Source organism: Gavia stellata, chromosome 9, assembly GCF_030936135.1.
Source record: "Gavia stellata isolate bGavSte3 chromosome 9, bGavSte3.hap2, whole genome shotgun sequence".
Classification (NCBI taxonomy): domain Eukaryota; kingdom Metazoa; phylum Chordata; class Aves; order Gaviiformes; family Gaviidae; genus Gavia; species Gavia stellata.
In genome coordinates, this window is record NC_082602.1 from 10,502,858 (window position 1) to 10,619,509 (window position 116,652).

The 116,652-nt window shown below is 41.4% G+C and overlaps 3 protein-coding genes across 6 annotated transcripts; 2 read left to right on the top strand and 1 right to left on the bottom strand.

Moving 5' to 3' along the window:
* Positions 1 to 14,195: 14,195 nt before the first annotated feature.
* Positions 14,196 to 36,689, top strand: BMPR1A (bone morphogenetic protein receptor type 1A). Of its 4 annotated transcripts, none has more exons than XM_009819578.2 (11): positions 14,196 to 14,274; positions 23,716 to 23,878; positions 25,784 to 25,886; positions 27,442 to 27,541; positions 28,683 to 28,782; positions 29,714 to 29,858; positions 30,575 to 30,767; positions 31,158 to 31,455; positions 31,944 to 32,119; positions 32,894 to 33,024; positions 34,073 to 36,689. In XM_009819578.2, the coding sequence occupies exons 1-11, from the start codon at positions 14,208 to 14,210 to the stop codon at positions 34,196 to 34,198; spliced, it is 1,602 nt and encodes a 533-aa protein (XP_009817880.1). In that variant the 5' UTR covers positions 14,196 to 14,207; the 3' UTR covers positions 34,199 to 36,689. The 4 variants fall into 4 exon arrangements, with proteins under 4 accessions (XP_009817880.1, XP_009817881.1, XP_059677517.1 ...); XM_009819579.2 differs by having other exon boundaries at positions 27,442 to 27,535; XM_059821534.1 differs by having other exon boundaries at positions 27,442 to 27,535; positions 30,581 to 30,767.
* Positions 36,690 to 42,788: 6,099 nt separating this feature from the next.
* On the bottom strand, positions 42,789 to 65,886 carry MMRN2 (multimerin 2). The gene is made up of 7 exons (XM_009819577.2): positions 65,583 to 65,886; positions 52,699 to 52,821; positions 51,335 to 51,441; positions 49,829 to 49,897; positions 48,383 to 48,556; positions 45,360 to 47,270; positions 42,789 to 44,349 (listed from the first exon to the last, which is right to left on the bottom strand). The coding sequence occupies exons 1-7, from the start codon at positions 65,858 to 65,860 to the stop codon at positions 43,961 to 43,963; spliced, it is 3,051 nt and encodes a 1,016-aa protein (XP_009817879.2). The 5' UTR covers positions 65,861 to 65,886; the 3' UTR covers positions 42,789 to 43,960.
* Positions 65,887 to 73,549: 7,663 nt separating this feature from the next.
* Positions 73,550 to 90,681, top strand: SNCG (synuclein gamma). The gene is made up of 5 exons (XM_059821434.1): positions 73,550 to 73,670; positions 79,523 to 79,564; positions 80,415 to 80,542; positions 89,051 to 89,137; positions 90,284 to 90,681. The coding sequence occupies exons 1-5, from the start codon at positions 73,550 to 73,552 to the stop codon at positions 90,302 to 90,304; spliced, it is 399 nt and encodes a 132-aa protein (XP_059677417.1). The 3' UTR covers positions 90,305 to 90,681.
* The last annotated feature ends 25,971 nt before the right edge of the window (positions 90,682 to 116,652 follow it).

Genomic DNA, 116,652 nt, shown 5'->3' on the forward strand with positions numbered 1-116,652 from the left:
AGAAAGACAACATATTTAGGACTAAGTACTTGGTTCACTTAGTCCTTTGGGTTCTTGCCTCTCAGTGAAAACTTGTCTGGAATAGTGTTTAATATGTATTAAAAAAGAATAGTCATGTGGATGATCAAATGCGTACGTTACATGGAAAAAAAGTTATGTATCTGCCTGCATTTGTATGTGTTGTATACGAGCTTTTGAAAAAAACAGCAGCCTCATGTTCCTGATTTTTTAACGTGAATTTCCTGGAAGCTGTGGCTCTCTTAGAGTAATGAGGAAGTTTCTGTGCACTGATTATTCCATGTTTTGATATAAACAGCGCATCTTGCACTCAGGTTTTAAATGTCTGAGGTTGATGACAGTTAGTGACAGGAAATTTGAATCTATTAGAGTAATGCTAAAGGGGTCAGCAGCCTTATGCATTAGGAGAATTTCCACAGTGAGGATGTGCAGAACGGTCCCCAAATGGCTACATTTGACCATGCTTCAAACGCATTTTGTTGTTCTTCTTCCAAGATATAAAATGCCTGTTCTCATTCAAACATGTTGCTTCAAGTTGCTGTTTTTTGAAAAACAACGGTTTGTTTCAATCGTCAGGTAAAGCATATGAACATTTTTTTACAGGAACAGTTTGGTCTAGGCTTTCAATGGAATGAAAGTGATTAGGGGTCTGCCTGTACAGAGGAGACTCCCCGAAGTCTTTGTGATGGCAGTGTATGAGAAGAGGGATGTTTATACAGGTGTCTTGAAGTTCTGTGCACTTCAAGTTATCATAGAATTTGCAAATATACACTTGTAATCTACTCAGTTTTTCCCCTCCGTAGATTTGTTGTTTGGTGATATCCTCAATCTTTGAATAAATTAAATTTAATTTTAATTAAAAAAAAAAAGTTTATCAGTCTTACAAAATTAGCATCAACAGTTCTGTTGCTTTTACTGTCTCCATACATCAGTAGATGGGTGCTTTTCCCCCCTCCCCTGCCTGTTGCTCAGCCAGAGCCTGAGTAGTAGCTGAATCCTTATGTGGACGTACAGTTTTATGAAAAGAAAGCATGCTGTCACCATTCCTGTGACTGGGAAGAAAAACTTGAGCATCCAAATAGAGGTTTTGGAAGTCTTGAACCTGTGAGAGTGGCTACTCTTGCTGTTATTTGTCAGTTGGGTTTAATAGGAATTCAAAACCCAGTATGAAATGTACGGCATACTTGAAAGCAAGTAAGTCTCCTAATTCCATGGTCTTGTAAATGTTACTTTTAAATGTGTTCATGCATTTGAGAATTTTACAGCTGGTAAATTGATAAGCTGAAATGAATTCCTCGGAAAACTAAAACATTCATCTCTGTGGCAAACAGATATTTAGTTTGACCATTCACCCCCCAAAAAAGAAAAAAGCTAATTGTGTAGCTCACATTGTAACTGAAGGAAGAGGGAAAAATTCACAATTGAAAATAAGCATTTCTACATAAGTATGCATGATTAAACTTAAGGTTTAAGCTGCTGTTACTACAAGGGGGGCAGTTATAACTGGGCATGTAATGCATTTATAGATTTGTGATCTGGGAGAAGTATATTCTCTGCAGTCTGCTGTACTAGTTCTCTGTACCAGAATATCAAGAATATCAAAACTGCGCTTCAGATAGAGTATATAAACAAAAATAGCTTGCTGTATGTCTCTCACTGTCCGAGGGGATGTGAGTAGCAAAATGCTTCTAAGGATTACGGAAGAAGTTTTACAGTTCTCTTGTGAAACTGGAATTTGGATAAAGTATGTTCATGTACCTTGTGACAGCCAATTGATAGCTTATCAAGAAAGTTTTTGAAAGCATTAGCAGTGTTAATGTATGTGTTTCCAGAGCTGTGAGGGTTTTTTTTACAACAGGGTAGAGCTACACGTGATACTCAGTTATTGCCGACTGTTGTAGAGACGAACACTGTAAATGGGTTTAAAGGGGGTAGATGGGTACATTCATGGTGAGTAGATCCCTCTGTAGGTATTGGTCATGTGAATAAATTTTACAGCATGAATATAGTGGGATATCCGGAGAAAGAACATCCTAATAGTTCTCTCGGTTTTATACTCTGGCCCTAAACACATCCTCCTGACTGCTCTTAAGGTCAGAGCATAGGAATGATGGGCCCATCTGCCTCTTGAGTAGAGCTGTATTTATACTACAGTATTTCATCTGCTGGTTTTGTTTCAGTACAGTTCTTAACTCGAGTGTGTGAAAAATCAAAGAAGAAAGGGGAATGGAAAAAATACTCGGGATGTGACAGAGGAATGGTCATTACAAGATACTGTACGGCATTTGATAGAGAAGGTTCAGTAACGATGACTATTTTGTCCCTTTTCTTTCTGCTAAAAATAATTCTTTATTCTCTTCAACTCATAACAGAAATTTCTTCCTGTTATGGAATCTGTGGTTTTCCTGTAACCCTCAATTTTTCCTTCACAGATTTAATTTAAATCAGCCTTAATTCTGTCCTATTGGAGGTGATTAGTGTAGGCTAAAGAACCATGAAAGAAAGAAGGTTTTGATAGTGGAGATGTGGAAGGAATAAATGACTTTTAGATGCAGTAACGGCCTTGACAGAAGTAACGTTAGAAAAGACAGAATGAGATGGTTATAAGAATGAGATCTTGAATGACTAGGGAATAATTGAATTGCCAAAGTTAATGAAGAGGTGACTTAGGAGGCAGATGGATTTACTTTTAAGATTTTTAGCTTAAGGAACTGTTGAGACATCACAGGAGATACTTTCAAGTTTAAGGGTGATGGGGGAATAGGGAAAATGTTTACAATAAAAAATAGTGTCCAGATCATCCCTGTAGTACTGAGTATGGGCAGTTTAAGTCACACGCCACAAGGGTCAAAGAGAAAAAGTAGGAGAGCAAGTGAAATTGGTAAGAGAAGGAATATATAGTATTATCTCTGCACCTTCTTAGTTTCCTTAGGTCTCAGTCCAGTTGCTTTCTTACAATATGGAGAGAAAAGCAAAGATTTGTATGAAAAAAAAAAAGGATTTTGTTAGCTGAATGTGAAGTTTCATTTAATCTAAAAACAAACAAAACCAAACAAACTGCTACTTTATATGTTGATGGTTTGCTATTCTTAGCTCTAGTGTGCAACACTTGTTGAAAAACATTTCTTTCTTAGTGTATTTAAAACAACCTTTTTGCACTAAGAAGTGGTATAATTGCTTGAATACTAATGGGAGAGATACTACTAGTAAAACTACTAAACTCCAAATTCAAATATTTTAATCCCATTGAGCTTTCTAGTCATGCTTCTTGTGTGTATGTTTGGTTTTGAATTTTGTGTGGAAAAAAATTAACAGTATTGCTTTAGCACTTCACTGCAGGGAAATAGGGAACTATAACTGTTGATGTATAAACATTACCTTTGAACTCTGTCTACTTATTGAAAGATTACTGTGTTTGGATTTAGAAATGTCTTTGAAACTATATTTGATGAAAGTACATTGTTTAAATTTAAGAGGAGTATTTTGTGTGCATGTGCATGCCATGTTGTTTCTATAGTTATTTAACCACGCAGATCTACAATGCACTTAGAGTTTAACTTTGGTCTGCATTAAAATGTATTTTCATCTCAGCAAAACTTGCAGAATACTAATAGGGTCAGATAAGCTCAGACACATCCATCTAGAGTCCTGGAAGTTTTTCCCAGAGCAATAATACTTTCTTACATACTTCACAATTAAAAATGAAGTATTGCAGATGAAAGTAGAAACTGAATGCAGCGTAGAACTCATTTTAGATTATTTGTACTGTGGAAGCACTTTCTTAATATAGGCACCTAATTTAATATCCAGTATTTGCGAAATAACTCTGTGTGTGAGCATGTCGTGCTTTATACATAAGCATTTATCACTCTATGATACCGAGACTAACCGAGTATTTTGCAGGTTCTATGTAAGATAATAAATGTTGTAATTACAAGGTACTTGCCGATGGATTTGGGGTTTTATTCTTTTTTCCTTTCTTTTTTTCCTTTTTTTCTTTTTATGCTTGGGCCTATTGAAGCTTTAACCTACTTGTATGTATCAGGGTTCTCCTTGCAAGCTCTAGGAGTTACTAGTGAGATGGCTTGTGAAGTTACTATCCTCAGCTGTCCACCTTGCTCTTTTGCTGGAGGTCAGTGCCTCTGTGGCAGTATCAAGTAAGCAGCAGCTCATCAGCCACCACAGCTGTTCGGAACCCGGCATATTAATTAAAACTGCCATTGATTCTGGTTTAGGCTATGCTAGACTTGCCACCAACAATACTTGCTCTCTTCTCTTGCCCTTGCTGTGGAGGGTTTTGTGTCTGGAGCTTGTAATCTCGTAAAAATATCCCAACATGAGTTTCGGGAGTGAGTGTCGAGGCTCACACATGACAGAAGAATTGTTAGCTGACTATTTGTATAATTCAAAAGAATTGTAAGAGAGGTTGAAAGGGCGCGTTTCAGCAATTTAAAGTTAGAAGGGCAATATAACTTAATGAAGTTAACCTAACGAATATAACCTAACAAAGAACAAACTTGACCGTTAAATGTAATATGCAAAGTGCATATCTGAAATTTTGTTTCTGTAGTAAGAATGCTCTAAAGAATAACTTCTGCCCCGCCACATCCATGTTTTAGGAGTGTAAAGGAGCAGCATCTACTACTTCGTTTATTTGGCCTATCTAGCTATTAAAAGGTCTCTTTGGAAGACTGGTGGAGACTGCTCCTTTGGGAATATCTGTGTGTTATTTACAGTGATTTGTGAGAACAGCTAGACTGGGAGTTACTCCTGTCAGCAGAGTACCGTGCTTCAATGGGCATGGCAAGCAGGTGAGGAAAACGAGGATTAAGGCTGACCTTGCCAAGCAGCGTTTTGTATTGGCAAATCATGATGCCAGTCTTGTCTCTGCTGTTTGTATGTATTGAACTGTTAAAGAAAGCTTTTCTCTTGCCTGTTGCAATGGGGAGTGCTGAAGTTGATGATTTAAAAATTATGTGGCTTATTTATGAAGTAACATTTGCAACTGTGTTTTTTATCTTGTTCACAAAATGGTGTATGAATTAATTTGGACAGCAGTTATGGGTAGCAGAACAAAAAAATATGTCCATGTTCAGTTTTAAGCGTTTTGAGGGCAAGTAGTTTGCATCTTGTGAAATGCTCTTCTGTTGGCTTTTTTTAATACTAGATCACATGTCACTTGCTTTACAAGGGACACCATAGCGTCTTGGTCAGATACCAGAGGGAAAGGATTTGCGGTTATAAAAGTAGGCAGCAGCGATTCCCGTGTTTAAGGCATCGCTACTAGCAGTTCGGAGGGGGTTGGTTTGTATTTTTGGCTGGAAGTTGTGTTGATAAGTAATGCTTTCTGCCTGTTCTCAATAATTTGAAACTCCCGTCTTCCAGGGGTAAATTAAAAAAAAAAAGGAAGGGAGGGTTTAAGGTCTCCTTTCTGTTACGTTTTCCTAGAACTGACTTATTCTCTGCTCTGTTTGGAAAGTATATCCTTTAATAACTATAAAATCATACCTGCAACGTGAGTGTGAGGAGTGAATGCTCCGTGAATAGCATTATCAAATTGACTCTTGTGACCTTGGTAATTCCTAATCTGTGCAATCGGGCATTTCTGAGCCTTGTCAGCCTTGCTTGTTTAGCATTTATTTTATTGGTTTTTACAAGTCTTGAATAGGAAAAGAGGATTTAAAGAGAAAATCTGGGAAAAAAAAACCCCAACCCCGTGTTTATTCTTAAGGGGTAGAGGTCTTCTAGAGGGGAGCTGGCTTGCAGAGGGGGAAGACAGTATTCTTATGCTAATCCAGGCTCTGGATAAGGAGCAAAGCAGCCGAGCAAACAATGGAAGTGGAGCCAGAAAGTCTGCGCTGCAGTCTAGCACGCCTTGAAAAGCATGTCAGGCAGGGCGCCTAGGGCTGCGCAGGGGAGGGGCCGAGCAGAGGGGAGAGCTCTGCTCCAACTCACTTGGTGGAGCTGGCAGCTAGCCATAAGACTTGGGAAAACCTTAGTACCTAGAAAACCAGAATTAAGGGTGGAAGTGAGGGGAAGGGGGAGCGGAGTAGTTGCAGTCTGTTCTTCGTGTTAAAAAAACCCCAAACCCCTAAAAAACCCCATTGAATTGTCTCAGCTTTGTTGCTGCTATTTTCTTCTTTGTACCAAATTTGAAATTCAAGTGATGTGTTTTTTAAATAGCAACCACTTTTTCTAAACAGTGTTCTGCGTGAGAGATGTAGATTTGAGCAACATGCCCCTACTCAGAAATTAGCTTACACTACCCTCATGTGGGCAAAATGTTCAGGTCAGGCAGCGTGCTGGAAGCTGGAGCTGCGGGCTGGCCGAAGGGTGGCCTTCAGGGGCTTTTGGTTTGCTCTTCCTTGCTCCTTCTCTTGTAGGAGAAACCCATGTCAGTGACACTGGGGGGAAAAGCATGGTTTTGTATAGCATCCTTTGCTATTGATCAAATTCAGTAACCAAAAAAAGACAGGCTGTTTTACTTAGGTAACATGAAATGAAAAATACGCTCTTTAACCACCAAACAAAAACCCAGTTTCTGGACAGCTCTTCATGAGTCCCAAAATTTGCATAATCACCTTCACTTCAGAGACAAAAAGTAGTTGTGAATTTCTTTTTCTGGATTGGGCAAAGGTTATAGGTGTAATAGAAACAAGCTAAGACCATGGGATCTAAATATAATAAAAGCTTACCCTGTCTGTTTTTTGGTTTGGGGATTTTTTTGACATAGATTAATGAACAATCGTCCTTAAATTATGAAAAAATTACTGTAAGTTTGTGAAAACATTCATTAGTCACCTTTATAGTTCTGCAAGGGATGTTGCACTTTAGAAACACTTCCTATGAAAGCATTGGTACTTTTAAAGGCACTGGCCCTGATTTTAGGGTCCGTTGCTCACTTTAAACAAAGTGAGCAAATAGATATATTCAGCATTGAGGCCCAGCTTCTTCCCTTCCTCAGCCTAGGTACATTGTTTGTATAAAATAACTGTAATGCAGAGCCGAAATATGTGATAGGTCTTGCAGGCGGTATAGCGTGACAATAACTTTTTCAATAGTGACACTTGAAATTTGTAACAATTTTAATGACTTTTTTCTTTTGCTGCTTATGTTTAGTGAACAAAAGGCATTCTTAAGTAATTTCTTAGCAAATGAAATTTTAAACCTTTAAGTTACATTCCCAGTTTGGTTTTGTTAGATTTGGAGATGGAACATATTGCATGTGAAGACTTTTCACATTGACTGATATGACAGTAAGAAACTAGCAGAAATGATAAATAGGTAATAAAACCATTTAAGAATGATAGCTTCTGGGTAGAATAGCAGAATTTGATGTCATTTATGGTAGAAGGAGCATGGGTGTCCGTTTGCCAATTGTCTTAAGGGCAGAAGCTGTCAGCCAGCTAAACACCAAAGTGATGGAGTTAAAAAAGGGGAAATGGGTGAAGATGAATAAAAATTGTGTAGCGAAATCCTATTTGAATATGCTCAAATGAGAGACTGTGCCATGTTTGTAACACACTAGGATATGTCTGAATACCTGATGGCACTGGGAAAACAATTTTACTGAATTTCATTACTGTTAATTTAATGGCAGAAACTTTGTAGCAGTTAGTTAATTGGAATTCCAGAGAAACAGTAAGATGGGCATTCAGGAATCCAATGAGTGGCGTCCCCAATTACCTAATTGTGCTGGGCATGGTAAAAAGCAGCTAGGCTTTAATTTCTTCATGGTTAACAACTTTGTTTATGAAACAGACAGATATATCATAATTTAGTAGTTTGGCTTCTAAATTCTGCCATAATGTATACGCATGTGATATTTGCAAGCAGTGTGAAATCCTCCTTTCTTAAGATTTCTGTTAGAGTATCCAAGGTGGATATTGGTGACTTTTCTTCCAGCTGCTCAAAAATAAGAAATCCTTTCCTCAGACTGTGAACTCTCTTGGTGTAGAAAGCAGTTGTTAAGGGCTCGTATTTTTTGAATGAACAAACCCACCATTGCAGTACATGCATTATAAACACGTGGTTATAAATGTCCCACAAATAGAACTCAGATATATTTTTTCATTTCAGTCTTTGGAGAAGTGTATAATATACACACATATGCACACAAGCGTGCTTCCTTTAACATTTCAGATTTTGTAGCAGTTTGTAGAGGGAGAAAGAATATTGAAATAATTTACAGAATCTTTTGGCTTTTAAATTTATGCAGTCACTAATAGTTTTAAATAATTCTAATACAGTCCACAGTTTAATGGAATTATTTTTGTGAGCTTGCACAGATTACTGCCTAAACAAAGAGGGCCTTATTTGAAGTAGTTTTTGTTGATGGCCATGCAGCCAACTAGCTTGCAATAGCCAGGAGTCTTCTCCATCAATTCTATGATTTCTTTATAGATTTTGATGGTGGATTTACCTGCATTTTTAACTTAACGTATTTGACAGCACTTAAGCATAGCTAGTTCAGCTGTTTCAGTATGACACTTTTCTACAATTTGTGTAGGCATGTCTTGCAATAAAGTAATAGAAACATGTTGAAAAAGTAGACTTGTACAAGTATTTGAGAGAATTACACAGTACAGAATCTGAAACTTGTATTTAAACTTTCTTCTTATTATGGAATTGGTTAAATTTGACTATTTGACTTTGAATAAGCTGAAGTTAACTACAGCTTTTTTTATTATTATTATTATAAATAACAAAATGGAGTTGTAAGGGCTCTCCTGGATCAGTCTGCTCCCATTCTGTCACCTGCAGCTACATGAGATGGTGGGTGGCCTTGTAAACTAAAGACTAATTAAGTTTTTGAACTCTATTTAGTTTGAAAATCTGCCCTAGAACCATCTAACCAGTGGTTAGGAATTGTCTTCTACTTTCTGATCTAAATAAATCTTAATGGCTAATCCATACCTAGTTGTTGTTGAACCAGTAATTTTCTTCAGGTTGAATAGCTGTCTTTCTTTCCTTGTGTTTATTCCTATGTTACATTTTTAAAGAGTAATCATTTCCCTGCCAACTTTCACTGTATTAATATTTTTCTTCTTTTTTGTCTCCATTCATAGGGCTTTCCTGTTCTCCAGATAGTATTATCAATCCTTCTAGGCATATGTTGAATTTATCGATCGTATTGTCTCTATGCTATTCATGTTTTACTGTTTCCCCTGGGAAGCTTCCCTAGGAAATCCTAGAGTTTTGTTTGTCTCTTTCTCCCAGCAACATCACATGGATGATGTTCTGTAATCAGCTAGTGTACTTGAGTCCTTGGACATAGCTATCTCCTATGCATGAACTCCTAGTCTATGTGAAGCAGAAATTCTTTAGAGTTCCCAATATGCATAACTTTCCCAATTTCATGCTGATGTATTTCATTCCATTTCTGTTACTTGAGTTCTTCATGTGATCCAAATCTTCCTGCATAGAAACAACACTCAGCTGAATTGACAATTCATGTTTACCAGCAAAGTTTATCAAAGTTTTACTTTTTGTGCTTAGTTTATTAATGAAAAGGGTAAGTACTCTTGAATCAAGTTGATTCAAGAATCAAGGTCCTTGAATGTAATTTGAACTACACTAGTAATCTCTGTTCTTGAAACTACTTGTCATCTGCCCTATAGTGAATTCTTTACTGTTCTTACAATCCCTCTTTTCTTCATCCAAATTAATAATTTTCTTTGTGGCACCATATCAGGTTTTTTTAAGCTCTAATAGAAAAGTTGTTGCATACTGGCTTAGACTGACAGTCCAGTTTATCTCTGGTATTCTGTTCCACCTCGAAGTTGTGTTCAAAACTGTACATGTGATTGATGTAATATGCTTACGGTTACCAAAGTCACTTCTTGCCCCCATTACACATAGGAGAAACATGTAATATTTTTCAGTTTTGCTTTGGCAAGTACATTTACTTGGTGTAGTATGTACTGCTGCAAATGTTTTGAAACATTGTGTCTGTTGAAATGGATTTAATGTTATAATTCTTACAAAGTCTGAGATTGATGTTTCTTTTTTCATGTGTTCCCCTTTTTACAATACTGTCTTTGTTGTTATGTTCAGAGCTATCATTCGTTATTGAAATTTGGAACAGTGCAGCTCATTTGGTTTGGGGATCATGCTGTTAAAAATATTACAGAGCCACGTCTAAAGAACAGTTACTACTGAACTCCCTGCTTTCAGAATCGTTTTGGACCATATGACAAATCTTTCACACTTTAGTTTCATATATTCAGAGTCATATGGAGTGTAGGGCTAGACTGCCATGATAGTGCCATGAATTCACAGCTGAGTTCCAGTTCAGAAAAAAACCCATACAGTTCTAATAACAAAAGCATTTTCTTCAATAAACTATTTTTAGGAAGGATAATAAATTACACTGTAGACAAATTGGGTGTTACAATTGATGAATAAATTACTTTTTAACAGGTTGTAGTTGAACGCTTCTTCATGGCTACCACAGAGGAAAAAAAAAAGAGAGATTGAGGACTTTGAAATCAACTGATTGGCTTATGGGTTTGAATTTCTTCAGCATCACTCTGTTGGCAGGGTAGCATTCCAGGTGTTAATTGGTGCTTTAACACGTTTGAAGCAGTCATTTAGTTGTGTCATTCTACACTGTTAGTATCAGACAGGTTTTGGAAAAATTCCAGCTGTTGCTTTCTTGAGGTAGTGTGCCTTAGCAGGGCTGCCAGTCTTCCTCTTTAATGGGAAACCAGAAATGGCTCAGAAAAGGTGCCACTGCAGCCTCTTCAGTTTTGTCAGATGTATTTTTTGTTGTTGTGGCTTGTTTTGGTTTTAGTGAAAGATAATCTCACATGAAGGTCATAACTATGTCATTTTGGGGTGTGGCATTTGTTAAAAGCACTAGAACAACTAACTAGTTTTTTTGAACTGTGGTTTTTAAGCTGTTAAACTACATAGCCATATTGGACTGCTGGGTGATTTTAAGAACAAAATGTTTTCAGTTTCCGTTTCTGCAAAAGAGCAACATAGGCTATTAGAGAACTAATTGTCCTAGTTTGTTTAGCTCAGAAACTTACATGAGAAAAAGGAAGAATGGTTCAAAGGATGGGTAAAAAATTCCTGAAATCTCTTCTGATGGCTGTGGCAGGAAAGCTCCGCTGAATTTTACTGTGGTGACTGAAAAAACTGCCTCAATCTGTCCACGTCATGTTTTTGACACAGCTTTATTGCTTCTGCAGCGTGGGCGGTAGAATAGGACGCGTGTCCATACTGCAGTTCACATAGTTCACATTGGGACATTTCATTGTAAATTGCTAGTTTTTCATCAGTGGCTTAAGCTCGCCTGCCCAACGGTGAAACGTTACCGTTAGTGCTGTGGGTGCAGCAAGGCTCATCAGAGCTTCTCTGCCCAAACCTTGCAGCCGGCTGCGGGGCTTTCCTGGCCAAGGGCAAACTTGACACTGACAGTAGCAGCAACAGGAAGATAACTCAAGTAATAGTATTAAGGCGTCATACATGCATTTCAGGGGAAGAGAAGGGAATTGCAGCCCTGCTGGGTTTTACTTTCCATTTTGAGGTATTCTTTTACATGCTGATAAGCATTCTCAAATTAGAATGATTTTAAAATGGGGAATTAGAACTTGTTCTCAGTGTCATTTTATTACATGTTTTTATACACATTTATATATATGTATTTACATTTTAATAGATACATGTCTGTGAAAAGTGAAAGATTAATGAAAGGAAGATTCAGGTATAAAATACTGGTTCTAAGTAGAGAACAGTATATTCTTGAATAGACTTGGACAACATTTTTGAAAACTACCTTAGATTGTCTCACTGAACAAAAATCACCATGAAATTGGAGGTGAGTTGCATTAAAATGTTCTTCTTTTCCCATTTCTTCTGGATTTTTTTGATAGCGTACTATGTGGTACAGTGGTAAATACAGGTTGCACGTGAAGTTCCTGTGCCCATGGGCTCTCTTACCTTACTGAACTGGGGAGCGAGATCCCCCATTTTCTGAAAGATGAAAACACTCCTGCTCTTGAAATGTGGAAGAGTGAGAATATGTCTTCCTTACTGAAACGTGCATGGAGAAGACAGGCAGAAATGTTTTTTAAAGATACTTTAAACAGACTATTAGGTTTCGTGGTTTTTTTCCTTGATGGACTGCAAAAATAACACTGGAAAGTAAAGCCTTTGTTGTTTTACTACATGCAAGCTGTTGGCAGTTTCGTCTTCCATGTGTAAGGATTGACGTTCATTGCAGCTGAAACCCAGAATAAAGCAATAATACTCACAGACTTAGTTGCTGGCCTGATGTTTTTATAGCTAGAAGGATGTTCCATGTCAGCTGTCAGAATTGGTCCTTTTTCTTGTGATTACGAAACACTAAAGAACATGAATACTCTTGTTGTCATTTTGCTTTTATCTCTGCCTCACTAGGAAGTTTATTTTGAAGTTACTGGTGCTTAGGACGTCCGCAAAGCGTGTCGTTCCAAGTCCATCCCGCCGTAACCTGGCAGTAATCATGGCGAACGCTGGGGCCGCTGCAGCGTTCGGGCAGCATCGCCCAGCCCGGAGCTCGCCCCTGGCTTCCTCTGGCACGGAGGCGCTTTGTCGCTTCATTAGGGAGAAGTCAGAGACGTGTGAAAAGTAGGCCAGGGGTCGGGGGCGGCCTGCCCCGGCCCCGCCGAAATTGAAAGTGACGGACACCTCCCGGCTCGGCCGCTAATTTGCCTCCATGTTAAATGCCTCTGAAGCACTAATTAAAATGAAAAGTTCTTGGGTCTCACCGACAGACAGATTGAGTTATTGATGGTGGAAGCGGCCACCAACAGTAATTGCAGCCCATCCCTGAGCGAACGCCAGTTTTAGCATTCATGAGCAGCGCCAGGCTGACAGGGGTCAGGGAGGTCAAGCCCACCGAAACAAGAGGCCGAGGAAAGGCAAAATCAGCCCTCTGTTCGGCTTTGTGCAACGTCGCTTTTGTTGCAATTAACTGTTTAGGTGTTCGAGCTGCTTTTTAGTCCTTTGAGGCCCAATTATGCTTCCCTTGTGAATCGCTGTAGAAAGTTCGTTAAGCAGAATGCGACCACAACTACTACAGTCTGAAAAAGTAATTTCTTATCCCGTTTGGCCATCTTAGCTATGTGTTCATTCACTGGATGAGTAGAATTATATTTTATTTTTGAATCGAATAGTATGTATGTATAGTAGCATAATTTTTCAGGAGGGATTAATTTGCACAAAACCTGGAAATCCAGAAGGATATCAGGATTTTGAATTGGAGTTAACAGATATTATAATAAATAGTGTTGTAAACTGAGCTAACTTTCTTTTCTCCAGACACACTGTATAACAGAGTAGTCTATAGGAAGAAGGACTGTAATATAGTTGATGCAAAGTGAGAAATTAATTTTTTCATTCAAATGTTAAATGAGATTGTGTTTGGGGTTTTTTTTTTTAAAAGATGTAGTACTAGTCTAGAAGACAAAAGTAACATTGTACGTAAATTAGATTAGGTAACTAACCTAACTATTTTGATACAAATTTAGCTTTCATCCAGCAGAGGCTGGGGTTTTATTGCAATAAAGATTCTCTGCAAGCATTTTTCAATTGGTGGCTCAACATGGTGTTGCTTTTTTCACGCAATATTATGGGAGGTCACCACTGAGCTTAATTTTTAAGAAAAATAAGTAAATTTCAATTGCTGTAAAGAAAATAGTTTTCAAACAGATATACTTTTATGTGTTAATCTGCTGAATATTACCTATGATAGCTGTATGTGAGTCTAAAATGTATGGCTGCGACTAGTGAGTTAACATGTCCAATATTTTTGATAGGAATGTAAAAACATTCCTGTGGGTTTTAACAAAAATGTGTATTTCAGAAGAACCCTGCTGTTCATTTGGATAGTGAATATGGCAAATATTTTCAGTTACTAATCTTAATAAACATATGCATTTTTAATTATTTTTTGCAGCCACATGGTTATGATCAGTGTGATGAGAAATCTTGAGGGATTTTTCTTGTTTCAGAAATGCAAGGAGTTTCTTAACACTTTGTTTTACTGTATCTTTCAGGAAACGAAGTTGGAAAAGCTACAAGATCATCTTTGCAGTCAAGCACCAAATCTTGTATTAGGCATCACCGAACTGACTAAGCTTAACATTGGTCAAGCAGAAGGGCCAGTTGCCTTGCACAGGAAGGATTAAAAGTGAACAATGACTCGACTGAGAGTTTGTGAGCGATTGCTTGGAGCCTACCTGCTTATCATTCTCCATGTTCAAGGTAAATACGTACTAGTTGAAATAAGCTTGTATTTTTCATCTGTAACTGAGACGTGTGTTCCAGTAGTTGGGGTAAGTTTTTTTTGGTTTGGGGTTTTTTATTGTTGTTCTTTTGCAGGCAGGTGGCTTATCTGCCTGCCATGCCATATAGACACTTCCCTAAGAAGAAGGACATGATAGTGGTTATGTGTTGTTGTAGTATAGATTAGGTCTATTTTAGCAAATGCTTAAATAGAGACAATACCAGAAATGCATAGTATGCTGTGGAGCAAGTTACATGAGCAGCAGAATTGAAGGTTTGACTTTCTGAATTTCAGTTTCCCATATATATGTGCGTCTTTAAACTTGACCTACTGAAGAAATTGCAGTATGCAATTCCCTGTGCCTTCTGATGCTCCCAGGAGCCAAGAGATAGTGTGGTATAACTAATCTAAGTAAACTTACTATGCCTACTCGATGGGCCGAGGTGAGGCTACGTGATGTTCACAGTAGCCTGGTTTTCAGTTAGTGAAGATACTCGTTTGTACATTAGTTGTCTTTCCAGCCACCAGTTATCAAAAACTTCTGGAAGTCCAGTTGTCATTGGGACTTTAACTTCTCTGTCAAATTGGGTTGAATTAAAAAGAAAAGTATTGGGCACTGACCAATGTGACTGTCTCCATTCTCTATCAGGAATTGAAGCTTAAGTATAAAGATTATAACTAGTTTGTGGGGAAAATCCATTTTATTATTATTTCCTTACTCCTTATTAGCAACTGTACCTGGCAGATCTGGTTCTGTAATTGCTTGTAGTTCAGAGAAGTGTCAGAGTAGCAGAATGGTATCTGAGCTGTTAGTGGTATCACATCCTCATGTTTGGGACATGAACAGTAGTGCTCTGCATGTCCCTCAAGCATGTACATCCATAGCTGGTCTCTGTGTAAGATTTCTTGTTCTCCCAGCTGTGCACCTCTCACATGTTTGAGTTGAGTACACAGAGCTTTCCATATGTTTCAAGGGAAATAGGCAAGACTAATTTGGTACTGCCATTTTAATGCTTCAGTATAAAAGGTTTTATATTCTCTTTTCATTCTTATATCAATTACTGTTTCGTGCTTGATTATATTTTGAGATATTCTTTGAGCTATTTACTTCAAGAATAACAATTCAATGAACCCATTAAAATGGGGAGAGGAGGAAGCCTGGTAAGTACCCAAATGACAATCTTTATGTTCTGTTCCTGGTGTGTACCTGCAATATTAGATGAAAGGTTTTAGCAGAGCTGTCTCTTATTGGGACTATGCTTGATACATAGCTTGACAACTGATTTTAAGAGCAAACTTGCATCAAATGTGTAATGGGCTTGCCCCTTCCAAGCCACTTGATCCTGCCTCTTCCCATGTGCTGGTATTTATCCTCTTATAACCAAGTGCCAAGGTGTATTTGGGAACTACTGCAGCTTCTAACCTCGGTAGGGGGAAGCACTTGGATCACAAGACCGTACCCTTAAATGTAACCCAAACCTTTATTAAGCAGTAAATGTAAGTGACACTGAAGATATTTACCTGGCATTGACCAGGGATGAGCTGTCAACTACACTAAGACCTGAATTAAATGAATAGTGCCTCAGTGCAAGGAAGATCATCTTTAAGCTCTTTTAAGTACCATCCCACACACATATTCACAGCTAAGCTTTTATGGAACAGAAGTCCTCTCTCTGGATCCATGCAGAACTGTGATTTGTTAAAGATATTTTAAACTGGCATTCTTCCTTTGGGATTCAGTCCAGGAGGCTACCACGAGTGCACTGAAGGCTTCTGTATCGTTGAGTACAGAAAATTGTAAACAATTTTCTTCCAAAACTGGACAAGTGTTCCTTTATAATTGCCAAGTTATTTGAGTGCTTTCATCATTTTAGCCTGTGGGGGCTCAGAATAGTGTCTCCTAACTTCTAGGTATGTGCTTCAAGTGCTGATGTTTGGCTTAATTCACTCTGTGTATGTGTGCGTGTAGGTGTGCACACAGGTATTTCAGGAGTGGGGAAGAACATGGGTCTTGGTTTGAAGCTTTGCCATTGCAGCAAAGATTTCAAGGTTGAAAGCAACAAAACAAACATAAATCCAGGATTCTTCCATCTTCATTACATTAGGTAAGTTGAGAGAGGAAAGTTCTCAAGACCAGTTACTCTTCCTGTTGTAGACATACAATTTTTAATCGGCAAGAAATAGCTCAAACAATTTAGACAGAAATAGCCTGGTTTGGGTATACTTGAAGTTTACGGGTAGCTCTAAGGTGATTAGATTAGTAATGGATGCAAATCACAATAAAGGAAATTTTGGTGAGAGATTAGGAAAGAAATTTTCACTGTGAATGTGGTTCAGCATTAGAACAGGCTGTCTGGAGAGGTTGTGCAATATCCATTATCCTTAGGAATATTTCTGACTTTCAGATCAATACTGAGTGAGTTCTGAAAGCCATGGGAAAGTTGAGTTTGCTGAAATGTTATTGGTTCTTTGATGCAAGTTGCCTAAGGGCTTGTCTTCAGACATATGGAATATGCTTGGTTTGTAGGGGGGGGGAGTAGAAAAACAGTCAAGACTCTCTGCTTGTCCCTAGATTCATGGAGGAGTTGTATTGGGGGGATGGGGGGGGATGGAGGGTAAAATTGATAGTCATCAAGTATTTGGAATTTTTATAGGAAAGAGGAAATCTAAAGTGAAAAATCTAAAAAGTGGAAACTGAAAGTGAAAAGAATAGTTTCAACAAGGAAAATATATGCAGGATGTTACAAAAATGCATCATAAAGGAACCAATACAGGTGGAGAAGACACATGAGGAATTCAAGAGAATTTCTGTGATTTACAAAAAGAGGAGGGAAAAGCAGAGAAAGTAGAAACACGCAGCATGTGTGCTTTCAGTGACTGGCACCCAGCTTAGTGGTTTGCTCCCTCATTTGTTTTGGAAGCTTCTTCAAAATGGGTAGGAATCTTGGGGCTTACCAAGACCTGAAAGAATGATAATAGCAAGTGTGTCTGTATATGGGCATGTATATATACACACCAGATTCCTTAATAGGTAACTCTAAAAAGCTCGTGGCTGCATGTGTTGATTAATGTGAAAATATTCTTAAAACAACAGCAGAAAACAGGCAATTGCATGAAATTATTGGTGAAGACCTGCTCTTTCTCGGGTCAGTACTACGGAGCAGGGGGACACAGTGGTTACCCTTTGGATTGCATCTTCTTTATGGGACTTCTTCACTACGTTAAGAAATGATCGAAAATAAACCTGGGCAGCAGGTGGCTGATTTAATAGCAACCTTTTCAAGAAAAACATTTTTTTGTTTCTTTCTGGCTGTGGAAGGCCTCTGCAGTATCTTTAGACCTGTGACTTGCTCTGCGTCTTCGTCCACCTACTTTTGCTCATCTAAGGCGAGTTTATCAGCTTCAGTTGCAATTGAGGACTGTGGTAAATATGCTTTGTCTTCCCACTAGTGCAGGTTTTCAGTTCAGATAACCAGTTTTACTTCCGAGTAGATTTCTTTGTTTGTTTTTATAATGCGTTGGTGATCATAACTAATCAATATATGTAATGGAGTAGTTAAAGAATTTCATGTATACTTAAACACGTTCTCCTAAATTTTGTACTTCATTACTGTCAGTGTACTATATGATGTAGTGTTAGATAGGTGATTCATCACACCTTTATGTGTTCTTCAGAGGCACCACAGAAAACCAGTATTTTTATACTTGTAAATTAGTTGACTAAAAATGTATTAATAGCATTCAGTATGTATGAAGAAAGGTTTATTAAAAGTTAATTTTAAAAATAATACTCAATATTAAACCAGACTTATTAAAGTTGGCATTGTCCATTAATGAACTGAAAAAAATCTGTTGAGATTTGATTTCACTGTCATACTTACTTTTATTCAAAGTTTTGATATAGAAAAAGATACTACTTTTTTTTTTACTTTTATGCACTTTCTGAATTTCAGTTGAAATAGTTGCTGAATTTAAACATATAAACTAATCTGAAATAAAGAAAATATTTTAAAATCTGCAGAAGAAACTTACAGTTGTCAGAAGCTTGAGGACAGTGTAGTTCTGTTTACCAGTGATTTCCCCAATGGCTGTGTCTGTCTTTAAAACATTTGCAGCAAACTTGTATTGTTAAATATTTGTCTGATTAAAGTTATTTTAATGGTTTATTAAAAGCTTATATATTTCTTTATTATAATTTCAAATTTAGTCTTAAGTAACTTCATTATTTAAAAGTCCATTTAAATCAGAATGCAGTGCACTTTAAAAAAAAAAGTAGAATAGACATAAAATTTTCTTATCTCTGGCCTTTGTATTGAATACATATGAACAGAAGGTAGTCGTCTTCAGAAGTGACTTTTCTGGGGAAGTGGGAGCAGAGGCTGGGGATTGCTGGTTGGGAAGGTAGGGGGGCAGGGACTGACTGTGCCGAGCACTGCTGTAGCTCCTGGGAGAGCTGGAGGGTGGTAGAGAGATTTTAAAGAAGTAGTCTGGGAACATGCTGTGATTTTTAGGAACCAGTTCTGCTGGATGGAGCTACCTCTAACATGCCTGCTCTTCAGAGATCACAGGCTTGATATATAAAAAAGCACTATGGGGAGAATTATGGTTAAAATGCCAGGCACAGAGCTCATACAAACATTTAAGATATTTTCTTTGCACTCATAAAACTGTGTTTTCTGATTCTTCTAAAAAATTCTTTTGTGTTTTAAGAAAAAGCACTAATATTTTACTCAAGCTGTATCAGTTGTACCGAGGTTTAATTCACATAGCAGTACATGTTAAATCGTTATGAAAGCTTGTGATAGACAGAAAGGTGAAATGCCCTTGTTGGAGTGGATGATTTTGCAGTATCTGCATCCTAAAGTAAGAAAAAGTAGTTTAAAACTACCACATAAGAATTGCAAGGTATGTCTTTTTCATAAGGAAGGCCTATCTAACATAAAGAGCTTTGGTACAACTTTCATCTTTTATAAGCAGAGCCCAGCATGGGCAAGCCCGGAGTGTCAGCTAGCCCCAGCGAACAGCTTTAGCATCAGCAGGAAGGCAGGTGAAGGTGGTCTTCTGACAAAAATTCTTTTTATTAAAATATTGGATATATTGGGTTTTACAGGCTTGGATCGGAATAGCTACAAAGAAATGCTGAGAGCACTGTAGTTCTGCTAGGATAAATCCCTTTTAAGGATAATTTACTCTGGAATAAAAATGTTTTTATGTGGAACATCTGTATTAATTATACCATTATGAGTTCAGAAAGCTATTGAACAACTTGAATGCTGTAGGCTACTAGTTCTAGTATTGCAGCTTTATTTGTGGAGGTGGAGGGGATACAGTTAAGGAAGAAACTATGGGCATAATTTTGGTTTTGTATTTGTCGTCTTTCACTTACTGCTCTCTGTCTCTGCGTTTGTTAATAGAGCTGTTTTTATGGATTATACAAATCTTTTCTTAGATCAGGAGACTTAATGAAATTACATATGTATCCTGACGTTGAGTTGCAACCAAGTTAGCTGAGTTTTTAGTGGTTAATAACACTTCACTATCATGCACAGTACCTTTCAAAGATTGTCCATATTAATATTAGTATTTGAAGCCATGCTTTCAAGTAGACTTACTTTTCTAACATAGTGGGATTTTTAATATACTGTTCTTCTTTAAAATACATTTTATAGTCTAACTTATTTTCTATGATTGGAAGAAGTAGTTCTTTGAATATCTTATATTTTCAATCAAGGGCTGGATATGATACATTGGCAGTTGTTCTTTATTATTATTAAAAAAACTTTAATTTTAAACAGAAAGCCATTTTAATGCCTTCTTATCTGTAGCAGTTGTTCACACTTCTAGAAATTTAAAAGTCATGCAGTATGTATGAGACGAGGTTGTGATGGGGCAGAGCAACTGATGAACTGGGAAGGTGAAGTCCCATCAGCTTATTTCTCTTTATTGTCTTATGCTGCAGTTACATGAGAAGAGGAGAACGTTCCAGCTCACAATCACTCTGATATTTCATTGAATGTTGTAAGGTTTTTTTTGAAATGTGGTAAAATATACATTATAGAGCAGTTTATATGTTTAAAGGTATATGATACTACCACTTTCAAGGCTGGACAAACAGACTGAAACTCGTCCAGGATCTTGAAAAACTCCTCCAGTGTGTGATAGTTTATTTGCTGCTAAAGTATATTATTTTGCCCCACCAGCCTTGTGCAGTTTACAGGTAGAGGGTAGGGAATGATGGCAAAAGGAGCTTTGCTGTGCCTGAAATCCCTGGGTACTGTATTTCAGTGCAAACTTTTTTCTTTTGAAGCTGTGTGTATTAATGCACAGCATTTACACCTTTGAAGGTTATGTAAGATTTGTGTGTGTTTCTTAGCTGCACCACAGAGCTGACAACTGCATGTGTCATGGAAAAGAAGCCATTAATTACATCATCAAGTAGTGTAGTGCCACAAGATCCCAAAAATGTGATCCTACTATTCTTTGTCTTGCTCCCAGAAGGAAGATAAAGCAGTGTGAATATTTGAGAGGTGGAGCTCTGAGGGTGGGGGATCATGAGAGCACTGGTGCAAGAAGGTCAGGTGGTTCCTGAAGCAAGACGTCATTTAGGCATATCCTTTATTCACTCTTGTTTGTTTACCTGGTATCTATTAACCAGGAAAAGCAGCAACCAAACATCCTGTGATGCCATTAGGATCTTGATCTGCCCTCGTAACTTCTCAGGTGAATCGAAGCCAAGTCATTTTTCGCATTAACTCCCTTCCCCATAACTAGCATCTTTAAGATAGATGCTAATCTTTCTTGAAATGCTGAGGATGAATTGTGGTACTGCAGTAAAGGATAAAGTTAGGGATAATGACTAGATGGGGGTCTGTTAAAAACTTTCTTCTGAAGTGATCCCAAACAGCTTCAATATCTCTTTCATATTACAAAGATAATGAAATTGTAGTCTGTTTTTGTTTTGAATAAGAATCTTTGCCTATATAAACTGTACAAAAGACAAAGATTCTGGTTCTTTGAAAATACAGTTAGCTATTTTGGATTTTATTTGGTATGTATACTTCATAAATCTTGTTACACAATCCATCATAATAAATTAGGAGGAAAAATGTATTTCATCTCAGTTTTAGTATAAAAGGTTGGTATACCTGTAGTCATGCTTCAGTGTTAGTTTACAAAGAATAATACTGCTTTAAAAAATACCAGACCTGCATAAAAATTTTGTTCTTTCTCTCCTGAGCTAGAAGAATCCATGCTTTAAGGGTTCCTTGACTTATCTTCTAACGAATTGAAAAAATGCTTCATTCAGTGCTCAGGGTAGGAAGATGGTTGACTGACTGTGACACATATATATCATAAAGTATTCAGACTTTTAAGATGTGGAATGTCCCTGAAAACATGAATTAAAACATGAATTAGGAAAGATAGCTTACTAATTCAACAAAATTAGAAGGAAAGACAATATTTTTACATATGCAGTGGCTTTTCCTTTAAATATTAAGTAGAATTACCTGTTCTCTGAGCAGGTAAGGATCTCTTAAATGTGAATAGAGAATGCTGTGTAACATCTGTAGCACAGTATTAAAATGAGCTTTCAGTTTTTGCTGGGAAGAAAACTGTAGAAAGAGAGGACAGATGGAGGAGCTGCTATTTCATATGTATAAAATTCCTTTTGGTTAAATTGGAAACACCTATTGCATAGGTATGCTCTGTGTTATTCTAGCACTGGACCTTCTAGTACTGGACTTCCTTGTTAAATATTGCCGATATGTACAGACTGTTAACACAGGCGTTACTGAAGTACTGTTTGAAAATGACATTTCAAATAAAACATGGTTAAGTGATTTGAGGGTTTAGGTAAATGGTGCTGTACTTTCTTAGGAGATACTCTTAATTGTATCTGAAAAAAGGCACAGTAGCCTTACTTTCAGGGAAATGACTGAATTGAGACAAGGCACTGGGCGTGCTGTATTAATTAGATAAGGAAATCTGCAAGTCCGCTTTTTTTCAGAACAATAAGATCAAATTTCACAAATACTTAATAGCACATTTGGCTGAATGATATAGTGGATGTTACAATAGAGTGATACAGAGGGTGGTATCTGCACAGGGTTTTAATTAAGTTTTTCTGCACATCCTTCAAGCAAGGTACAACATGAGAGTAATGTTCTCGTTACTCTACAGCTAGTGTTTGGTGGGTTTGACAGGAAGGCACAAGAATCTGTTAAAAGAGACTGTGAGTTTCCTGGTCAAAATATTTTTTTTATTCTTACATAAATTGAAATTTTTATTGTGACTAAAATCTTTTTGAGACATACTGAGGTACTTGCACTTTTTTAATTACAACTGAATTTAGAAAAGCTTTTATCGGTCCGAACTGGCTGTTCTCTTATCTTGCACACTGAGCCTCCCACAGAGACTTGCTGTAAATTGTGTCAGTGCAGGTGATACTCTGTTCACAACTTTTCTAGCTTTATTTGGTTCACACCTTGAGGACTTAGAGCCAAGAATACTATTAGGTGACGGACAGAAAGAGGGTTGGTAAAATTGTGCATGATAAAGCTGGAGGAGATGAATGAAGATGTTCTCATCTCATATAGTGGTCACAAAGGGTATTCCAAATGAGGCAGATAATGTTCCTAAATTTTTCTTCTGGATGTTCTTCGCTAAGAAGAAAACAGATGGGATTTTTCTTCTGAATGCCTACATTCACAAAAGCATTTTAACAATATGAACTAGAACAAATGATGCTCAACTCTCCTTCTGTTGAGAAATTGAAGGCTACTTGGAATGTAATTTAGCCCTATTTTTATTCTCTGAAAGCTCGTTTGTGTGGATGTTCATGTCATTTACTGAAATTTAATTTGCAAACAAGATTTACTTTAGCTCTGTTTTGAAGTACTAATGCATACAGAGATCAAAAAACCCAAGAGATTTTGGAGTTATTACTGCTCTTCTATGAGACTGTGAATCCATGAAAAATTACTTCAGTTCAGAAAATTAGAAAATTGCATATTACATACGTTCAGCCATGCATAAAATTATACTGTTGTGGTTATCAAGCAGCCAGCATTTTGGTTTTCTAAACACATGAATGAGAGAGCCTTTCTTCAGAAAATTTTTACCCGTTACATCACTACTTTTCTGCCCCACCTCAAAAAGGGAAAATACCCTCTTTCTGTTTATATTGATTATGGTTGGAAGATCTGCTGTTAAGATACAAAAATGTGAGCTTAGGTATTTCTAGAATAAAATGATTAATGCAAATTTCTGTCATCATTTTGGGAGAGGAAGTTCTTATATAATTCATTTATTTGTTAATATAATTATTCCGTTGTCATGTTTTGCCTGTAAAGCTCTTGAGCATTTATCAAAGGTGCAAAAATATTTTCTCTTTTTTTGTTGTTTTTTTAAATGTCCAGGTCAAAATCTAGACAGCATGCTTCATGGCACAGGAATGAAGACAAATCCTGACCAAAAGAAACAAGCAAATGGAGTAACGCTCGCTCCAGAGGACACCTTACCTTTTCTTAAGTGCTACTGCTCAGGACATTGTCCAGATGATGCTATTAATAACACATGCATGTAAGTATTGCGTACAAGATAGACGAGGCTCTTTGAAGAGGCTCATTTTTGCTCTTGAGAGAGCAAACTATCTGTAGCGTGCTGACTGAGGTTCTGTCAGGTGATTTGACCATAATTGATTAGAAACTCACCGGTTCTGTGGAGAGCTGAGCACTAAAACCCATGGTCATCTGTATGTAAACAATACCGTTTTCACCATACAGTAGAACCATTTGCAACCAGTCATTTTGCCGCCAGCAACTGCTTTGAAGGACTGAGGTTTTAAGTAACCTGTAGCATTTTATAAGTGAGTGAGTATTAAATGACCCAAATCTAAACCTTCTGTTGTGACTACCTGCTTGCTTAATCTAAAATTTCTTCACTGAGTAGACAAAAGGTAGTGTTAGCCACATAGCCATTTACTGAGAATTCTTCTTGTTACAGGTTCATTAGTTGTAGAGTATGAGGGAAAGAGGGCGGGGTGAGAAGAGCCTCTGAACATATAGGGACAGGGGAGTTTTAGCTTTGGTAGGCATAAGAATCCTAAGACTTATGCACTAATGATGTGCTTGCTTAAGATGATTTTTTTCATGTCATGAAATGTCCCTGGTTTTCCTCTTTTCTCTTCATTTACCTTTCCATGTTTAAGAGTCTGCTGTTTTCTTCCTTAAGAATTAATATAAAGATACATAGTAGAAAACAGCATTTGCTGCTGTAATTTGAGTCTTCACTTTAACACATAATACTAAGCCTCTCTAAAGCTGTCACTTGGCAGATAAAGCAGTTTTTGAGGAACCCAAGGAGGTGGAATAAACACTTCTATCTTTTTAAACTTAAACACAGGTAGTATTTTACAAACATAGTTTTGCACCTCTAAAATGTTCAGTTATGATCCAGTATTTTGTCTTTTAAATTCCTTTGGCATTTATTTTTTGCTTTTTATCGCCCTCTAGTGTATGCAGTCAGTATAAGCTTTACTAATTTTTTGCCTCAGAACTAATGGCTGTATAGAACATTATTCTGATAATAAAGCTATTAGAGTTAATAACACTTATATGGTGTTGATGTGCAGGGTATTTTATGGCATTATGCTTCCCAAATCTGCATTTCTTTACATTCATTTAAATAAAAACGTTTTGGCAAACAAAAATGGTTTTGGATATGTTTTCCTTAGTATCTGCATTGAGGGAATGAATGAATTTTGGTTTACTTGATAAAATCTTAATTTTACAGGTATTGAAAGCACAGACCTACCATTGCAAATTGGTTTGGGGTTCCTTACAAATATTGTTGACATCTTCATGTAGTATAGAAATCAAAGCATTTGTATGAAGAGATAATGAGGAGTTGAAGTGCCATTTTTTTGGAAAGAATGTAGTCTATTTGTTACTGTCAACTTCAGAAAGTGGTTTTGGGGGTTTGTTTGTTTGTTTTGCTCTAAAGGCTGAATATTTGAGAGAGCTTAGTGGGAAAAGTGTAACTGAGCTTTTGACCTTGAAATAGCCACCTTTCAGATACTCAGACTTCTCTTTGAGAGTTTATCATTGCAGTTTCAAGAACAGAAACAAGTGAATTTTTTTTTAACCTACAGAATTGTAGTCAGTAAGGCTTTTTAGTCAGATCTCCACTCTTCCACCCCCTCAGTTGTTTCTGAACAACTGTGTGTGTGGTTGGTTGGATACGAGCTATCCTGAAGGGTGGTGAGGAAGTAGAAGATGGAATATTCAGGAGAAAACATCCCTACAGCATTCTATTTGAAAATACTGTGGTGGTCTTTTGTTCTCAAACTGTACGGTAACCACTGTGTTAAAGAAAAATTTTTCTAGATATTGCCATTCTAGTACTCTTAATGGGTTTGTGGTCAACTAATGCTACATATTAAACAACAGACATGCTGGTAAAACACGATTGATATGTTTATTCTAGAACTAATGGCCATTGCTTTGCTATCATTGAGGAGGATGAACATGGAGAACCCACGCTTGCTTCTGGCTGCATGAAGTATGAAGGTTCAGACTTCCAGTGCAAGGTAAAAGAAAGGAGATACCATAAAAATTTAAGATCTCAGTGGAGATTATGTAGGGAAACTGCATAAGCAGTTTAAATCTGTGCAGTTTACAACTGCAGTCATAGAATTTTGCATGTTGCCCTTTACCACTGAAGAGAATGGGACTGAACAATCATGGGCGAGTAGTGACAGAAAGGTCACTTAATGGTGTTTCAGCAAAGATTGGAATAGAATCCTAGCTTGCTGGAGTTCTCTGCAAGTATCTCTAAGCCACTGACAAAATGAACAGAGGACATCAACCTTTTACTTCTGTCAGCTGTTTCCTCAGTTGACAAGACAGCTTTATAGTCAACCTAATTGATCTGAGTAGTTTATGTTTTATTGCAGAATTTCTTGATCATTTTAATTTGGAATTTCTCGTTTTCTTCAGTTCATTTGACAGAAGAACATAATCGTAAGGAGTTGTCTCGACAGGTTACACAAGAGCTCCCTTAAAGTTTCATGAACATGTACACACAGTTTATCAAATATGTATGTTTTCCTGTCTGACGTTTAACTTTTTTTTTCCTTTCTAGAGGAGTTATGTATTGTTAATTGTATGAATATAACTTGCTTTTGATTTGGAGACGTATAATTAAGCAGACTGCTGCCTTTAGAACTTCTTTATCTGTTACAAAAGCTGGAACTGAAAACACAGTTAATAAAGGAAGGATTTGTTTAGAAGACAGGGATATAGTGCTAGCTGGGTGAATGAGTATCACCTTGAAAGACTGGATTTTGCTTTTTGCTTTTTTCACGTCGCTTACATTAAACAAAGCTTTCAGAGGTAATCACCAGCTGGGTTGCCTTTCCAACGCCCCCACTGCCAACCCCAAAATGCTATCGCTGTTCTGGATATTTGATTTTAAATCTCTACGACTTGAGTTTCTGTATAATAGCTGATAGCTGTAGCTGTCAGTAGCACTGCTTTTTGGAAGCACTGTTGACTTCAGTGAACAGCTACAGTGTTGTAGCTGTGAATGTTTAGGGTTACTGCAAATCAGACCTGAGGTGTCATGATGACCTCCTGAAATTGTTCTTGTATTTATAGTACTGTCTTATCTTCAGATTAATTTTTATCCCCCTCCATCTTTTTGTGGTGTTCTGAAGATGTTTTTGAAGCAAACAGTGCTGCTATGATAAGTGCAAGAGAAAAAACTTGTAGAAGGATTGGGTTTTTTTGTCTTAAGAGCAGTATTTATTTAACATACAATTAACTGCTTTTGACCAAGCTTAAAAATTTTGCAATGTATGAAATAGCAACTTAAGTAGGAACCATCTATTTCTGTGCACCAAGTAAAGTTCCATGAAAAATAAAAAAATGTGAACATAGAACGTATGCACCCAGAGAGATTAGATGATGCTTGTCTGCCACAGTGAAGTTGTCTCATACATTAAATGATGAGGTTGAACTGGTTTTTTTTAAATACAATAGCTTAAACTTTTGTCTGTGCTGTGTTGTATCAGTAGCATCACCTGTCCCCGTCCTAGCTGATTACTTCAAAATCTGAATGTTTATTCAATTCTCTTTCAACAGGACTCGCCTAAAGCACAATCACGTCGAACAATTGAGTGCTGTCGGACTGATTTCTGCAATCAGGATTTACAGCCAACATTACCACCACTTGATAGTACAGGTAAACAGCTCCTAGATGCTCATACTGCTACTGATAAATGCTATGTGGATCCTGTTCTTCCTGATCAACAGATAAAAATAAGGAGAAAATGTAATTACAGTATTGCACAGATCTGTTTTTTCCTTCCTAAGTAATTTTGATATGAAGCTCTGTACTACACTTCATACTCTATTCCCAGTTTTTCCTTTTCTGCCAATTCCAAATTAATCTTTTCCTTCATCGGTCACTCATGGTATTTTTATTCTCTTACTCAGTTTGCTCATACCTTGATCTGCATGTGACCTTTTAATCTGTTTTTATTCTGTTTCCACAGCCTGTTCTCTTTTCTTTTTAAAATGTTTTTCTTAATCATGGCAAAAGCACAGGAGAGATTAATGTATCTTAAAAAAAGTATTCTGACTTTGTTAACTGTTACCTACTGTAAATTCATTCTCTTTCTGTTGCTCCCAGTGAAAATAGTATATATTTTTATGCACTCGTTCATTTTATGCAAGTCGTACTGGTTTAACTGTTGCTTAATATCTTCTCAGAATCTTACTGCTGTAAATCTTTCATTTCTATTTCTAAAAACAAACAAACAAGGGTCAAACAAAACCAACAACTCCAAAATCTCAGATTAAATCCTTTTTTTTGTTGTCATCCAAATAAAATTATCTCTGCTTTTTTGGTGTAAATACTTACTTTGATACTAAAACACTATAAATTTTGTGTAATTTCATATGAGCTGATATATTATATGCATCAGCTGTCTTGCTCCTTTCTGATGTTTTGTAAGTGGCTCCACATACTGTCACAGAATCACAAACTAATTGAGGGTCGGACAGGACCTCTGGAGATCATCTGGTCCAACCCCCCCTCCTCAAGCAGGACCACCTAGAGCTGGTTACACAGGACCATGTCCTGATGGCTTCTGAATATCTCCAAGGAGGGAGACTCCACAGCCTCCTTGGGCAACCTGTGCCAGTGCTTGATCACCCTCACGCTAAAGAAGTACTTCCTGATGTTCAGACAAAAACTCCTGTGTTTCAGTTTGTGCACATTCATATACACAGTATATGAAAATGTCATACCTGAATAAACTGTCTACAATAGATGTTTAATTAATAGACTTTGGAAACCTTCCTTTTTTTTTTTAAAACAGATGGACTTTTTGATGGCAGCATTCGTTGGATGGCAGTGTTGATTTCTATGGCAGTCTGCATAATTGTCATGATCATCTTATTTAGCTGCTTTTGTTACAAGTAAGGAAAGACCTTTCTTTATTGACAAGGTTTTTAATTTCTCAAATGAGTATAAACAGAACAGTTATTTTGTAAATGTACTCAGTTAATCATATGTATTTCTGACAAAGATAGATTGTAAGTGAAACCGTTGTAATTTAGTTTCACATTTCTGTGGATAGCAGTTGTCATTGCTAGGTAAAATGAAATGTTCACAGCATAGAATTTAAGTGAATTTGGTCCTTTCCTCTGGCTGCAAAGTGTTCACAGTTTTCTAAGCTACATACGACTTGGATGCTATAGCATCCCGTAAACAGCAATATCTTAATGCTTTTTATGTTTTTGCATCTTCAGTCACTTTTGATAGTTAAATTCTGTCTATTTCTGAGACTTACCTTTGTAAAGTGCTTTTGCAAACCTAAAGCGACAAGGATGTGTTTGGTAACTTTTCCTTTTTCTGCTGTGTTTCAAAACTAAATAACGGACCAGCTGAGCTACGGCAATTCATGCAGGTGGAGTTTAAGAGACTATGCCTGCTTCTGTCAGCTCCAGCCCTGTGCTGGAGATGATCACTGTTCAAGCCGTTTCAGCAGAAATGTGCGTGTGTCAGCCTCATCTGCCATGGTTCAAGGTTCAGCCTGTCAGTTTAAACCAAACCCAGCGATGTTATGCTAGTAACACTGGCTGTGAGCTGAGTATTAAAAATGCCAGTTTTCCACCTGACTCATAATAAACTGACATGCCTCTACATGCATTACAACAACTTCTTAATATTAAAAGACTATGTAAGTTACATTTCTGAAAAAAGTACAGTAAAATCGGACTTCTGTTTTTCTTTTGAGAAAACTTGTACATTTAGATCATTTAGATAGCTTTTTTTCTTAGCTCAATTTACTACATATTTTGAAGAGTGTTTTGGACTTCAGCTTAACTTCTCCTGTTACTTTTGCAGGCATTACTGTAAGTCGATGGCAAAGAGGCACTGTTATAATCGTGACCTGGAACAAGATGAAGCATTTATTCCAGCTGGGGAGTCATTAAAAGACCTTATTGACCAGTCACAGAGTTCTGGGAGTGGGTCAGGACTACCGTTGTTGGTAAATCATAAACTTAAGATTTTTCTTCGCTGAACTTGTCTTCATCAAATACAAAGTTTGGTTTGTACCTAATGCCTCGAACAAAGCAGTTTATCCATGCAGTATGTTAAATATTTTATATGCAATTACTGTGAATGATCCAGTAGAAACTAAACATGTACAAAAGCCCATCTTCACATAAGTAACTAAAATGAAGTGCAAGATTAGATTGTATGTTAGGAAATCTGTTGGCATCAGCAAAACTTAAAGGATGATTAGAGCCTATAGACATTAAGATAGAAATGCAATGAATGGATAATACAAGTATTGAATTGAATGAACTCAAAGATATTTTTTTTTATGTCCACTGTCTGATAAAATAGATTTGCTTTTTATTGGCTGATAGTTGTTCATAATTTTTGATTCACCATCCTATATAATACTTGCATAAAAACTGGCCAGTGAGACAGATGACTAAATATTTAGAAAATAGAAACAGATAGAATGCAACTGAATTAAATAAGAAGTTATGCTGATTTAATCTTTTTGGGTTTGTTATACAATGCTTCCTTGGAGGGAGCAATAATGAGTTTGAAATGGGAGTAGTGGAAAATAATATAGTAGGAATTTTACAATGGGATCAAAATTCAAAGCAATCCAGGCTTGAGAAGCAGCATATCCCTCCTTCACTTTGCCCTCATGGGGTTTTTTCTTAATTTTTTTTTTTTCTTCCCTAGGTTCAGCGCACTATTGCCAAACAAATTCAGATGGTGAGGCAAGTTGGAAAAGGACGATATGGTGAAGTGTGGATGGGCAAATGGAGGGGTGAAAAAGTCGCAGTGAAAGTGTTTTTCACCACAGAAGAAGCCAGTTGGTTCCGAGAAACAGAGATTTACCAAACTGTTCTAATGCGTCATGAAAACATCCTTGGTAAGGAAGCAGTACACTGTGTGGCTAATGGAGGGCTTGTGTGTGGGTGAAGGAGGAGGAGTTCTTAATAGGTGGCTTGAGGGGTATATGGCAGCTTCTGTGGAATAACCAAATGGGTGTCCCTTAATATATACTAATAAAATGTTATTAAAAGGCTAGAATCTTGCTGCTCTTGGTTGGATACGTGTCTGCAATCTCTTTGCTGCAAGACTGGAATGGTAACCTCGTGTATGGTTGAAATCTGAGCTTTTACATTATTAGTTTTCATAAGGGGAACAGGTATCTTTTGATACAGTCCAAGACAATGTAGCTCTAGGAATTCTTACTAAATCTGTTGCATAAAAAAATTTATGTACAAATAAATTGTAACTTTGTTCATATATTTTATAGGTTTCATAGCTGCAGATATTAAAGGCACTGGCTCCTGGACACAGCTGTACTTGATTACAGATTATCATGAGAATGGATCATTGTATGATTTTCTGAAATGCACTACGCTAGACAACAGGGCTCTCCTCAAACTGGCGTATTCTGCGGCATGTGGTCTGTGCCATCTACACACAGAAATTTATGGGACACAAGGCAAGCCCGCTATTGCACACAGGGACCTGAAGAGTAAAAACATCTTGATAAAGAAAAATGGAACCTGCTGCATTGCTGACTTGGGTCTTGCAGTCAAGTTTAACAGGTAGATGAACAAATCCTCTGTAATAGGAAAACTTCTTGAAACTTAAGTTTTTAGTTTTAAGTTGAAACTTAATTGAAGAAGTAATACTATAATAGTATTACTGAATATTTTTTTTTAAGTTCAGTGGAGCCAGAGAATTGTCTTTTGCTACAATAGAGCCTCAAGGAAAGCATAAGCCTTTGCAAATAATTTTCTGAGTTGTTACCTAATATACTCATAGTGGGCTTTAATTCAGTTTTTTCAAATGTGTTTTCAATTTCTTGCAAAAGAAGCAGTAAACTGTGAACTTCCATACTCACTATCATTTTTCTAGATAATCATTTTCCGGGAGGTACAACGTGTTGTAAGTGTAGTATTGAGAGGGAAATAAAAGAAAGACTTGAAATTGTAAAGGGGAACTTTGCAGTGTATTGATTGCATCATACAGGATTTCATACCGTGTCTTGTAATAGTCCACAGTTCACTAACCTACTAATATTTTCATATAGTGACACAAACGAAGTTGATGTTCCCTTGAATACTAGAGTAGGAACAAAACGTTACATGGCTCCAGAGGTCCTAGATGAAAGCCTGAATAAAAACCATTTCCAACCATACATCATGGCTGACATCTACAGTTTTGGGCTGATCATCTGGGAAATGGCTCGGCGCTGCGTCACAGGAGGTAAACTTCTAAATATTCTGTATAAAATCTACCAGACCCTTGTCTCACTTTAACAATACTTCTCCAGGAAATAATATATAACAAGCCTGCTATATCAACAGGCTAGCGTTCTTTAAAAGCAGTAGTAAGAGTCTGTCCAGAGTACAGCTTGAAAATCACTGTACTAAACCTTTTTGATTGTTACAATTAAGCATCTCGGGCTTTTTTCCCTTGCTCAAAAAGCAGAATGCCTGTTCTGGGAGAAATAGTGGGATGCAGATGTATTTCACCCCTGTGCTGTTAACAAAACTTTAAAAATATAATTGATAAGATAATATTCTTTTGTTATACATTCTTGCATTTCTGATGTAATTCAGTTTTATCCTTACGCACATTTTTGTGACTTATCCTTCCTTTTCTTTCACTCTTTTTTGTGACCTTATGGATCTTTACTTGTATTCTCCTCTTCTTCCATTTTATGCTTTCTCCCTGTTTCTTTTTAGCATGTGGTGGATTAGAAGACGTCAAATTCTACATTGGGTATCAAAGTCAAAGGGACTGCAAGGAATTACTGTAGCTATTAAACTTAGTATTCATAATATTGGAGCTTTTCTGGTAAATGTCTGATGGTTATAGGGAAATTTTTGGGTTTTTATCACAGTGTAACAGTGTGGTGGGTTTGACTTGGCACAAAATTGAGTTAACTTTTGCTCGTGGCTAAGGAAATATCCAAGTAGATATATAGATTTATTTTAAATTTTTTTATGGTTCTTGATCTTTCACAATTATCTCCAGGTATTGTTGAAGAGTATCAGTTGCCATATTATGACATGGTGCCAAATGATCCATCCTATGAGGACATGAGAGAAGTGGTGTGTGTCAAACGCTTACGCCCAGTAGTATCGAATAGATGGAATAGTGATGAAGTGAGTATGCTGAAAGGAAAAATTAGTTCAATTTGTTCATTAATATGGAAGGGTATTTTAGTTTAATAAATACTAAAACATTGTAAAATAGGGACTACATTCAGACATTCTGATATTTTGAAAATCTCACAGCAACAATAGGGGAAAGATGTTTGAAATCAACTCAAAATACCATGGTTTTATGTATCTTTCCAGTGATTTAAGGGGAAGGTACCCTTAAGCAGCATCCAAGTGTAGGAATACTGCTCTGAGATCTTCTTTTTAGATAGTGGAATATTTTTCAGAGTTCTGGAGCTAAAACTTAAATGAATTTTTAATTGGTTTTATTAGTCTTAATGTATATAGCATACTGGTTTGTTGCATAAGGTATTTCATGGAATATGAAGCGATTTCATTGTGTTTGTAGATTTTTGTCTTTGTTTTTTTTTCTTTTTTACTGGTACATTCCAGGGCAAGCCATGATGTAACTAAAATAATAAATGTAAATGTGTTTTTAAAGAGCCATAGCTTGAACACAGTAAATAAGACATAACGATTTCACATAGCAAGCTAATATGCCATATCCTTTCTTCCCCAAATCCTTGGTTTCTTTTAGAAATTCAGTTTTTTTCATATTATTTTTTGACTGCTGAAAGAACTTTTGTCATGTCTTCATTTTCAGTGAAAAAGTTCCCTACTGTTTTTCTGCCATACATATTGACATTTTTCTGCTTATTGCTACCATTTTTGTACCGCTGTTCTTGACTTGTAATGATAAGTTCTGGTAATGTATCTTTGTGAAACTAAAGAAACACTTCAGTGAGTTGCAGCCTGCACTACCAGACAGTAAAGGGGAGGAAAAAGAAGAGTTGGGACATGGTGGTTTGGTTTGTTTTTTTTAGTTGATCTGTTTATAATAGTTCTCTATCAGCATTTTTGTAGAAAATGTAGAAGTTGCACATTTGGTCTTAAGAGTTCTTTAATTTGAGCTTGACAGCGAACCAAAATTATACACCTCTCCAGGTCTGTCAGTTGTTACAATCCTGTTCCTGTGTTTTTTCTTTTACAGTGTTTAAGAGCAATATTGAAATTAATGTCTGAATGCTGGGCTCATAATCCTGCCTCAAGGCTCACTGCCTTGAGGATCAAGAAGACACTTGCCAAGATGGTGGAATCACAAGATGTAAAGATTTGACATAGTAAATTGACATTTGAGAGCAAAGCAGGACTCCTGGATCTTTTCACTCAAACATGGGTGAGACCTATGTGGAAAGAGGAAATCACTGAGATTCAGTATATTTTCTCAGCACACTTCTATAGGCTGCTAATCAAATCTTTCAGTACTTCATAGACTGTGATACTGAGAGCCTCTATACGCTACATGCTACGTATATGGACAGCCTTGGTAAAATACATGGTTTGTTTTTGTTTGAGCTGCATTGAGACTTCAGTCATACTTCATGAGTCTCCAGTAAAACGCTGGGTACTGAATTGAATGTTCAGATTACAGTGCTTTCTGTGAAAGCCTAACAAGCTATATGGATTCAACAGAGATGGAGAATATAAGCTTTTTTTGCCTTCTACCTGATAAAACCTAGTCAATCCATACCAAGTTTTTGTGAAACAGCCTGTAGGTTATGAATCTGTTTGTGATACTACTCAGTTTAACAGTTCCTTATGCCTTTATGTATGTGCCAGGATTATTTTGCTGTCATTTGGAATAGATAAGAAACCATTTGAATGAACAAAGTTTTATGGTCAGGGCTCCATGCATTTTGTGGCTCCACAATCAGAGATTTGCTACAGAATTTACTCCTTGCCATTAAGTTATCTTCCAGAATTTCAGTTTTAATTTTATTTCTAGTCTTGTTTTGGTCACAAGGAGAACTGCAAATATGTGAACTATTACTAAATTAAAGAATGCCTATCTGAGTCTGTAAAGAGCCTGAAACAATCACTCTTAGAGGTATAGACTGCCTTGGTTGTCTCACTTACAGTCTAGTGGGCTCCATGATTGGATGATTATAAAATTTGGCATATTTTTGACAACGCCACATGCAACCAGTGTTTTTGCTGTACAATACATCTTAACAGAAAGACCATTGATGATGTGTTTTGCCTTTTTACTTTATTGGGATTCACTGGTAGGTGTCTGTCATGCTCTAAACTTTTTTCCATATAGGAGCGAATCAGTCAGCTGTAGGAGCATGCTTTTTCATCATTTGACAAAACTAGGCAGAAGATAAGTTTTGAAAGGCTTGAGAAAAGTCTGATTTACAGACTGAAAAGAGGGAAGGCAGGAAGCGCAGGCCAGGCACTCAGAAGATTAGAGAATATGGTAAAGGTCAAGACCAGGAAAACTGAATATGTGAACTGTTGAAGGTAAGATCCACAACATACAGAAGATTTAGAGCTGGATTGCCCTGATGTAAGTGCAGGAGGCCATGTCTGTGGGCCATTCAGTGGACAGTTATAAAAGTCAAGATTTGAGACAAGGTAAATCAGTGGGTGTTTTAAGTTCTAGTTAGGCGCATTTGGGAGGAAAAGCATTGAAAGATAATTCATGAAGATAAAGTAAGTTAACATAATTGCAAAATTTGGTCCTATTGTGCCAACTATTTGGCATGTGCAGGAAACTGTAGTTCCCTCCTTTTCTTCACTGATCCAGACAAGTTGGTTAAAAACCGGAACCCCTCCGTGAGGTTACTGTAAGGCAGAATTACTGATTTATAACTCCTTTGGCACTTCTACTTTGAAGTTAGAAAATAGTAACATAACTCCAGTTGAAGCTTCAAATACGCGAATCATCAGAAGAATGAACACACAGTATTGGAACCATTGAACCTATTTGATAATTTAAGTGCCTATAACTTTGTACTGTAAATCTTGTTCTAGATAACTTTAAAAAGGGAAGTTATTTATACAGTGTGTTTTGTGCTTTAGTAAAAAAAAAAACACCTAGTCTTAGGTACACGTGTACAATTAAATACATGCGCACACACATATATGCCATAGTCAAGATTTGAAGAAAAAAGTTAGGAATAATATTAAAATTGATGAAAAAATGTTAAAACTTAAGATTGATTTATGCCAGATTATTTGTTGTCTTAAATATGTACATGGAGATTTTTTTGATATGTGTTTAAATTTCCCTTGAAAATACAACTGATGGAAAACAATGTAACACAGAACTAATGTGATTTGTGAACAATTACAACCTTCTAATATGTTATTTTTTTGTTCTAATTCTGTAGTTCACATAATGTAAATAGTCAGGCAAAAGATTGCAGTATTTTTATTTTCTATTGTGATGTACAGACTTTATTTAACAGTTCTACGTATTTTATAGAAATCTAGCTATTTTGAGGGACATTTCTTTTTTTAAAAAAATAAAGTCATTACTTTTGTTTGGTAATGCCTTTAAGTATTACTATGTATTCTGGCTGAAAAGGTCATAGGTGTGTCAACTATGATTTTAACTTATTTGAAAACATCAAGAGATATATGCTATTGTGCCACAATCCTCATGATAAAGGGCTTTTTAAAAGAACATTTCTCCGTCCATTGCCAAGAAACATATGATGAGTTTGAAATTGTTAATCATGTCTTCGCACATAATTTTTGCACAGGTAGTTGGAAAATACTTGGTATGAGCCAAAAAAAGTAAGGGATAAGCTTTTTTTCTTTCCTCTCTAGGATTTTTATCAATAAGAAGGAAAAATGTTTATGTAGGTACCCTGCTAGCTTAAACTTTCAGAGCATGGAGGTCTATTTAAATTAACCCATTCCTATTTAGAATTTTTTTTCTTTCTTTTAGAAGTTGCCACAGCATTATTAGCTGTAAACTTGTTCTGTGAATTTTTCAATTCATTTTTCCCAAGTCTTCAGGAAGCCATTGCTGGAGGTGTGAATTCGGATAGTTTTAAATTATTCACTTACTTTCTCCTCCATTGTTTAGGCATTTGCAAGGCAATAGGATGGTGAACTTTGGTAGACATCTTAACAGCACAATTGATTTACATATTCACTTTAAGACAGAGGAAGTGAGCTGACTGCTGCAAAGATGATCTTTGAGAGAAAAAAAATCTTTTTGCCTTAAACTTAATTTTTTAGCACTTCAGTTCCTAGGTTCATACTCAAACATATCATGCATATACAGTTGTCATTGTCCTGAACAGGAGCTGCTAGGTCTTTAGCATTCCTTGATTTCCTGATACTCCAAAAAATGTTATCGCTAAAGGACCTGGTTGCATAAAGCACTTGGGCACATATCTACATTCCATGCAAAGTCATTCACTGATTGGAGCCTAAGAATGTCTATACTGATATTTTAGCAATCATTTGGAAAAAAAACCTGCTCAAAGCTAGCCCATTAATTTTTACATAATTAAGCATACTTATTGCGGATTCTAAAGTTAAGTTGTTGCTTTATGCAAAAATGTAGAGTTCAGAAGCCTTTAAGGTCAGGGAAGTTAATAGGATTCTTCTGTTGGAGTGTGATTAATCTCATTTTGTTGGTCAAAATTTTAAGTATTTGTCATCCAAAAAAAATATCCCCCAAAACTAGAAAATGTGTTTTCTTTTTTTTAAAATATAAAAATCAGAAGTGTGGAAAATATCTTGAGGAGTATCAAGACTGTGCCTTGGAAGTTCTTAAACACTTGCTTACGGAGGGGGTTTTTTGTATTTATTTAACCTGCTCCATGTGATTTCAGTTAGGTGGAAAATAATTTGAGTCACTTATATAATTCTTACTGTTACAGCAGATGAAAGGAAAGTTTCTGTGTTCCTGGTTAATTTGTAAATTCCACAAGAAACGTGATATTCCTACAGAAAAATGTAGGCTTACATTTTGAGTTTATTCTGAGTTTTACTCAATATGTAATTTTTCCTGAGTTTTACTCAAGAAACTGACAGTTTTCCCAATATTCATCACTTTTCCCCAATTATTTTCTTAATCAGTCTATCTTGAGGTATTGAATAAAATGTAAAATTAATGTTTTAAGTTACCTTCATAGTAGTCTAGAATCAAATTTTAGATCTTGATCTAAATGACCATTTGAATGTGTTTATAAAACAAATTATTTGGATACATTTCATCTACTCTATCTTCACAGACTGTATTTTAACAGTCTAAAATGTTTGAAAAGCAAAGATACTAAGTTAAAAAGCATTCTTTGGCTATTGCAGATATTTTTAAAGGGAAGTTACATGCTCATCTTCTGTCAAGTATTTTAATGATTTAGCACTTCCTCATTCTTCTGACAGTGCCTCTGAAGTCAAAAGTCTTTATCCTGTGCCCACAATCTTTATTCCAAATGAGGGTGATATCTAAAAATGGCTGGCAATGTTGCACGATACAGTGCTTTATGGAGCCATGGTGTCTTAGCCTTGGTTGGTATAGCAGAAGTGGAGTGCACATTACTTCTAATTTTTGAACAAATCTCATGTAGTTGTTGCTTTGTAATATTTTACCTTTGAATGCAATTATAGAAGCCCACATCATGTAGTGACATTTGTGCTCTGACATGCCATGCCCAAAATGAAATGTACTATATTGTATACAAGAAGAATAAATAACATTGTAGTTAACCTAGAGAAGATGTAAATAAAATATGAAAGAAGAGTGGAACAAGACAAATGGTCACACTCTCGTGTGTGTTATATGCCAGAAGTGTAGAATACTCCTTTAAAAATGTAACACACTAATGTATTTTGTACAGCATCTGCTTTAGAAGGTGCCTTATTGAGTTTACCATGAATTGCTTGTTCTGTACACAGATTATGTCCAGTGTATCATTTTTAAGTAAATAACCTTATTTTAGTACACATTAGTTATGTGTTTTGTTACTATAAGATTTGCCTTAAAAATGTAATGACTTGGAAATCATAATACTGTAACTAAATAATTCCCTACTTTTTAATACCTCGTTTATGGTTTTTTTTCCCCACAGTCTTTGAATAAGGTGTTAATGATCACTGTTCAGTGGTGTTCAGAATTATGTGGTGCTCTATAAGTTCAGGCCCTGTATTCCTTGGACTGAATCTGGGCACAACAGTAAAACCAATGTTTCCTTCTCCTGATTTTTATCCATGTCTTATAGCAAATCCAGAAGCAAGTCAAAATTGAATAGTTCTTTTATTTGACCATATGCAAGTTCACTACATGTTGGTTTTATCCATATAAATTTGCCTCAAGCTCTTCGAGTAAAAAGAGAAAAAATAAAGGGATGGGAGATTCTGTAATTGGTTTTTGTTCCCTCTGTGTACAACATTCTTTTTGGGTAGTGATACCCAAATTAAGAGATTTGAGCTAATATATTTATGTGCTGTTGGTTACAAAATTATGCATGTGCTTTTGTATAGCCTGCTAAATTCACTCTTTTTTATGATTCAAGCAAATGAAGACCAATCAAGGTGATGTCTCATCTGTGAGTACACAATTCTATAAAATCTTAGAATTTATTTTCTCATTGCAGAAATGCATCAGCTACTACTCTCCATAGAGTTCACTTTTAGTTTGCAGGCAGGAAGAAGTAACATCCATTTCTATTCTCTTTGCCTTTGATCAGGAATAATCTTAGTTTTAAAGATGGTTTTTACAGTAGCTAGAAAGTTTTGATATCTGAGAATCATATAAACTGTTATCAGTATATTATACAGAAAAAAAGTGTTATAATGATCTTTAAAGTCAAGTGTTAAATTCTTGCATTAGAGTTCTGGAACGTATGGTGGAATACTAGACTGTATGTAGTTTTAAACCTTTTTTTTCCTCAATACATGATACCAGGCAATTCTACTGCACAAAAATTTGCTCTGCTTACGATTACTATCTTGGCAAAGTAAACTTTTTCTTATGGTTGTGGCTGTTGTGTAGTTTGGGGAATATCTTCACTTATTACACTGATCATGGTTGGATTGAAAATTGATATTTTTATATTAGTGTTACAGGACATAATGAAAATACTGTGGGTAACTGAAACTTTTTGCACCAGTCTTTGTTTTGATGAGCACTTAATTTTTTTTCCCTAGTGTTGCTTCTTGAAATGACCACCGGATGGTGCTATATCCTAAAGACATGAAGATCCTTTTGAAAAAATTGGGGGGTTTTGATAAATGAAAATGAATTCTACTGCCTGCTAATAATAAATATAAAAATGTTTGTGTATTATTATTTTTGTCCTCTATATAAAAATGTGTTACTGATGAGCTTGCAATCAGTATTTAAAAACTGAAACAGCCATACCCAGTGACACGTCTAAAAACCCCACATGTATATTTTGTATGCAAGCCAAAAAGCATACTGAGTAGTTGGTGAATTCAATCACAAGCTTTTAAATAAGTTGCAGGAGTATCACTAATTTCATAAAGGATCAGATTTAATTCCATTAATTTCATTAATCCTTTCTGCAGCTTTATCTTCACCTCTCCCCAAAACACCACTTCAGTCTTTCTCACTGCTGTTAATGTAGTAAGTCAATACCTGCTGTGAGTCTGGGTCATGAGAGGACCACTACTGTGAGTTGACCACCTCATGAATCTGGTTCATGAGGGATGACCACCATGGACTTCAGAGACTGGCTTGATACAAATATCTGAAATGGGTTCAGATGCATCTGATTGCAGAATTCAGGCATTGATGGATCTATAGAAAGTAAAATTGTTGATATACAATGGCTACTTGCATTCTGAGTAAAATGAGGAGATAATCTTAGCAACGGAAAAGAAAAAACATTAGGAGACTTTCATTTTAGAATGTAGAGCACTATAAGATACTGACATTTATAAAGCAGTAAAAGTTTCAGTAGCAATTATGCGAAGGCAGTAAGATGCACAGCTTTTTTATCTTTTTATAAAGCTTAGTGGTTTGATCTGTTAATCCAGAAATCTGAGCTATTGGCAACATTTGCTGGCAGTTACAGGATTTTTGGGAAGTACTAAGAGAAGTTGGAAGATTTTTTTTTAAATATGAGGCTCAGGTTGACGCTACATGTATCTGTAGCTTGGAATGAGCATATATGCTTCTGTGCCTGTTGGTGCTTGGCTGAACCTGCCATCAGGCATGCTGGTCTACATAGTCCGCTATGAGATAAACTGAAGCAACTTGTCTACTCTTACAGACAGCTCTCTTTTCCTAATGCCTATGGTCAGCTTCAGTTTGTTTTTTATGTTTCAAAATCCCCTACTCTTAATCCACTGAGCCCCCCAACAGCTATTTTTTTTTAAATTGTCAATTAAGTATCGTTGTCCTTTTGCCATTTTTGTGGCAAATTTTTCTTTCCTTTAGGTCCTAATCTGGAGTCTGCTGTCACTTCATTAAAATGGTTTCCTCTATAGTCTGTTGCCTGAAAATGCGGGTCATGGTGATATGGCTGTGTTAATCTTACAAAATAACCAACAAATCAACCCCCCAAAAAACTGCAAACAACAAAACAAGTGTTTGTGGGAGGTTTTAACAGTCAAATAGTTTGCTTGTATTTGAGAGGTGGTTTAGATGGAAATTTATTAAAAAGCTGATGTATCCATTAAAAAAAAACAAACAAAAACAAACAAACAAACAAAAAAAACCCCCACAACCCAGTAGCTTAATCATCTTTTCTCTTGTTGCTTGAGAACCAAGTTAGGCTTCTTGGCTTCTGCAGCCAATGGAATGTTTTAACCCATTATCTTTCATAAATTTTTGCTTCATAGTCTAAAAGTGAGAGTGTTCCAGTCAAGTATGTCATCTTTGTATATGCAGGTGGCTAATTTAAGCACATATTTGAAGAATACAAATATGAAAATATCTTTAGATTAACATTGTGTTCACTCTGGAGTTGATGATCTCTGAACTTGCCTGGCTTATTCTTCAATAAAAGTAAACTCTGGTAAGCACAAGGATGCCAAACCTTTAGAAGTCCTGTCTGGGTGAACTGCTATCCTATCTACTACCTACCATGTCCTTTTCCAGGTAGCTGTATGGTTTTCGTTCCAATTGAAGCTTTCAGTCAAAGCTTTAAAAACAAGAAAATTGTTTTTAAATATATATATCCCCTGTCTGATTTTAATTGTGGAACTTAGCTGGTAGCTGCAGAATTGGTGTGCACTGAAGATGGGGTGTTCCGTGAGCTACCCTGACCTAGGCAGCACACTTGGCTTGCCACTGCAGAATGCTGCCACCACAAAAGCCCATAATTGGAGGACCACTGGTAAAAACATCTGGGTCACCAAAGTATAGTAGCTTTGTACTGAAAGAACCCAATCTTACCATTTGATGCTTTTCTTCCTTTTTGACATTTCACCTCTTCAAATTTTTCTTGTCTTCCTTCCCTCAGATATTTGAGCAATCTATGGGACAGAAGATGACGCTGAACTTGGGGACACTTTGTGCTGTCTGCTGCAGAGCAGTGCAAGATGTGGCTCCATGCTAGATAAATGGGGAGACTTGGCGCATTAGTCTCATGTGAAAATCGGCATTGGTTAGGAGTAGATGGGAGATAATTTTTGGTAGTTGGATGGAGAATAACAATCTTCTCAGCAAGTCAGTAGCTGAAACTGCTTTGTAGCTTTATTTCAAAAGATACGTATTGTCTGCTTGTCAAACTGTTGTTTTAAGTGCAATATGTATTGGTACCGATGTGTTTTTTAATAATTTTGTAGTTTAGTGTTGCTTAGAATACAAGTTAGGTGGGGAGAAAACACCTTAACAGCAGGATAGATTTCTGTTAGAAAATTCTACCTTAAAAGGGCATAAAACACATGATAAGAATTTACCTTTTTCATCAGAAATACTGGGAATTTCCAAATGCATTTCATTTTGACAAATTTAATTGTTTTAATATTGTTTTGTAAGGCATTAGGACAAACAAGGAAAAATACCACAGTAATTGAACTTCTTTAAAATGAAAGCCTCTGGGATATTTTATTTGACAGAAGAAAAGTTTAGGACATGACCAGACAAGGCCATCTTGAGATTTTGGAAATTCAAAAAACACTCCACAGTTCAGAAGTTCTACTCTTTGTTTTACTCTAATTACAAATTTATTTTATGTTCAACAATGACAGCAGACCAATGAGCTTGCCTTTTTGCTGTTAGTTTTATTTGCTTGCTTGCTTGGTTTTAAACTATTTACTAAATGCTGAACTCTGGGCTGAATTCACGATATTCTTCAGGATTATCTTTAGAAATAAACTGCATTTTCACCACTTCTTATTTTAATATCGTTGACATTTTCCTAATGTCTAAATGTAGATGTAATTCATCCTAACAATGTTATATTACTATTAAATTTTTGCAGTGTAGTTGAAATACAACACAGGCCCAGAAGCAAAAAGACGGGGCCATTTCTAAGATCGTTGCTCACGAATAGTAGCAGAGGGTGCATCTTACTGGGTTTGATCCATCTCTTCCAGTGTTCATGTTGTGCACAGACTGGAACATTGAATTGGAGTGAGTTTCAGAAGTTTCCAAGACGGTCTGTGACTGCCTGCGGTCCACAGAGAACTAAAAGGTAAAACTGTCCTGGCTTCTTGGTTTTAAGCTACTGTTCACAAAATATGAGAGTTGATATATACAGTCCTTCCTAAAATCTTTTCCTTGCCAGTGGTGGGGGTATTTGCCATGGGAAAATACTCTTTTGCTGGGGAAAGAAGAAATTATTTGTGTTATAAGTGAAGGAAGTTCCAAAAAACAGTTTTTCTAATTAGGTGCAGTTGTCACAGTGGAACGCTTTGGGAATGTGTGTGCTGATGCATGTGGAGTCCAAACCATTAGCTTATCGCTTGAAAGAAAGTCCCATTGCTGCTCGTAAGCAACTGATCAAAAGCCAAACACTTCCAGAAAAGAAGCATGAAGACAAATCTAGGGTAGTGCTATGTTTAAACACATGCAGTAGGATTGAATACATCACAGATGAAGCAATAGTGAATTGATCCATTGCATCTATGGAAAGATACCAATAAAACAAAATGTCACTATTCAAGTTTTAAATATTAGAAATCCACCCATTGTTGTCCCAGGTGGACTCCGTTTCACTACAGAGCCCTGCAGCAATTCAAAGCATACTTTCTCCCCTTTCTCCATTTCTGCCATAGCAAAAGTAGTCATGGTGTTCCCGTTTGGTGTTTTCCTCTGACTACTTGAGAGAGTTTTTTTGTACCCACGGCTAAAGGAGAGTTGTCCTAATGCTGGTCCTGAACTGAACTCCACAGAGATGACAAACAGGTAGACACCTTTATGTGGTGCTTTAAAGTAGCCATGTTCAGGGAAGTAACTGTTTCCATAATTGAGGTAAGTTTCATTAAACCTCAGAGTTTTTTCTTTATCCTTTCCTTCTGAGAATCCCACATGGAATGCCACCAATGAGTCTGAAAAAGAAAGAGGAACAGGGTTTTAGCAGTGAGCATTCCTCTCTCCCCAGGATCATCAGGGTGGGAGACAGGGTGAAGCCCTATCAAGCCTGATTTCTGTATGCTCCTTTGTCGAGCTAAATGCTTGAAATGGGTATGCGCCTGGGATTAGATCAAATGGTTCCCTGGAAATATCTGAACCACTACTCTTGGAAAAGTATAAGGCTGAGACCACTTACAAAAAAGTAGCACTTTTTTGCTGTCCTAAAGACAAATCAGTTTGAAATACATTCTCTGCTTATTCAGTCTTAACTACAGTTTTGCAGCACAGATGCCTAAAAGGGCTGATTTTTGCTCTTTGTTATTTGTCCATAACAAGGGCTACAATCATAAGACCCAGTGCTAAAGCTGTGGTGGTTGTAATTACCAGGTGCTTATGGCCATGCGTTTACAGGGAAAAGGAACTGGCCAGTCACAGTGAAGTATAAGGTGAAAACTTGTCTCTGAAGCTTAGCCATAAGAGGGGGAGTGTGTTCTCTGGTCAGCAGTTCATTTAACATATCTGTCCACATTAGGAAGGATTTGGTGTTTTCAGTATGCTCCTTCCAGACTCAAGTAAGAGAGGAAAAAGAAGCAAGAGCTGGAAGCCCAGCACTCCCCATCAGCTTCAAAAGAGAAAACTGCTACTACATTAACATGAGCATCTACAAACAAAATTTGTGTTCTAAACGTGTAGAACACAACACCATTTGTGTTCTAAAGTTGAATTAATTCAAGGCCAATTTCCCAGCAGCTGTAATGGGTGTAATTGGCCTCGAGCAAAGTGCAGCAGTGTATCAACTTGGTTCTCACTTGAACTGCTTATTTTGATGGAGGGGGAGGATGTAAATAATGTCAGAACTTCTCCCTTCAGCATCCCACAAGATACTGACAGGTCTCACAACTAATAGGCTGTGTGCATGGAACTTAGAACAGGGCCCAGAAAGAAGCTAGACCGGCACATGAGCAAGTAAAAGAAAAGAACCCACCTTTTTCCAAAAGTTCTGTCGGCACTATATTTCTTCCACTTATCACTTGCATATTTTCTCTGTGCTTCTCAGGCTTTTTCTTGTCTCTTTGCTTGTCTTGACCTTTCTGTTGCCTTCTCACTTTTCTGGTCAGCATTGACTGAATCTTGGTAACATCCAGACTTATATTTGAGGCAGCTAATTCTTCATCGCTTCCGAATAGCTTTTTAAAAATCAGCAGATGTTCCTCCAGCTTCCGCTTGATGGTTGCTAAATCTGCTGAGAGAATTTCCACAGAAATGTTGAATGGCTCAATTATATTTGCTATTGTGTGATTGCAGCAGAGATTCATGTCACTTCTGGATTCATGCCTCTTGATTGCCAGGCTCAGGTGTTTGATATCATTCTTCAGAGTCATGATATCGTTATAAGCTGAGCTATCCAAGGAGTCATCTTTGGCAGCCTCATAGTTAGGTTCCATATGTTCTACGATGCTGCGTTGACTACTAACTTCATCTAGAGTAGAGGATGTTTGCGTTTCTTCTTTGGGATGCTTATGAGATGTACGAGCATCGTGATTATTCTGTTGACCTCTCTCCAAGAGATGAAATCTCTTCATAAGAGATTCTAAAGTCACATTTTGTTCTTGGATTTTATCTGAGATATGTCTGAGAGATTCTTGCAGCTGAAATACTGATGATACTAGGATACTAGGATCTTCTTCAAACAAGACTTCCATAAATTCTTCTCCCAGTAAAGCTTCCAGTGCTGCTTCATGGCGCATGGCATCTTCCAAAAGAGAGCCGAAAGAACTGTTTAGATACTTGATGTGTCGATGAATTTCTTCATCTTTCTTCTTCAACAAGCCTATGTCTTCTGAAAAAGCCGTAACTTGCGACTGAAGCTGTCTGTTTTCTTCTTGACGGAGATTAAGGGACTGATGGATAGACGGAAAAGCTGAGGAGAGATCTTCAATTTCATTCCTCAAGAGATCTCTGAAAACAGACTCTAAGTGCTTCATATCCTTTAAGTGTGATTGGGTGCCTTCAAGGGAATAAGTGATATTTTTTAAATCTTCCTCCAGTACATCAGTGTCAGAAGATATTCTCTGGCAATTACATTCCTCCATGTACCTCAACAGATCTGAATAGTTTTCCCGAAGATTTGAGAGAGTATAGTTGAGCTCTGACATCTGCCTTTCCACTGCTGCTTTGTTTTCTTCCATAATAAGTGATTTCTCCATTAAAGTTATTGTAAGATCTTCTGGCCTGTACTTCGAGATATTTTTTTTTAACTCCTTAAACCACCTCTCTAAAACTGCAATATTCTGAAAGGCCACGTCTGACTCCATGTAAAGTTCTTTAAGCTGCTTTGCATGCCCTGCCAGAATGTCATTTATTTGTCTGATGGTTAACTGGGTATTTTCATCTTTGGGACCATGCTGTGAGGAGAGTTCTGTTAAATTTTTTTTCAAAGTCTCAAATTTATTTTCAAGATTGTTTTGCTCTTGTTTCATGTTTGCTATGCTGTTGTTCAAAGCTAAGAAATGGGACTGCTGTATCTTATGAAGCTTCTTGAGCTTTATGTCAGTATCTGCCTTGATCATGGTGAGATTATAGTGAATACTAGCCTGCTGCATTTGCAGTTGATTCTCCATATCTCTTTTCACTTGATCAACTTTCACTACATTTTCTTGGACTTTTGATTCAAACTTAGTTCCCAGCTCCTGGAATTCCTTCTTGGGCACAGTGCTCTCTTGGAATCTTTCTATGCTTTTCTTGTTGGCTTCCACGTCATGGGACAGGTTTCTTACCATGTTTGAGAGGTTCTGTAAGCTTCTGTTGAAGCTTGCCCACATTGGGTTAAAATGTTTCCTTAGAAAGTTCTCCACATGGGGAAACAAAACTCGCTGCAGAAGCCTTTCCTGTAGATCTGTTAACACAGTTTAAAAAAAACTAATTTTATTAAATTTAAATTCTGCTTTTGGAACACATCTTAATCTGGCCATGGTAACTCAAGTATGTATTTCTCTATAGTAACTGCCATCTTACTCGCCAAAATCTGACCACAAGATAAATTTTGACAATTGCAAAAATAGCCTAATTTTAAACCAAGGATACTGTGAAGCACATTGTGTCTTTGAGTCTGCAGACAATAACTTAGATGTGTATTGACTGCCCCATTTAAGTCATAAATATACTGCATTTTGAAACCCCTGGACAAGCAGTTTTGTAAGTGGCTGTAACTGCCCATTTTCACCACCAGTTCTTGGCTGGTGGGCTCTTGCTTGTTTGACTGTCTCATCATGGTGTTCTTTTCCTGATGCTTTCTGCAATGCACTTTCTACTTCACAAAGTTATACAGCATCTTAACAGCTGAATATTCCAGGCCAGGACTAAATAACTTGAAAAATCTGTGAAGTATTTTTACTAGGTGGGAATTAGAAATCAAGCCTTAGTATAACTTCAGTGTTGAAACTTGAGTGCCTTGAAGTTTACTGAGGACGATAGTCTGTACCGTTAGAAAATGTTTCTGCAGGCCAATGTAGCCTACATTAATAGGTCAAATTCGGTAGCTCTTTTTTTCCAACTCCTATATACAGCAGGAATAATGTTCCAGAGAAGGGTTCAATGTTACTTTTTTTTACGTACACCAGTCTGATATTCCACACATCAGAGTATATAGCATGAGTATGAAAAAAGGACAAAAAACAAACCTAAATTCTGCATCCCTATGGAAGAGAAGAAGCCATAGAAGCAGAACAGTAAGTGAGTATAAGCAACCTCTTTATTCTGTGGTTAAGGCATATTCTGAAATTCCAGAAAAGTGCAAAGGAATCTGCCTTTCATCTCATTGCCCATTTCAAGTTGCTCTTGAATTTGGTTCATTCATTTGTATGGGAATTGCATCCATTTTTGCTCTCTTTAGAAACAACCAGCAGACCAAGGAATATCAGGGTATTTTTGTTTTCAGTTTGTCTTTCTGATCTGTGTGGTTTTACAGGGCCTGTTGGCAGACTGGTAATTCTGTGTCAGACCTCTCACCTGAATTGCTCTGGTTCGCTTCTAACACCATGCTTGTACCGTTGTTTTCAAATATTCTCTGTAAGTCTCCTAAGTTGCTGACTGCTTGATGAATATCACTTTGAAGATCATCCAGTAATGCCTCCTGATTTTGAATGACTTCCAACATTTCTCTTGAATCCACAGGTGTTGACACTAATCACAAGATTAAAAAAACAAAGTCATACAACGGAGTGCAGCGACCAGGCGACAGGTATTCCTACAAGACCTCTGAGAACACCTGTGTAGTTTTTCTCTGAAACTTTTGCACTGACATTTAGGGGGTTTGTTGATTTATAGCACCTAAACTCGCAGTTTCTTTGCAAAGATTTTTTTTCTCAACAGTGATGAAAACCTAATATATTTAATGATTCACAGAAGAACTTCAGCCACGCTAGCCATCATGGCAGTAAAATGCTGTTCATTTAAAATCTCCCCACGCCGTAAAAATGTTCTGGAATAATAACTCCTTTCAAGCCAATTGACTGAAAGGATAGCAAGGTTTAACAACCCAGAATAAAAGGACAGGATGAAAGAGCAACTGAGGTGTTTCACTAAGGAATCAGAAGCACAGGGTGTAAGTGTCATAGCTGAGTCTCACTGAGGAGCCCTTCAGCTGATGTTATTCTAAATAAATTCCTGCTAAATTGAGCTGTAGATTTCAAAGTGTACACTGAGAGTTGCAGAAACTGTTGTATCCCAACTGTGCCATCCTGGGGGTCTCTTACCCTCCAGGGTTACCTTTGACATTTCAATCTAATCTTTTATAAACTTAAGTCCTGTAAAGCAACTGCTTGTTCATTCAGTGCTGAGAGCGTAATGTAAAGACGACTCTCTTTCAGGGCTACAATACTACCCTAATGCCAATTGCTAGAAGATACTTAACAGCACTGCAAGCCACACCGTTTCCCCAGAGGGCGAGGGAAGGTCCTTCTTGGATACTTAGATGGGTAGGACAGAGTGCCTGAGGTATGAATCTACGGTATCTCATAATAATAATCTCAAAGCTATTGGGTAGCTCCTCTAAAATAGCCTTTTGAATAGATTGTTTTTCTGGTAAGACTTCTGAGCATGGTGTGCTTTCCTGTGAATCCACTTAACTGAGCAAGGGGTTAAACATCCATGCCATTGCAAGGTTTAACGCTCTTGCACCAGCTGGCATTCTCACTAGGTATTGCTGATGACCACCCAGCATACCACTTTTGAAACTCTTGGATGCTTTGTCTAGAACATTCATGTAGTGTTACACCAAAAGCCCTCATTTATGCCAATAAATGCAGTTGTGTAAAAGCCTTCCCAAATAATGCTTTCACTAGAGAGATTGTCCATAGCTTATCATGTTAAAACTGCAACTAAAAATACATCTTCTTTTCTGATCTGCGACTGAGAGGTAAAAGAATGGCAAGCAAAATAACTTCAAGCACATACTGTGGTTTGAGAACTCCTCTTCTTCCCATCCTTCAGTTTGATTTTCTGGCACCAGAATAAAATTGGGATCTGCAATTGAGATGTAATACATCAATGAAAATGTTTTAGATGCATAAACTACTACAGTTTAGCAAGGCGCTGCAGGGCAGTTTCATGTCTAGTCTAACCGATGTGGAGACAGGCCTCTGCATCGCCTGTTTCTTAGGGAAAGTAATTCTGGAGAATTTACTTTGCTTACAGTACTGCACTGGCATACAACATTGCATAAATGATAATGCTGTGCAGCAGGGGTGGGGTTTTTTAACTCGTGCTGAGTTATTGCTCCTAAGAAATGAGTCTATTGCAAATATGTGCTTTTTTTTTCTGGGGGGTCCTATCAAAAGATCTGCAAATTCCTCTTCCTTGTTCCGTAGTTACCTGAACTTTCTGATGGCACCAACTACAGTGAGTGATGCTGTACAAATGAGGAGATAAAGATGGAGCAGCTGGTTTTGCTCACTGAGTGTAACGAAGGAGGGACTAAACAAGAAGCACTGTATTTGGTAATACCCTCCCAAGATTATAAATTAAGGTCAGGCTGGGTCATCACCTTAGAGGTAAATCTGTAAAGAAAAGCTAAACCTACAGAGATAAAAACAGGAACTCCCATTTTATCCATGGAGTCTGTTTGGGTAGGGGAGTTAGACAGAGACTGTGTGAAAATTTTCACACAAGTGTTTGACATTTTTGTTATGGTTGCCTTAATTACAAGGGGGAATTACCTTTTATCCGTTTAAATTCTCCTTCTACTTTTGGAGTATTATTTGCTAAATTCTGATAATGCCATGAAGCACTCCAGTTTTTAAACCACACTGTCCCCCCCTCTCTTTTACTTAGCAGCTGCATGCATCATTATTCAGCAGTGCAAGGAGTTGTAGTAGTTTGTTGTATGTGAAGGCTGTTGCCAGAGCTTCCATGGAAGTGACAGCCTGGGTTGTGTTCCTGTGTCGTAGGGCTGCTCCCCCCTCCAGGAGCCGGTATCGGTGCGGCCGGGGTAAGCAGGGAGGAGGCGGCAGTGCAGGCTGGAGACTGAATGCTGCCTACCTTGTTTGAACTCGGATGCGTTGTGATTTCCCAGCCAGATGACTTCATCCTGTAAATTGACCGTAGGGGCATTTCGCATACTAGTGTTGCTTTCCGATGTCTCCAGTTTCTACCGGAATTAGGCATTCCTAGATGGACTTGTACATCTGACAGGCCCCCCGGCAAATGAATACCTTTATCCATGTCTCAAGATTACAAAGGTGCTGCTAATGGAAGAATAAGTAGCTAATGCTACTAGCTACTAATTGCAGCTAATTACAACTACTCCTCGTTCCAAGGTCTCAGTGATTTGGGGCATAGCAGACCAAAGAAAATAAGGCATTGATTTTTCAAAAAAAGGAAAAACAAATAGGCAAACACTTCTTGCCACCATGACTGGCATTTAGTCATTAATTCTCACGCTTGTTCTCTGGCTTTCCTTACCACGCTGTTTGCAGTCCTTGCCAATAAATCCAGGACAGCATTTCCACTGCAAAGACTTCAAAACCTTCTGTTTTACTTGGTAGACTGGCTTCAGAGCTGTCCTGTACCTGGGGAGTAAGGGTCTGGGCATTAGATTGCAAGTTAGTGTCAGCTGGCATCACTCAGGCTAAATTCACTGACTAGCAGCAGTCTGGTGCCAAACATGTCCTAGATGACTCATGCAGAACACAGTTAAGAAATTTGTCATAAACTGTATCACTGCTGCTTAGTAAAACATTTAGGCAGTCCACAGCATTTTTTTTTTCCCCTACATAAGATTGCTTTTCAGGACTACTGTCTACAACAGGAGGTGTGTGCAAATTCTTACATGCAGACAGAATGTAACTACTACTCAGTGAGCAGGGCTCCAGGGGTCTGCCTCATGCTTCACTGTTCTTCAGTAGAGATTTTTTCCAAATATGCTGGCACTGATCTCACAAGTCTGAGAAATGTCACAGATGGCAAATTTATGTAACCATCAGAAACACAACTGTAATATTTATTGTAATAGAGTCCTTTTCAATCAAGTTTGGACTGAGCTGGAACTTCTGTAATATTCTGATGAGTTGTAGAGAAAGTTTTATTTTTAAACAAATGTTCCAGAATGTCACTGGTACCAAGGCAGATGTAATTTTTTTTAAAAACTCCACTAGAAATAATCATGAAACTTTTTTTTTGTTCAGAGAAAGAGAAATTAATTGTATTAACAAATAACAAAAACGTTTCTGCCATCAATTAACTACATCGGTGTGAAAACATGTAGGTGAGTATTAAATATTATTTCACTTCAGAAGTGTGTTGTGATTCAGTGTCTCCTAACATTAAAAATGTATCAGCCCTGGTACCTTAAGGTACACTATTGGCTTTCACCAGTACTCTTTGGGCAGCCAGTCCTTCTGAAGGAAGAGTAAGCACTTGGGCAATTGCACATCTCTAACTCCTGCCATGTAAATGGTCTCGCTGATGGCCACAGGCAGAGATTTTTTTAAGTTATGTGTGTATTATGACCTGAAAATCATGGAAAAGGTATGGTCTGTGGGTTTGTTTGTTTTTTTTTTCTGGATAAACATGTGGGAAGATTTGAAAAATCACTTGATCACCTTGTAGTCCTGTACTCGATGGCTTGGAAAGGCAGTTGTTCTCCCGGGTTACTTATGTCCCTATGGTGATTAGGCATTTAAATCGGACCCTGTGTCACTTTGGTATTAAACTGAGTGGGTGCTTTAACTCTTTTTAAAATACATCATTAAATACTTTTTAAAATACCATCTAGATACTTCAGAGAAAATTATGTTGCCTTCACTGATGTTATTTGGGATACTTACATGATCTTCTGGCAGTCTGGTGCTCCGTTTAGACAGGGCTGTTGGGAGTTGACAATGTACTTCTCCTTCATGCAGGCTTCTATGTATGTTACCAGGCGGGACTGCATGAAGGAACACCAGTTCCTAGTGGAAGAAAGACATGGGAAAGGAATTTGAAGTAGGTCTTTTAAAGTCTCTGCTTGTAACAGTGCCAAGGAAGAGTGAAATGCAGAAGGGCCTTCTATTTTTTTTCCCTTTTTTTTTTTTTCCCCTTTTCATCTGGATGATGAGGAAAGTGGAAAATGCTTGCTAGCTTCTCCCTCCACTCCCAGTTCATTTGTTTTCATTGGGGATGTTTATCTGAGTTTGTTACAAAAGGGTTGATTGTCTGAACTTTGATGCATTAGTTCCATTTCCAGTCCTTTCATTTAGCAGGAGAAATTTCCAACTCACGATAACCTGCAGGTTAATGTCACTTTAAATGTCAAATTGCTTTTCTCGGCATGTTGCCATCTCAGATGCCTGATGACTGACTCATCAGGTTGAAGCAGACTGCTTCTGAAAACTTAATCCTATGCAAACTACATTAATAATCGGTGTCTTCCTAAGTATTATTTCTTCAAGATAATAGAGTGACTGATTGGATTTTGTGAATTAGACTAGCTTTGAAATAATTTCTCCCATCACCTGCAGGAAAATAATATTGGAAAAATGAGGGTGGTTTTCTTGGGTTTAGCTTTATGCTTATAGCAAGGACACATGAGTGTTACTAGTCTGGTAAATTTTCCAAGTCCAAATTATATAGACATCTGTTAATCCCAGAGTGTAGGCAAGCCTCTTCATTTTCAAAAGTTTAAAGTTAAGACATGGAAGTGTACTGTTGGTTGAAGTTTGATGGTTAAAATCCAAGATCAGAAGTGACAGGAAGTGAGGAGTAATAACTGTAATGGGAAATGAAAAAACAATGTGATTATTAACATCTGATTGACTAGTAATTGCAGTTATTGTTGATAAACTATGCATGTATTCAACCCACTGTTTCAGACGGTGTGTTTACAGAAGTTCATCAGTCGAACACCATGGGATCCTACCATTCTCTATGGATAGTGAAGAGTAGAAAAGGCATGTGACAGCTTTGTTTGGACAAAGAAACTATAGGGAGACAAGGGGTCCCTGCTCTCTCACTGTTTAACTCTGGCTACAAAACCTTCAGAGGAAGAGTCACTGAACCAGCAACTGCATTTTACAGACAACCTGTCTTAAAGACAGTCGGGGGCCTTGCGTTTAACACGAATTTGGCTGCATGTCCTGCCTATTGTAGGAGAGCACCTACAACGGTTATTTCTAAAACCGTGTGCGCACGGGGCCATTAAGAAGTTGCAATGTATCACTCAACAACATACTGATGTTAAAACATGCTAATCCTTTTCCTTAGGGAAAAGGTAGGGTTGAGCAGTTCGGAGGAGAAATTTAAAAATATATACTACCCTCACTGTTACAGCTAATTCACCTTAACTTTCCAGAGTATCTCTATATAGACAGGCCCAAACAGGCTGCCAGGTTAACAGTTAACCGGACTGTTCCTCTCCTGGGAAATGCAAGTGGGGCTTGGATTTAGTTCCTCTTTTCAAATGCAGATGCAGTTTTTGAGAAATAAGGGGCTTACAGCCACACTGACTCTGGCAGCTCAGCCTCGGTGGTTCAGGCTCTGAAGCGGTGACCTTCCACAGCCCGTGCCACCTGGGCATCAGGCAGGCTGCGGAGGACCCCATCTTCCCCAGTCACCCGTGAAATTCAGCTCTTCCCTTTGCAGCGGAACCTGTGGCTCTTCCAAACATCCCTTCATGCACGCTGGGTTGGGGCTGTTAACTATCCTGAACTGGAATGCCAGACTCCACAGTTTACATTACAGTCCTGCTTTCTAGATGGGAAGATTGGCATGAAACCAGTCGCAAAAGGGGTTCGAGGCCTTTTTCACTCCCTCACGGTAAAGCACCTGCGGAGAAAACAGGTCTCTAATTGTCATGAAATTACCTGTCCAGGTTGAAGACCGCTTGAATCTCAAAAACTGAGCTACTCTGCTGTGTTAAATGTCCATGTGACTGGTGTATTAGTGATGGCAAGAACTGGTCTTTATAGGGTTTTTTTGGTTTGTGGTTTGTTTTGTTTTTTTACCATTGTTCTTCCTGATACTGCTGCTGGCAATTCAGTGCTGGAAAGTTTGAATGCCCAAGAGTAAACCTGATAAGTGAGCAGGTGCTATTTTCACAGGATCTGGGGTTTTCTCCCTCTGTCTGGCATCTCTAGAGGTCTGCTGTTCTACCTCCAGTAGAACAGCATCTGGTAGAGTCACAGCCATTACTATGAGCCTTAGAGCTTGCTGGTGTCAATATATGCAGCATATCTGCGTAAATGAAGCCTGGAGAAAAATTAGAAATCATATTATATGCCATTATGCATACTATTAAATTGCTTTCCTATAAGAAATCAACACTAGTTTCTCAGGGGAAAAAAGTAAAATCAGGCCTTATGTGGTACTAGTCGTGTCAGTTGGGGTATTTGGAGAGATCAGGAGGTTCTTGTATTCCCTGAGTTTGTCAGCGCTTGTGTTATGATGGAGCAGGCGTTGTATGAGGGAGAGAGCCATGTCTGATTAAAGAGCAGCTGAACTTTAGGCAGTATATTTTTAAACGGGAAGACAGGAACGAAATCTCTGATAATCAGCATATATGGAAAAAGTTTGCCTCTCTGAGAGAGTTGCAGAAAGAATTGGGGAACTGAGTCCTGCACAAAAGCAGAAGCTGTGGCCGCAGCGGGTGGGCAGCTGGGAGAAGGGGAGGAAGCTGCAAGGAATCTGGAAACAGCAGGAGGAAAGGGCAGGCAGCCTGGGCCAGCTGGGAACAGTTCAGCAGGCTTGCTGGGGTGTACGCAGTCTCTTCTGCTCCCCTGTTTCTTAAGGAAAATGTGATTGCGATTGCAGTGAGCACCCATGCAAACAAAGCTCTTCATCTCTTAGAAGCAGGGGCAGGAATCTGGCAAAGCCTGCAGCGCTGGGAGAGCTGAACAGCAAAGCAGTCTGCTGCAGCCTTGGCTGTGATTTCAAGCCATAACAGCTGGTTTGGTGAGCTGTAGTTTTAAGGCCTTTGCAAGTGACTGGGGGAGGTTTTGTGCTTATTGTTGATGGGAGTCTTGTTTCCTATGGGACTGAACCAGAGGACAAATCCTCGAGTTTTTATTAAATCGGTACTCTCCCAAACGCTCTGCTTGTGTCACCGGGCGGTTCAGTTAAAGCCAGCAGACCAACACACGCGCTCTGGCTGACGTCTGCCTCCGAGGTGTGCGTCTGTCCACCAGGCTGTATAAGGCTTCATCGCTTTTCAGTGGTCGGCGTAAGATGAATAACTCTGAAAGAGGCCCCCGGTTTGTGCTTGTAGTGAGGCTGTCCTCTCACACACGCTTGGCAAGCCATAGCTGGGAGTGGCTTTTCCCCGTCAAATCCTCTCTGTTTTTTTTTCTGGGGAAATAAAGTGACCGGGCGCTGCTGCTGGAGCTGGCTGGCATTGTTGCTAGGTGCAGTATCTTGGGTCTGCCCGCGGGATGCCTGCCGGATCCAGGCAGGAGGCTGCATTCAGTGTGGAAACCTCCTTTTAAAATAGGATTCTTTGGCTTTAGTGTTTTGTTCTTTCCTAATGAAAACAATCCACACCCCATGAATCATCATCTGGGCTGATTTGTTTTTCCCACCATACGCAGCTCCCAAACAAGTCCTTTGAGTCATATAGGCCATAGAAATCTAAACCAAATGTTTACATGCGTCAGCACATGTGTGAGCAAGAATGGGGCATCGTATGACTGTGAGTACTTTTGCTATATTGCACATGTAAATGTGCACACAAATTTAATAGAAAGTATGAGGACTCCCTTTCAAAACCTGTTAACGTGTTGGAGGTACCTGGTGGGCTTCCCACTTGTAGAAAGGTCTTCTGTTGTATCAGAAATGGAATCAATGGTTGATCCCAACTTGATGCTTACTTTGGACAGTTATTAGCATTATGCAGAATGAATAGCATGAAAAAAGGGGGATTTGATGGACTCTCAATAAAAACTTCCTTTAATGGTGGTCACATCTCTTTGTGTCCATTTTTCTTTAGTATCTGCTCGCTAGTTCTCCCTCACTTGATCTTAAAAGCTTATTCGTGGAGCTGAAGTGCTACAGAATATCACATTTTGGTTTTAATAACAAAAACTTTTAGTGGTTTTGAGTTCCATGAAGCTTATCAAAATTTATTCCTTCATCAAATAAGTCAATAAGGCCTATTTTTTCCCATCTGTAATGAGCTGCAATATAGATACATGTGCCCAAAGGTGAAACTTTTATTGCAGTTATTTTTTGCACATCTTGTCAAATGCTTCCTTTAAGGAAACTTTGATATCTGTTACTAAAAATACTCCTTAACTGTATTAACCTTGAGGGAAATATGTCATTCTTTAATGTTAAGTGGAACAGTTTAAAGACTTACAAAGGCTTGATCTGAAGTTCAGTGAGGCAAGCAGGACGACTTCTGCTGGCACCAGTGGGCTCTGAATCGGGCTTTGAAGTTTCAAAGAGCTGCTCTTTCACACATAGCACTTTCTTTATTCAGCTGGTTTCTGGAACACAGCAGCTTTGTCTTCTGCTTCTGCGTTTTTTTTCCTCTCTTTGTAATTATGTCGCTTCATTCACTGAATATATAACCAGCTTAACACCCTCTGCTTTTATTCTCTTTAATACAGTTTCCTTTTGATTCGAGCCTCTGCTGCCAAGGAGAGAGGAGTAGAAAGAAGTTGCTCATGTGAGGAAAGCAGAAGAGCTTTCTCTCCAGTCTGGTGAATGGTAAAGTTTGTAACAGTACTGCACGTTAGAGCAACACTTAAGGGAACCCTAGCAAATTCAGGGCTACAGATGTTTCAGTTGTTCAGTTGCTTTTCCTGTTTTACATTCCAAGCAAATGAATCCTTTTTCTTTAACCGGGGAAAAAAGTATGTGAATAATTTTCTTTACTAGTCTCCTTATCGAATAGAGTCTTCACATGAACAGAGTCATCCATTTTTGCCTTATTTTGAGGCAAATGTGTTCTTTTGTCTGAAGTTAAATACAACTGATGGCAAGGCATTCTGTATTTAAATAAGATTCAGCAACTTTAGGTTAGCTCAAGCTCCTTTTATTTGAATCTTTAAGGTCTTTAAACTAGAAACTGATCTTACAATGATTTTCTTTCTTATGTTGGACACTAATTCTGCTTTTACTGAAACACTGCAAAATGCAGGCAGTTCTATCTCTGATTCTAGGATTTGGCTGGACCACCTTATTTCATAGCAAACAAAATGAAACCCACAGAACCAGGAGATAAAGCGAGATGGCTGGTCTGCAGTAATTATCACTCTGTTCAGATGAATACGGGGTAGTCTCTTTTCATACAGCGCTACACCGACAGTTGCAGCATGATCGTGAGTGAGTAATGCCCTCCAGCTCAGCTAGGTACTTATATGCTTTATTTTTTTTAGTTTCATGTTCTCTCGATTGGCACTGCAATGCATAATTTTAGACACTTCCTAGATCAGTGGAATTTTTGCCTGAACAAAAGGACTTCAGGACGTTGTTTTTCCATAATTTTTGTTGTTCCTTTGGCTGTACTAGTACAGCTGGGTTGTCCTTCACATCAATTTCCTCAGGTTTCTATTCTCAAGGAAGCCAGTTTCTATAGTTACTTTTAAAACTCCTGTCCAGCCATTACCGTGTCTACCACTGACAGAGCACAGAACTTTTCAGGTCCATCAGACTTTCTTTTCTATACTGTGCAAAAGGCACCAGATGAGCAATTACTGCTGCATAAATGTGCTACAAGTTGATGATAGAGGACTATGTTCTTCTAATTCAAAGAAGCAATTTTCCACTAACTTGTGCAGAACGACTCCTGATTCATACCAGTTGAAGCGGAAAAGAAGTATAGGGCTTTAGCTATGGAATAATCTATGTTCTGTTTTTCCCTCAGTGCAAAATTCTCACTGGCAAGGAAAAGCAACCTCAATAAAACAGAGGTAAAATAATCCCATTTAAATTAATCTAAACTAGGACTATGCATGTCAGTTTTAAGACAGACATCTCTCTTTATTCATTATGGAATGCAGAAGGTATTCAGCTGTTGAAAAAGGTGCTGGCTTTCCAAGGGAACACGGTGTGCCATCGCGTTTTTAATTAGCAGACAGCAGTGATTGCTGGTGGTCTATTGGTGAATTGTCAAGCTCTTCCCGAGCAGCCAGCAGCCCTGTATTCCAATCAGACAGCAGAAATTCTCATAGTTTTCCATCTTTCCCTTAGGATGAGTAGAGCTCCCTCTCAGGCAGGGTGTGGGATTTTCCTGTGAGTCATCCCAGGAACCACCCTGGTTTTCACGGGGGTTTAAGCAGACTGATCGATTTGCAGTTTACCTTAACAAGCTGGGCTGAAAAGAGTGGTAGTGGTAGTTTCAAACATGTGGATTTCCATACAGTGCTGGAAGTCTTCCAGAGCCCTGAGTAATGCTGGTTGAATGCCACTTTTATTCCAACAGTAGAGACAGCTAGTCTGGTATCAGCTGGGACTTGTCCTGCAGAATGTCCTAAAGACTTAGTGCAGTGAAGGCTTTCTGAGCAAATCCAGTCCTGAACCTGGAGCCTCACTGGGAGCAGGAGCTCAAGAGAAAGCAGGCTTGGCTGGGAGCTGGTTTTGAGCCAGATCCAACTTGTACAAGCTACTTCAGAGAAATAGATGCAAGAGGTTTTTCCTCTTCACAAAACATCCACAGCCATTACCTCATTTATATTACCCTCCCCACAATAGAAGCTCCTCAGCCCTCTCAGAGGACAGCTTACACTTGGATTTCATCTTTTGATTCCTGCAGACTTAAGCTCACCACCAGGGGAGGTTTAGGCTGGATATTAGGAAAAAATTTGTTACGGAGAGAATGGTCAAACATTGGAACAGGCTGCCCAGGGAGATGGTGGAGTCACCGTCACTGGAGGAGTTCAAAAAACGTGTAGACGTGGCACTTCGGGACATGGTTTAGTGGGCATGGTGGTGTTGGATTGATGGTTGGACTTGAGGATCTTAAAGGTCTTTTCCAACCTTAATGATTCTGTGATTATGTGTGATTCTATAGCACACTCACTCCTTTGTCAGATCTTGTCTTGAAGGAGGAATCACAGCCAGCGGCCACCTACTAGCACAGCTGTGCTGATGCCAGTGAGTCAAAAACACGCAGGAAGACAACCTTCCCAGACAGATGGTGTGCAGACAATGTGCACCAGGGTTTGCCCTGACCATGTTTTGGGCATGAGTGTAATTTTGTTCAGGGTTGGCCACCGATCACTCGCTCAAGGGGTAGTGACCCTCACAAGTAGGAAGGCGTCGGATCCGCGTGGTAAATAGTGCTGATGGTGATTCTGTGGCTATGCTGAAACAAGAGATCCCTTGCTATCTGCTGAAAGAAAGAATTGCTGCAGCTTACACTAATGAGCTGTGAAACGAAACAATCCTTTGAGCACAGAGGGTTCAATAACTCCTATATCACATGCAATGAAGCTGTATCATTTGCATCAAATATGCTAAAAGGGAGTCCTTCCACCTGCAGCTGTGCAGCTCAACAAGAGCCAAATATTGGGCAATTTCTTAAAGTCCTGAAAGGAGCCAAGTGCCTAACTTTGATAGGAAACAATTGCTTCTGTTAATGAACTTGGCACTGCGAAAGCTATTGTTGAGCACTCAATGGTCGTTCCACTAGTTTGCAGGATGTCAGGGGCTGAAGATCACATTTAGCCGCATTTCATCCAAACCTGTTTTATTTTAAGCATATGTTCTATGCCCCTTTGTTGGGAAATGTCAGTACCCCATAAGCTTCCTAAGAAAGTCCCTGTCTAGTTTTGAAGAAATAGATGAGTCAGTGTGAAATTGGTCTTAATTAAATCAATGAATGTTTTCCTGTAAAAGCAGACAAATAAATAAGCTATTAAGATTGAGCATTGTTCTGACTTTACCTAGAATAAGACTTGATTTGGCTTTTCTCTGCTTGTCTACACTTCGGAAGATAGTTCTGTATTTTGACACCCTGGGTAATCACAAAACCAGGCCTCTTTCTTTGTGGCTGTCTCAGTGCCCAATTAGAGGAAGAGGTGTGTTTCAGTGAGATAACAGCACACCTGGATGGCATCAGGAAGCCTTCCTCTAATCAGGGCTGACTGCACAGAGTCGTGTGTCCAAACCTCAAAATGTGTTAATGTAATTAAGGGTTCACTGATGCTGAAGATTTCTGCCTTTCCTATTTATAGTTCAGGTGGTGGGGTTTGGGGTTTTTTTAGGTTTTGTTTTTTCATTTTTTTGCACACACATTGTAATTGTAAGGAAAAATCCCAGTAGATGACAGGCTGAGCGTGTGTTTGTGGATTAAAGAGAAAGAAAGAAAACGAAACCACCTACCGAACTGGAGAGCAAATCCAAAACAGAATACTTGGCAATGATTGCACTTTTGGAAAGGCAGAGAAGTTCTGTGAGACTTTGTCATAGATGGGGAAACCAGCTTTAGTTGCTTTGCTCCTTCCTATCTCATCACCACAGTCCATTTCTCCCATACTATGTGAGCCATCCATTTGGGGACCAACCAGTGTGGTTACTGAGGGGGAAAGTTAAAAATAACCTCTGTTTTTTCCTAAGATTATTTTTAACCTGGAACACTTAAGTGATCTGGTTTACAGTGTTACTTGACAGGCAGGTCAGGGCAACTGAGGGTACAGGCGGCTTTGGGCTTTGCTGTCAGAGCTAGCATGTGATGGGCTTGTACCTTTTAGATGTTTCATTTATCTTTTTTTTTTTTTTTTTTTAAATGAAATATGAACACTAAGTGCGTGAAATCTGAGTTGTCAGCCTGACTGTTCTTGGTGTTGCGGGCACATGGATTAAATTAAAGCCGGCCGGCTGCGATTCTGCTCAGTGCTGAGAAAAGATAGGAGCCTTGGGCTACAGTGCTCCACTGATGGTGCTTCAGTGCATTGCTTGATTTGAGAAATAATCTGTTTGTAGGGAGAGAAAACAAGCCCTTCTGAGTGTAATTACAGTAGAGGTCTTCCTGTGGATCTCAGATCAACAGAGCTAAGTCCATGGCAAAGGTATAGAGAAGATGGCGTGTTCTTCCCAAGGCCAGGGAACCTTTCCTTTCAAAGGCTGGCTCACCGTGTTCCTGGCCCTCATACAGTTGCACGGAGGAGGACATATGTGTCCAGTTCTGTCTGCCCAGGTCTGAACTGTACAGCCTAAGGGAGGGCACACAGCTGTATACTTACACAGCCCTCTCCTTCAGCTCCCCTGAGGCCAGCTCATGTGTCATTACCAAGTATTTGATGGAAGCGGCTCTAAAGAAAGAAGAATCTCCAAGGTGGCTTGTCAGTTTAGGATGAGTTTCCACAAGCCATCAGGTGTGTCACCAACATAGCAATTGTCAGGATAACAATAGTGATGTATTATCTCCTTAACATATTTATTATCCCTTTCAACATGACTTGATCAGACAGCAGTTGAATTGGCTACACCTAGTGGTAAGAATTAGGGTAGGTGATGAGCTAATGCAAAGCTAATGAAAGCTCTTATTTGATATTTACTGGATCATTTCTAGAACTTCCACATATCTGGTCATGTCCCGGCCACCTTTTCAAGCCTCACTTTAGCTGCCTGTATCCACACACAGGAAAGCCACCGGTAACAACAGAGTGTTCCCATGAAGTTCTGCATTAGGCATCTGTTTTATATGGGAAGTGAACAGTGCAAATGTATTTATTACCTATTTTGGGTAGCATGCATTGAGTATTTATGAAATCCAGAACCTGTTTTTACTGTTCTTGCTCTTCATCTTCCATTGCTAAAACAAATGCTAATACAGTCCAGCAATTTCACAGTACAGACCTCTTCATATACTTGTGCTTTCATTTCCCTTTTTAATTCTGCAGAAAGTTTGGGTACATGTGTGTCCATTTACCTCAGCCATAGAATAAAATATCTAAAGTCAAACCAATCAGCTCATATGAAGTACAGCTGCTGGGGAGGGAAGGAAAAAAAAAGATTATTTCCTTTGGAAAATTGGCCCTTTTTGGTATTTTTTATTTTGTAAATAACAAGTACAAACACTTGTCCACGTTGAACTTGCAGAGCTTCTCTGGTGCACTCAGATACAAGCAACAGCTGAGATGATCCTAAACTGTTACCTAGTTCTTTCTCTAAAGAATAGTTGATACAAAAGGATTATTATCCACACATTTATCTTTTTTAAAAAGTCATCTAAAGGCCAGTGAGTTCTTATTGATTTTCTTATTTTAGAACTCTTACTAGAATAACCTTGTTATTCTGAGAGGAATTCATTAGTTAAGTAACATATCCAAGCATTTGACTGGGATCTGACGAGTCATTTCACCTTACATGCTGGAACGGAAACCAGAGGATTCTTTCTGACTAGTTACTAGATGTGATGGTCTCAATTATTCAAATAGCCGCAATAAGAAAAATAATAATCTAAATTTAAAAAAATTCTGAGAATATTTTGTAACAACCACTATTCCTAATACGTAGGGAAAATAGCAAGAGGTTGGAAAAACTACGTCACTTTTGTTAGAAAATTATGAGAGTCAAAACTTTGTTCTCAGAGACAAAGTTACCATAGATTTTGTTCGTTTGTTTGTTCATTTCCTAGTTCTGAAAAAAAAAGTATTTTCTTATTTCAAAAGAAAACTAGAAGTGGGACATAGTTTTGGTAGAAAATTATTCCCCGCCACCCTGGGCTTTTTTATGGCATGTCTTTATCTCCCTGTATCTCTTAATTCCTGGTTATCTCCTGATGCTTTTCTTCTTGCTCTCCCCTTTAGAGATATAAGCCCAGTTCCTCGATGTTTTTTTCCAGGGCATGTGTCACACTTCTAGGGAGAAAATACCAGGTTCGTGACAACTTCTTGTCTATGCATAGCAGGGTACTCCAGCCATGAGCACCTGACACGCACTTGAGGACTTCAGGCTCTGAAGGTACATTGCTTCAACCATTTGACTTTCAGAATTTGGAGTGCAGTTACAAAGGGAGCCGTGCTGTATCTTCTTATTCACACTCTCTCCCCTCACTTTTGGATGTAATTCCTCTCAAAGTCTCCAATTTCTCTCGTAAGACATACCAGCTTCCTGAGCTTGTGTGCACTATAAATGTGATAGCTCTACAAAAAGAACAAATACCTTAAAGCTACTCTAGGCTGGATTTTGATTGCCTGTAGTCATCAACATAGCTTTATAATTGGGAAGAACATTATGATTTGACTCATTATGCAACTATCTCCATAAAAGGAGGAAGTATTTCTCTTCTTGGGAGGAAATTAGGATGAGTAATAGCTGGTGCTGAACTGAGTTACACAAGCTGGTGCTGAACAAAGTTACATAGCAAAGGAAGAAATCCCTACTAGGACAGTATATTACAGCATCTTGCTGACCTATACATGCACCTTTTTACACCATTGAATCTTCATAGTTCTTATAGTTTTCAGTATGTTTTCAGCATTTCAACCAGCAATCAGATGATTACCACCTTGCAGTACAACGTGGAAGTCCAGAGTACCTCTTAGGCTTTGTTTTCCTTCCTCTGACAGTGTCTGAAATGTATTAACCAGGAGTTGGTGAATTAACGGTGCATGTCATTATCGAACACTACCCATCAGGAAACTGGAAGTCAACACTTCCAGGCTTTAGAAAATGACTTAAGGGTAATGGTAGGAGGTACAGATTTGTGGGAAGATGTAGTGTGAAGGGCAGCAAGGCTTTAATACACTTACCATACTACATGCAGGAGGGAGGCCTTAATTTTACATGTAGATGAGATTAGAAACAAGATTGCATACTTTAATTTGCGTGAAAGGGAAGCATGACATGAGCAAGGCTTTATAGTCTCCTTCCATCTCCCTTTTTTTTTCTTTCCTCAATAGCATTTAAAGGGAAAAATACCAGGGCATCCTCAAGCACTGAGCTGTGAACAGCACTCACTGTGCTGCTGTTTCAGCTCTCCCAAACAGGGCTCTGCAGTACCTGTCCATCAGGGCTATTAAAGATTCATTCACTGTCCTGCTTGGTTTTCATCTATTTTAAACATTTAGAGACCTACTTACATGCCCTGTAAAACTTAAAAAATCCTAGTGTTTGGAAATCTTTCTGGTGAAGTACCTGCCTTTTCCACTCAGGCTGGTTACTCTTCTGCTACAGATTACCATGAGAAGCATTTCGCTGTCATGAAAACCTTTGGGAGTGCGAACCTGTAGTAATTTTCCTGCTTATTTATTATTCTTTACTTTGTTATACTTACTCCTCACTATTTTTGTTTTGCTAACAACCTGCCATTTTCTTTCCCTCTCCATTCCCAAGGCCCAAGATTGCAGCCAGGCACATTCCAATGATGGGCAAAGGTTGTCACAATCAACAAAAATAATCAGCATCCATTTGTGATGAGAAAAAGTCAGTAAATTAATTTTATCTAGTTCTGCTTTTCCAGAAATAATGTTTTGGTTTATGGTGCTACGGCAGAACTGGAAGGCTTCGTATCTGCCAGGTGTGTCCAGAGACCTAAGCCTATTCTGCCATCTCAGACGAGGACAAAGAGCCGGTCCCATCTGTGGTTTCATCCTCCACAAGCAGTGTAGCTTTCTGCTTCTGTAGTTAAAACATTTTAAACCCCCCTGTTTGGGTATAGATTGATCCCTAAAATCTAATATATTGTAATGAGAAACTTCTATCGAAAATGGTCCTTTACCAGCAGATTATAAAAGCATCAGACAGGATTGCTGTATCATTACGTGTAAGACAGGTACATTGGGGTACTTACCCATTTCGGGCCTGTGGGCTCGCAGCTTCAAAATCCTCGCTCTCTTCCTGATGTGAGGAGACCATACTTGAAGGGTAATCTTGAGTATCCTCCCTGAGCCCTTCTGCCTCCCAATAACCTTCTTCCCCGTGTGACAGAGGAGTCCTCTGGGGGTAAGCAGAGGTCTCATAAATTCGCGGCTTGTGCACTGAACCATCATGATATCCGTGATGGTCTGAGTGTTTGACCAGCTTTGCCAACCCTATTGTATTACAGATGAGCAAAAGCTTCACTAGCATCGTGGGTTTTTTCCCACCCAGTTACACCTGTCTCTTGTTCTCTCCTCTGAAGCGCAGCCTGGATTAATTCAGGAATGCCTCAGCGATATACTTTAACTGGAAAGTTGGAAGAAGGAAGGAAAAAAAAAAAAAGATTTGTAACAAAGAGCGGAAAAAGCTTTCGACCCTCCCAGCTACTGTGGAAACGTCCGTGGCTATTGAACAATGTGAGTCTGGTTCCTGTGTGGGGCTCAAACGTCTCTGACAGAGGGGAAAAAAAAGGTGGTAGGAATATAGCTTATTCAAGGAACTTCTGAGCTTGGCTGCCTTCTAAACTTATCTGTGAACAGGAACTCGGCTTTTATCAACTGCCTTCTCCCTCAGGCACAGGAAAAGGATGTTAGCTTAAAGGAAGGGAAGAGAAAAGAAAGGAAAGAAAATACTGAGTGGTGTAACAGACTCTCGTTAAGGTGCCAGAAAATGTCACAGACCTGCTTGCTCTGGTGTCTGCACACGGGCTTTTTTCTACAGTTTAAAGGCTGAAATACCCCGGCTTTAGCAGCAGAATATGCATGGTATGTACAACAAATTATGGGCATTAAGGGATTCAGAGTAAATGCACAGCAAAAAAGAGCTTACAAACATCCATTTTTGTGTGGCCTTTGCAAAGTAGCTCCGTGAATCATACCCTCTTCCTATCCAAGTGAAAGGTTTTCATGAAGTAGTCCTTCAGAGAGATCGGGATTATTGAGCATTTTTAAGAATTTCTGTTTGGGTTGTCATCCCTGGATCTCACGCCTAATTTTTTTGTGCCTTTTTAATTAGCGTTACAAAAACACACTTCCTGTAGAGAGAGCTACCTCCGTCACCATATCCTAATAATAAAAAAAAAAGGGCTGTGGGGGTTGGATGTCATTTTCTTACTGGTTTTGCTTTACTTGATGGTGCTGCTTTTAGTTTTGTTGCTATCATAAACTGTATTTCTTTTCTCACTGTCTTGCAGGGTGATGTGCCGTGGCATTTGTAAGAACGAAATGAGGGAGAATGATGCTCCACTGACAAAAGAGGTGGGAATTCTGGTGCCGCACTGCTAGATCATGTCTCAGTTTGAATGATGAGATGCGCAGCCCAAAGTTCAGCATGGCCTGCAGAGCAATAAATGTAAAGCTTTTCTGGAGTCATTCCAATGCCAGCTGAAAAATAGGGGATAAAATCTGTCTAGGATTTTGGAAGGCCTTGTTATTAAAGGCTGTGGATTTGCATCTCTTTATCACTGGTTGGATCTGGACCCCTCTCCTTCTGATTGCCCCTCTCTTGTGCTTAATGGAAAAACCTAGAAAACTGCAGAAATGCCCGTACTGACCTGTGACAGACGCAGCTGTGTAAGAGCAATTAAGCCCTAGGGCAGCGACGGTGGCACGTGGGGCAAAGCAGAGAGAGATTTTGATAATTTTAAGGGCAAAACCTGCTCTTGCTGTTGTAGTCACTTCTCCAGGGAGATGAAATCACAAGTTCTGGACTGAAGACTGAAAGAAATAAGCAACTTCCCTCTGTTCCTTCCTGCTGCTTTTATTTCAGAATTGTGTGCATCCTGCTACAAGGCATGTCAACTTGTGAATATTTTATGTGCCGTGTTTCACATACAAACGTGCCTTTCTTACAACTAACTGGATGTGACCTAAGTGTTATGTATATTTACTTAATAAGGCCCTTTATTGGGAAGGAACTGAAACAAACATGAGACAAAACAAACAACAGGCTTTATAACCTGAGCTGCTGTGTGATTGTGGCTTGCAGAAAAGTGATTTTTGTGCTACAGGTATTGAAGTTGTGCCACTTGTGAACTACTTCCAAGCTCTTTGGACTTGTCTTTCAATACATACCTTTCCGCTCAGTTTTAACTCGGGCATGAAATCTTTATTCTTCGTGGATGTGACACCTCCTAAGTGGTGGGGCAATGTTTCTCTGCTGCTCTCCTGGCTCAGAACATCTGCTGCTACTTCAGGTGCAAGAACCTGTTCTCTGTGCCTTTGTAACAGTGCTGCCTATGAGCGCGGCAACCGGGAGGCACAGATCGCTCGGCCGTTTGCAAGTTAATAATTCAGCATGACTGTTTGGTAGCAGTTATGAAAGATGTTAAAATATTGAGCGTGCCGGCAACTGACGTCTCTTTCCTTGTGATGGGCATAACAGGATGCTGCCATGAACACATGGAATATATGAACTTATTCAGGTTATTCAGACACCCCAAATCAGGACAGCTATTAGACAGAAATCTTAACTAGTGTTGTTCAGTAAGAAGGGTCATTTGGATAATTCATATCTTGGTTCATAACATTTGATTTATTGGCAGACTGAGCTGTATGTTTTCTTGCTTAACATCTGTAGAGGAACAGATATGAAGATATTTAAAACATAGTTTGGAAAATTATTTGGAATAGGTGTTACTCCAAAAGTATACTTGAAACCCTATCAGTAAGTGATGTGATAATAGTGGTGTGGAGATGTTTGGAGCTGCCCTGATACTTCTCAGAAGTTTCTAGCAGTTCTCAGAACAGCTAGCCAAAAAACCCCACCCTGCTCACTCTCTGTTTTGGCAACTAAATTTGACAGGTGACAGGTATTGTTCCTCCACTCTTGGTTCCCAGTCATTAGTGGCTTTTTTTTTTTCTGTGTCCTTATTCATGAAAATATTTTTCCCCCAAGTATTTCTGAGCAATGCTTTTTCAAACTGTTTTCAGTCTTGAAAGAGCTGATATTGCCAGTTACACCAGATTCATCAGTATGCCCTGGCATCTTGCAGACAACCGTCAGGACTACTCTTGCCTTGTCTGGTGATTATAACCACTTACATTAAACACAGCTCTTAATCCCCTCCAATGTTGTCCACCCTGAGAATTCAATGTCCCATTTGCAATTCCATAATCAAGTTGTCAAATAGCATCACTGTCTTCTGGATGATCTGTGTAAGATGTAAAATCTCATCTTGGCCCTTTGCTGTTTGTTTAGAGTCAGAGCCCTGCAGCTACAGTTCAACAGGAGATGGGTGACCACACAGTGAACAGTGCCAAACAATACACTTGATAAATGACTTGTATGTACTTGGAAAGCAAATGCGCTGGCTAGTCCAGGAGGTTTCTCCCCGGAGAAAGAGCCCTTAGAAATTAAATTTTCAGTGAACAGATTCAATTTTTTGTTTGTTTGGTTTGTATCTTCCCAGATTCACTGCCTGCTCCATAATGATCTTAAATCTATATTATAACCTTAAATTCAGGATCTGAGTATTTAAAAGGGGGGGGGGGGGGAAGCCTTGGAAAAAATGTTTGAAATTGGAATTATTTTAACAAGCATGTGTTGCTTTAGATTCATATATCCCAACTCCAAATCTCTGAAGCAGACTGAATAGCTGAAAAGATTTTATGTCTGGGAAGATGAATAGGACAGTTTTGTTGACAGCTGCACAGCAAGGGGATAACTTCTCATTAGGCATTGGTTTTCGGATCTGGAAAATGCTGTCTCATTCCCTGCCCGCTGCCGATGTGCACACGTGCCTGTGCAGCAGCTCCAGGGGAGGGGAGCAAGGGGAGAGGAGTGCCAGGAGGGGGGCTGCCGGGCTAGGAAGGATTCCTTTCAGTGGTCTGTCCTTCAGAGGAGGAAGATGGATTCTTGTTGACTGTATTTTTATTAGTTTGCTCAAAATCTATCAATGGTATTCAACGGCAGACATCAGTCACGAAAGACTGCTGAGTGCTGTACTGGCAGCACTCTGCTCGCTGTATGTGTGCCTTAAAAATGGCTCGTCCCTCAGCCTTCATGCTATTCATTCCCTGGCAGAGGAAATTACTCATTAACTATGCAAACGTACATGCAGGGATTCAAGTCCTAAACTGTTTGCCAAGAGGATGTCAGACAGAACTGCTTGTTTTCGTTAGGGTATGAAAATGAATTATCTGAGACAGTTCTCCTTTCGGCATTTTGAAGTTTTCATAAACGGAGAGAGAGAGAGAGAGAGGGAGGATATCTGTTTCTATAGAGCAAGGTTTGATCCTGTTCATATTATTCTCCATACAAAAACTTCCTGAACAAAGGATATTTACCAGCCACAAAAGCAGTCTGTCTTTCCTTTCCTTACCCGTCTTTCAAACATCATGCACTCTTTAAATACTTTAATAGAATATGACCAAATCCCAATCCTTTCATCCAGCGAGATGCCTTTGTTGGCTGATAGTCTCCAGTGTAAGTTCATCATTAAAGGACAAGGTTAAGGTTTTGTTGCAACTGAGAAAATTGAAGAAGCGAGAGACACAAATTAAGTGAAATCCTGGTTTAATCTGTTGCAGACACAGAGAAAAGTCAGGCAGTAGAGGACAGGGAATCTTGATTTCTGCCTTGCATTGTTTTCTTTCCCTTGCGCCTGTGCTTTGGGAACAGGTAGACTTGAGTTCGACTTGTCTTGCCCATATTCCAGAATTACTGGCAGGCATTGCACAGGCCTGCTTCCAGATATTAGTCACCAACACCCGGAGAGAGAGAAGTTTGGGCATGTGGGAGGTGGGGAACTGCACCTTTCAGAGACTCTCCAGAAGCTACGGTGTTACGCAGCAAGAGACTCAGCGAACAAGCCTGAGCAGACAGAATTCAGACTTTAAATGAACAGCAGTTGGATGGTTTGTCATTGCACAAATCAAGACGAGACTTTCTTTTGGTATTATGCAGATCAGCTAAATGTTTGTAAGATACAAATTTGTTTACAAAGAGATATGAATGAAACTCAATAGAAAAAAATGGGAACTTAGTGTCTAGTTTAATTGACTTCTCCCCACTGTCCTGAGGTAGATAACGGAGAAAAAGAGGTTGCTGCCAGGTGAGAGGGGAACTTGGATACTCTGAATTGCCCAGTGGAGGAGCTTCTCCTTAGCTGCTGATTATGTTATCTAATACAAGGGAAAAATTGTTTTTCAGGCACAAAGTTGAGACCTTTGCAGAATCTGAAAGCCAAGGTTGCTCGCTTTTAACTCCTGTTGTTAGGTTTGTCTGAGGCAGGATTGGCAACAAATCAGAACTGAATCCTCTGCTTAGAATAGAAATAGGGTACCACAGTTGCCATGGGGTGGCAAACGTTCAGGAGCCGTTACTGATGTTTGCCCTATCCAGATGACCTACGGTGTTGTCCTGAGTCCAGAGCTTTCCTAAAAGGGTTTCAAGGTAAAACAATGCCTGTGCAAACTGCCTGCTGCCTTGGGAGTGATCCAACGGCATTTAAATGCCTCTTGTAAGTTCTTTCTGAAGGTCATCGGGAGACGAGAAGGCAGGAAAGGAGTATCCCACTCAAGTACTGGCTAATTCAATCTGGTTATGATTCATGTTTCACATCCCAGGATGGCTTGGTATTTCGTGTATTTGTTACCTTTTATAGCAGTGCAAAATACGTAGAATTCAATTGTACAAATCACAATGATAGAACAAGAGCTTAAAAAAATCAAAATACACTTCTCACTCAGCCTTATCAGGCTAAACATTCTCCTGAAAATACCAGTAAAACCCATAACCCTGGGACGCGCTGTGCTCTGCTTTAATGCTCTTTGAAAGCCTAGTGAAAAAGGAAATGGGTCTGGTAGCAACTCCCAAAAATGGCAAATTCACTTTTTACCAAATGTAGTAAAAACAAGACTCCTGCCCCGTGCCTAATGAAATCAATAGGAGTCTTGTGACTGACTCTGAGAGCAGCTAGCTTAAACCACTGGTCATATGACACAATCAGACACATGTATCTTCATTTTAAGAATACACTGGGAACAGGAACGAGCACCAGCTGTGCACCTTGGATAGCGGTCAGCCAGCTACCTAAAGGAAATTTTGAAAGATGGTAAGAAAAACCTCTTTTCACTCCTTGCTGCAACAGTCTAGAACAATGAGAGCTCCTATAATAATTGGTATGTTGCGATGGCCTTCCTCTGAATCTTGCATTTTTTTTAATTAACAATTGATAAATTTATTAGTCTGACAGAAATTTGGTTCCTCTACATTCAAATGGAAATTGTAAATGGAACTGTAAGGAGACCCATTTGTAAGAAAAAGATTAAGACATCTGTGTTATTTTCTAGATCAACAGTCTTTCAATTGTTTCAGTACACAGTAAAAAACCACTCCCAAAACCTAAAGAAATAAGCTTACTTCCACAGTAAGAACTGTGTTTGTGTACATGTCTGCATGTATATACAGACATATCTTTTTTTTCTTCAGACTTTTGTCTTTTTTCTGTAGTCATTCCCCATCTGACCCTTCCAGGCTGATAACTTGTGGCAGCAGTGGCTTACAGACCACTACACTTCGTGACATTACAGTGTGCTACCCTCCCATAACGCAGTTAAACCTCTGGATTTCATATTCTCTTTGCCTGGTAAGGAAAAGCAGCCAAAGCTTGTCAGGGTTTGTGCTCAGAGACCAGTGCTTCATGGCTTCTGTAGTTTCACGTATGGCACCATTAAATAATAAAAACATAAAAAATCACCTTGTTGCACCAGCAATTGCTTTCACGGGTGCTTGCGTTGAATTTTAGTTTGTGCTAGTGGGACAATAGCTGATTTGGGCCACTAAGAGTCTACTTCAGAAAACAATTTAGCTTGAGTTGAGCTTTAAGCACATTAGGATATCCGGCTGTGATTGATGATCATACGTTTTGGCATTTTTTCCTGGTGAGGCCTCGAGGCTGGAAGGATCCTCTATGCAAACTGTAAGATTTCCCTAGTTAGTTCTCAGCTGGATGATTTTCTTGCCCCGCTGTGCTCTGCAGCACAGACCTCTGACGTGAGCGATGCCGTCAGTGTAAAATGTCGTCTCAGTCTGCAGCGGCGGAGCTCTGTCTACAGCAACTCAGAGAAACAAATAGGAAACAGGATTTCCCCCAACAGGCATCTGATTTTTCAGAAATGAACCATTGTAACGGGATGTGCAGCTGAGCGAGAACCATCATTTATACTGAACGCCTTGAGGGGCCAGCTTCAGACTTGACAAAGATGGCAAGTGGGACTTCCAGCTCCCTTCGCTTGAGCACCAAGCTCTAGATGGTTCCCTTTTCCTCTCTGTATTTACGAGAAATAATGTTCTTGTTAGGTTTTTGTGCAGATGGGTTCTGGTAACTGCCAGACCAAGAAACCTGACCCTGTTTGTTTGCTACAAATGCTACCAGCTTTACATGCTCTCCTGGCTCTGCGAACCCAGGAGAGCTTGTGTTTGCCTCCTGCTGCAGCCTCGGGGAGATGCCCTTTCAGGAACTCGGCTCTTCAGATAAAAAGTCTCCCTCTTCACATGAGAGCATCCTTGAGTGAGAGCATTGCAGCATATTTTAAAAGCTTTATCCGTCTGGAAATTCTCCAGACAGTCCCTTACCTACTGATGTCCTCTCTCTCCTCCTCTCCCCCTCCCTTCTTAAATCTTCCCGAGCAGATCCATATCATTAATATTTCAGTATCAGCTGTTCACAGGCATTGGCTACACTGCAGCGCACTTCATCAATAAGAGCCGGCAAAGGCTGTGAGGTTTGCCACACTGCCTTCATCCGGCGGAGGAGTAAGAGCAAAGACAGAGACTGGCAGAGAAACCCAGTATCCACCGAGGGTAAGGCTGCATATTGCAGTCCCGGTCTTGAGGTGCTTTTTACTGCTGTCCCTCACTCAAATCGTCCAGGTAATACCCTAGCAAGAAACAAGAATGGATGTCTTTAAGAAAGGTTTCTCTATTGCTAAAGAAGGCGTGGTGGCTGCTGCAGAGAAGACCAAGCAGGGAGTGACGGAAGCTGCAGAGAAGACTAAAGAAGGGGTGATGTATGTAGGTAAGAGAAAACTCTTTTCAATCTACATTTGAGCATGAACTGCCGCATAGTTTGTCTCTGAGAAAGTCTGGGGAAATTACATTCTGGATAGAGCTTGGGAGTGAATGGCAGGAGGTCTGGATAACATCCTCAACCCTGTCACAGAGTGGCTGTGTAAGCCTGGGGTGCCACATCCTCCCCGTGCCTCAGTTTCCCCAACTGCAAATCAGACATAGAAAAGGCCACTGCTTCAGGGGAGGCTGAACTAACGCGATGTTAAGGGGCGTATGCCCAGGTGGAAGGTTTCTCTTATGACTATTCACCCGTTGTTTGCGGGGTGAGTCACTCACTCTCCAAGCCTCCAAGCACGGCTGATCTCTGCCTTGCCTCCACGCTGCAAGAGACACGCTGATGAGGTCCCTGAGAGGAGCCAGCAGTGTTAAGTGGGGATTGCAGGATGCATCTGTTTCACCACAAAGATACTGTTTTATCCTGAAATCCTTCTCTCGTTCACCGACCTGTTTCATTCTCCATGCACACATTCACCTCGCTTTAAAAAAGACACCCAAGTTCATTTTGCCCAAAGGGTAGGATCTGGAAACAGCACACCTGATGTCCTTCTAGAAGCGTTTCTCACAGTTAATGTGCTGTTTCAGAAACCTCCCCTTCAAGGTCACCCTCGAAAGCTGCTATCTCCACTATCTAGTGCATATAATTATATGGTTGGATGGTCAGATATTTCAGATGCTATAGAATCTATGAAGTCCAAGGTTCCCAAGGCTGATTACTTCAGTGTTGATTACTGCACCTCACACAGTTTTTTATGTTTGCTGGATATGGGAGTGAGGGGTTTTTTTAGTAGGAAAGTTTACATGCAGGCTCTTCCTGCTATCATGCTGCAACATCCACAGCTGTATGTAGCTACTCTATTTAAAACAGTTATATTGACAACAGCTACTGATATATGTTTGTAAATTACAAATGAAATACAAATTTTACGTGTAGCAGATCTGGTAATGTCTTCATCCCGAAATTTTAAACACTCAACTATTGGCATGCTGTGAATGAATGTATGTAACAGTTCGTATTTCAATTTGAAGCTGACTCACAAGAAACAAGGTAAACAGCATCCCTGTAAATAATTAAACTAACCACAGTAACTGAAATACCAGCCTGTGAAACGTCACATCTAGGTGTCAAATTGTGGCATTCCTACTGCTCCGGCTGCTTCCTGATTTGAGTGATGTCAGAAAGGATTATTCCAAATTTTTATGCATAATTCCTCACATCTCTGTTCAGTCATATTGTACGTCTCCATACGGTGACCTGTTTTTCATTTCTGCACAGCCATGAGGTACAGAGTCTGCTCATGAGATTCTAACCTTTTCAGTAATGTTTTCTAAAAGCTTTCTTAAAATCCAAATCTCTGAATGAGGACCAAATAAGGATGAAGGTGAAGATGAAGTGTTTTATCCCTTTGTTTTGGTTCGGTTTGTTGGCTTTTTTGGTATACGGCCCATTTCTGCCTTGTCATGCACTGGATAGTGCCTTGGGGCTGATTCAGTTCCTGCTGCACACTGAGGGATGCTCAGCCCTTTGGGGAATAGTCAGTCTTTCACGGGCAGGAAAAGTAAAGGCCAGATGCTGATTACCTCAGATACCTGGCCTCCCCCTTCTCTATTTAAAAATCAGTTGTATTGATTAAAACTGGAGTGATTAGTATGTCGTCAGTGCCACCTTTTCTCACTCTGTGACACATGAAGGGTTAATCAGAGACCTGAACTGTTCCTTCCTTGCTCCTTCCTTTGCAGAGCCCTATCCTAGCAGCTTGGTCTGGAGCCTTATGTGACGCAACCTGAATTTTTGGGTGCTAGGAGAAAATAATACTTGTATAAAACCTTGAGGGTCTTTTCAGAAAGTCAGGGAAGGCTGGGGGATGGACCCCAAAGCCTAGGATGGATTAAGTGGATCCCTGACTTTTATTCAGGTTTGTGTTAACTCATGCCTGACTCTCCAAGGAGGATTCCAGATGTCTGGGCACAACAACCACATGCGGTGAGTCACTTGCTGCTGCCGCAGGAGAAAAAAATGCTCATTCAGAGGCATCCGCCTGGAGCAGATGGTGTCATCGGGGCTCTGTGGCCACCTCGTCCCTCCTCTCTGAGCCCCGCAGGTTCAGTTCCCACAATCTGTGCCAGAGCCCGAGGTGCCTCCCTCCTGTGCCAGCACTGCAATGCGGTTCACAGCTGGGCTGGTTAGAGGTGCTGCCATCGCCGGGGGAGTCACGAGCGTGGGGTGCTCCTGCCCCACTGCGTGGCTTGCTGAACGTGTAGGGTAGAGAAGAGGGTGCACGAAAAGAGAGAGAAATCCTGTGGCATGAGCCACCTTTGTGCTTAGTAAAATCACAGTCTGCTCTCCAAATTGTAATAGGTTCTGGGTATACCCAAGTGGCTGCGCGTTCTTGCACAGTTAATGGGTATCCGGAAGTTGATTCAAGGGGCTGTCTTTTTTATTTGGTTTAAATAGGGGGATAAGTGATGCTGAAGTTAATTAAAGAAGTTAATGCAAAGCTGCATCAGAGTATTGAGTATAAGGTCATTAGTACTGTTTAATACTATAATTCAGGAAGCCTCAACAAAGAATGCACTTCTAGTTTTCCAGAACGGCTTTCGATCATGCATGTCACAGAAGGCCCCAATGCACCAAGCTCTACTTAAACGAACTGACTCCAGCCCAAACTCCTGAAGGACTTACAGCACGTCGTAATATCCTTTTCACAGAATCACAGAACCGTTAAGGTTGGAAAAGACCTGTAAGATCATCAAGTCCAACCATCAACCCAACACCACCATGCTCACTAAACCATGTCCCACAATGCCACGTCCACACATTCCTTGAACACCTCCAGGGATGGTGACTCCACCACCTCCCTGGGCAGCTTATTCCAGTGTCTCACCACTCTCTCAGTAAAGAACTTTTTCCTAATATCAAGCCTGAACCTCCCCTGGCGCAGCTTGAGGCCATTTCCTCTTGTCCTGTCACTAGTCACTTGGGAGAAGAGACCAACACCCACCTCTCTGCAACCCCCTTTCAGGTAATTGTAGAGAGCGATGAGGTCTCCCCTCAGCCTCCTCTTCTCCAGACTGAACAACCCCAGTTCCCTCAGCCGCTCCTCATAAGACTTGTGCTCCAGACCCCTCACCAGCTTCGTCGCCCTTCTCTGGACACGCTCCAGCACCTCAATGTCCTTCTTGCAGTGAGGGGCCCAAAACTGAACACAGCATTCGAGGTGCGGCCTCACCAGCACCGAGTACAGGGGCACGATCACCTCCCTGCTCCTGCTGGCCACACCATTTCTGATACAGGCCAGGATGCCGTTGGCCTTCTTGGCCACCTGGGCACACTGCTGGCTCATCTTCAGCCGGCTGTCAATCAACACCCCCAGGTCCTTTTCTGCAGGGGAGCTTTCCAGCCACTCGTCCCCAAGCCTGTAGTGTTGCATGGGGTTGTTGTGACCAAAGTGCAGGACCCGGCACTTGGCTTTGTTGAACCTCATACAATTGGCCTCGGCTACAACTCTTTTCCCACTGCACAGCGCTCCATCACCTTGGTCGCACCCTTGCAATACCAAAGCTCTTACAGATGACACCAGCACTCAGAAGAGGCAGAATGCATGAACTTTTAATTCTGTGTGCACAAGCTGCAGGCAAGAACTAATGAGTGAAATGAGATTGAGCATCAGGTGATTGCTTTCTAATTCAACAGATGAGGGTTGCTGGCAGGGGAATACGCCGGAAGGTCAGATTTCATGCGGTGCATAATGGATGCTGAGCCTGAGTCACTGGGTGCGGTCAGAAGACTGGGTTGGGAAGACGGAGGCAAGCCCTCCCCAGCAATGCCACTTCCCACTGCCATCGCTTTTGTTGTGAAATGCATTTGGGTATTTTTCTTCTACCTACATCCCTCCTTTCTGGAATTATTTTCCATCAGAAAATAGGGCACCCACCCACTCTGCTCCCTCTGCAAAAGAATCACGCCCAGATAGTCATCTTAAATCAAAAGTCTAGTAAAAAAAATATACAGAAGTACAGTTCTTGTCTCACTAAGCATGTTTACGGCAAAACTGAAAGATATGCAAGGCTAGTGCAGCAAATGACATACTCTGCTTATGTAACAGCTGCTCCTTGACCAAAAAATAGTAGAGGGCTAAGCTTGAACATCTGTGTCTGATATGGAAAGATCATGTATGTCAAATCAATATTGAGGTAGTCTTTTATTGAATGGCGCTGGGAGGGAAACTGAAGCAGGATGCCATCTGAATTGAACTGTGTGCATTTGGCCTGTTCAGGAGCTCATGTTCATGGCTTGAGAGTTGCATCTGCTCTGCTCACTGCTGTGCTTCTGTTTGTGTATCATGAGCATCATTATTAAATCCAGCTTACAGCAGTGCACACATATCATATGCATCATTAGGAACTGCAGTTCCTAAGATTTCATCTCTTCAGTTTTAACACAGTTTGGGAGGGTGGAGTGAAATGTTGAGGGCATATTGTAGTAGAGCAGCTTTGTTCTGCCCCAGGCAACCATTACAACCACCAAAATAAATCAACAATTGAGAATTACATTCAATAATACATAACATGTATCAGGCAGAGCAGAGCTGGGCTGGATGTGTTGTTATCAGGGCACTGCACCTGTTTTGTTTTTCAGGCTGTTAATGAGAATGAGCTGTAGTTTGTAGCTGATTTCTCCCACCAGTACCTCTGGAGCTGAAGATCTGCCTGGGTCTATATTTCTATCGTTTTGACAGCTGGCTTTAAAAATCCTTTTGTCGTATCAGTATGGGAAACTTGAAAAGAGCCTGTATAGGTGCAGGTGATTTACAAAATACAGTAAGGCGGGACCAGCGGAACCTTTTGGGACGTGTTTTTTTAACTTGCAACAGAGATAAATTTGATCCTTTATTTTTGTAATGTGAAAGAGCATCTAGTTACTGTGGGGGCTGCCCATCTCCCATATGATTTAACATACGTGCTGCAGCATGCAAATAGAAGGGATGTATAGCAGGTCACTTCAAGCTTGGAGGAAAACCACAGAGATTAATTATTCCTTAAGGGCTACTTGTGTTGCAAACTGAATGCCCTCACATCCTGTTAGCTTTTCTGGCTTGAGAACAGCAAGATAAATTACAATGTAAGCATACATATGCTGTACTTTCATAATTTGAGATAAAAACATCTGCATTTTGTGTATCGCTGCGAGCAGGCACTTACTGCCCAGGCTGAGGCACTGAAATGGGAATCTACTAAGTAGGTTTGTAGTAGGAGGGTTGTTCTGTAAATTCAGCCTCAAGTTTCTCTGAAGTCTTTATTAGAGGTACAGAATGAAGCTTGAAATGACCACTGCAGCCAAGCATCCTGCTGAAAGAGGGGGGGAAGTCACAGGTGGGACTCCATGTCTTGAAAGACTGAAGTAGGAGAGATTTCACCAGGTCACTCAATGTACATTCATTTTTACAGTTAGCTTAACATTGACTTATGTCCACTCAACTGTTCTTTTCATTTTGGAAATATTTCAGGGACAATTTTTCCTACTTAGGCATGCTATAATCAAGATTTTTCAGGTCTGGGCATCTCCAGACAATTTGTGGTTGAAGTTATCCAACTCCCGACACAAATGTACTCATTGACTTCACTGGGGAAGGAAGCTGGTCCCTTCTGCCGGCTCTACAAATGGCTTGGGTCTTCGCAGGAGGTGCCAGCAGCACCATGGCTCCTCACTGCACCTAGTGAAGAACAGAAAGCCATCCATGTCCAGAAACCAGAGGGTTCTTTGCCAGGTAGCACTGACAGACCGTGTGTTTCCTTTTACAGGTACCAAAACCAAGGAAGGCGTAGTGCAAAGTGTGACCTCAGGTAAGAGCATGGCCCTGAGAGGGATGTGGAAATCTGTGATGTGTTGCTGGACCTCCTGATAAGGCCATCATTCCTGCCAAATGGAGGTCTCTGGGGGACACCGCTGATCTGCGTGACCTTCCATTTGATGAATGGAGGATGCTTGCCAGGAGCGATGGTTCAGGGTCTGGTATTTGCAGTGCACGTGGGTGAGAGAAAATCTAACAAAGGTTACTTGGCAGACTCAGATGATTCATAGCAATTTAGACATTTCACAATGCCAAGAGTGCTGCCCGGCATGCAGAGGGGATTTACTTGCATCAGGTCCTGTTGGGCCAAAATGATGGTCTTTGGGAGACTCCTATCAGGCAGTCACAAAGTCAGGGACCCTAAAGGTTCTTTCTAGGTATCCCAAGCTCCAAGGCTGGGCAGCCTTTTGAACTGCCTTGAAGAGAGATGAATGCATCCTTTCCCTGGAGAATTTTATGACTAAATTACTTTTTTTTTTCCTACCCAGGTGTATTAAATTAAACAGAAGGTACTCAGAGAGAGGTCATACGCAGTCTGCAATGCAAAATACCTTATTTGCACAATTGTTTCTTAGTATCTTACAGTGAATTTTTCACTCTTCAGCTGCCCACAAAGCCTGACAGTCTGCAGTGCTGCTCTCTGAGCGGCATTTTGAGTCAGACAAAACCCTCGTGTACATGATCAAATTCAGACATGATCTCACATAAAAAATCCAAATAAGGACTGTGCCAGGGCCAAATTCTTCTCTTACCTCAGTGCAATTGTTTTATTGTCACAGTGAATTTGGGAGCCTTTTGGCAGTGCCTAGCTCATTGACTTTCTGCTTTTGTTGAAATCGCAGTTGCTGAGAAGACCAAAGAGCAGGCCAATGTGGTGGGAGAAGCTGTAGTAGCCAGCGTGAACACAGTGGCAAGCAAGACTGTAGAAGGAGCAGAGACCATCGTGGCCACTACAGGAGTTGTAAAAAAGGTATGTTTGTTTCTTCAGTGATGTGCAGGACAGAAGAGTCATCTTTCGATTACACTTAAAATATCTGCGAACAGTTACAGTTGATGGTTTTACCTATTCAATGAGAGGTTTTCAGCAATATCTGCTTTTATATAATGCTTAATATTATTATGTAATGCTTAATATGTAATCACAGAATCATTTAGTTTGGAAGGGACCTCTTGAGATCATCTGGTCCAACCCCCTTAGGGTCAATGAGAGCAGGTTGCCCAGGACCATGTCCAGTTGGGTTTTGGATATCTCCATGGATGGAGCCTCCACAAGATCCCTGGGCAACCTGTGTCAGCATTTGACCACCCTCACAGGAAAAAAAAAAGAAGCATTTTCTTGTCTTCAGGTGGACACGTTAATCGATTTGCGCCCATTGCGTCTTGTCTTGTCAGTGGGCGCTGCTGGCAAGAGTCCACGTTTTCTTGCAGACATAGAAAAGCATTTTTTCCAGGGCCTTGAGTAGAAACACAGCCGGGCTGCCGTGAGCATCTGGCCGCAGTCAGAGCTCTGGGGTGAGCGGGTGTGAAGGAGCGGGAGCTCCGCAGAGGGCAGCAGCAGCGCAGGCAAAGCCCGGTCCCAGCAGAGAGCCTGGCCCTCCTGCTCTGCTTTCTGCTGATTTCGACAACAACCAAGCGCTTGTTGATAAAGGCTGCGTGACCCAAATTGTGCACGGATTAAGCCAGAATCAGACAAGGCGTCTTCTGTCCTCCAGCCGAATTTGACAAGCTGGGTTGCTTCGAGGGGATTAAGGGGCGTGTGAAGGAGCAGAACAGCTCCCTCGGTGAAGGCAAAGTTGATCATTAGAGAAGATGCTTTCACCGGGTGCTAACAAACAGCAACCATTTGTACAGTACATGAGGCCGATACTTGGCAGCTCTTTGGTAAGCCCGCTGCCGTTCCCCTCTTTAGAGAGCTGCGGTCAATAGCGCTGATAGTGACAGGAGCGAGATGAGTCACAACAACCCCAAACCCAGAATCAAAGCGAAGTGAGGCCGGCCAAAATGGTTTTAATTGTTCAGACAGTTGGCTGATGAATTTCCTGACCTGCACATAAACACATTGTGATGTGAAACAAAACTTCTACACGCCATATAAATCCTGAGAGAATAGCCTAACAAAAGAGGAGAACAGCAGCTACGAGTGACGCAAAATGTCCTCCTGAAAGCATGTGAAAAGGGCAGATACAGAAGTTCTGCTAAGCCCTTGGGATAAGATTAATCTCTATTCCCACAGGGAACAGCAGTTAGGCTGCAGGAGTGCAAACAGTGATTCCTAATTCCGTGGGGCCAGCCTACCCCCTCCTACTTTTTGGCTGACTGGGTGTGGGGTGGTTGACCCAGGAGGGATAGGAATTTGCTGATGGTAGGAATTCGTCCTGCAGATACCGAACTGTCTCCCCTTCTGGCAAGGACTGAGCAGCAGCAATCCTCTTCCCCTTTCATCCTAAGTGAGAGCCTTCCCTCAAAGACTGATGAGCTACAGCTTACAGGCGGTAATTTCACAGCTCAAACCAGTTGACGTTACCTGTTTCTGTCCCTGTGCAAATAATCCCTTGGAAAATCAGCGATTCTGTCACCCTAGTAATGGTTGTGGGTTATGAAGACTGCAGGCAATATACAAAAGCCATGAGTTTTCCAGAGGGTTAAAGCATTAAGCATCTGAACTGTCATTCTGGCTTCTTCCATCGATGTCTGCCTGCTTAGAGTTAAAATGGGGATTGATCAAGAAATAAAAAAGTGGGATGCGTCCCATGCCAAAGGGCAGACTAAACGAGGGAGCCAGGAAACTGCTGTGGATACATTATCATGGTGTCGTGCCAAATAGCAGAGGTGGGCAGCAGAATGAAAACAGGAGGAGAAAAGCAACGCAAAGGAAGTCACAGGAGAAAGAAATTTAGCAAAAATGTTTCTGTGAAAGAGAGGGGTTATCTACTCTAGTGGTTTACTTCAGCTTAAATTAGGAGTGCAAATCTTCTGGTCATCCTCACTCACCATACTTCAGTTGCATCTGCTAGATTAGATACCTTTTGGATAGCAATGTCACGGAGCTCTGAGTGCATCCCAACTGCTAATGGTTAATGGCCATGGGGCCAGAGCTGCTCCTGAAGGAGGGCCCTGAAAGGAGTAGTGGGGTTGTGCTGGGCTCTCGGCACCAGCTTTTTTCTCTCCAGATCTGCTCCTATTGTGCTGCACAATTTGCTAATGGAAATAGAGCCAGAGGCTGCCAAGAGCAGCACCGGGCACTGTAACGCATATGAGAGACCTGCTGGAGATACACTAAGAAGAGCAATAAGGTATAGCAGTTAGATGTTTAAAACGTAAATACCTACTGTTAAAATCTTGCAATCCTGAAATTATACACAAGCGTTTCAGCCCCTGAAGTTTGAGAGAGCTGTTGCATCCAGTCCTGAGACTTGCTCATGCTCCATCCTGTCCTCCTCCTTTTTAATTGCAAAGAGCAGTTGCTAATGTCTTATTTCTGCTTTCAACTATCTCCAGTATTGTTCCCTGCTGACTTTATAGAGGGGTTGTTCAAAGCACCAGGGGATCGGCTGAATGCGTGGTGAGCACTGAGCAGTGCTACGGGATGACTCAAGCCCGGGGAGTCGAGTGGCCTAGGAGGCACGTCCCCAGCTCAGCGTTCCCACTATTAATATCAATTACGGAGAGCTTGTTGACATTCAATCTGTGCGTTTGACAGCTGGGATCAGTGGCAGGCACATACTAGCAAGGAGTGGGGAGCTCTGAGGATTCTGGATTAAGTTTTGCTCGGGGCGGCAGCTGCGGGGTGGTTGAGCTCTGCGGGTGTATCAGATGGCAACTTTGGCCATGGGGAAGAATCCAGCCCTTCGTGGAACATGGCAGGCACTGAAATGTGGACACACGTGGGGCAGCTGGCAGCCCGCAGCTCCTTGCTGTCCTTGGTGGGAGCACTTGGAGCCAGGCAGAAGGAAATGGGGCTGAAGTAACTCTATGCCTACGGAGCAGTGCCAAGCACCAGATGAGGGCAACCTCGAATAGCATTGGCATTGCCTAGTAGGGCTTTGGCACTGGCCTGGTCACTGCTGAGTACAAGAAAGTATTGACAGATTTGGAGGAGGTTTTAAGTACAAAATACATAAGTTAAAAGACTATAAACCCTCCACAGTTTTTCTGATGTGCAAAGGAACGAGATCCATTAGTAATGTGTTTTCTCTGTGGCTCTGGATCCATCCCAGTCCCTGGGGTGGACATTAAGGGATTTCAGTGAGATAACCACCCACTAAATATCCCTGTCTTAGAAGAGGATTAATTCATTGTCTGCATGACACAGCAGAAAGTTTGCTGCATTGCAGACGCCATGTGGTTGGGAACAAGCGCATGTACACACACACACACACTCACAAAATGTCCCTCGGGGACTGGAGGAATTTCCCCGGTAGCTGATGTTTCCCTGCTCCCTCCACCTAGATCTTCCCTTTAGATATATTTGCCATGTCAGTGTTTATATGGTTTAGTTGTCGGTTCACGGCTCTGTCATTTTGAATTGGCTTTGATCTTTTTGTTATTTCACTCCATTAATTATTTGAGCAGTTGTCAGTTATGTGCAACTGCTGGGTGCGTTCGTTGGATCTCATCGTTTCTCTCTGCGCTTGATCTAGCACACGTGTACCATACCCGTACTGCAGCTTATCACTTTCATAACCACTGCACGTTTTGAGTACGAACGGTTGACGTTCATGGCCTTAATTCTGTGCACTTAAACCCTGTAACGCCACGCTAAGACAGTCGCACCGAAGGAATTAGAAGAAGAAACTGATGAGTTTAAGTTAGTCCCTGTTTAAGTTAGTCTGGGCAGGGTGAGTGCCATTTAGGAGAGAGCAACCAAGGGCATCTGAGAGGCCACCGAGGGCAGAGCTGCTAAGCAGGAGGAACAGGGAAATCAACAGCCAAACTGCCTTACAATTAAGTAGAATAAATAGTTGAAACTCTTCCACTTTGTATTCAAGCTTCACTGTACTTTACTGATGCATCCCAGTGGTATCCTTCAGTGTCCCATGGAGCAGGGGAGACCGCAAAAGCAGCATGGAGTGGGGTACTCAGGCTACAGGCACTTTTTCTGTGCTTCCCTCTCATTAGCGCATCCAGGCGTACGTTTTTCACATGCGGAATAGCAGAGTTAGTGGCACTAGTGAAGCCTTAAAGTCTACAAGACTGCGGGTGCTTCATGGCTAAAGGCTGTGCCCCAGTAATCCTGTAGGATAATAATGTAAACATCATTAAATATGTGTTATTTGTATAAGCAGCCCCAGGAAACCCCAAGAGACTCTGGCTGTGAGCTGGATCAAAACAAAGCTACCCCAAGAGTCCACCTGGATTTGTAGGGTAAGACAGGAATCTTGAGTGCCCATCTGTCTGTCTTGTCGGTGGGTCCACTCACTTTAATCACGGGTTGACCTCTTAGTCAGAGCTGTCAGCATCACTCCGAGCACATTCAGGCTGAAACCCATCCAGGACAGCCCATCCATAGGACCTGTCAGGTTGCCTGAGGGTTTACAAGGGAGTGGTTTGGGGATACTGCCAACTAGCATTGCTTTTGCTCCAACACCCAAGGTCAAGAGCACTACAGGAGGTTGAACCTTTCTCCGCCTTACGCAATTGATGTCCCATTGCGGGCTATTAAATTTGTAGCAGAATAGCTTGCCACTGAACCTCTCTGGTTTTACAGCCTTAAATAATAATAATAGTAATAGTAATAGTAGAAATCTTGCTTGCCACTGAATTTGATGAATAATGTTCCAGCATCCAACATTTAGACTTTTCATGCTTTTGCTATTAGATAAGGAAGATAACCCTGATAAGGTTGTTTATCTCAGAATTTTTGGGGATGGTGAAGAAAAGCCACTGGCCTATAACATAATATGGATAAAAATATAAATTTCATTTCATCTATAGACTCATCCAGAGGAACATACAACACAGTCGCTGAACTGAAAAAGGGAATTTCGTAGAACCTGTGAAATAGAAAAATCTGAAGAATCAAATTGTAATGAATTTTTTTGCAAAATCTGTGGACTTTTAAAATCTGTTTTTAAAAAATTTTAAAATATCTGAACCTAGAAGCCTATAGTATGGTCTATTTAAGACATCTTAACATTGTGCAGGAATATATTTATAAATGGTAGGTCCTAATTTGTTGAGGTTTTCATTAGTGACATCTGAACATGTAACTATGTTTTATAACCTTAGTGAAATATTGTATCTTATATATATAAATCTTCTATAGTATATATGTTCTATATACAAATATATTATTGTATATATAAATATTTTAAAACTTGTATAGTATTAGTGTAATGAATTCTAAGGTCATGTGTCTCACCTAACTATTATGTTAAACTACTTCATTTTTCTCTCTTCTCTAGCCAAAAATATTCCCCCCCCCCCAAAAAAAAAATAGAAGAAAACAGCCCATGACAAACTACATCAGGGGTTTTTTTCATTTTAAATACTTTTTCTAAGAAGATACATAATTTCTGAGGGGAAAAAATCTGCTTGCCGTTTAAGAGCAGGAGAAGCGTTACTAATTACTTCATGGTTGCAACATGCCTTTCCCTTAGAACATTTTATCCCTTTTAATAAGGAAATGAACACTGAAAGGAATGGCAAAGTTCTTGGTGTCCTCCAGAGAACCTGGATTTTAACCCTTGTTTCCTTGCCCAGCATCACGCTGTGGGTCAGTGTTATAGCTGGGCTTGGTACCCCGGAATTTCTGTCTCTTCATCCAAAGCGAAGACCCTTACATCGCATGGTGTACCTCTGTGTATTGTCTTCCTGACTAGTCACCAAAATCCCCAGCCAGCTAACGCCCAGCTGAAGAATGCAGCCCTTCCTCATCTCATGCTCGCTATTCTGGGCAGGGTGGGAAGCGCGTGAGAAAAAGGCTGAGAGGCGACGTCCCTAACACGGCCTGACACCTCTTCATCCTGCGATTGTGCTGGTTCCTCCACCACAGTTTAGAAACACTCTCCAGAAACATGGTTGTTTCCTTTTCTAAAAATAGATGGATGAGTCACTTTTATCCTTCTGGAACAGAGTCTTGGCAGAGAGGACTATTTAAGGGATATGATAAGCAGCACAATAGCTGAACGGGGATTCTTCAGCCCACCCATTGCTCTCGGATGCAGTGTCCTGAGGATGGTACTGAGGAAGGGAGTCCCTTTGCCATGACTGTTTCCACATCTACGAGAGCTGAGCTCCCTGCCCACAGCAAGACTAGGTGATCATGCCTTGTAGAAAGATGGGGTGCACTGTGCTTGTCCTTGTGTTCCTATGAGCTGTCCCCCACTTTTCCCAACGCAGCTCAGTGCCTTAGGCAGTCGCCTTTGATTCATCTTCATGATTTCACATGGCAGCTGGTAACCCCACCTGCAAAAAGCCTACGAAGCACCTGCTGTCGCAGCTACTGTCATTAGCTTGCATTGCAGGTTTCTTTTCTTTCCAGCTAACAGCCCAAAAAACTGCTTGTAAAGCTTCAAAATACAAGTTGAGGCTATTTACCTGCTTTGACCTAATGTGCACTGTTGAGTTATAAGGTGTAGTCCTTTTTATATAGCCCTATATGCATGTAAAGTGTTTTAAAGCCACAGACTGGATCCTGAGGCTGGATCAGCCTCCATAAATTCAGAGTAGTGAGTTCTGTTTGCTGACAACGGGAGAGTTCACTCGTTCCGGAAAGGCTGTGGCTAAGTGGCTCCATCAGAGCGGTGCCCCGTCCCCAGCAGCCCCCGGTCCCTGCTGCGCCGGGAGCTGGGGACCAGAAACCGGTCTCCGTGATGTGCACAATTTGATGTCGTTAGGTTACCTGGGCTGACTTAACACAGATCAGGCTGATACTAGCAACAACGTGATGCAAATTAAGGGTACGTTTCTTAGGACGAGTTTTTCATATGGAGACACCCCCAGTGCATGGCGCTCTCTATAAACAAGGGAATTGACCCTCGGCAGGGAGATGAATAGAATGCCTGGAGCTGTGGCAGACATCAGTACTGGGCTGCGGCTCATATTTTGGCCATTTTCTTTCTTTGGTGGTTTGATCTCTTACGGTAGATTGTGTGGAGAGAAGGAAGCCTATGGCAGGACAATCAGGTTGCGGTGCTTTCCATCTCCCGGCTCCCCTTCCTGCCAAAAATGGATCTGAAGTCCAATTTCCAGCTTAAATTTTCATGGGATCTACCTTGTATCTATGTCACTCTGTGAAATATGTCTGGTTTTACCTTTTTGTTTCACATCACCTCTTCTTCCCTAATTCAGTCCCAAAAGCAGCAGGGGTGTTCTCCTACTGATAACAGTTGTGACTGGACAGGAAAATAAGGACATGGGAAAATGAAGAGTGGAATCCCCCAAAACACACAGAGCATGAAGTTCTGTTTGCAGTAGGTTTGACAGGGACGTTTGATTTGCACTGCATCAACAGCGGCAGCAGGGAAAGTGGTGGTCTCGTGTTTCCAAAATACTGAAATTCAAATGATGTATCTCCCTCCCACGCAAAGTTGACTTTCCCTTTACATATTATATGTGTCTCAGGTTCCTTCTGTGGTGGCTCTGATTTCATATGGGAAAAGAGAGTAAAAACTCAGGGATGCTGCTGGGCATGTGTGCTCAAAGGGAACAGAGAAGCTTTGTAATTTTAGCAGAGTTCCCTGGTGATTTGGGGCTGGACTATCGAGGTCCCACTATCTCTGCTTCCCCCTGCTCTTGCTGACTGATTCCACAAAGGTGCATTTCTGCTTTCTGTCCGTCCCCTGCAAACATCCAGTATGGTCAGGATTTTTGTCTTCTCTTCCCATGTGGCCAAATCACATTTAAAGTAATCGCCTGGTAATACAAGCTTTTCTTTTCTTCTTTGAATAGGAAGGTAGCTGAAAGATGTGAGGAGGCAGCCAAAAAGAGCCCAAAGTGCTTCTGAAAATGCTTGGACTTCAAACACAAAGGAAAGCTTATCCTTTGATAATGAAATTTTGTCTGAGGCATGACATTAATGCAACAACAATACTGCTGTATCTGCAATTAGTATTAGTTAGTCTATGCAATGAGTGCTTAGGGTAAGTAAGATAATAAGGGGAAAGGCTAGGCATAATCTATCTTACACCAGCGAACTTTATTTCTTCCCCCCAAATTTCGTCACGCTGAAGGAGTCAAAGCTTTGTTTGGTCTCAGTGACAGGAAAGAAATCTTCAGGAAAACTGATTTTCCATATGAAAAAGACCCTAAACCAGGCTGTAAGAAATTGAGTTGCTTTTTCATAGCCATCTGCTCTAACAAGCTGCACAAAAAATGGATTTTGAGCAATATTTGCCATCTATTAAACCTGCTATTTTATTTGTGTGTGTAACGCTCAAACCCATTTCACGCAGTCTGCTCAAATAGTCTGTCTAAGATTAGGGCGATGACTCTGCATGTGGCAGTAAGGACAAACGTCTCGCTTGTGACTTGGCAGGAGGACCTGGCTGCGCCGCAGCCGCCCGAGCAGCCGGGGACGGCAGGAGAGGGGGCCCCAGCAGCAAGCACAGGCGACGGCGGAGAGGTAAGGTGATGCCACGGCCCTGGCTTCCCGCGGTCCCCGGGGACCCGAGACCGCACGTGGGCCTTTTCTGGGTTACCGGTTTTCCCCAGGACAATCTCCCCTTTGCTTTCTGTGGTTATAGATCTGCCGCATGTGGAGCCCATCAGTATTCCACTTCTGTGAGTTATTTGACAAAAAACTGAGCTCATCGGTTCTCGCTTTTGCCACTTCCCTTTTTGGGACCAAGAATTTGCCATGAGTGACAGATTTTTCATAAACTGCTGCCTGATTTGAGCTGATTTTGGGGTGTAAATGCACATATAATAGTTAATGATTTCCTATGGTTTTATCATCACATGGAATAGCTTTTTCCTGGTTGCAGCCGTGCTTTAGAAGAGCTTTAGGTAACAAGTTAGATTTTTCTATAGATTTTTCTATATTTAAATTAGCTATTTTAATTTTTGATCTATTCTACCTGCGATGTCCTTTTGAAGCCCTGAGTCAAACATCAGTCTCTGGGCCAATTTCAGCTCCTGAAGAAGGGAGGACAACCTCTTACTGTCCAACATAGATGCTTTAAATGGACAAACACTTCTCACGTGGTGTTTCCTTTACAATTTTGGTCCTAAGGCTGCCCACTCCAAAAGCCCTGCAGTACTGTCTGCACCCAAACTCCCCATTTTTCAGCTTCTCTGAAGCTCAGGCTGTTTTCACGGTGCCTGAAGCTCCCAAAAATCTCGGCTTGCACCTACCACCCTCTGCCAGCCATCGCTCCCCTGGTGCCGGTCCCAAAAATGAACCCGGCTAATCCGACTGACTTCATGACTGCGCAAGTGCCAATGTCAGGCTGTGCGTCGGGGCGGGAGGCAGACCCGGCAGCAGAAAGCAGACACTCCGGCCGGCCCCGCGTTAGCTCAACCTCAACCACAAGTGAAATCACATTCTCGTTTTCCCAGGAGGTCTGAGTTACAGCAGGATCCTGTCTGGTTCCCAGAAGGAAGGGGTAATTCATTCATTTTCTGCACCATATACGATCCTTATTGTTATGCAGTTGTTTACGGGGTTTTTTATGTGGTGACTACCAGCATTGATTTTTCTCCTAATTTTATTTATATATGTTTTCCACTGGAAATATTTAACTGTTTTCCTGTCCGTCTTCTCTCACAGGGTGAAGATGAAGGCAATTAATCAACTTAGGGACTTCCAGCTCAAAAGAGAACATTCCAAGAGCATACATGGAAATTTTAGCTGACACTACAACAGGAAAATCCCGCTCTCCATAGACTAACTACATTCAGCTCTGTAGCCTTGCACCTTTCACATAAACCAATCGTACAATATATGTAAGCCAGACTCCTCTGATTGTAAATGAAGTGCAGCCACGTACCAGGGTGTGCGTCTCCCTCCCCACCTTCCTCATGGCTTCCTGACCCACTCGCTTTGTGTGTTTTGGTCGGACTCACTGATCCGTGTCTCGCATCCGTCTGCACTGGCACTGGCACTTGGGATCTCTAGGTATCATGGAAATATTTTTTTTTTTAACTAATAAAAAAGTGTTTGAACAAGTTCTTTGTTTTGTCAGTTTTATTTGCACATTTTAGACATTGATCCTTCCAAACTGATGAAATCTTCCTGTAAAAGCGTGGTATTAAAATACAAGGACCTCAGGACTGTAAGGGCCTTAGATCATGATGTAAAAGACGGGGAATAATGAAAAATTGTATTTCTGAAGTCAGTAGCATAGGTAGGCCAGCTTTTTGACCCTCAGGGCTGAAAAACAGATTTCACTTTTTAAATACTCCCCCATGTTTAAGAGAGAGCGCGTGGGGGAAATTGGAAAACAGAAGGCTTCCTAAAGGAACGTGAAAGTCACGTTGAGCTCAGTTAGCATTTGTTCTTTGCTGTTTATTCTGCTTACACCAGAGCTTGAAAACTCTATCCTGATGTCTTCTGGGCGTAACGAAGAGCTGGAAGGTAATTAAAGAAATGTGATGGGCACTGACCTGTTAGGTCAGAACTGCATTACTGCTGGCAGGGGCAGGCAGGATTCCCGTGAAATGCATGAGTCCGGTAACAGGTGCCAAAGGAGAATTACTGGTGCAACACAAACACCAGTGCTGGTATCGGTTACCGCAGCTGGTCAGGCTGCAGATAAGCTGCTGAGTGAGAGCAGTAGAGACTTTCTGCATTCACAGGCGTAGAGAACGGGAAAATGTTGCTACAAGTTCATTGCTGTAAATAATGAAGGATGAGTTTAAAGCACGTTGGTGAGTATGGATCTAAGAATGGGGTCTTTTATTCACCTACAGGCAGAGCACCCACGAATCCACAAGAAGCCAGTGTAAACTGTAGGGATTTAAGCTGCTTCAAAACCAGACCGTTAATCTTCATTAAGCTGCATAATAATGATGACTACGGAAGGTATTACAGGAGAGACTTGCTGTAGCATGGAAGGATCTAGCAAGTGTGATACCAGCCTCCCTCACACAGTAACAATACAGGTAAAGCTTTGCCTTGCAGAGACCACAGGATTTCCAGCCAGAGTGGATGTTTGATCTCGACGGGGAAAGGGAACAAAAGAGCCCTAGCAGAGATAACAAGGCCCCTCAAAGGAAGCGATATCCGATGTGTGCATACTCTTTTCTGATGGCCTGCAAAACATCTGCAGAACTTGCCAATTAAACAGAATAAGTAAAATTGAAGCCAAGGTAAGAGCGCATAAAGGGCTGTGATACTCATGCCCAGCAGCAGGAGGCTGGAGCCTGTTCTTAGTGCTCGCTGGAGAGAGACAGGGGAAAACACCTCTGCTCCAAAGCTTTGCTTTATGGGGATACAAAATAAATGTTCTGCCAGCCAGGGGGAAAGAGGACCTGAGTGTCCTCGTCAGCTACAGCCTGTGTGGGAGGCAGGGGCAGGTATCGGCTGGGCCAGGCTGTAATTAGAAGCAAGGAGCGAGCTGCCCCCCGAATGCCCATCTCTCAAGTGGGCTTTACCCCTGGTTCAAAAGGACTTAAACCAGGAGAGAATGACAATCACTGAGCTAAGCATGCAGGCATGCTGCTCTGCAGTAGAGCTATGTAGCTGCTTAGGAGACAGGCTTGCAGCACTCCACATCAATATGCTGTGCTACAGCATCTTCTTCCCAGTGGGAAGGGAGGGCTTTAACTGGTATTTACACACCTGTATCTAGAACTGGGAGCCTAAGAACACTGCTTGACTATTGCCTAACATAAGGGCACTGAAAGTGTCTCAATGTTTCCTAAAGACCTGCCTCTGCGCTTGCCTGCTTCTCACGTCACTGAGCACTGTCCTGTGTGCGGGCTGGACGGGGGTTCAGCATTTCCCTGCCGTAGCCCCTGCCTAGGTCTGGTCTAGTCCCACTGCGGTCAGAGCTCGGAGGTGTGTTTATGCATCTTGCACAGGGCAGTCACAAGCCTTAAAGTGAGCGATCAGGACATGTGATTTCCTCCCACATGAGCATTCTGCATCAGTGAGCGGGAACAGGGTAGCGCTGTGCCCGTGCAATGGCTCGGTGAGCCTCCGTGTCCTCCCTTCGCTCCCCCCGCCGGGCCGCTACCCGGCCGGGGAGAGCAGAAGTGCCAGTCTGAGCAGCCTTTGTCAGAGGTAAGAAAGGTGAACACTTGTTTCTCCTGAAGTAGAAGGGTCTGTCATAAAAGAGCCAAAAGATTATCTATCAATTATTCAATTAAACTTTGTTGCATGACTGTTTGGTTCATTGCATGGAAAAGAAGTCTGTACTTTTAATGAGCGTTCAGACAAGCGTAACGAGAGGTGATGGAGGGAAACTGAAAAATGGAAGGATGGAGGAGATCCATCAGAAAACATCCTGCGGCAGAAGGTGCCTTCGCAAGGGAGATGCCAGGAATCCCCCTGCCCCAGGCGAAAACTGACGGAGGCAAACACTAGCAGAATAATTTTTTGCTGACAGGTCATCGTCTGGGCAATCAAGAGTTTCTTTTACACATCTCACCCTGTGAATTATTTAAGTGGACCTTGTATGTGTGATACCGCCCTCGTAGAAGCTGTTAATTTAATCCCACTGTGACGTGGCAATGCTCGGTGCCCAGCGCGCCAGGGCCATAGTCCGTCCCCCATGATGTGACTCCGGGTGCTCACGCTCAAACTTCCGCGGTGATCCAACGAGCCAGGAGCAGCCGCTGCCAAATGTTGCCTCAACTTTACCGTACAAATGACCAACAAAGTGCTGAAAAACATTTTTTTTCCCCTTGTGACAGCAAAACTTACTTACCATGTAAAACTGCAGTCAAGCTTTAGTAAGTGATTTGTTCTGGTACAGTTCATAGCCTTTGAGAGCTCCCCCACATTTACATTTTAGCCAAGGGCATACAGGGCCTGATTCTTCAAAGATGTTTGTCTGGGCTGCAGATGAGAAAGCTGTAGCTCTCTCCAGAATATCTCAATGTGCATTCCGCTAATTTAAATGCAAATCAGGTAATAATACACTTCTAAAATCCTGCTTCATCTGAAAGTCCTGTTTTCATGTCTACGTTATGCATGCCCCAAAACTGAACTCAAAGAGCACACAATTAAGAACTGAAGAGCTGGATTTTTAATACTGTCCTCCATAAAATATATACAATCACACTTTCGCATCACTTTGAGACTTTATCCTATATTGAGATGTAGCTTACTTCAACTGTTTCATAAATGCATTGAAACCCTACCAAATCACAAGAAGATACTCCATACTGTTAATAGTGTATCAGAAAAAACTCTGAATAAATCTCAGCTTTCTAGACGTCGGATAAAACCCTGCCTGCACAACTTCGCACAGGTCTGTTAGCAGTGCAAAGTTTCTCTGTCAAGCTTTGGGACTGCTTTTTTGGGTGGATTCCAGCATGCGAGGGAAGCAAGCTCAGTAGCTCTGCTTCTCCGCCTTCCTTCTCCCACAGAGCCCCAGGCGGGGTGGGCAGCGCGGCCATGTGCCAGAAGGGTACAGCCACGGCGCTTCTTCCTCTCAGTCTCCCTAGAAAAATATACAAAGCTGTCCTGTAGACCTTACCCTTGGCTTACATCCCAGCTCACATCCTCGGCTTTCCTAGCCACTCCTGTGGTAGGACCAGTTATTTCTTTCCCTAGCCCTGTGCCAGATCTTAAGGTGGTGGTCAAGCCTTTTTCATCTTTTTACCCCTTATAACTTAAAGACCAGACAGTTTTTTTTCTTTCCTAATACTCAAGCTGCAGGATATCATGAGAGCCCACAAAAATCCCAGTATTTAAGCATGGTTTTAGTCTTCGGTGCTCTAGAAGACAGCAGAAACTGGTCACTTAGACGTTGCCTGAAGATTCAGAAACCAAAAGGTAAAGAAATACTTATAAACTGGCCTTATTTTGTTCTTGTGCTTTGAAGCACAGGACAAGAGGAAATGGCCTCAAGTTGTGCCAGGGAAGGTTCAGGCTGGATATTAGGAAAAATTTCTGTACTAAGAGAGAGTGGTGAAACACTGGAACAGGCTGCCCAGGGAAGTGGTGGAGTCACCATCCCTGGAGGTTTTCAAGGAACGTGTGGACGTGGCATTGTGGGATATGGTTTAATGGGCATAGTGGTGTTAGTTGATGGTTGGACTTGATGATCTTACAGGTCTTTTCCAACCGTAGCGATTCTGTGATTCTGTGAGGGCTGGCTGATGATTTCTGGAGAATGTTGCCACCCATGTAAATGAAGAATCAGTTAGACCTACTTTTCTCCCAGAAATGTATTTCTGTATCTGAACTGAAGAGCTAATTTAGCTTAATTAGAACAGCTTTAGTTCTATCCTTTAAATGACTAACCTATGACTTGTGATAATTTTATCTTTTTATCAGCAAACAATTCTGTTTCTTAAAACAATTCTATTTCTTAATGTAAACATCACATCCCTTCCACACTGATATCAGGTTTCTTTAGCAGCTGTGGGTGTGAACACTGCACACTTCATTAACTTCAGTAATGGTCTGTGTAAAACTTTTCAACCCCGACACATCATTGCATTTACCTTGCTGATGGAAACCATACCTATAAAACTCAACCCTGGTAAGATTGTAATTGAACAAAAAAACAAATAAATTTCAACACTTCCCATTTAATTAACCTAATTTGCCCTTTTTCATGAGTAAAACATGAGCTCTAGCTCTGATCAATTATTTCTCACCTTCATCAGGTAATAAAAACAGAAGGGTTCATGCTGCTGATAGGTGAGAGGGTGTTCAAAGATGCCATAGAAGAGGTGTGAAAGGAAAGGAAACCAGAACAATTTCTAATTTCCTTGCAGTGCTTTAGATTTAACTCACAGCTATTTGGGCTGCATGTTTGGAGTTGCCAGCTAGCTCCAGAGCCATGGGACTCCTAGCACTTAAGGAATCAGTTTTGGGTTTTTTTCCCCCAAACACAAATAACTGCTTATCAGAGATACAGACTGAGAAGGTGCAGAATATGGAGAAAAAGCCCAAGGAATCAGGCGCAGGAGAAGGGTGTCGATGAGACAAGTTACCCGCTGGTGGCGAGCAGACGCACTGCTGGGGATGGTGACGCTTTTTCACATCTCGGTTCTGGCCAAGCAATGTCAGCGATGTGCCTTGGCACTACCAGGTGGAGTGACTTTTGGAATAGCCTGAAATCTCAGGGGCACCTCGGCATGTGGCTCTGCCTGCACGCCGTGGTACCTACCCCAGCTGGCGTTAGCCAGGATTTCTGTCTGCAGTCTCAATAGAGACTAAGAGTTGAATGGAACAAAAGTCCAAACTAACTTTCCACCTGTAGGCAGTTTGATTTGACCTTAGGACACACCAAATGATGTAATCAAAGACCAGGAAACCCATTTGGAAAGAGGTAATGCATGGGAGGAAAAGGAGTGGAAACTGTAGATGTACTTAGAGGCTGGAGCTTTGGGTCAATACTGCGGAGATGTCAGGAGACAAGGAGCACACAGGCTGTAGTGTTTTGGCATTTAGCTTTCAAAATACTTTATAATCTCCCGCCCCACCCCTATCTTTTCTTGTTGTGAGACAACATGGTTGAGAACTGACAATGGCGAAATGAACAATCCCACAATACTGTCAGCCAGACCCATCAAGTGGTGGTTAGATCCTCTCTGACAGTGGTGACAGACTATCGAAAAGCATACGAAAGAGTCAAAACAAAGACTGGGATTCATGAGGAGGAACAGTTCTTGAAAAAGCTCATTTTTTCATGCAGATGTTCAGGATAGGGGAGACACAGCATTTCAGAAGACGGCACATTTGAAAGCTGACTTTCTTGAGAACATAGCCATGCATTTCCCAGGGCAGCCACAAGTGCATGGAACTCCCGCTGGAGTCACAGGGAAGGCTGATGCCCAGGTGGGGCATCCAGCTCATGGTGAGCTCAAACACTTCCCATGACAGTTGTAAGAGACCCATGGAAGCCCATCATGAACACTAGGGTGTCAGGAGATGGATGCAGCGAAAGGTAAGTCAGATGACCTATAGCTTGGACCAGGACAGGAATGAATTTAAAGCCATATGGTTAATTCACTTAGTTCATTGATCTATAATTAGAAATAAGCTACTATTTTACTTTTACTATTCCTTGAACAGTCTGCCTCAGGAAAAGCTTTCAATAGTTTCTCTTGTGATATTTTTTCTTTAGAGGCCAAGAGAAGGCTAAATTCTTTTGAGAAATAGGTTTTTTACAAAATCCAGGAATAGATCCGATCTACATTAGCAGTTTCAATACTTACAGCAGAACAAAATGAAAACTCAGGGACAAATTGCTGTTAATTTCTGAGCAGATGAAATTCAAATCTTCATTTTTGCTCAGGTCAATCCACTTTTTTATGAGTGCTCTAATCTCTATCTAACATCAGTTCAAAATGCTTTATGTTAGCTTTAAAAAAGTAATGTTAACTCACAAAGTGAATAAAGATGATGAAATACATTCCATTAACTTTCTGCTGTGGTTTTGTAACTCTGTGAGCCACCTGATACACAGACTATTTGTCCCATCATACGGGATAAATACATACTATACCAAAGGTCCCTTTCACCTCTACTCTGGGCTGCATTATAATGATCATGCCATGTCAATTTGCCAGGTAAGTGTAATTTGCTTTCTTTGCTTTTTTTTTCCCTTGGAATCAGGATAAGGATCTTAATGATAAGACTACATTAGATGAGGGGTCATGCTGCTATGCTGGCAGTGGTGTAGGTTTTACTCACAAATTCATGCTACTTAATGTTTTGAGCAGGAGGTAAATCAAGCAGTGGCACAGACCAGACACCCGTATTGAGTTCTAAGTGCCCAACAAAGATTTCCACTTGGAAGAAAAATAGTTGGAGCTGGAGTAATCCAGGTGGCTGTCAGCACAGAATTAGAGAACAAAATTTACCTGAACTGCTAAGGAGCCTCGAAAATATTACTATAATGTGGTGCATGTTTAATGCTCGGTGTAAGTGTGCATCAGTTTTAAACATTCTCCCAAACTCCTGTTCTCCCTTTCAGGCAGACTACCCCAGCCAGCGTCAGCGGGGCCCTTGAGCTGGAAGTCCAGCAGTAGAAAAGAGCCGGGAGGGCAGCTGGAAGGTATTTGCTGCTGGAGCCTTGGCACGTCCTCTCTCGAGCCGTGACAAGCTGTCTGGTGGGTGCTGGAGAGCCTCTTCCTTGCTCTCACGAACACTCTGCACAAAGTTAATCGGGGCGGCAGCGAGCTGGCTAAGGGGGCTGAGAGCAGCTGAAATCCGCCTGTTTGTTATGGCTTTGTTGTTGCTAGGTCCTTGGGTTTGGGCAAGAAAATAAGTAGGTCTATGTTAGTGGGTTTGTCCAAAAAATGCCAGAGCCCCAGAATATTGGGCGTCTTTTATGAGTTTTTGCAAATCCAGATAAGAAAATCATTCCAAAAAAGAAATCAGCAAGGAATTGAAAAAGATACCTGATGTGAATTTATAATTAAAATGCTAATTGACCTGTCGAGGGAGAAAGAGAATTGCTGTTTGAAATAATAAATGAGTGGTGCTAGCGGTGCAAAAGTTGAAAAGAGCTCTCTGAAATGACAGGCTGAACAGGAGCCACAGAGGAATGCATTTAACTTTGTTTTCTGCTGCTCTTCCTCACTTGGGTACTAATGAAGTACTAAACTTATGAGCTCTGTCACTTCCCATCCTGGTTTATTCACAGCATCTTGTTCTCGTGCCCATTTCTCAACAAAAAAGCTTTCCTCAGGAAGATGAATATGGGTATGAGTGTGAACATCCGAACCGAAGTGCTTTGTACGCTGGAAAATGGCAATGAGGAGTCTGAGCCCCCCAAAGCTGGCGAGTCCTTTGGCCCCCAACTCTGCCAACAGTTTATCTGTACAAAGTTTCTTTGTACCGGGGATTGGTGGCAGAAAACTTAAATTCTAAAGGCTAGTGGAAACCTGTGAAATGCCCCAGGTTAAAGCCAGAAACTTTTATTAGTGTAGAGATGCTAGGTAAGGAAATAATTTTAAACATTATTTCTGCACTAACAAAACCCGTAATACAAAGCCACACTAGGAAAAGGTGGTTTTGCTGACTTGGTTTCTTTTTTTCCCTTCCCCTGAGAATGGCTAGCACTGACACTGGTTACCTGCCTGACCCAGGCAAGGCCTTCAGTGATGCTGGGTTTTGCAATCCGGCTGGAGCAGGCAACTGGAAAGATGGACAAATTTGCAGTTTCTTATAAAAATGTATGTAAAAGACAACTCTCCCCATCTAACAGTATCCCACCTGACAAGAAAAGGGGATTGTGATTAAAACTGCTAAAAACTGAAAGAAGTTTGGGCTGGTTTCTGTTTGCAGGAGGTCAGCTTAGGGGATGGAGGAAGGAGAAAGAAGCCAGCCCAGCGCGGAGGAAAGTTGGCCACACCCAGGCACTGCTGCGTCGGTAGTTTTCCAGCAGTCTTTACAAAGCTCAGTTCAGTGGTTTTTCTATGTCTGTGGTGGTGGAACAGGTTTTTTTTGTGGTCTTGATTTAAAAAAAAAAACAAATTTATAAACAAAGACAGTGCGATGAAGCAGAAATCTCTACCTGGGCACACCCTCTCACTGGGGAGGGTAAATAAACGGCTTTTCTGTGTGTATTTTCAGCTCTCATTCCTCACATTCAAACTCCACCCATCCTACCAATCACCCCCAAAAGCATCAGCAGGTCTCCGGGCACATGTATAAAACCAGGACAGGTCAGGACACCCCTCACATAGTGTGCTATACATCGCCAGACGCTTCATTTTATTGAAGCAGAGGAGTGTTAGCAGGTGTCAGAAGCCACGATGTCGGGTAAAAACTTCCAGGGACTGAAGGAGCAGGCTGAAGGTGCAGCAAAAGATGCCGGTAAGAAAGATTAAATGCTGTTGCACATTTTGGGGGCGGGTGGCGCTTAGCTGCTGCTTTCGCTTACAGAAACCACAACCTGAAGTTCTACTATGGGCTTCATTGGTGCTAGCAGGACACAGCTATTACTTTTCTTTCAGTTCCCGGGGCCAAGCGTTGGCCATTGCCTGGAGAAGGGCCCAGGCTGGCCGCAGCTCTCGGCTTGGCGCGGACAGCCGCCTCCACCCCCCCAGCTCCTTCGGCAGCTGCTGAGCATCATCCAACCTTTATCGCTCCCCAAAGAGATCTTTAAACTTAGTGGTTTTGGAGCACTGGAGCCTTTCTTGGTAGTAATAACCTTTTTTATCTAGCATTTACATTGCTCAGGGTAGTCTTTTCTCATGCTCTGCAGTGGTTTTTAAACTGCTCTCCTTTTAAAAAGTTGGAGTTAACCTTTGATTAACATCTGCAACTTGGCCTGACCATCAACGCCTTCTGGTAATAACTATATTGATGGCAATGGTCGGTTTGTAATAAGCAGTACAAGTATTTTTCTGTTGTATTCACCAGACTTTGCAGGGCTTAAAAACAACTGTGTACACATTTCTGTCATAGCTATGCCTGTGTTGTAGAGCCAAGCACTGTATTATTATTAGCACTGTGCATTGGAAACCAACTTTTCAATGCCAAGTATAATAGCTTTTCCTTTAAGCGAAAAATTGCAATATGTGTATAGCTTATTTGAGCATTTTATGGTATATTCCTTACAGAGTTCGTGTGCAGCTCATTCCTAGCAGGGTATTGAATTATTGAATTTATCAGATACAGTCCTGGATTCTGATCCTGCAAACCCTTTGTTGTATAGCTGAAATATTTGAGTAACCCCACTGATTTCTTTGGAGTTAAGATAAGTTCCCATACACCTGGGAACAAATGTGTAGTAGACCCAGAAAAGTGACAGCACGCCTTTCTGAAAAACAAAATAGTCCTTGCTACACCCTGAATATATTCATGTCAATGAGGGGTCACTACTTCTTCTAGCAAAAGGGATAAGATGGCTATCGCCCTTTCATAAACTATCAGGGATCTTATATTTTACATGGCATCTCACTTTTTTAATGCTTTATATTCTGGAGCTGATCCGTTACCTTTCCAGCTTCTTCTCCTCTTCTTCTTCTATTTATCTCTTATTTGTAAAATCTCCCTTTTTTCTGTCCTGCTCTGTTTAGTGCATTTTGCTTCCATTTTGAAAAAGGCACTACTCCCAAATTGCCTGCAAAGAATGCATGCTAGACAGCCAAGCTTCTCCAAGCAGAATAAACTAGAAAAATCAGTAAAAACAAGTGTAGTGTAAAACAAGCAACTTGCAGCTAAAAGTCATCATTCCAACTCACTGCTAATCTTTGCTTCTTTATCTCCTTCCTGGTTTATATTCTTATCTGTCATCGATTTGCTCAGCTGACCGTAGGTGCTAGGTGAAGGCTAATCTCATAGCGAGCTGCTCTGGCAATGCGTGTGGTTCACAGGGTGCTCACGAGCGAAGCACACAGCCTCAGCCTGCTCCGTACCTGGGGCATAACCATGCAGAAAAGCCGATTGACATAGGGTATTCCTTTAAGCATAAATGTGAGCCGCTGGAAATGAATTTTTTTGTCCTTAATTACAGCAAATACATTGGGACAGGCAACTCAGGATGCAGTCAACCAGATTACAGATGCAAGCCAGAAAGGTAGGAGAAACGACGTGCAGATCAAGAAGCGATGGAGCAGCTCAACACAAGCCTGCAGCAGGCAGTGTTTATTCCCCCTCTTTCCTGCAGGTGTTCTCAGCCTGAAAGCCCTTGGTTTCAGTCACAATTTTTGGCCTTTTACAAATCTTATGGATTTCGGGATCTGTTGCTTAGTAGCTCCATACATTTCCCGGTAGATGTACCATGATAGCTGACACCCCGCTACCCACCGAGCCTCATGCATGGCATTCAGATTTTGGCTTCCTTTATAGAAAACTTGTGGGAACAGCGTGGACAAAACTTTGCTCTTCTTTCCTGAGGGTTGAGTAACCCTGTGATACATCTTGCTCCCCCCAGCCCAGAGGGCAGGGGTCTGTCCACATCCAGCCCCCGCCAGCCCCCAGCGCCTGCTGAGGCAGCAGCGGGCGTCAAACATTACTGATCCCGCAGCTGGAAAGGTGCCGTCGGGAAAGCACTGGCGTCTTGTTTCTGAGGATTGGAAACAAGTTAAACTAAAACCTAAGTTCAGTCCTCACTTAATTTTAATAGTTTTCCAAGAATGAGGGGAGAATTAGCAACTTCAGGGCCTGCAATGTTTGATGAAAGCCAAAAGGCATTGGCAGTATCTCCTTAGAGCAGACAGCCTCTACAGCTCCGTGATGTGACGAGAAGGAAGGGCTTGGGCACTTCTGGACATTAGAAGGGGAGGCAGCAAAACTGCCAAAATACAGCCAAGATCCCATAGAAGAGAGAGAGGCTGTGGCCCATTTGTGAGGGTCTCCTGTCTCCTGGTGAGACCCTGCTGCAATTTCCCATCCCGGCTGATGTCAGGTCCGCGCAGGAGTAACCCTGCACCCACGGCCCACGACTGAGCCCAGCTCTCACCGGCGGTGCCTCCAATATCCTGAGGAGAAGGGAATAGAGGGGAAAGCATCCTTCACCTTCCCCATCACTTGATAAGACTGTCTTTCCCAAATACCCCAGTATTCACAGCACTTCTTAGCCCACAGCACCCTCTTCCATCAGCCAGGCCACGCATACATCAAAATCCATCTATTCCAGCTTTACCCTGTCATTCATCTCATACTGCTTCAGCTCGACACCCAAAACTTCTGAGCGAGCGCTCCTGTTTAGCAATGCCATACAGCCAATCCTAAATACATCCTGCCAAACCCAGCTATAGCCAACTGTGGAGTACCTTTCTTTTTTAAAGATAGATCCCTATATTTTTGTAGTCTAATCATTTTCACACCTCCTCCTCCCATCATAAATATTAAACCATGTTGCATTTTTCCAGCCTTTTGCTTATCTTTTTACCTCTCTTGCAGTTATTGACAAGGCTTCCAAGACGGCACAAGACGGGGTAGAAAAAGCAACCGGACAAGCTGCAGAAGCAATGTCTGGCCTTGGGAAAAAATGTGGATTTAAGAAATGATGCTAATTTAAGCAAACAGTATTGCATATAAAAATATCTCTTTGGTCTGCAATTCCCTACTGCTTTGTGTGGAAAAACAAAAGCTGTTTGAGATCTGGATAATTTCTCTCTCTCCAAATACAGAATTTTAAGGCAGAGGCCCCCCTCTTCTATCCTTCATATAGGAAAAATACATTTTTAGCACCTCTTGTAACATCTGTCCACAGTCTTCAACACGACTCATAGGGCTTCTGCAACGCTATTGCCCCACTCTTACAACAGCGCAATGATTATTGCCAAATTTGCTGAGTGTATTTACAAAACCAGTGAAACTGTTCATACTCCAGGACACCAGAATGTTCATGTGATGAAACTGAGTTTCCTTCCAGAAATCAAAAGTTAAGCTGGGGTTATATTTCATGTCAGGTGTTCCTTTGTTCCCATCTGCTGTATTTTCAGATTAAGATAAATAAAAGGTATTGTAAGATTTCCACCACCCAGAAATACATCACCTTTTTATGTACTCTTGTTATTTTACTGGGCTTTCAATAAAGGATCGCACAATGTCTTGCAAATCTCTTTTGCTTTTTGATTTAAAGCGCAATGAGGTCAGTGACAACCCTCTAAGGGAGGTGAGTACTGAATCATTTTGCAGCTTGGCAGACAGACATGCAGAAACCAACAGCCCAGCGCCGCAGAGGAGCCCCATGGTCTCTGCAAGTGAATGGGAGTCCTGGTGTCCACCTTCTCGTCCTTCCTCTTGTATGTCCGTTGCCAGTCTACATTTCTTGTTACCATTATCCACAACACATCTCCTGTTGAATCTCTGGGGGACAAAAATCGGACACTTTATCCCAACGCACACTTGCAGTACTACTGCTAAAAACGACTGGTAGCACTGGTGTGAGAGACGGCACCATGGCGTGCTCGGCGCATCTCTCGCTGCGCTTCCAGGCAGCCCCGGACACGCTGCACAGCAGCTACCTGCTCACAGAGGCGGTGGTGCTCAGGGATGGAGCCGGTGCGAGAGAGGCAAATGGGCAATCTGCTTGCCTAGGAGATGGGAGTATTTATTTTAGATTACTGCTTGCTGGGCAATCAGAGGCTGCTGCAGTCAGACAGGGTGCCCACTTAGTGCTGCCTCTGTCAACAGAAGGCACTAATACCCACTTATTGACAGTAAGTGCTCTTACCTTGGCCTTCGGGCGTTTCTCATTGCTAGGCAATATTTCCTTTCTTTTCTTTCTTATTTTCTTTCTCTTTTTTTGTTTCTCCTAGTTTGAAGCCTTACCAGCCTGATTTCAGTAAAAAGCTAATATGGGTCTTAGAAAAGAAAACCAAAGAATAACCAAAAGCATCTGGATTTAATGAAATAGGACAATCCAGGCCAGCTTGAGATACCGCTGTCTCGCACCTGTTGACCAAGAGCTGTGGGTGACCAGGGGTTTTTGGAAGCCGTGTGTTCGCGCCGACCTTCGCAAATGCAGTCCTAGGAGAGACTGACTCACCGCTGAACCCAAAGACCACTACAATCTGCGGAAGGACTGCACGGACTGAAAAGCCTTTAGAGGACCCTATAAGTAATAGACCATCTGTAAGTAAACATAGTCCAGGGCTTTGCACGGAGTGTCCCAATACAATGTCCACTGTCATTTAAAGCTTTAAAAGCCTAAATATTTACCCAAGTACAAGCTCACAGAAAAAGCATTAGACTATTGCACTCTCAGTTACTGGGCAACCTTCAGTAGTACTTAATTATTTTGTGCTTTCCATGGTTACCTCCCTGATGGTGAAATCTTCAGAGAATGAGCTCTTTAGGCTCAGCATTTCAGACACCGGTGCTGCGTGTGTGGGTGATAGTGGTCCATATGCCACTCCCCATCACACCTTTTTTTTTTCTGCAAACCATTTCTTAGTTCATATTACAAAAAAAAATAATTGAATGGTTGTGGGGTTTTTGCCACTAAAACCTGTTATCCCCTTACACGACTGGTTCTATTCCTACTGCTTTGTGCGTGGGGAACACTCCCCTGACTCCTGGTGTGCCGTTTTATGTTCCCTTATTCCAATCACAGGTGACGTGTAACTACACCGGTTGTCGCGACCGCTGCTCTGGCCCAGCGCTGGCAGCAGCGCTGGCAGGGTAGGGGCTGGACTGCCTGGCTGAGGGACCGCTGGAGGTCATCCACTGAGTCAAGAAAGGAGAAGCGCCTTTCCCCACCTGGCCATGGAGCACCAGGAGGCACCTCCCAACACTCAGTCCCTGGCACAGTGATGTGACACAGAGCCCTCGCTGCTTCAGGGCAGATCCCAGCAGCCTGATCAGAGTATTTCACATCTCTTGTCCCGAGGGCGGATGCTGTGCCACAGGCACCCGTGAGTCTGAGTCACTTGCTGGCAAGTGTTTCTAGGTCTGAACTCCAGCGCTTTGCTCCACAAATAAGGCCACTGCCCTATTCATAGTGCTCTTTGGCCTCAGAGTATTTGGGGCTGTCCCTCCCTCCTGCATCACTCAGGGAGCCATGTCCCAACGCAAGACCGTGCCTTCCTATCCCACCTAAAGACTCCAGATGTTGTGTAAAAGCAAAACGGACACCCTTAATGCTGCCAGCTCGTGTGCCATCAACCCTAGAGACACGTGAAGTTCTCCCAACGCCTGGGTTCTCCGATTTCCTAAAATTTGCTTCTGGGTGTGCCCGCAGCTGCCTGAGCCATGAAATGCTGAGCGCAGGGAATTCACGCCGGCCCGGCCGGGCTGCCCAGCGCGAGCACCACCTGCCCCGGGCCCCACTCCAGCGCCCCGAGAGCTGCCCGGGAGGGCTGCGGGGACAAGGAGCCGCCCCATCTCCCCTGCACGGCTCAGCAGGGCCGGGGCTTAGGGGGCACAGGGTTTACCGGGCTGCTCGAAATCCACCTTCGGGTCCTTCCTTTCCCCAGGAAAACACGAACCCTCATCTCGGGTGAATGCTTTGATTAACGGTCTGTGGGTTACGGAGAATCCAGCCTTTCTGAAACCTGCCTTCGCGGCCGTGGTTTCCCGTCATGTAGCAAAAGGCAAAGGCGATTCTTTTAGTCAGTCCCCACCCCGGTGCCCGTTACCGGGTTCCCATGCAGTTTCCAGCCCAGGCCACCTCCCTGCCCAGCACCACACTGCGGGTCGGGCCGGGCCCCACACCCCCGTGCCGCCGGGGCCAGCAGCCTCCGCAAAGATTGGCATGAGCCATTTTCACTTTGCTCATCAGCCCTGCCTTCATAGGTGCTCCTCCTGCTCCGTGTCAGCCCCTCAGCCACTGCCGCTGCCGCGGCGGTACACTTGGACGCTTACACGCACACGCAGCAGAGATGCACAAGCGATGCTCGTTCGGTTTCGGTTTTGCCTTCAGACAGGAAATTACCAGGAATTTCATGCAAACAATCCCGTTTTATAAGTAGCTGCTTCTTCCCATATAGTAACAGTTCACATATTACTATTTTTTCGTGTCTTTGCATCTCCCAGCCCTAGCCCAGCCAGCCAGGTGTGCCCTTTGAGCATTTCTAGCCCTCGTGGTTAGTTTTAGAAGCTGGGAGAGAGCACAGCCTGTGTAAAAGCTGACAGCAGAGAGCACAACTGTTGAGCGCTTTCTTACTGCTCTGCCCTTGGACTTGGCATGAACAGCCCCCCGGGCCTGCCAGCGTCAACTCTCCCTGCCTCGGTTTCCCCCCAAGTCCCGCTCTCACGCCTTGTGGCTTTAGCTGCCATTTCGTTTCCCATGTCTAAATCAGGCAGCATTTATGAAATAGTCTCCTCTGTCCTTTAGGACTAACCCTCCACCTTTTTGCCTCTTTTCCCAAGTCCCCCTTTTCGCAGTCGATCAGGTTCTCGCTTGCCCCGGTGGCACAGCCCGTGTCCCCGAGCCCAGACCCCACGGGCTCTGCTTGGCCCTCCATGGGCTGGGGGGCTGCTGCCGGGGCTCTCCTGGCAGAGCTGCAGCCGGGGGCCCTGGGGCTGCCTGGTGGGACACGGGCAGGAGGCGGGGGCCAGCAGGTGCCAGGAGGGATCCGCAGCCGAGGCGGTGCCAGGGCTCACAGAGCACCAGGGCAGCAACATCTCGGTGCCTGTGAGGACACTGTGGGGAAATCGCTCGCCATGAGATGGGGCAGCACATCTGCAGAAAGAAACTCGCCTTCCTAAAGACCGAGGAACCAAAAGATGAATAAGCTGTTACTGCCTTGGATGCTATTCTCCATACGCCACCGATACGTGCTGGGGGTGAAGCTGCCGTGTTGGCTACGTGCTTTGCCTGGGTTATGCCATTTTGCCATGACCTGAAAAAAATGTCCGATGACCCCCCTCAGCCTCTCCCCTTCTCAAAGAGCAGCAGCAGCAAATGGCAGCGGTAGGACAGGTGACCTGGGGAGCCGCAGCAGGCCAGGCTACGTTCTGCACCGTTCCCCTCATGCTCCCAAGCAACCACGACTGCTGGATTAACGCTGTTGGAGGGTATATCCCAGCCGCTCCCTGGAGTCTCCAGTTATGAATGGAGCTATTGTCTGTGATCTTGTCCAGCTCCTTTTTGGAGCTGCCAGCACTGTCTGCTCCCAGAGCCCATGGCAGCAGCAGGTTCACCGGGGTTTGCTGCCCATGGAACAAAGATGAACTTCCTTTCATGTTTTTAAATTCATCTCTTACCAATTGTATAGATTGCCCCTTCACTAGAAACCCTGCAAGGTTTGGCAAATAAGGGCCCTGCTGCAGGCAGGGCTGGGCCCGGGCGGAGGAGCCCTTCACCGAAACCTGCCTGCACCTGGGCCGGGGCTGCCCAGCTGCGCCCGGGCGGGAGCCAGAGAGGCTATAAAGGGGCTGCGGGGAGGTGGTGGTGTTGGTGTCATTGCTGGTGGTGTTGTCGTCAGTGTCCGAAGAGCTCCTGGCTGCGGACATGGTGGGCAGGTAGGAGTGGGGTGTGCGAGGTGGCTGTGTGCTTGGTGGGGCGGGGGGGTTCAGTGGCACGTTGTGTTGGTGGCACAGTCGCTGTGATGTGGTTGCTGTGGCTTTGCCCTCAGCACTGTTGTTTCTGCCCTGCCCCGGGTGCTGCGGCTGCGTGGCAGTGGGATGTGCCCGGTGGGAGAGGCTGAGATGGCTCCCGGCGGTGGGTGCTGGCGGGCGGTGGTGTTCAGCCAGGTGGGGGTACGAGTGTCCCGCAGCCTGTGGCAAAGGACGCCGGGTTTTGTCTCTGCTCTGGAGCTCTCTGTGTTTGCCCATGCTGGCTGGTGGCTGAGCTTAGGACGTGTACGTGCCTGTGCCTTGGCAGCTTTAATCTGTGTTTTCAGCAAGTTGTCCCGGCATCGCTCGCTCTGAGCGGCAGTCCTGGGCTTTGGCTGGGTGATCAGCCGGGTGTGGGGAGGGGAGCGAGGCGCGGGAGGGCATGTCGGTGCACGGAGACGAGCCCTGCGGAGGTGGTGGGAGCTGCGGCCCTGCTCTTGTTAGCCCCGGTGCACTAGCAAGCAAAGTTCACCAGGACACGTCGCTGTGCTGGGGGTGGCTGAGGGAGCCGAGGAGAGAAGTAGCTGCAGAGGCGCAGCTGGTGTTATAGAAAACCATGGTGCTACGCGCCCGCGCGTATGCGGAGTCAGCAAATGCAGTTACCGAGACACGTGCTGCTGCGATGATGGATGGCAAAAGCTATGGCACTGAGTGCAATCGAATGTCAGTTTAAGTGTGTATGTGATGAAAACCCTGGTGCCTGCAGAGAACTACACCTCTTCACTGGACTTCTATGGTTTCAGTCTATGTGCAGTAACAGAAAATAGGTCCTTTTTATATTTGACAACTGTGGTGTGTTTTAATGCTGTATGTTTTGACTCCTATGAGGCAAACGTCACCTTCACCTGTTTGTAGGGCGTGTTGCAATGGCACGTACTCTCTCTAGTGTTACAATTCAATATGTACCTGCAGTGCGTCGGTGTAATATAATTAGGTTTGTTTCTGTAATTTTATTTCTACACCCATGCTCATTGGTAAGTCAAAGCACCAATGCTGGCGCTGTATGCTGTACCGATCTGCTCACGTGGAAGTTGCTCGTGATGATGTGGCTTTTGAAAAAGGGACTTGTATTTGTAGTGCTGGAGTGGGGGAGAGAAGGAACTGTCCTTCGCTTTGCAATTAGGATGGGATGAAGAGGCGTATATCTAGTGTCTCTTTATACAACATAGTCACTTTGCCAAGTGCACAAGCCTATTGCAGACTGTGAGTCTTGCTGTCTTCACATATCTCTCCCTGGCAGTAACTGGAGCAGCAGCTGAGCAGGACTAGGAAATTGCTCTTTCCTGCAAGCAAGGCCAGCTGTGGTAATTAAGGATGTCACAGGGAACAATGGGTGGATTTTACTGCTCGGCTGCTGTGCGGTGAATTTCCGTGGGTCAAATGCTGCTCTGAGTTATCTGAAATATTTCAGGGGTTTTTTTCTGCATCATAGGTCAGTTCTGAACTTTGTCAATGCCCCTTGTCTTGACATCAAGGAAGACATTATTTTAAAACCAAAATTATTACTTTCCTTCTGTTTTTTCTGAACATATTCTGGTAGAATTTGCTTTCAGATATGGTGAGTAATCCCTTCCCTGCCGACAGAAGATAAAATGATGCAGAGAAGCCCCTCCCCACCCCCAGAAAACCCTCCACATCAAATTTAATTGACATCAAGTAGGACTTTGCAGTTTTTTTACCAACCACAATGGTTGGAAGCAAACTGAACTCTTACTGTAATGCTGGAAGGGACATTGTAGAGGAACTGTTGTTCATGAAGTGCCATGTCTGGGATCAGGAGAGGTATTCCTAGAGCCTGCTGTGGCCGCAGCTGTAGGCAGAGGATGGGTTTGGTGAATAAACCCCTTGTTCTGAGGTAGGTTGCACTTTTTCCCCCTTTTCAGCAACAGTTATTCAATCAACTGCTTGAAAGCCCCTGTCCACAAGTGTGAAAGGGCACAAGAGTAGTTCTGCTAGAAAGCAGGTGATCGCAGAAAAAAATAAGCCTAGTCTTTTGAGGTGGGAGCAGCTCCTGGCCGGACGGCATGTAGGAGTCCTGTGAGAGGAACCGGGACGGCGCGGGGACCGTGTGTTGGCAGCCTGCCTCCCGCCGTGCTGCGGGCCCGCTGGCCCTGTGCCACGTCTCACCCCGCGGGCTCTGGCCTGGGGAAGAAGGGGCAGCTCAGCTTTTCGTCGCTCGGGGCGGGTGGTGCGAGCCCGGCGTTGCAGCTCGGCTCAGCCCTGCGGCTGCGCCCCACGGCCCGTGCCTGATGCCCAAGGGCCTGGAGGCTGCGCTGGGTCCTGCTGGGGTTTGCTGTGGGGACAGAGGGGAAGGACACAAACCTCCTCTCTTCGCTCTCCTGAGCCAGGCACTGGAAACAAGGGGTTAAGATATTAATTATGACACACCATGAAATCATTAGCTTCATCTAACACAACAAAGATTTCATCAGATACTTTAAAAAGCAAGGTTAGCTCCTCCCATTTCTTTTTATAGCCCATAATTTTAAGTCCCACTGGGGAGAAAAAAAAAAAGTGGGCAAGAATCATATGAAACTGGATACTTTTTCTATGTAAGGTTTTGAAATGCCAAAGTTGATTTAAGCAATTCTTCAGCTGAGTGTTTTGCAATGCAATGTTTTTCTGCCCAGTTCAGGATGGGCTGTGCCTGCCTGTATCTCTCCCCACGGCACCGGCTTGGGAGCCTTTGGTCGTGACAGCTGTGGCATGCACACTGTTTACCAGCTCCTCGATATGGAAAAACAAGCTTTCATTCCTGGGCCGTGGAAAACTTCTGCGAATTAATCCACGCCCTCTCTCTGGGGAGGAAAACATAATAAACGCTAATGTCTCTTCACCCTTTTATGCCTCGTATATTAATCACCCAACAAGGGCTCATGGCTTTTCCCTGTTCCAGTTTGCATTTGCCCTGCAACTACTGGGAGGAGTCCTTGCTTTGTCTATAAAAAGCTGCACTTTGCCAAAGATCGTAACAGAACCGAATATAGGAGTTCACTCACCCATCCTCTGCGGGGAGAGAGGAGCGAGCACAGCCATGTTTGGGATTGGGAAGAAGCTCGCTGAGGAAGCCACGCAACAAGCTGAAAGCGCTGCACAGGTGGCAGGTAAATACAAATCACTGCTTTCCCTCCTCCTGTGCCTTGGGTGTTAAAGTGTGTGCCCTGCTCCCACCCCTGCAGCTGGGAGCAAAACTGTCTCTTAGGCATGAACTCCATAGATGTTGTCCTCAAGGGTGCAGTCAGTGTGTCCTGTAATCTCCAAATCCTCTAACACTATAGTGAATGAAGGACCGATATTAACTACTGGTTTCCCACAACTTCTCCTGCTCTGGCTTTTACTGTGTGGGTGTCTAGATGATGCACTGGAGAGAGAACAGCAGAAAGCCCCGGGGGGAGGCAAGGCTGCTTATTTAGGGCTTTGTTTTCTAACATGAACAGCCATGATAAATAAGACTTTTTTAACAGTGTAGTGGATTAGTTTCCTGAAGCTCTGAGCTCTTTGATCTGCTCAGTGCTGCACAAATACATGCAGCTAAGTCAGCTCTGCTCTGCTGTCAGTGCTCCAGCCCCACTGGTGTTGCAGCCGCTCGCCCCGCTGAACGCCAAAGTGCAGTTGCAGGGGCTCAGGGCACCTGAGTCAAGTTTACTCCCGCGGAGAGGCTTGCAGAATTGGCCCTGAAGTTTAATAATGTGCCACTTCGATGAGCCATTGTTAGTAAAGCTTTAACGCAGATCTGCACTGGTGCAGTTCCTGAAATGTTTGTGCTGAGTATAATACGTGAACAGTGGAGACTGTGTCATATTTCTTTCCATGACGTTTAGGTAAACTCTTGAAACCAGGCATTTCATCTGTGACTTCAAGTGCAGTAGAAATACTACTTGCAGGCTATGTGCCCAATGAAGCAAGTAGAAAGCCTGCTATGTATTTACTGTCTATCCTTGGTTCATTTTGCTGGGAAGATGCCTACTCCCACATCCACTGCCCCCTTTTCCAAAGTCGATTCTTAAATCAACTATTTTTATGCTGAAGCATGAAAGAGAAACACCAGGATGTGGGCAACTGGAGGGTAACCATCATTTTTCAAAGGAAGAGTTCTTCATTTTGCTTTTGCTGTACAACAGGCCTAGAAATGCATAGTTCTGGAGGCTTTTTGATGTCCCTAATGGTTTTTTAACACTAGCAGAAACACTATCTATGGCTAGCTACGCTAGAAGACTGTTGTGGGTATTTTAGAAGTAGGATTTGTCATCTGGAAGGAACTGAGTAGTAATCTCAATGTTCAGCTGATTGAACTAAGTGTTTAGGAGTCAACAAACTTTAAGAGCAAAGTTTTTAAACAGTAGCAGCAGTCCTTCCCCTTCTGTCTCAGGCGCTTGAAGCTGAACCAGTTCTTTAGACACCAGTGGTCTGAAGCTCTTTGCCTGCACTCTTCTTCCCAGCAAGTCTTGTGCCACAGCACAGCCCTTCCAGCTGGAGCTGGATCCTGGAACATCAACGGGTGATCCCAGGCACTGGCCTGACTTTGGCCACTTACTTCCATGCCATCAGCGTGTACCTTGACAACGGGCAGTAAATACACAGTGTGTAATGCTGAACTCATGTCGCATCAGTGTCAGTACTGCACCTACTCCTGGGAGTATTATAAATAGATGTAGCCTCCAAATCCCGATTTAAATGAAAACAAAGGGGGATTTTATGCTAGTTTTTAACTAGAACAAGACTGTCCAACTAATAATTACCTCATCTCTGACTTCTGTTGTGCCTGCACGTGCCCTGAAGGTGCAGTCCCACGAGCCATTGCTAAGTGCAGAGTGGCACAACTGGGCTTTGCAAGTATCTAAAATTAGCACCTACCCCATGGTTCCTAAAAGGAGCCATGAAATTCCCTGTGACCTAAGATTGCTATAGGAAGCATTTTCCTTAGCCGCACCTTATGAGCAATGTACATCATTCAAGTTGGGAAATTGCAGCAGAAGATGATGCATTATGATAATTAGCATGTCTTCTAAGCAGTAGAAAGTGTCCTACAAACCCAAGATGAAATAGGCTACTGGTTTTTACAAGACACTTAACAAAACAACTAATGTTGAAGAGCCACTCAATCCAAGCCTGGAGGCCTTTGAAGTTTTAGATGCTCCCAGTCCACTTAAATGTCCTTCCTCACCTCAGCACTTCTCTCCCTCATGCAATGCCCATGAGGAATTTGGCTTGCTCAGTCAGCGTCCTTTCAGTGTCTGTTGTCCAGAACACATCAATGGGTTTTTTAAAAGGTAGTATTCGGAGCCAGGGGGAATAAAACAGATACAGGTTCAACTGAAGGCCATTTGCCTGAAACTTTTATTTGACTCTTGTGAGCAAGACTTCCTTGATCATAGCTATTGGAGGCTGATCATCCAAATATTTATCACTATTTTCTAGGCTGCAGTTCCTCCACTTCAAGACAATACCTTCTCTTACTCTTCATGTCCCAATAGGTCTCCTCTATTGAACATTTCCATGCTTTTAAAACTAGTCTGGTCTCTTATAGAGTAAAATTTTCCCTGGAGGCAAGAGAAAGTATCAGACTATTCACTAAATTTTGATATGCTGCTTCAGGCAGTGAGCATCGAGCTTTATGCAGTTGGTGGGAGAACCTTTACCAACCAAACTGCCCAAGCCTGCTCTCTGCAGATCCTAGCCAGGCTCAGTAAAAAGAAGGTTTCATTGCACCTGATTCTCTGCTAGGGTTTGTTTCCTGACACTGTAGGTGACGCAGGTTGTACCTTCCATAATCTTCATCTGTTGCAAGACACATGATAATGTGAGGAACTACAGCCAGCTTCCTGATGGCCACTAGACCAGGGTGCTCATCCTTATAGAATAATTTTTCATCTTCTGGCCCCAAAACACTTGGCAAACCCTTCTAAAATGTGATTACTGAGTTTAGGGCAAGGGTAAAGACTGCTTGATTTACACTTGTTTTCCTCCTAATTCCAGTTAACACGGTGGGCCAGACTGTGCAGCAAGCAGTGGAACAGGCTAAGGATGCTGGTCAGAAAGGTACGGTAATGTTTCTGTTTATTTCAATAACGTCACACCAGTGAAATCCCAGATAGGTCCCCTAACCCTGCCTTGCTCCTTGTCCCACACTGGGTGGGAAAGGTATTGCAGTGATGCTACAGTTACCTTTGTTTTTCTGTTTTAAAAGCCCTTGATGAAGTCTACAAAGTTGCTGATACCGGTGAAAAAGCTGTAAAAAACGTAGCAAATCAAGCAACTTCGTGGGGCAAAAGCTTTGGACAATGAAAACAAAAATGTAACACCACTGAAATTTTTGTAAAAAAGTTTCTACTACATGTACTCTTAAATAAAGAAAATACTTATACTCTACCTGTCTTGCATGTATTTCTTAGGAATCCTTTGGTTACACATAGTAAAAAAACCACTTACAATCACTGGTCTAGAAAGACTGGATCGCTTCACGGAGCAGACAGCTAAAGCTGTGCTATGCTATTAGTGCAGACAAACACTGTCTTGTTTTACAAGCTAATGGATGGCTTGGAGTGTGCACAATGTAAAGCCAAGGACTTGAGGTTTTGCCTCTCCCATTTCGTCACTGAGCGTAAGTTGTGATTGCGTCTGTGCAAGTAGCACAAGCTGAGCATCTAAACAGCCATTATGAGACAAGGTAAGCACCGGTGCACTTCTATGATTGCTCTTATCTGCAAAACTGCAATTAGATACTGTGCTGATGAAGACTGAAGTGTGTTTAAGGTATACGTAACCACTGTAAAAGAGCACAGTGCTGCTTAACACTGCCTGAGCTGGATCATTGGTACAACTTCAACAGCTCTGCATAGCAAAGTATTGATGCAAATGCAGCACACAGTATGGCAATGGAGTCATTTACCACACTTGCAGGGCTCCTGTCAAACACACAGATGGACAGTAATCAGGCAGGAGCTGGAAGAATGAGAACTGACCAAATCTGGGCTGTAAAAGACAAAACTAAATCAAAACACCATGCACACACATGAATTTAGTTCAAGAAGGGAAGAAATTACTTTCCATTACAATGAGTAAGGAATCTGCTATTACAGATTCCCCAATTACTAACAAGAGTAATTTAGAGGTCACTTACTTAGCATATTGAAATCACAGCAAGAATTGCCATTGCTCCACCACTTCTTCCTGATGGTAATAGTTGCCATCTATGAAGAGACCTAGCTCTGAGTTCTTTGCTGGGAAGAAAAATGATTGTTCTACTTCCTCTTCTGCATAAGGGAGATATTTCTGCATTTAGTAGTTTGCAGGAGGCATATAACCTCAAACATTGTAGTTGTCATCGTTATGAAATACACTTCAGCTTCAGAGTACTTAGAGCTGCTATTCAACACAAACTATCTACATAATCAGCACTTAATACTGCATGAGAGATTACAAACACCTGCTATGGTAAGGATGTGTGTTGCTCTAGGTAGTAGGTGTGGTTCAGAGCAAGTTCAAATCTGTGCTTAAATCTAACTTCAGGTATTGACTGGCTCCCTGCCAAACATCCTATTAAGTTTCGTGGTGACTGTCTAGTGGCATGTAAGTGAATACAAGCAATGATAATGTTGTTAGCTGGAAGACAAAACTTGTGTGTGTGGGTAATGTATATGTAAGGAGAAGGGCATTCCCCATGAAATTTGGGCTAGCACCTAATTGAAGTTACGGTAAAAAACCCACCCCACTACAGTTGTATTTATAACCTACATCCCTGAGTGTGACTGTGTTCTTCAACTGTGGCTAGGGGCTAGGAAAAGGCTAGAGCTGCTTTGCACCCAAGCCTCTAAAACCACATTAACTCACAGTAACTGTGTGAAATTTTACCACTTTGTTCTCTCCGTTGCTGTGGCCAGGTCTTGAGAAGTATGTGCTACAAAATTTTATTTCTTTTAACTGTCTGATCATATTAGGACTGAGCTCAATGATGCTCAACACCAGCATAGCTTTAATGTACAAGACCATTTCAGAACAGGCTACCTATCACAAGAAGTCTGGATTCACTGGTACAGTTTGATTCTTGTGTCTAGCTACAACCAAAGGGCAAATCAGCCAATATGCTGTAAGTTAGATTCCAAGCATCAATCTCCTTAAGAATCTTAACTCTTTGATCGAAAGTACTCCAAGTTCTTCTTATACCGGCCTTTGGAGATGCTCAGATTCATGCCTCACAGGTCTCCAATGCTGACTCTTGTTAACAAGAGGTCAGTAACTATTGCAATTAAGTTGGCTGAGGTGAAATCCAGTCAACCTTAAGGGCTCAGCTCTGAGTTTGGTAATATCATACCTGGTGGTAGGTCTGCTTTCTTTCAAGATGTCCCGGAAAAAGAAGTGTTAAAGTATGGGTGTACAAGAATATAAGATTCTACTGCAGTGGGGAATTTGGGCATTGTGCAGCTTTTGGCTTTTTTTTTTTTTTTTCCTTCAGAGGTAAAATATATCCCAGTTAGCTAGCTATGCCAGCTGTTCCAACACTGAAAGGATCCCTTTTTTCAAGTTTGCACAGCCAAAGTAGAGGTGCTTTACGAGCTGGAGAGAAGGAGAAGAAATGGGGGGGGGGGGGGAAGAACAACAGTAAATGAGCCATGTCTCTTCACTGCTACTGCACTTTGCTTTCAACAATTTTACCATCAGATAATGCAACTTGGCTTCTAAGATTCTTTCTCTTTTTGGTAATCAACTATTTATTTGTGAGCTTTTAGCTTCCAAGTTTTGGTGGAAGTAGGTTACAATTTGTCAGAGTTTAACTGTTACAATCTTAGTTTCATTTTACTATCTAATAAAGGTTTACATAAAAACCATACTGAAAAATATGATTCAAGATAGAGCTCTCATGTTTAGAGATCCATACCTTGATCACAGTAATTCTGTCATGCTCAAAGGGTTCTCATTTTTTAAAAAAATAAATGCCAGTATATATATATATATACACTGCACTTAGGTTATCTGCAGTACTTTAATAACGCTCAATATCAGCATATATGATGGAGTAAGCCACTAATTAAATGCATCACACAGGCTTA

Coding starts and splice junctions, on each gene's coding strand:
- BMPR1A (XM_009819578.2), top strand. CDS start 14,208: ATGACTCGACTGAGAGTTTGTGAGCGATTGCTTGGAGCCTACCTGCTT. Junction 28,783..29,713: donor TTTAGCTGCTTTTGTTACAA/GTAAGGAAAGAC, acceptor TTACTTTTGCAG/GCATTACTGTAAGTCGATGG. Junction 32,120..32,893: donor TCGGCGCTGCGTCACAGGAG/GTAAACTTCTAA, acceptor AATTATCTCCAG/GTATTGTTGAAGAGTATCAG.
- MMRN2 (XM_009819577.2), bottom strand. CDS start 65,860: ATGCTAGTGAAGCTTTTGCTCATCTGTAATACAATAGGGTTGGCAAAG. Junction 52,822..65,582: donor AGCCCACAGGCCCGAAATGG/GTAAGTACCCCA, acceptor TTCTTCCACTAG/GAACTGGTGTTCCTTCATGC. Junction 48,557..49,828: donor AGAGGAGTTCTCAAACCACA/GTATGTGCTTGA, acceptor TCTTGTGATTAG/TGTCAACACCTGTGGATTCA.
- SNCG (XM_059821434.1), top strand. CDS start 73,550: ATGGATGTCTTTAAGAAAGGTTTCTCTATTGCTAAAGAAGGCGTGGTG. Junction 73,671..79,522: donor AGAAGGGGTGATGTATGTAG/GTAAGAGAAAAC, acceptor TTCCTTTTACAG/GTACCAAAACCAAGGAAGGC. Junction 79,565..80,414: donor AGTGCAAAGTGTGACCTCAG/GTAAGAGCATGG, acceptor TTGAAATCGCAG/TTGCTGAGAAGACCAAAGAG.